At 43.6% G+C, this 119,209-nt stretch overlaps 1 protein-coding gene across 5 annotated transcripts; it reads right to left on the reverse strand.

Moving 5' to 3' along the window:
- Positions 1-4,770: 4,770 nt before the first annotated feature.
- On the reverse strand, positions 4,771-115,851 carry STON2 (stonin 2). Of its 5 annotated transcripts, none has more exons than XR_007774431.1 (8): positions 115,683-115,851; positions 93,051-93,262; positions 89,229-89,492; positions 76,886-77,083; positions 20,512-22,350; positions 12,270-12,472; positions 9,750-9,904; positions 4,771-5,507 (listed from the first exon to the last, which is right to left on the reverse strand). XR_007774431.1 is itself a non-coding variant. In XM_050953231.1 (7 exons), exons 2-7 carry the CDS (start codon positions 93,136-93,138, stop codon positions 9,821-9,823), a joined length of 2,676 nt encoding a protein of 891 aa, XP_050809188.1. In that variant the 5' UTR covers positions 93,139-93,262; positions 115,683-115,851; the 3' UTR covers positions 4,771-9,820. The 5 variants fall into 5 exon arrangements, 3 of the variants coding, with proteins under 3 accessions (XP_050809188.1, XP_050809189.1, XP_050809190.1); XR_007774430.1 differs by having other exon boundaries at positions 4,771-9,653; XM_050953231.1 differs by having other exon boundaries at positions 4,771-9,904.
- Between the last annotated feature and the right edge of the window lie 3,358 nt (positions 115,852-119,209).

Below are 119,209 nucleotides of genomic sequence, written 5' to 3' on the forward strand. Positions count from 1 at the left end.
AGGAACAGGCCAAGGAAGGGGAAAGAGAGAACATGTGGCGTGAACATGCTGCATGCACACCACAATATCACTATTCTGTGCTTCCCAAGGCACACAGGAGACCTGGGATGCAGATCATAAATCAGAGCAGCCTAATTATATTAAGATTTGGGCAGGTACAGGCTGTTGCGAAATACTGGTAGCACAAAAGCAGTTTAAAGTCACTCCTCCCCCACAGGCTGCATGCTGGGTCTCCTGAACTTCTGTGAGCGGAAGAGAAGAAAATCTTATCATAGTTTCCTTTCTTTTCAATAAATGCCTCAGCATTTGTCTGACTGCAGGAAACCTTGTCACCTATATTGCCTTGGTGTTCTGTTCAGTGAAAAATAACTCGGAGGCATTAGTAGTGACTTTACCTGAACAGCATTCATTTTCATTACTGAAACTAATGTCCCAGGCAGCATCTAAATGGCTGTGCGTACACTGGACCTGGCTTGGCTGCCTTCAGTGTTTTAACTGGCTGGCTGCCAAAGGAGCTGAAGGTTAACATCTTATATGTGAAGCAGCAGAAGTTGCCTTTAAAACTGAAGTGATAATGTCTCCGCCTGCATCATTCAACCAGTTGAATGAAACCAGGGGTGGCCAAAGCATGGTTCATTTGCCAAATGCTAAGGCCACTTGACTATGGAAATGAGGCTGGAAGACACAGTCATGTGACAATTGTGAAGAATCAGAATGAGTCACTTTCTTCCAATCCTGAATAAGAACGTTATTAGAATAAGCACAAGAGCATTATTTTTCAAGGTACTGTACTCACTTTTTCCACTTCACTGTAAAGCTTCTGCCTCAAACTTTCCCCAGCACCCTCCTGCCTAGCTTTCTGCTACCAATTTAAAGAAACAATACATGTGTCCTTATAGACACAACATGTCCCAACATGCAATATTTCATCTTGATGTCAACAGAGACAGCTAAGGAGTAGAGACCGCCAAGGTCAATGAGTAGAGACATTCAGAGTAAAGAATGCAAAGGCCACTGCAAATTTTATAAAGTCTGCTGGGGACCTTGCAGGGAAAACATGATCTTGTGGCTAAAGGACACAACTGAGAATCAGCAGATGTGGCTTCAAGTCAGGACATACACTTGTCAAAGAACAATTAGGAAAATGCAAGCAGATGTGATTTACCACTGATGTATCAAACTGACATATTTTGGGATTGTTTTGTTCAATTACCCCAAACTTCAAATAAAATCAAAACTCTTGTCTAGGCAGAAAATCATACACAAAAGATTTCCCTGCTAATAACAGGAAGCTAGTTACAACCTTCACTGTGGCTTCATAACAATACCATTTCTTTTCCACTTTGAGGGAATGTCAGTTTTAGAATCTGGCCACAAGGTGGTGGGAGGAGATCTCACATGGATAGTTCAGAAACAAACCATCCCCAGTGCAGGAATGAATTTGTTTCTAATATATATTGTAGCATCCCTACCACACACTACGACCAAATGATTGCAACCATTTTATCTAGTAAGGATAACCTTCTCATTGTGGCTGTTAGTGTAACCCAAATTAATGCCCACTTTTGAAAATTTAGGCCCAGTTGACATTCAAGGTCTTACAGAGGACCAAATTCTGCACTAATTTACACGTTCTGAAATCCCATCAAGGGGTGCAAAGTCATCTTAGAATTTGGCTCACTGAGTAAGTGGTAGGTTGAAAATTAGAATCCCAACTCCCAGTCTCCTGCTCAGGAGCAATTCCTTGGTCCCCCCAGGGTAAAACACAAAATAAAAACACATTTAAATGTTTTTGTTACTCTAATTTGCTTTTCCCTTTGCTAATTAGTACTCAATCTCCAAATCCATTCTGTACAATACAGTGATAAGACCCCAGAATCTGGACACTCTCAAAGTTGTATCTGGGTCTGTTTAAGATATCTTTTAGGGCACCTATCTTTGTAGCATCCAATAATCAGTCTTGACTATGTGGTGCAGGTCCAACTCCAATCATATTGGTATACAAATCCTCAATTTTATTGTAGTTTTTGCCTTGAATTTTCACTTGTCCTTCATTCCCAGTGTCAATTCTCGAGTGACAGGTAGATTCTGCAGCTCCTTCAGTCACATTTTCCAGGGCACTTAGTCTCTGGCCTGGTCACAGGACTTTGTGAAACAGTATCAAATTTCTCTGATGAGATTATAACTTCAAAGTATGCGTCCATGTTTTCCTCTCCTTTATTCCCCTGCCACCACAAACCCCCTACATCATTCTCTCAGAACAGCTTTCCCAACTACCATGAAAACTTGGAGTTCCAACATTTATTTTCTCCTTCTGTAAAAAGGATAGATAGCTGCCTGAAAAAAAAAATTATTCCTGCTTTCATCAGTCTGATTCAAACAAAACTTTTTCAAGGGTAGGGAGACAGAAAGTTAGGAAACCATATTTGTCCTGTTAAGATCAATTCACATTAAGGTTGAAAGTCAAAATTAGTTTTCTTGTCTGCAGTTTTGATTTCTCCTGCAGTGGATCTACTACTCTGGGCAGAAGTCAGAACTCAGGGGTATTTCTGTCAAGTCTGGAGAAAGAATTCCTCTGTGTTATTTTATTTATTTTTTTAACCTGAGCACTCCCCCTGTTGGTATAGTTGACGAACTGACCATGCCCTAACAAGTCTCTCTACCTCCACAGAGGCAAGTGAGAGAGGAATCTTTTGCAAGGGATTTCTTCTCCTCAAAAATTACTTTCCCTTCTCTTATGTCTTTGGCAATTTTCAATCTCTCCCTCCAGTTTGACCTACAGCTGTAAAAGAGTCATCACAAAAGCTCTTTAAGGATGGCTGTTGGCTCCGTTAGCCTAGCAGTAGATCCCCAGCCCTTATGTCATTGGCTGCAGCAATTGCCAGGCTCCTAAAGTACTAAAGGGCTCTGAACCCTCCTCCACGTTCAGAAAAGGAATTTTGCATTTGTGCATCCCAGTATTCCTGCAGCGCTTATCACTCCATTTTAACATACCAGGGCATCTGCAGCCAATGGCATAGCTGCCTCCTGCTTTGCTGCACCACAGACTGGGATTGCATAAAGCTATTTTTGCACCTAATGATTGAAACCTTGCCAGCAATTACCACATTTAAACATGGCAATGGCTATTAGAGACTTCTAGCAGTTTCCCTGACCAGTGTGGGACAGTGATATTTTTCTGAGAATGATGCTAGTCAAATCATGCTACAACAAACCTGCTAGACACAGGACTGCAGCCTGGACTTAACAGGGGTCCAAGACAAGATGCTGGAGCTTATAGGATCACAGAATATCAGGGTTGGAAGGGACCTCAGGAGGTCATCTAGTCCAACCCTCGGCTCAAAGCAGGACCAATTCCCAACTAAATCTTAGCTTTTGATCCTTTGCTGTTTTTTATTTTATTCAGAATCTTAAATAGCCGAGGCAGGCAAATTAGGCCAGGATCCAGGGAAGCAGGATTACTGATAATAGTATAGCTTTTTTTGTCCTCCCTCACCAGCCATGGACGTCATTGCTCCTCTCCAGTTGCATATAGGCTCCTGCCTGGACACATGATGTGATGATGCTCCTGTATGAATATGTCCTGTAGGTGATGTTTCAGCATATCTCGAGTGGCTTATTGAAAGCTCTGTTACAGGAGCCTATTACACCCTACGCTTCCCACTGCCTCATCTAAAACTGTCCACACATTTGTAATTGTGAGTCTCTCTCTCTCTCTCTTTTAATATTGTTTGCGTGTGTTACTAGGATGCCATGCTCACCTTTCCATGTCTAACACCAACCATCTGACCCAAAACTACCACTTCCAAATGTCTTTGTAGCTCTAAATAAATAAACTGCCATTCCAGCTGCCATGGAACTTTTTGATTCCAACATTCCATCTTGTTGCCTGCTAAAGGGACTTCACCTAATGGCTTGTTTGCTGCTTGAACAGCAGCTGTGTGGAATCGTTCCACATGTAATTCTATTGCACTACCCTAGAAAACCATTGACTTAATTCCCTTCAGTTTTACCACATATTTGGGGGAACTGGGAAGGAAGATAGCAAATCAGCCTTGTGACTGAACAGCCCTCATGAGGGAAGACTAGTTTTCTTTGGCTTATAAAACAGACAAGGTCTTCAGTCTGATGTGGTAAGTTCCTGGAGTGAGAAACAGCCAGGGGCACCAGCCCGTGACCTGCTAGAAGCTGCAGTGCACTCAACTGATATGGCTTCTCCAAGTTTTGAAACATCCCAAGAATTATGGCAGAGGCCTTTGTAAACAGGACTTTAACCTCAATTACAGCCTCAAATGCTCTCATTAAGGCACTGCTCTCCTCCGTGCCTTCCCTCGGCTTTCTCATGTCATTTAAAAATGTGCTGCGGACTGGGTAGGCAGATGCTCCCCTCATGTTTATTCATGCTCTTTTGCAGCTTCTAAATTAGAGATGGTAAAGACCTACTTGGAGCAGGTCACCTGGTCCTGACTGCACCCACAAATGCAGGATTCTCCCCTCTGTTATATCATTGCAGCTTTGTGCAACCATTAAAAGGCTCTAGTGATACATCTCCTAGCATTTCCCTTGGATACAATCCCCCAGTCTAACCAATCTCACTGGTTATTCAGCTGAAATATTCCCTTTCTTTGTATTACGCCATTATTTCCAAGTTATGTCCTCTTGTACCTCTCAAAACAGTTCTCCTAGAGGGAGCCCTTGGTTGACAGCACAGTGGGCTCAGAGCAGCAGGATACAGGACACAACTTCAATTTCATGATCAAAATGTGAGGATTTTGTTTTGTGTTTACATTTATTTAACAGTTTTCCCACATTTCAAACAAAAATTATATCCCACTCCACAGCTACTAAAAAAAGCAACAATATCACAACATAATTAAACCACCTCTACAGAGTTAGCCAGTGTGTAGACTTTCTTATTTTACAAAACAAAAAGAGAGGAACATGTTACAAAATAATTAGATCAGTCCATCACAATAGTGCAAGAGGTTATGAATTCTGTGGATGGATGAGGCATAAGGAAGGTTAGGAACAACTTAAATTTTGTTGTCCCAGAAGGCTTCAAGGCTCACAGCAGGTTGCTTTAGGCTACATGGCAGCAGATGGTATGTATTTCTTCAACAACTGATCAGCGGCTTCTGTTAATTCCTAGACTGATGAAAACCATGTTGACTAAATCTGTAAAAGCTGACCTACGCAGTATTATCTTTTAAAATTTGCCAACCTCTAGAATAAAGGTAACACATCAGGGCCAAGTGCCACTGTATGCTAAGTGCCACTGAAATCAATGAGTTTCCTGAAAGCAACTGGCAGAGTTACTGGGCTCCAGAGATGGACTTTACTGGTTTTGGTGCCCCTTCTTTCACTTTCAGGACCTTTTGCAATGAAATCGATCCTTTCATCAGTAGTGAGGTAATCAGGAGGGACTCTAGGCAGTTCATGAGTCAAGAGGACGTGTGGCTTCTGTAAGTCTTGGATTGTCTTGTCAGATAGGTATTCCAACCAGCTCCCTGCCAGAAGATAATGTATGTCACGATGATACGGTATCTCAGCACTGCTCAGACGACAACGCATGCAGTGAAGAGCCCTAAAATTTCCCCAGTCTTTAGCGGGGATTATCATTTTAATTTTGAATAATTTTCAAATGCAGCAGGTATTGTCAATCTGTTGGAGTATTTTTCAGATGAATTTGCCTTTTTTCCTTTTGTTCTCATCAGCACAATATCTAGAGTTATTAAATACAATATGTATCAGTAAGAGGAGTTTAACTTTAAGGGGAGGACTTTAGTCTCCAATCACTCTGATCAAATGTTGTTTGTTTCTCTAAAACCTGGTGTGGATTTTCCCCAAAAAAACATTAGCAACCACACTGTACCCCAAGTACCATTACTCTCCAAAAATTAAACTGAAAAAGAAAACGGGAAGGTCAGAGTGGAAATAGCTTCAGGAAATAAACGTACAGGTGCACTGAAGGCACTTTTTTTGCATGTTGCACTCCAGAACTATAAGCACTTCAAAGTGAGATCAAAGGGCAGAGACTGTGTCACTCACAAAGGGTGTACCTAATGGAAGGCATTTAAAGGGATCTTTTCCCAGAGGTGGAATAATTATTCCTATCATACAAACCTCTTGCATCTAAATCCTTTCTGCTGTTCTAAGGTCTGATGAAATTTTTGAATTTTCCCCCTACCCAACCTGTGTGCCCTGTGAATGGAGAACATGGTCCATGCATAACTGCACACTAGCAGAAAGAATGAGATAGAAAGACAGACTGCCATTGAGGAAAGCTGGCATTGGCCACATCACACAAGGACAGTGTAGCCCTCTGAAGGCACTAAGGGCCAGATGTTCAAGTGCTCAGCCCTCAGGCTAGATTTTAAAGAGTTCCCACCATCTAGTAGCCTCCCAATTTGCAACACTTATAGCCAGATTTTCAAAAGAGTCCAGCACCCAATGCTGTTTTGAAAATCTGGCCATTTATTCTGGTGCCTAATAGGGAGGCAAGTTGCTTTGAAAATCTGGCTTTCATAGTTGGTGCTGAATTCTGGAAAATCTGACTGCATAAATATAAAAGTATCAAGGATGCTCCGCAGAAATCAAAAGGGGATTAAAATAGTTTTTTAAGAATAGATGACCCGATTTCATCCACTGAACTCCAATTGGCTTCTGAGGAGCTATTCCTGAATTACACCGATATGAGTGAGATCAGAATCAGTCTTATAGTCTTAGTTTCATTAACTTATTTTGAATTAAAGAGAGAGAGAGAGACAGAAAGAGAGAAATGAAGCAAGAACAGAAACCTCTGAGTCTCCATCATCCCATTTGTTGGAAAGTATCTGTCCTGTGGCTGGACTTCCATACATACTAAACTTCTTAAAATAAAACAGAGAAGGGAAATTGTGTTTAAGTTCCCTCTCTGTTCAAGGCCTGCCAAATCTTGCTTAATTATTTCTTATATTTAACTGTCACTAGGATGCATTTCCAAATGTTCAGAGGTTGGGGAGAGCACGCAAAAGTTCATATACTGATCTAAGCTAGCCAAACCTTTTGGGTCTGCAAATCTGGGCTAGAAATTTAATAATAAAAGCCTCTTTCACATGAGCTTTCCGATAGTTCCTCAAAAACATTCTGAGAACACATTCACTTCTTATAATTTGTTACTTCTCTTTCTGGGCCTTACCAGAAACTAGGATGACAAATAGCAAATGTGGGGTAATAGTCACTTATATAAGACAAAGCCCTGAATAGCTGGACTATCCCTATAAAATCAGGACATCTGGTCATCCTACCAGAAACTGGAGTTCTAGAGACAACAGTGAAAATGGAAAATAAGGGGAACAAAAGTTATCTAAACTTTTTTGAACAACAGTTTGTTTTGAGTTTTAGGAACAGTGGGAGGAAATTCTTATTTTATACAGAGATGGACCTGAGCTACAAAGTTCCTAGCCAGCCCAGTGTAAGCGTCAATCAAGATATTTGGATCTGGGTTCAGATTTTGAATCTTCCTTCACCCCAGAGTTAGGGACTGTTTGGCTGTTTCAGGTACATCTCTCTAACTTTATGCAACCCTATGTCATAAATACTTAGCACTTCAAAAGTGCTTTTTATCCACAGCTCCCAAAATGCTTTACAAAGGTGGGTATGAGTGTTCCCATTTACAGATAGATCCTGCAAATACTTACTATGAAATGAAGTGCTTGGAGCTGTCCCTTGGGCTTCACTAAGACTACCTGCAGTTGAAAGCTCCATGCCCAGTAACAAGTCTTTGAAGGATCGAGCCCTGAATTATTTTTTAGAAATGTTCTTTTGCCATAGATGCTGTAGTCTTATTGCTACCTGAAGAAAAAGATAAGCCTTCCTTTTTTTTCCTAATTTTGATTTTAAAAGGACATCATCAGATTACTCTAGGCTTAACATTTAGATGCATATAAAAAGAGGACCTTAGAAGGGGTCTCGTAATTTTTTTGAAGTTTTAAGCAAAACAATTTTTAGTCCAAATGTAAATAATCCCGTGTGGCATTTGGAACCTGAACACAGCAACACTGTTCATGGAAATCACAGTGAAAGTAGCCAGGGACCAAAATGAAAGTCTATTTTCCATGACCCACACTGAGTGAAATGCAAAATGTAAAAAGCACACAAATAATGAAAAATAAATTTAGAATTTTAAAAGTCTCTCTATTTTAATGAATTAGCATGTTATTAATAATACCATAAGGATTTTTTAAAATGTATGATATTTAAGTCAACAGCATCCCTTTAAAAAGATAAATGGTTCAACAAGTTACTATTCTTTTATCAAAAACTATTACTTTTGGGCAGGGAAGCAAATAGGTCAGATACACAACTGTAAAAATTAGGTATTGTAAACATTTTACAACTCAGCTGCAATGTGTATTGAGTGAGTGATTTTGCCTTCTACAGTCTGGTCTAGGGAAAAGATAAGGGAGGGACTTGCTGCTACTTTCAGCCGAGGGGAGGTTTCCTTAGTTCACTGTGATAGAGCTGTTTTTAGAGGTTTTTAGTCCCAGTTAGAGTGTGACTGAAAAGATAATGGTGTCTACAATACACACATTTGTTACACTGTATGCTTTCTTGGAATAAGAAGTACTGTTAGGATGAAACCTGAAAGCAACATTGTATTACAAGGACAGGAATACACAACATTTACTTCTTATAATGCCTTCGAAAGTATCGGGAACCCAAGATCCTACTGACCAAACAACATGAACCAGTAACCAGCCTACTTAATCATTCAGGAAAATGTTAAAATAAAATCTATTGCCCTCAGATATCTTTCTAGGCAGGAATGATTAATCCCTGCTATATATTGCACACTCTTTATTAAAAGCAGCTATCACATGTTCAGTCAAGCTAATAGGTAATAATTGGAGATATACCAATCTCCTAGAACTGGAAGGGACCTTGAAAGGTTATTGAGTCCAGCCCCCTGCCTTCACTAGCAGGACCAATTTTTGCCCCCAGATCCATAAGTGGCCCCCTCAAGGATTGAACTCACAATCCTGGGTTTAGCAGGCCAATGCTCAAACCACTGAGCTATCCCTCCCCCCATAAACCTGACCAGCAAGTGAAAACCTTAAGAACAAATGAATTTTTCTCATGACTAGTCAAGATCCTATTAAAATGTGCATTACTTTAGTGTTCAGATTTAGAGGATGAGATAAGAAAAGGTGACTGGGAAGAGTCAGATAATCAGCTATATTATTTTGTGTTTATTTCCCTGGTGTTCACTATGTTCTGGATGTAGGGAAATTTTTATTCTGTTGACTATTTCATAAAAGGAAGACCTTTTCATGCACCACTTTTCCCCTTGATGCTCCTTAGTTCCCGCAATGCTTAGCTCTCAAAAGGTTTTATTCTGCAGATCACAAGGAAGGCTCTGCTGATGACCAAACAACCAGTTTACAAGAAAACATTCAAATGATAGGAGAAGACTGTAAGCGAGGTCAGGTTTGCTTTTTGTTTTGGCTGCAGTTGTCGACATAACATAATTCAGTGCAGGAAGGTAAATCGTGAAGAAGCAGAAAGGAAGGCAGGCTTGAATGTAGTGTAAGTCTTTCAGTCAATACACTGGATGAATATAAAATGTTCCAGCAAATCCCTAAGCTCTTCTAAACAAACTGTCAACGAACCTCCTGCCAAAATACAGATAATAGTGAGCGAGGTAACTCAAGCCACAGTCACACTGAAGAGCATTTTTTTTTTTTAAAGTACTGCTTTGTACTTCTTACAGCAGAAGCTAGGTGTTGCAGTTCTTTTCAGCTGGGTCCGTTGACATTACTGCTCCTCCATGGGTCTTCCTTCACTGCATGGCACAATCCTTGGGATTTTCAATTTCTGCTCCCTTCAGATCAAGATTCAAGTTCTTTTTCTGTTCTATTTCCACCTGACAAGAAAAAAAGAGGGGAAACATCTGTACTGAAAAAGGAAAGAAAAGAACAAGAAGTTCTAACCAGCTTCTGATTTTATGTTCTGAGGCCACAAACTTTTGGATTATTGCAGAGGCTGGGAAATTACTTGCTCTCAACCACAGGTTATAATTAGATATGTGCTGAGGAAGGGGCTCTGAATCTGGATTAAGTTTAGTACAGGGTTTTCAATTTCAGATTTGAGGTCACATGAGGGTTAGAGTTTAGAGACTGAACAATGCTTCAATCATTTGAGCAGATCTCAGTGGTTTCATCCAAACTGACAGCAATTTTGTACAATTTCTCACAACTTGGGATCAAAATGTCAGGAAAAGAACTGTCACTGAATGACTTTGGATACAGTCAAACTGCTACTGGTATCATCCCCCTTCTGGTTTTAGATCCAAACCCACAATTTAAAATTGCAGAAGCTGACTTTGATCATAAGATCTGAATCCAAGCCTCCCTGAAATTCAAAAGGGGTTTTTATTAGAAATTCTTGTTTTGATCATATCTGATATTGTTAATTAATAATAGTAACTATATTTCTAAATAGCGCCAATCTACAACAGTATCCCAGAAATTTTACAGTGAAACATACACAGTTTAACACACTGAAAACATTCAAGAGTAAAATAAAAACAGTTCAGATCCATCTGTGTACAAACAATCTCTGCATAGTCATAAATAAAGTCAACATGCTGGGCTGAAGCTTGGGAGAAGAAAGCCCTTTAAAACATGTTTCAAAACATAATTCTATGGCACACCACAGCCTGCTCTCTAACTATTTCTGATTTACCAAACACTAGCACCAGCAAAATGATGTAAAACAACAGTAAAGTCCTGGATGCCAAAGACTCTAGTTGTCCATTGCCTTAGGTTCCCGCAAGGAATGATGATAGAGACCAAGATCTTTCTACTCCATCTTGACTTATTACAGGCAGAGCTGGTAACACCACCTTTGTTAAGGTTGTCCAATATTTTTCATTACAGAACCCTGTTTTCAGATGCTTGCAACTTTGCCTAAATTTAACCATTTTGAAATTTTACATGCCAAGTAAAATTTACATGCCAGGCTGAATTTGTTGTAGAAAATTTCAGCAAAGATGGTTCCATCATTTCTGAAAACAAGGTTATAGAAAAAATATGTTGTTTTGTTTTGCCCATATCAAAAAGTCTTACAGCCATTTAATCAGGAAGCTCTAGTCCCTCCCTACTTTGAAACTGAGACAAACACATTCTGACTCTATAGGTCAGTGGTTATGGCAATTGCCTGGGGTGTGGAAAACCAGGTTTTAAGTGCCTCTGAATCAGACTATTGGTTATTTTGGAATCTCTCCTGGTTTTGACCAGAAATTCCATCCTGGACCCATGAAAACTTCCCGACAAAAGATGTGTCAAAACTGGTCCATTTCCACAAAAAATTGTGGTTTTGACAAATCTGCCCCCTTCTTACTTCCCACCCCTCAAAAGAAAAGAAAGAAAAAAGTGTTGAGAAATTCCTGACCAACTATACTTAGGTGCCAAAATACCTTTAAAAATCTGGCCTTTAGGAGCCTAAGGCCTGGTCTACACTGGGCAGGGGGGGAAGTCGATACAAGATATGCAACTTCAGCTACGAGAATAGCGTAGCTGAAGTCGACGTATCTTATTTCAACTTACCTCCCATCCTCACAGCACGGGATCAATGGCTGTGGCTCCCCCGTCAACTCTGCTACTTCTGCTTGCCCTGGTGGAGTTCTGGAGTCGACAGGAGTGCATTTGGGGATTGATATATCGCATCTAGACGAGACGCGATATATTGATTCCCGATAGATTGATCACTACCCGCCGATCCGGCGGGTAGTCTGGACATACCCTAAGTCTCATTGAAAGTCGTTTCTAAAATGGGACTTAGGCATTTTTGAAGATTTTATCCTACATCTGTAGCTGGTGCACATTGGTGTAGTTCCACTGAAACAAATAGTGCTATGCTGATTTATGACAGCTCAGGAATTAGCCCATCACCATTTAAAAGTACTGAAATATTTACTTTTGACTAGAATAACTTCAGCAAAATTGCTGAAGCTAGAAAGAAAGGAGTATACTACTCCTACAGAAAAGCATGGGGAAACCTTGTGTCACTCAACAGTTACTTATTTGGCAGTGATGGACACAGGAATTCAAAGCACGATGAGTTAGGGTTGTCTAAGCACAAGGCTGGGAGTCAAGAGTTCTGCTCCCACCTCTGACTCTGTGTCACCTTGATAAATCATCTCTTTCACCAGCATTAAATACATCTAAAGAAAAATGACTCATGCAACAGCTATGCTAGCTGCAGTGACAGCCGGCTGCTCACTTTACCTTGTAACTATAGTGTGCTGAATAGTTGACCCATTTCCTGACATCACTCTTGTCCTCTACAGAAATGGACCGAACAGTGGCTTTAGACGCCGAAGCGGTGGGCATGTCAAACTCCACGTCCACATAGCGGACGAAACTGGAAGGCACTTCCCGGTCAGAGCCAAGCTCCAGGTGGCAAAAGAAGCAGTGAGGATGGCCGGAAGCTGGGAAGAGAGAGAAAATGAAACTTAAAACCGTTGTGAAGATTAACAAAGGCAACACCTAGGAAGAAGCATCTTAAAACAGGGGTAAACAGAGAATCTGCCTGAGTAAGTTATGAAATCATAATAGCTACAGTGCAGCTGGAGCTTCCAGAGATGACTAAAGTAAACAAGCTGCAGGAAAGATAGTTGATCATTCTAGAGCGGCTTCAGTGAATGAGAATTCTGGGTATAAACCAGTCACCACAGGGATCAGGAAGGAATTCTCCAACCTATTTCCATGTACACCACTGGTGTACTGTGGGCAGTTTTTTCCTTCCTCCGATGCATCAGGTATTGGGCACAGCCAAAGGCAGGATCTTGCAGTACACAGTACAATGTTGTCTTTCATCTGAGAATGACATTGGCCTTTCAGCTAGATATTATAACCATTTTATAAATAGGAAAATAAAATTAAAAAAAATGATTTCTTTAAGGTCACACAGCAAGTCAATGGCCAAGCTAGGAACAGAACCCAGGAATTCCAACTTCTAGTTCATTACTCCATCCCCGTACAAAATAGTCACTCCTTAAAAAGGTCAATGTAAGTGATAGTTTAAAATTGTAGTGATCTGTGAGGATTACATTTTGTTTTTTGTCTCCTTTGCCCTGTTGGAAAGCAGTGTGGTCTAGTCATTAGAGCACAGGCTGACCATCAGGACATATGGGTTCTATTCCTGCCTGTCATCAACTCACTGTGACCTTGGGCAAGTCACTTAATCTCTTTGTGCCTCAATTTTTCTATCTGCAAAATGAGGATAGTATCTTTCAAAAGGACTTTGAGAACCTTGGCTGAAGGCTGTTCGATTGATTCTAAGCATGATTATTATCCTTACATTTGTCTAAGTAAAACAAATCCACGCATGACACAACAAGGCTCTGGCCACCTGGTTGTGCATGGTGATGTTTAATTTCTAACCATCCATTTTGCAATCACTATGGGAGCATTTGCCTTTTATATAGGTGATCAAGATGCACACTGAGAAGCTAAAAAGGAATGCGGAAGGTTGAGTTTGGGAAGAAAGAGCGGAAAGAAGCCTGAAAGCCCTCCACATGGAGCAGAATGAGAGTACCATACGTGATGGGCTTACAGGATTGTGCCTTGGAAGACCAGCAGCTGAGACAACTACCCAAACAATGAGCACACCCAGAGTTTATTCCAAAACATGCAACCCCCTGAGCCTGCAAAGCAAGGCAGGGTATCTTCAATGATAGTACCAACTCTTAGCACTGACAGGGTGAAATTCACCCCTGTGCAGAGAGCCAGCACTAGACAACGCCTAAGCACCTCTGAGTCCCACTTCAGCCCTCAAAATAGAGCTCAAAATGGGATTTATAGGCCCTGTGCAAGTCCCTCTTCGGAGGGGTGAATTTCATCCACACAGCATTTGGTATTTTCAAAACACTGCACAAACACTACTCAACCATGCACAAAGGTTTCCTAATGAAGTTTAAGGTAAATGCTGCTTCTGGTCAGGCCAGAAGTAACAATTATTATTATTATTAATAAGTAATAATATTTTATATTGCTTCAGCCAGGTTGGGGTCCCACTGCGCTAAGAACTGTATAAACGTACAGTAAATACTGCACAAACAGGTTCTTCAGAATGCATTGGTGTTCCCATCTTCAGCTGGACGAGGGTGTGCAGAGACAAAAAACAATGAAGAACAAGGGCGTTAATTGAACTTTTACAGACTTCAAATATGCCTTGATGGAAGTTTTGGGTCAAGGTTCAAGGATCCTAATGGGGTTCAAGGATCCAGAATGGCTTTGCTCTTCCATAATGGGAAAGCAACTGGAAGCAGGTTTCCAAGAAAATTCCAGTTGTCTACGTCCTGAGCAAGTTTTAAGGGCTGTGTCTTCTCCATATATATTAAATCAAGAGCCTATCAAAGGACATGCTTCAGGAGGAGGAGGAAAAGGTTTAATTTAAAAGAGCACAAAGAACCTCCCCCCAACGTTAAAATAATATGGTACTCATTTGTTCCTTGTGTTGCAAAGAAAAGGAGACTATGACTTTATTTTTTCCAATAAATGGACCTTAAATAAACAAATAATTTAAACACTGCTGAACTTTAATTCTGGCTTTTCATCTTCAAAACACTTTGCAGACAATTTTTAAAAAGCATCTAAATGACTTAGGAGGCTCTGGCTACATCTACACTGCAGTTGAGAGGTATAATTCCCAGATCGGTGTGCTGTGCTTATGTTAGTGTGCTAAAAATAGCAGTGTAGTTGTGGCAGCTTGGGCTAACTGCCTAAGTACCACCCTGTCCAAGATTCCAGGTATGTACTTGGATGGTGAGCCTGAGCTGCTGCTTGTGCCACCATGGCCACATTGATACTTTTAGTGCACTAGTTTGAGCAGAGTAGTGCATATACATCTATCTGAGAGGGGAACTACACCTCCCAGCTGCAGTGTAGATGTAGCCTATGGGCATGTCTACATTGCAATCCACAGGTGTGACTGTAGCTAGTGTAGACATAACCAAACTAGCTCTGATCCAGATAGATCACAGCTAGCTCGAGTAACAGTAGCAGTGAAGCTGTGGCAGCATGACCGGCTGCAAGATATAGCCCTGCCTGCCTCGGATCCTGAGTACATTCTCAAGTGCTGGTGCTGCCGCAGCTTCACTGCTATTGTTACTCGAGCTAGCTTTGACAAACCAGCTCAGGTATGTCTACACTGGCTGCAAATACACCTCCCTACTGCAGTGTAGACACATACCCTAAGTACCATTTTCAAAAATAATATGTAAATACATTTAAAAATCTGGGCCTTTTGCACTTACGAGGCTAAGTCCCACTGACTTTTGAAAACAGGACTTAGACGCTTTGAAAACTGTACCCATTATCTACATTTAATCCACAGACCATCTCTGTGAGGTAAGGAAGTATTCCTGTTTGGGGTGGGGAGAACTGAGGCACAGAGAGGTTAAGGACCAAACTGTGTCTGACTACAGCATGGATGCACAAGGTAAGGGGGGACAAGGAATCTTTCCCAACATTGTATATGTTGGGGCTGGGTACAATTATCGTCTCCCTTAAGCACAGAGACCGTATTGTCCTAGAATCTCTGTCAGCAGAAACACCCCAGAAAGGGAGACTAACGTGGATAGGAGGCAGCATCATATCCACACCTCCAGTGGCCAGTGGAGCTGTCTGGCCAGAGAGAGCAGAGCATGCTGAACCATCTGGAGGGATGGTGGATTTTCATGTGAATGGTAAATGGCACATCCCTGATACAAACACCACCCCCTGCCAACTTTGAAATCCCTGCTTCAAAGCATGGGGTCACTAGAGCATTTCAGAGGAAAGATCTTAATAATTTTTTAACATGGGCTAAACAATGGATGAGTCTCTAGCCTCTCTCTCTGATTCCTCTCTGGCTGAAGTTTAAAAAAAAAAGGCAAAAAAAAAAGCCAGAGGAAGACCCCGGGCATGCAAAAATTTAAGCCCAAACAGTTAAAGTTTGTCAAAACAGGGTCTTGTAATAGGAAATGTCAAACAACCTAAATGATAGGTGGTGCAACTAGCCCCACTTACAACACAAAAACACCTTGGACACTGCGTAACATCATGAGAATGAAACTAAACACTGAACCTACTTTTCTGGCAACACAGGACAAATAAGCAACGTCTTTAACAATCACAACAAACATAATGTTTATTTGAACTGACTGTTTCTGATTGTTTATAGAGTGCCACTGATGCACTTGAGACAAAACAAACATGGTCCCTGCTGTGAAAAACTTACAATCTAAGGGCCTCAGCCAACTCCCACCAACAAAAGTCAATGGTAAAATTCCCACTGACTTCAAAGAGAGCAGGATCAGTCCCTAAATTAGCCTAAATTATGTTAGTTTACACATAACATGACCCCATGAACTGCAGTCAGTTGAACTCTGCACAACTGAACTGAGCTATAAATCATGGGGGGAAGATGTCATTTATTTTTAAACTATTTGATCAATTCTAGTAGTAATAACGAGTAACAGTACATGCAAATTTCACTGTGCACATCATTCAAACATTTACTATTGGTGCCCATCAAATGTCTGGCACTTATGTTATATAAGTGAAATGTCTGTGAATGCAAAAATACACAAAGTTATTATGACATATATGGAACCCATGCAGTCATTAATTGATCAGGGGTCACAAAATATAACTTCATTATACTTCCATTTCCCCCGCCACGCCCAATCAGACTCCTCAGTGTGAAAGACAGATAAAGATTGTAGTAAAACCGAGGAGAAGACATCAGACAGATTTATCCTCTTCTGGGCTTCCTGCATCCCTGAGGCACGAACATCTCAGTCTCACTTTCAGTGACTCACTTCTCACAATAAAGTCCATGTTGAAAATTATCTGTGTTTCAGAAATGGGCTTGAGCTGCCATGTTTGGAAGGGACCTGGTTCTAATCTGTCCCCGAAGTTCAGAGGTGGTGAGATCTAGGGTTTTAATTTGGCCCACTTTATACGTAGGGCCAGCCAGCATGCTTGGGACTGGATCCATAGTCAAAATGCTCCACAGTTCAGGATATCTAGATCCAAGATTCTGGTTTGGGTCACACCTCTGCTTTGTTTGTACAACTTTTTCCCATGATCATGAAGCCTCTGTATGGATATTTTCTTAACACTCTGTTGTTCCACTGTCTAGTGAGTAAAAACACATTAGTTCTCTTGTACTGGATCACATCCAGTTGTGACTGAGGCTCTGCGGGGCCTATAAACAGGCTTCCTTGATCAGCCAGCGTCAACAAGTTAATTGTGAATCAGAGAAGAGCAACAGAGTTTACCAAGCTGTTCTGGGAAGAAGCTCAGCAACATACTCCATAGAATCCTGCCATTAGTTACCTTCAAGAGAAAAAAACAGGCTAAATACATGGATTGTTTGATTCAGTCACATGCTTTTGAATCTGTAGCCACAAGCAAAAGGCCCAGATGCTTTCGCAGATGACCATGGTGGCAGGTTTATAAAGCTGGAGAGCATAGGGCCTGTTCATATCAGGAACCACAAAGACAAGAAGTCGGGATAAGGCAATGAAGCTACAGGAATAATTCCTAGGCTTTTATGATCTGCAAGTGAACACTGGGTTAAATGGTTTAGGACTTGGTTACCTGAGCGACTCACCACTCTCCCCCTCCAATACCACCTTCAGTGGCAGTCAGTAAGGACAGGCAGCTAAATCCCCCTTGATTTAAACTGGAGGGGGCTGCTGCATAGTATTTTCCATGGGGGTCCTTGAAAGTGGAATTTGCCCTCCCTTTTTGGCCTACCAGAGCCTGGATTTGTCAACATTTAGGGCATGCAGCAAAGCCCACCTTTTGATGGCTAGATGGGTGGGTCTCTATTATTATATTTTGAGTGACTGTTGTGGGTGGCTTCATTCAGGCAGCTGTGTATTTTTTAAAAAATTATTGTATATTCTGAGCATCTAGAGTATGGATCGGCAACCTTTCAGAAATGGTGTGCTGAGTCTTCATTTATTCACTCTACTTTAAGGTTTTGCGTGTCAGTAATACATTTTAATGTTTTTAGAAGGTCTCCTTTTATAAGTCTATAATATATAACTAAACTATTGTTGTATGTAAAGTAAGTAAGGTTTTTAAAATGTTTAAGAAGCTTCATTTAAAATTAAATTAAAATGCAGAGCCCCCTGGACCAGTGGCCAGGACCCAGGCAGTGTGAATGCCACTGAAAATCAGCTTTTGCGCCGCCTTTGGCATGCGTGCTATAGGTTGCCTACCCCTGATCTAGAGCCATGGGATAAGTGCTGTCAAGAAATACACCTCCACCAATACTTTAGGATTCCCACTCATACCACCTCACCTAGATTCAGTGGCCACGTCATAATGCTTGCTCCCCTTTCCCTTCCCTCAAATCATAATGTGATCTGACAGGAGGGGCTGTTTGCAGGCAGGGCACCCTGCCTCCTCCCAAGTGTATCAGACAGACAGTTAGCACACGTGTGGCTACTGCTCAGTACTGTGTGGGAAGACTCCTCAACAGCAGGGACTGCATTTCAGCTTCATCCTCCCCTGCTGGGAGGCAGATATAAGGTTACAGACAGAGACAAAGACAAATAATTGGAGACTTGGGTTAACATTTCACATAAGGTGAAAGTGGGTAAGGGAGCATCACTAATGGCTTGAGCATGCAAAAGAGTCAAGAATTCTGGAATCTGTGAGCATTCTGCTAATGACACACTGTATGAATTTAGACAAGTCACTTAAGGTTATGTTTATACTTTGAGCTGGAGGTGTAAATTCCAGCTCAGAGACACATACCTGGACTAATGACTGAGCTAGTACACTAAAAATAGAGCATAGTTGTGGTGGTGTGAGGGATAGCAGCCCTGAGTACTTGCCTAACAACTTGGATGTGTATGTACTTAGGGCAGCTAGCCCCTCCCGCTGCCAGGGCTACACTCTATTTTTAGCATGCTAGCTTGATCAGAGCTAGTAGGGGTATGTCACGTTGAGCTGGAAATTGCACCTTCCATCTTGAAGTGCACATATATGCTTAATCTCTGTGGGCTTCAGTTTTCCCCGCTGTAATGTCTGTAAAGCACACTGAGATCCTCAGATGGATGATACCAGAGAAGAATAATTGTCACTGAACTTCATCCCCTGACCTGAAGGGTCATGCAGGCAGCACAGTGGGATTTTCCTAGCAAGCACATGATTATTTGTGTTTAGGGTCAGGCTGATTGTATGGCATTTTCCAGGCATGCTGCTATTGACATGAGATTAGTCTTTCATCCTGATGTTTCTTTTTATTCCTCCTACTCTTAGCTTCTAGTCTCTCCTCCAAAGTAAACTCTCCAAGCCTCATTTGTTGTCAGAGTGATGTCTCTCCAGGTTTGTACTCTGTGGTGAGTTCCTTACTGAGCTAAAAAGTAATCCAAAAAGTGAGAAGCACCTGGTTCAATGCTTTCCTTCCCTCCTGACAAACGAGAACAGATGTTCTCAGAAAGGATCAAGTCTGGAGGATCATGGAACTTCTCTTGTAGGGAAAAAGTACAGGCAGGAATCTGCCCAGTGAGGCAGTTACTGGAACAAGTCAGTGTTTTAAACGGTGTTTATGCAAAGAATTGAATTAGCCAAGAGCATGGGAACCAGAAAGAGTAATTCACTATAAACAGAAAGTAAACTAGATGGTCAAATTTCACTGCCCAAGCTGGGTGAAGGGCAGAAAGTGAACAAATGTGATGGTGGTAAAAAGTAAATTAGATTTTGCAGATGACTTGAATGTTAATAATTAAAGGTATAACTATAAAAATACAGGGCAGGACAGGTTTTTAAGTTATATGATTTACCTTGATATAGTGTCCCTTTAAATGTTAAATCAGGTCTTTGTCCCTGTCCACACTAGTTGAAAGATGTAGCCACAAGTTGTTGCATAGAATACTTTTAGCTTGTAGTGTCTACACAGTGCCCTATGTCCACACACAACCGCCATACCTGGTACATGTATGAGCTCTGGTTGCAACACATGCAGTGAGATCTTTGTCTCAGGTCTTGCTGAACCAGTGCAATTTACAACATTGTGGATAGGAAGTCACAAGGGCTGGAGCTACAGTGATTTAGCTGGTCCCCCTGATATTACACTATACAGTGCCTTACATTTGGAAGTTACCCAAAAAGTACCTGTTCTCAGAAACAGTATAGTGCATTATGGGAAAGCTTAGGCAAGAGTCCCAGAATGCACTGACAAAACCATGGTTGGAAGGCATATTTGCATGTGGCTACACCAAAATGGTTGTGTCAAAAACAGTGTTTCTTTGTGAGACACATTAAGCCACTGTTAGGATGAGTAAGACAACCAGCCATTTCATGCAATTGATGCTCCTTTGAACCTTCCAAAAGGACAATGGTTTATCCACTGTACCATGTAACTCCAATGTCCCCAGCCCCAAATATACCCCCAGTCCCCCAACCCCAAATATACCTTTCCTTTAAGTTTATCCACTCAGACAGAATACTCTCTACTCACCTGAGTTTTTGTCAGGCAGTCGGTTTATCCTCCATACAATGGAATTAAAGGCATGCTCATATTTGGCAGTTCCCAAAGTTACTCTCATTACTGGCTCAGAACCAGACACGCTGGTTGACCCAAAACTGGCACCCTTGTTCACCTTGGCTTTCAAAGACTTTTCTCCCAGGACACTTTCTCTGCGGAAGTTTTTCACCCACTCATTTGGCACTGGGTAGCGGACCATCACGTTTTCACAGGGGACCTGAGTTAGAGGGTCACGGTTGGAGGAGAACCCAGTGGACATCATCAGCCAGCTCTGGACCTCCACTTCAGCACCTTTGACAGTGGCTGCTGTTCTCAGAGTGAAAGGCAAAGTCTTCTCAGTAAACACAGTCCTGAACCGCATCAGCTCAAATCGGCAGGCATCCAAGGGATTAAACTGGATAACATGGGAGCTGTTAAACATTTCCTCGTCCACACATGAATGAAACTGGCAGTTATACAACTTAATCCACTTAGTGGTAGTGGTGGGCATAATATCCTGCCGTGCAACGATTTCATTCCCTTTTATAAGGATGTCATTAAGGCCCAGCCTGCATTCTGCGAGGCCAGAAAGGAAGCTGAGAACATGTATATGTGTCAGCACGCTATGCTGGAGAATCCTATTGTCTCCTTTGGCCAAGATGCCATGAAACTCATCCTTGACATCAACAGTGATTTCTTCCTCTTGATAGTTTAATCCCACCATGCTCAGATCTGTTGATGAGGCTGGCAAGTGCATTAGTATATCCTGAACTGCGCTGATGAAACTAAGGAAGTCTTCATAATCAGTAGTGCCTAGCTTTATCACTTGTTCCCTTTCTGCTGCGTGGCTGATTGCTGGTTTAGGCTGATACTTCCTTTTCTCCTTGTAGATGGTGCGGTCTATACGTACGCTGTGTATCCTTCCATTCTCATCATAGTTTTGGAGCTTGGGCTCTGAAATCTCATGACTGATCTCAAGTTTGAATTCCTTGAAGGGCTTCTCCAGTCCTTTCTCATAAAAAAGCTGTAGATACCCGCTCGCAGTCAGCTTGACGTAGATTGGACCCCAATGCCTAGATGACATGATGTTTTTTTTCTCTGGTATCCTGAGCATCATTGGCCAGCCATCCTTGGGCTGAGATGGGGCCAAGTTCAACAATGTGCCATCCACCTCAAATGGCATCAGGGGGTCATCATCAGGTAGAGTTGGGCTGCTCAGGTGATCTGGATCCCCAATCCGGAGCTGCTTGAGCTGCTCAACAGCATCTGTGTGGGTTACGTTTTTGCTTGACTCATCAAAGCTGATGGTGTCAGGTTCTTGGTAGAGGATAATAAGGGAGTCTCTTTGCCTTTGGCATGGAGCACTGGAGAGAGAGGAGCTGTGGGAATGCCTCTCTCGTTCCTCTAAGAATGAGCTGAACGGGTTGATGGGTGAGGGTTGGACATCCCTCAGAGACTCATCCAGGAAGGGATTAGTAGCACTCCAGGGGGGTGTTCCAACAGAAGGCAGCCTATTTAAGGAGGAAAGATCTAGCTTTTGAACTTTCGTGAGGTCCAACAATGTGCTCCTGGGGCGCTCCCTCTTCTTCAAGGATGTAGCAAGATTACAGTTCACATCTGCAGTCTGCGCTGCTATTGGTAGGGTGTCTGGTTTCAAGGGAGAAAGGTTCTGGAGGGAAGCAGAGCTGACTTCATTGTCATCGAATGTCACCCAGCTGGGGAAACGAGCTGTGGTTGGGGTTGGAGAGTGCCCATTCATGGGGGTGCTGTTCAGCTGCCAGTTGACAGCCTCCATATCTACCTCTTCATCTTCCTGGAAAGACGAGGAATTGTCTTTAAAGAGAGAGAAAGAGAGAGAAAAGGGAAATTTTAGTCCGTTAGTCTGAAGCCAACTAGTTCCTTTCTCTAAAGGAGAAACTTTGTGGGCGCCGTAGTTTCCATGCTCAAAATGCATGCTGTGCAAGGGAACTGGTCAAACAACTTGGCTGAAAAGCCAAAGAGTCTGATAAGAGTTACTGAGGGCCCGGTGCCAGTCACCTCCAAAGGGACAGAGAAACAAAGGTAGAAAGAAGCAGCAGGAGACAAATGAAGAAAATAGGAATAGCAGCAGGGATTGTACCTTCCTCCTCTCTCCCAAACAAAACAAAACCTAAAAGGAGAAAACAAACACCTACCATATTGCAGTCATTTTTTCTGTAATTTTTTTCTTTGTAGCTTTCTTCTTTATTCCCTCTCAACTTTCATTCCTTCTCTCTTTTTCCTCTTTTGTTCCTTCTCTTCCTCATTTCTCTCTTGTTCCTTCTCTTTCTGTTCTTTCCCTACTGCTCCCTCTCCCCCATGTGCTTTTGGGTTGTTGAATCCAATGGGAAGAGGGAGTGAAAGTGGTGGAAGGTCTTTTTTCTGCCACTCCCATTCCATCTCCATGTGCTTCGGCTGCTCTATTGCTGTTAGCATTAAAGCACATGGGGAAAGAGCATAAGCACTGGAAAAGGTGCCTGAATGACATTCATTGCACAGGAGACATTCAACAAGGGCTGTTTACGTGGCCTGCCCTGTGGAGTATTATCAGTCAGTCCTAAGAGATCTGCGAAATGCTTCTCAGGGAAGCTATGAACTAATGATGTAGGAATGGTTAAAGAAAGGCATATTTCAGGCCTGTATTGTGCAATCTTTCCCCACATTCTCTTAGTCTGACACACCGTTCTTGACCTGTAACAGCTTCTATTTTTCTAGACCTGGGTTCCCCATACACAGCTCTGCCAATGCATTTCAGTCCTGACCTGCACTACCCCCTGCTATCCCAGTCCCGGATGTTTCCCAAATAGATGCTCCCAGTGGTGGTGCATTGTGTGGTGGTGTTTATATAAAGAACACACAAGACTGGGAATGTTCTGAGGCTGAAGCGTTTAATCTCCATTGGCTTGGAGAGCAGGATCACAGAAACTGCTCCCAAAGATGGACATCCTGTCTGGAATTATAATCTGCTGCTACACCATACTTAACATGCAGAAATGTCAACATTCTTACCTCTTAAATTTGCATCAAAATGCAGATTATGTACTTTGCAAAACTCATCACTTTGAAGTGCAAGAAAATAGACTGTAAAAACCACACTTAGGTGCTGCCTATGTTTGTTTGCACTTTGGGCAACTTGTGTGTCACATCTGCTTACTGCACAGACAAAAGCAAGCATTTAAAGTGCTGTCATCCCCTTGAAGGAGAGAGCTTGATTCCCATCTGCCTCACTCATATCAGCAAAATCTGAGAGCTAAATTTAGATTCCAACTGTTGTCTACTAAACTGAACACAGAAGTCAGGAGACCTTGGTTTTAGTTCTGGCTGTGCGACTATGTGACCCTGGGTCACTTTACATTTCTGGGCCTCCGTTATGCCATCGGTACAAAGGGATAATGACACTTACCCAACCTTGTAAAATACTTTGAGATCTACATATGGAACACGTTATAGCATTATTATCATGATCACTGGTGATTGTGTATGAAGAAGAAAGAATCCAACTAGCTTTTCAGATTCCAGTTTAATAATAAAATTATAATAATAAAAATGATACAATATTTTTCTTCCATATATCTTTAAATGCTTTATAAAAGAAAGAGTCACTATCTCAAGTTTATCAGGAGATTTCCTCCTCACCCTGCACATTCAACCAGGTCTTAGTCTTAGCTTTGAACATAAGATGTAACTCTTGTACAAATCCTAACCTATCTGGAACCGGAAGGGACCCTGAAAGGTCATCAAGTCCAGCCCCCTGCCTTTACTAGCAGGACCAAGTACTGATTTTGCCCCAGATTCCTAAGTGGCCACCTCAAGGATGGAACTCACAATCCTGGGTTTAGCAGGCCAATACTCAAACCACTGAACTATCCCTCTCCTCTAACCACAGTTCCTGCTCCTGGGAGGGGTGATAGATCCTGCATGCTCCCTCAATAAGCTTCTGCCTCAGGTCTATACATGGATTTGGGGTGAAAGAGTGACTTTCACTTCCACACCCTTCCCTCAAAACCAGCTCCAAAGCGTTTTTTTTAAAATTACCAAGTACAAAACTGACCTCAGTGGGAACGGGCCTTCTGCTTTCTAGTCCCCATTCCCACACTGCTAAACCTCTCTATAAGTAGCTTCTCTCCTGAGTGTCCAGCCAGCAAGCATATAGCTCAGGGGTTCTCAGACTGTCGTAATGGTGACCTCTTTCACATAGCAAGCCTCTGAATGAGCCCCCCCGCAAACATTAAAAACACTTTAATATATTTAACGCCAATATAAATGCTGGAGGCAAAGCAGGGTTTGTGGTGGAGGCTGACAGCTCGCGACCCCTCCATGTAATAACCTCACGACCCCCTGAGGGGTCATGACCCCTAGTTTGAGAACCCCTGATACAGCTGCTTGGAGAAAGACCAAGGGGAGTATAAAGATGTAGTGAAGAGGCTTACAATTTTCCAGTAATCTTGGACATAGAATTTCTTGCTTCTTTTATGACTAGTGACATTTACACACAAACAGGGTCTTTGTTTCTTATGAGCTCACCTGGTCCTGAGACTTATTTCCCATCTAAGGTCATAATCCATGTTTTGTGGTATCACAGCCTTGCGGAAACCAACTGTGATGCTACAGAGGATTAAGACTTCGGGTGAGTGGGAGTGGCAGACAAACAGAGATCCTGATTTAATATGAAAGAAATACAGGTAGCCCTCCCACTAAAAAGAACATCTGTCAGAGTTTCCCCACGGGGTATAAGCAGGACTTTTTAAAAACAAAGCTGCTTTTGTGATACAGGAGCCTAAAAATGCAGCCAAAATTATTTTTAAAAAATGGTACTTTTATAACTTTAAGTGACTTGATTGTTTACTTTATTTATTTTAGGGTCAAACCAGAGCAAATTAGTATTTGATTCCAGTCCTCTGTAAAGAGATCACATCATGGAGCTGGGCGGCAATAGGCTGTCTTTATCCTACTCTGAAATCAAATTAAATACAGTGTTCAGTTGCTAAACTGCAGTTTGTAGAAGAATAATAAATATTGTTTAAGGGCTGGAAGGATTACACTGATGAGGAGAACTAAACAGGCGTAGGTTGGCTAATAAGGACTAAACGGTGGGGGGAATATCACTGTTTACAAATATTTGAAGAATGTAAACATGGGTCAGGGAGCGAAATTATTTAGCTTGGTCTCTATGGTTATAAGTAAGTGGAGGGGGATAATATTAAGAAAAAGATAAGGTAGGATAAGTAATCAGGAAAGCTTCCTGAGAACTGGATGTGCTAGCCTGTAGAATAGACTCCCAAGGGAAGTGGTGTGGAAGCTCCAATACATGGGCCATTTAAAATTAGACTAGAGCAGCAGTCTCAAAGTGCTGGCTCATGGGTCATCTGCGGCCCGAGAACCTCCCCACGGCAGCCAGTGGAGGAGAGACGCATGCAGCCACGCTGCAAGCAATGTCTGCTGCAGGTGCCGGTCCCCCAGCTCCCGTTAGCTGGGGGAGAGGGATAGAGATACCATCACCAGTCGCAGGGCAGAGTCAGCCATGGAGGCAGCATCATTAGTTGCCAGACAGAGTCAGCCATGGAGGCAGCGTCATTTTTTTCCACAATGAATATAAACAAGACAAAACATCGAACATAACTATCTGATGCACACCTTGCTGCAATCCTGAAGGTTTCAACTGCTCAGTCACTGAGGTCAAACATCAACAAACTGACAGAACTGAAGCTTTGCCACGTGTCTGGCAAACACTAAAAACTCTCTAGCAAGTGAAGAATTGTATAAAGTTGCATGACAGTTTTATTATTTCTAAGAAATAAAAAATACAATAAACATTTTCTTTTCTGAACACCATCTTCAGTGACATTACTGGCCCGCTGGGAGGATTTGAGGACTGGTACTTGCCTAAGGTAAACTGAGTTTGAGACCCCTGGAATAGAGTCACTAGACCAGGAGTTGGCAACCTTTCAGAAGTGGTGTGCCAAGTCTTCATTTATTCATTCTAATTTAAGGTTTTGTGTGCCAATAATACATTCTAACATTTTTAGAAAGTTTATTTCTATAAAAGTCTATAATATATAATTAAATTATTGTTATATGTAAAATAAATAAGGTTTTTAAAATGTTTAAGAAGCTTCCTTTAAAATTAAATTAAGATGCAGAGATCCCCGGACCGGTGGCCAGGACCCGGGCAGTGTGAGTGCCACTGAAAATCAGCTTGCCTACCCCTGCACTAGACCAATATATTGTGAGGAACAATCTTGAACAGGCCAAAGGATGGGGTAGTTGGGACTGAATGGAATTGTCTCCATTTCTAATTTAGATGAATTTATGAATCAGCGTGACCATTTTTTTTTAAAACACAAAGGGAATTTTTTCATTCCATGTTACAAAACATCAGCATTTCTAAACTGAAAGTGAGAGAGACCCTTCAATACAGTGACACTTTGAGAGGTGTGGCTAAAAGAATACAAGTCTGTCGTATCTTACGCGCATTTAACATGCATGATTTCAGCTTTATGCGGTCGGCAAAAACAAAACAACCAAAAAAGAAAAATAATTTTAATACTGTACCTGTAGTGCGGGCGATTCCGCCTGCCATTATACTCAATGTAATTTTGACTATACGCAATTTTCGCTTTATGCGTTGACTGTGGAACGTAACCCCAGCATAAGATGCGACAGACATGTATCCTATTTGCTGAACAGATAAGAGCAGCACTTTACCATCCTGCAGGAATAGCTGGATTTGATTTAAGCACGTTAATATTTCCACTGCACAAAATATATCAAGACTTGCTGACAGAGAGCAGAAGATATGACAGAGAACAAATCCAAAACGAGAAGGGTTAGTTCTGCACAAAAGAAAATAAAAAGCAGTCAAAATAAAGCAGTCAAGCCCCTTTGTCTCTCTTGCTTAATGTGCTTTGTTTCTGGAAAGCAAATTACTTCTATAGGTATATTGTTAGCCAAAATTAAAATGTCTTTTAACTGCTTGAATTCCCTTGCCAGAAGGCATCCTGCCATAGCTCCTGCCCAGTTGCCAAATATTGCCAGATACATCCAGTTAGAACATCCTTGCCATACCACTAAAAATCTGGGCAGTCTAGGGGAAAGGCTCTACTGTGCTATTAAATGTCCAGGTAGAGGGCCCTTGCTGTACCTTCCATGAGTTTCTTACTGTTGCACTGACTCTAAAAGGTTGGCAAATAGCAACAGCAAAAGGCTTCACATTTCAGCATAAGCTAAAAACAGTATTAAACAATAAAACAGGTGGCAAATGGAACATCTTGTTGTGTCCCCCAAGCCTCTTATAATTCACTACATGGGAATGGAGTCATTGATTTGCTATATTGCTTCATTTAATTTTTCTCCATTTAATTTTTTTTGGCCTGAAATTTCTTTTAGAATACCATGTTACCTCGACCTGTGAAAAACAGCTGCCAGGCAGCTGCTTGAGGAATTGATACCTTGTGAACTCTTCACAGATTTGGTAGTACTAGTGTCACACAGGTAGGAAAAAGCTCTTGAAGGCATTAAATCCTTTGAAATGAAGAGAGTTCTGAACAGAATTATTGCTCTGGAAAATGGATTCAATGTACAAGCATGGATTTTCATTGCATACCACAACTTAAGTGCCAGTACTATTACAAGGGAACTACACACTGCTTTGGAAAACCTGGATGGCAATATATGCTTCTCATGGATGCCTTGAACACTGATGCTGGGTTTGGAAATCTCTTAGGCTTAGTCGACAGTAGAAAAGGTTTCCTGGGATTATGCCAGTTCCTCAAGCAAAATAAGCTACACTGGGAAAAACACTTTTTTGGGGAGGGGGCTGCTATAACTATGCCTACTTTAAAGCTTTTGCCAGTATAGAAATGTTGTAAAACAAATAAAAAAAATCACACGCTTAACTGACATTATTACATGGAGAAAAATCCAGCGTAAATCTGGCCTTAGTGAATCAACCCAGTACTGAGGAAGCCATTTACAAAGGTGACAGCTTTTATTTACCTATACGCAATGACAGGAAAGGAAAAAAGCACAGATAAAGAGGAGCTTGGTGAAATCTAGCATTAGATTGTTGAGCATTTGTTTGAGTTTGGCCTAATAACATACAAATTTCCATATCTGTGCCAGATTGACAGTGGCCAGTATCAGAGCTTCAGTGAGAGTGTACAGAACAGGGCAGTTGGAATGAGCCACGCCTGTCTTCCCCTTCCTGCTTCTGGCAGTCAAGAGATTTTGGGTCGCTCTGAGCATGGGGATGACATCCCTGACCATCTTGGTTAATAGCTGTTGATGGACTCCATGAACGTATCTAGCTCCAATAGCTCCATGAACTTATATAGTTCTTTTTTTAATCCTCTTATACTTTTGGCAATCACATCTCATGGTAATGAGTTCCACAGGTTAATTGGGTATTGTGTGGAAAAAGTGCATCCTCTTGTTTGTATTAAACCTGCTGCCTATTCATTTCATTGGCTGATCCCCGGTTTTTGTATTGTGGAAAAGGGTACATATGTCTCAATTCATTTGTTTCCCCACACCATTCATGATTTTATAGACCTCTGTCATTCATATCCCTCCCTTAATAGTCTCTTTTCTAAGCAGAGGAGTCCTAATCTTCTTTAATCTCTCCTTGTATAGAAGCTGTTCCAAATTCATAATCCTCTTGGTTGCTCTTCTCTGAAGCTTTTCCAGTTCCACTATATCATTTTTGAGATGGGGCAACCAGAAGTGGACACAGTATTAAAGGCGTGGATGCACCATGGATTTATATAGAGGCATTAGGACGTTTTCTGGCAGTGATTATCTTTTCATGTGCTGCATGCAGAGTCTATAGATGGTTATTTCCCTGGGTATCCTTTTTCAGATCAAAGTCCTAAGTACTAAGATGATCAGTGAGCATGCCCGGCTGTTCATTCCAGTAGGTGATCTGGAAGTTCTGTAAACTTCCAAATGGAGGCAGCAGAGATTAGTGATAGAAGTGCCCAACTTGTGTACTGCAAGCAATTTTGTAGAGGACTCAACCCCCTGAGGAGTAGAGCTCCCTCTATGCTCATTGACATCACTGGTCAAGGTGCCAACAAAGTCAGCAAAAGCCATAACCCACCCTTCAGAGTCCTGTGGGTTTTTTATATAAGTTCATGGAAAGCTAATGTCTAGTTGACAGTCCTGTTTCAGTAGTCTTTTAACTCAATGTTATTTAAAAACAAGGCAACCTTGAAAAATCTCAGTATATGTTATGCGTTTACAGTTTTGAAACATATTTCTTAAACAGTCTAGGAACATATCAACACAAATCTAGTTCCCAAAACAAAATTCGAACCTGGTTTCCTGCATGGATTGGTTAAGTGGTTTTAAACCATTCCCCAAAACTCCTGTGTGATAATCAATAGGCCTTAAATCTCTTACTGTTTCTCTCCTAGTAGGTGAGGTCAGCATTGTCACAACAGGAGAGCCATGGAGCAGCAGCAGCTCTGTTCTGTGACAGCTATTGTAGCTTTGGAGTTGGAGCAGACCTAGTACTTCTACTCTGGGTAAATGATTGTTGGGGTGTCTCAGCAGCATCTGAAATTCTGTCCCTCCCCGCATGCCCTATCCTGTATCATGGAACGACATCAGTTCTGGTGCCTCAGGGAACTTCTAAGCCATGTAAGGGTTGGGGCAAAATTGACCCTTATAAAATAGTCATGTGGATACAGGATTTGCTATTCTTGGAGGCTTAGGGCTGCTGCAATCTAGTAATGGGATGTTGAACCAAAGCTTAATTGTATTTGGTCTCCAGTTCAAAGTCTACTGTGCTGGGTGATGTCTTACATTTAAAATTAAATGAAGATATCCTCAAGAAAGTAAGTGCTCAATTCACTGAATGCAAATGAAATTCAGCTGTTATGAAATTCACCGGTATTTGAAACAGGGCCGATGTTAATCTGGAAAAGCCATTTAGGCAATTTTACTTCTATCAAGAATTGTCATGATAATTCATATTAATCCACATATTGGAACCATACTTAAATAGTCATTAGCCCACTGCAGGGAATGGACTCTTCAGTATTTCAGATTAAAATTGCTGCAGGTTTGGTATGAAATTCCACTGTGCTTAACCAGGTCACTAATGTAGGTACCTAAATTTGGGCACCCAGGTTAGTACAATTTAGCTTCAGGTCTAGGAAAAGTATTCCGAGTATCACAGCTACAGACCTGAAGAAGAGCTCTGTGGGGCTCAAAAGCTTGTCTCTCTCACCAACAGAAGTTGGTCCAATGAAAGATATTACCTCACCTACCTTCTCTCTCTTACCTATGAGATAGGCAGCCAGAACATTTATAGAAATAATAATGTATAGTACATGCCTAAAATAATCTTCCTGATGCGGAGTGTTCTTCAAATTGCAGAGGGACTCAGGTTCAGATGGAAGTTACTTTGACTCAGTCATGCAAGGCATAGAGCTACTTCTTTGTTCTTTTTCTCTGTCCGCTCAAATGTTCAGGTCTAACAGGTGTCAAAGCCTACAGAATGCAGGCCACGGTGTGTGTTTGATTTTCCCAACAGACTCTAGCCAGTCCTAAATTTGGTCTTGATCTTCTTACCTGACATAGTGTCTGCTGGTTTCTGCTACCAGAAAAGAGAAGGGAAGTGCTTGCCAACAACTAGACCTCATCTCTGATTCAGAATTACAGCTTGACCTTATCTTCAACAGACCAACATCAGACTGCCCTAGGGACTGTCACAGCTGCAGGCCTGAAACAACATTACAACCAACCAACCATCCACATCTGACAGTAAAAGAGATTCTTTCCTTTTCCTCTTCCTCTTCCCTTCTGGTGCTTGTGTTTTGTATGTGTTCTGCTGGGGATACTGATTTAACAAACTCAAAGGTTTGTCAGTGAGTAGAACACAGTTTGGATATGTCTACACTACCTGCTGGATCAGCGGGTAGTGATCGATCCCCGAACGCGCTCCCCGTTGACTCTGGAACTCCACCAGGGTGAGAGGCGGAAGCGGAGTTGACGGGGGACCGGCAGCCATCGATCCCGTGCCACAAGGACACGAAGTCCATCAATCTAGGTTGATCTAAGATATGTCGACTTCAGCTATGCTATTCTCCACCCCCAGTGTAGACCGGGCCTAAGATTACAACCCGGTGAATGTTTCCATGGTTAAAGAAAAGGTTTCAGAACGCAAAGCTGGTTTTGTAATTTACAGTTTTCCTGCACATCTAAGTTTAATAATGCTGAATATTTTCATTACGTTGTGCTTATTGACAAGGTAAGCTGTCAGCCATGATAAAGAATTCCAAATTCAGCAATAACCATGGAGTGCACAAAGTAACATCTCAGTAACCCATAAACCATGATATTCATCTTGCCCCCATGTTGATCCTTGTCTCAAGTTGCTTCTAGGAGCGTGCTCTGCGCACAAGGGTAATGGGCTGGATGCAGGAATTAACAGACAAAGCTCTATGGCCTGTGCTATGCAAGAGGTCAGATGAGGTCCTTACTGGCCTTAAAAAAATGTCATTTATAAGATACAAAATCCAGCAAACTAGAACCCCAAAAGAGATTTTTATATTTAGCAAATTTACTTTCCAAATTCATTTCATAACGCATTTTGTGCAAATGTATGGAAATTGCACTAATGTTTTCAACATGGATTATAGTGAAACAGAAACATCCAACAAAGCCAAAAAAAACCCAAACCCACCAAATTAAAATAATTTATTTCTTAGTCAATGACTAATCAACCAATGCAAATGATGCAGCAAAGACAAACTACTTTGAAATATAATTCTGAAGAACAGTCTGTCCGAGACTGCAGCAAAAGATCAAGATACATGACAAGGAGAGTTTCAAATAAACCCTTTAATCAAATTTACTATTTTAGTTACATATTTCAAATAAGACTGGGGGCTTGTCTACTAGTGCATTAGTCCACACCACAGAGGTGTAAATTCTAGTATACACTAGCGTGTCACCCACTAACTGGCCCATATGGACGCTGGTGGCATGCCCTGAAAGCTTCCTAGTGTGTGTTAATGTAGTTCCATTTCAAAAAGTACTACATTAAAACACACACTGGAGAGCTTTTAGTGTGCACCAGCAGGGTCCACATTGGGCAGTTAGTGCACAGTAGAATGTATATTCCTCTGGTGCACACTAATGCACTACGTACACCCAGTTCAGGGACAAGGTGGTTAATGCTTTTAAAAGATTCCTAGATTTTAAGGCCATAAGGAAACATTATGAACATCTAGTGTGACCTCCTGCATAACACACATCATAGATTTTCCACCCAGTGATTTTTGTAGCTAGCACATTAACTTGTGGTTGAAATACTGGTGGAATTTCTCTCTCAAGCATAAGTATCCAAGTCAAGTGCCACAACAGGGACAAGATTGTGTAATAATAATAGTGTGATTTCATTTGGCCCTGTAAGTGACACCAACTATTTCAAAGCAATTTTCCCTCTTTTCTCCATCTAGACTCCTGCATGCACTAGAACTCCATCTCAGGTAGACAGCTTTGCAGAACTGTCTGTCTGTTAATCTGGCTAGTTACTAGTGTCTCTATTAACTTTGCAGTTCGAGTGATCAGTTCACAGGCTGCCATATTTACCTAGAGTACAAAGAATCCAGTTTGTTCTGTAGATCAACTCAGCGCATTTCTATAAAGTGACCAGAAGGTGGTACATTAAGACCAATGTACCAGTGAAATTTTCAAGATTATTGCAAAAACATTAATATTGTACTGTAAATGTACACTGCAATTTACAGAACATAGGTAAGGCCCAATCCCTGGCTAAAGAATTTACAAAGTTACCTAACACACTTTCCACTCGGGTTATGCCATACAACTGGGGCTCACTTAACCCAGTTACAAACACTGTCAAGTTACTTTCACTCAATTCTCAAACAGACTTCATCCTTCAAATCAAATGTATGCTGCCTTGTGGTGACTAATTTGGTCCAAAATATTTCCAGCAGTCCAATCCATTAAACCAGACACCCACAACAGTTTGCAATCACAAAGACAGCTGCTGACAACTGACCCGTCCCAGATATGACAGACTGGTCCCAGGTGAGTGATGGCAAGAGAACTCAAGCTCCCAATGGGCTATTATGCTAAGACCTTGTCTACACTAGCACTTTTCTCATTGTTGACCTAGCCTCAGTGCAGCCCCACCAGGCAGGGTGACCAGACGTCCCAATAAAATCGGGACCATCCTGATATTTAGGTTTGTCCTGCGTCCTGACCGATGTCTGGTCGGGCTGCAATTTGTCCCAATATTTCACTCCACCGGCAGCACTTGGCTTTTTTTTGTTTTTTTTTTTTGCTCCACTGCGCGTCCCCCTCCCCCATGTGTCCTGATATTTTCTTCCTCTCATCTGGTCACCCTACCACCAGGGAAAGTGACAGTGTGAGTACTGGGTGTTTTTATCTTTGTGTTGTGGGGGCAGCAGGTTTTGTTAGGGCAAGGGATGGATGCTGGCTCAGAAGAAACTGACTAGAGGCAGGAGAGCGTTCCTGGCAGGGAGGGTAGAAGGGCAGAGAAAGTGCCCAGAGGGAAGAAGGGTGGGAGCGGAAGTAGGGTGGGCAGGGGCTGTGCCCTTTGGGAAGAGAGAAGCCCTGCATATGCCCCTCCCCCAGCCATAACTGGGAATCATCTCTCTCTCTTTGCACAGGTTGAGGGATGGCAGAATAGTAGAGATCATCTGCCCTACCTCCCTCTAGCCAGAAGTCTTAGTCTGGGGGTTCTCATCCTATTCTCCCTGGGGATTCAGACAGCAGCAGAGGCAGCAGGCAGCACTCTATGCTGGCACAATCCTCTCTTTCCTCTGAGCGAAGAAAGAAAAATATATAAATGGGTCTTGATGGAAGAACAGTCAACTATCCACTGCTGCTCTCCGCAGACATATAAATTACAACTTAAAAGACCTGATCAGGCTGGATATCTGGATGGCGGAGCCCAGATCTGAATGGCATTCCCATCTGTCCTTGCTTTGCAGTGATCCTGCAGGCAGTTTGAAGGAAGAAAAGGATACTCTCCATTGACCTGGGAGTGTCTCTCCCAACCAGGGCCTCCTTAAGAGTGCAGGATTTGCAGCCTGTCACTGAGTAAAAGCCTTCCTGGGGCTTTCACACTGTATGGGCAGAAAGTTGCTCTAAGGGAACATGACTGATAGGGACTGACAGAAGAAGAGAAAAAGCAAATGCCCTCCTAATCTCTCATGGCTATGGTGCTGACTTAGCATGGCATTAGCTGTACCTCAGGGTGGACATTAATTAGTGATAGATATCTTTCACTCTGCTGCATCTACACTGGCAAGAGTGGGACCTGTAATTCAACACAGGTGGAAGCTGTCAAGGTTACAGGGCTAGCTGCAGCTCTGTCCCCTTCCTGGCTTCTCTGAGAACACCCCCTCAGGTGTCAAGCCTCATGCCTTTACCTCTCCTGGGACAGAATTCCACAATTCTCCCACTCAGACTAGCCCTGGCTTATGGCATCCTGTGAATCCACTGTGCTTGGGAACAAAGCATTTAGAGGCACAGGTCTAGCTGACCTAAAGGCCCTGAGGGTAACCTAGGCAGGCCTAGGGTTGCCAGGTGTCCATTTTTCAACCAGAAAGTCCAGTAGAAAAGATACCAGACAGTGTCCAGTCACAGTATCAGAGTAACTGCAAACTGCAATTAGGCTCCCAGCTGAGGGCAGGAAAAACAGCAGCTGCTGCTGGAGCCTGGAAGAGCTGCTCTCTGCTCAGGGAGAGAAGTGACTGGCTCCCGGACCCAGCGCCAGCATCTCCCGCAGAGAGATCGGTACCAGTGCTGCCACCACCTGGGAGGGGGGAATCCTTTCCCACCCTCCCCCACACTGTGCCTCTGCCCTAGCCCCAGCCCCTCGCTCTAGGGACAACCCCACTCCCCCCACCATGCTCCAGCCCCTCACTACAGAGTGACTGACCTGCATCTCCCACTCCGCTGTGCCCCAGCCCCTTGCTCCAAGGTGACTGACCCCCATCCCCTACTGTGCCCTGGCCCCTCGCTCTGGGGACCAACTCCCCTCACCCCTCATCCTGCTGGGCCCCCACCCCGGCTCAGGTGTTTTTACCACTATGTCATCCAACTCTGCTCTAAGCAAGTTTGCACAAACAGAGGTTTTTAACTCTGCACTACAGCTTCAGCTGTTACTATTATCAGTAGAGCAAAAGTGCTGAAGTATGCATCTTAGGGTATGGCTACACTTACAGTTGTACAGCGCTGGGAGTTACAGCTGTCTTCGTACAACTGTGTAGGGAAAGCGCTGCAGTGTGGCCATACTGACAGCTACCAGCGCTGCAGTGTGGCCACATTTGCAGCACTGTTGGGAGTGGTGCATTGTGGGCAGCTATCCCAGCGTTCAAGTGGCTGCAACGTGCTTTTCAAAACAGGGGGTGGGGTGGAGTGTGACAGGGAGCGTGGGGGAGACAGAGAGAGTGGATTTTTGGAGCTCACACTGTTCTCAGCTCCCTGCCTTGCAAGTTCTAAGGACTGGAAGATACACAGCACCTGCCTTCGATCATTTTAAAAGTTTTGACCCCTTCCCCCACCTCTCTCTTATTCACTAAATGCAAATCATGCACTCCTAAATAGCCTTCAGACCACATAAGCAGCTGCTCAACACGGACTCCCCTCTCTCCTCAAGCAAACAGCTGTGAACATTCCAAAGCAATTCCCCTGCCTCCACTCGTCGCTCACTGGAACAAAGAGCAGCTGTGTTTGGTTTTTAGATAAGTTGCTCCGGGGAGCTCGGAGTTCAGCCATTCTTCCGGTTTGTTGTGGACAGGAATTCTGGGATACCTTCTAATACCCTGGAGGCCAATAACAGCGCTTTTGGTGGCCACGCTTGATGACCAGCGCTGCATCACCAGCGCTGCAATCGTTACACCCCAAGCAGACCAGGTGTACAGCCAGTGCTGCAGCACTGGATGTGCCTTGCAGGTGTGGACAGTTACTAAGTTGCAGCGCTGTAAACCCACCACCAGTGCTGCAACTCTCCAGTGTAGCCAAGCCCTTAATATTGCTACAGTAGACAAGACCCTTGTAGGGCACAGGGACAAGGAAGTGCTTAATGAGTGCAAAAGCCGCTCCTGTTCCTAACAGAGGAGGAAGCAAAAGAAAATGTCAAGTAATTCAGGGGAGAAGGAGGTCTCTGTGACTGCAGCCACTCCAAGAAGGGGAAAAGGAGATAAACAGGGATGACAGCTGTTACAATTCTTGCATTAAAACAGCTGATCCAAACAGGTTATATTTTATCAAGACAAATGAAGAATGCAGGATGCCTTTTTGCAGGGACTTTGGACTTAGCTCATATCCACAAAGAGCTTAATATCCATTTCCTCTCTGATTCTAATCAGCAATAGATATGAGGTTCACCACTCCCTTCTGGCTGCAGCATTAGCAGATACTTTAATAGCAGACATCAGGAGAAAGTTCAGGCCAGGCAGGAATATTCTCCAGTTTGGTAGAATGTTACAGTAATCATTAATGCTAGTTCAAGAGGTTTCCAGGAGCTCATGCTTCCAGCTAATGAGAATATAACAACAGTTGCTAATTCTTAAAAAAAGACTAAAAACAGTACATGGATATCCAGCTCCCATTAAAGGATCTGTTACCAACACACTTGGGGCAGCTTCTTTTTGCAGACTGTAGTTCTATAAGGTTCCTCTTCCACAGACATGAATGTAGCTCATCTCTGTCAGAATCTTGGAAGGAACGCACAGGGGACTGATTATAAGTTAGAGATTTCCATTGCCAGGCTTTCCATTCAAATCCAAACTGGCCGTTTGGTGGCCAGTGCAAAATGAGAGGATGGTCTCAATTCTTTTCCTACTGGGGAGGTTTCTGCACCACAAAAAGCCACCATCACCACAATTGTCCCCCTTCCTCTAGCTGGCAATGCCAGCAGAGAGGCCAGAGATTGAGTGGGCCATCTGCCTCTTACTCCCTAGAGAACAAGGCACCCTAGCAGTGGGACGGGGGCAGGGGAAGTTGTGTTGCTGCGGTCAACTGTCCATGCTGTATCTGTTCTGTGGATAAAGAGAAATTCCATCCCCAGGGTTGTCAAATAGGCTGGCACAAGAGCTGAATTCACTAATAATAATAATAACAACAAATTCTCTCTGACTGCTGAGGCTCAGTCAGTCATTTAGCATTCAAAAGAATTATACAGCTGCACTTCAGTTTGGAGGGAGGAGGCAGAGCAGTGGAAAAGGGAGCATTTCATGTTTGATGACTGACACTGACAATTGAGATTTATATGTATATATGAACACAGTCCTTGGTAAACATTTAAATCCTGGAGTCCGGAGCTTCAGATGAAGGAAAAGGGAGGGGAAAAGATCAACCATTTCTATTTTCAAACCTGTAGCAAACCTGCATGCAGCACATGCCTGACACTTACTGGCTCCCTACAGCACTTTAAAATAGTAACACTGACATCCTGCTTCCTGAACCCAGGGCATTTCCAAGGATTAAGTTTTATCTTATATATAGTCATTGGCTCAAATTCTATCTGCTAAATCTGACTTGTGTTTGTGCACACAAGAGAGGTCTGAGGGATGGGATATGTGTTAGAAATCCTTTTCTTTGGACAATGAAAACTCTTAAAGGATGGTCTCTCCTTTCACAGCTGTGAAATAATCATCCCATATTTATAAAGTACCTTTCAACCCAAGGATCCCAAAGTAATTTACAAGCTAGATCACTGCTCAGTGGCTCTTACTGTTAAAACAACTACAGAACCTGTTTCCTAATGTCTAGCTTAAGTCTCTGCGTACACTAGAACTTTCGCTAAGTTTATAACTAAGTTAGTGACACTCTTGGCTCTAAATATGGTTTGGGTCTGTCAAGGTTTTTTCCTCACTTTGAACTTTAGCGTCCAAAAAGTGGGGACCTGCATGATCACTTTTAAGCTTAATTACTAGCTTAAATTTGATACGCTGCCACCAGCCAAAATATAGTGTTTGGCACACTTCCTGTTCCCCCAAAAACCTTCCCTGGGGAACCCAAGACCCAAACCCCTTGGGTCTTAAAACAAGGAGAAATAAACCATCTCCCCTCCTTTCCCCCACCCCCAGACTTTCCCCTCCCTGGGTTGCCTTGGGAAGCCGTACAGATCCAAACTCCTTGGACCTTAAAACAAAGAGGAATTAACCATTCCCTTCCTTCCCCCCACCACCAATCCCTTGGATTCCAAAACAAGGAAAAATCAATCAGGTTCTTAAAAAGAAAGCTTTTAATTAAAGAAAGAAAAAGTAAAAATCATCTCTGTAAAATCAGGATGGTAAATGCTTACAGTGTATTCAGATTCATATAGACTAGAGGGACTTCCCCTCCCCCAGCCTGAGATTCAAAGTTACAGCAAACAGAGGTAAAAATCCTTCCAGCAAAATACACATTTACAAGTTAAGAAAACAAACATAAGACTAATCTGCCTTTCCTGGCTAGTACTTACTATTTTGAAACATGAGAGACTGATTCAGAAAGATTGGAGAAAACCTGGGTGTACGTCTGGTCCCTCTTAGCCCCAAGGGCGAACAACGAACAAAACAAACAGCACAAACAAAGACTTCCCTCCCCCAAGATTTGAAAGTATCTTGTCTCGCCATTGGTCCTCTGGTCAGGTGTCAGCCAGGTTCACTGAGCTTCTTAACCCTTTACAGGTAAAAGAGACACTAACCCTTAACTAACTGTTTATGACAGGGTCCATATTCAACATAGTTAATACTTGTTTAGTAATCAAAGCAGCTAACAGCATTTCACTTTTGCTAGTAGCCCAGGCTGGCGTACCTTTGTTTTCCTGTAACTGGCCCCACAAACATTTTTTCCCAAGTGTAGAACAACTCCTTAACTATACCTCTGCAAATAGCTTTGGCCATTCCTTTCTCCCAGCTCTCTATGCCAGTGAGTCTCAAACTTTTTTACTGGTGACCCCTTTCATATCACAAGCCTCTGAGTGTGACCCCCCTAATAAATTAAACACCCTTTTAAATACATTTAACACCATTATAAATGAGGGAGGCAAGCAGAGTTTGAGGTGGAAGTTGACAGCTCGTGACCCCCCATGTATTGACCTCGTGACCCCCAACCGTCAGTTTGAGAACCCTGCTCTATGCAGTAGGACATCTCCAAGGACCAGGGACCTCTAGGGTATTGGGGGAATAAGTTAATGTTTGTGAGGCATTCAGTATTGTAATTGGGGCCCTACCAGAGCCTTGCTTCCACAATGACCTAGAGGGAGCTAACATTTGCCTCAAATTCTTTCAGGAGCTTTGTAGTACATGTGTCATAAACAGATAGCTAAGGGTTAATGTCTCTTACACCTGGAAAGAAGAAACCTGAAACACCTGACCAGAGGACCAATCAGAAAACAAGACTTTTTCAAATCTGGGTGGAGGGAAGTTTGTGTGTGAGTCCTTTGTTCTTTGGTCTTCTGCCTGTCTCTCTCTCGGCTATGGGAGGATTTCTGTTTCCTGCTTTCTAATCTTCTGTTTCCAAGTTGTGAGTACAGAGATCATAATACAATAGGGGTTATTGTTTTTTTCTTTTGTATTTACATGCTATAGTTGCTGAAATGTTTTGAATTGTATTCTTTTTAAATAAGGCTGTTTATTCATATTTCTTTTAAGCAATTGAACCTGTATTTGTCACCTTAATACAGAGAGACCATTTTTATGTATTTTTCTTTCTTTTTATATAAAGCTTTCTTTTTAAGACCTGTTGGAGTTTTTCTTTAGTGGGGAACTCCAGGAAATTGAGTCTGTGCTCACCAGGGAATTGGTGGGAGGAAAAAGTCAGGGGGAAATCTGTGTGTGTTAGATTTACTAGCCTGACTTTGCATTCCCTCTGGGTGAGGGGGGAAGAGAGATTAGCTCTTGGTACTTCTGTTTTCCAAGGCTGGAAATCGGGGAGGGTGGAATCCCTCTGTTTAGATTCACGGAGCTTGCTTCTGTGCATCTCTCCAGGAACACCTGGAGGGGGGAAGGGAAAAGGTTTATTTCCCTTTGTTGTGAGACTCAAGGGATTTGGGTCTTGGGGTCCCCAGGAAAGGTTTGGTGGAACCAGAGTGCCCCAAAACACTCTAATTTTTTGGGTGGTGGCAGCCTTACCAGGTCCAAGCTGGTAACTAAGCTTGGAGGTTTTCATGCTAACCCCCATATTTTGGACGCTAAGGTCCAAATCTGGGACTAGGTTATGATAACATGGCACAAGGGTTAAGTGATTGGCTGGAGACAGGGGTGAGAAGGGAAAGAGGAAAGCACGGAGGGAATGATCTATATGCAACCAGTGGATCTACACAGAATTTGTTTCAGTTGTGTGTGTAGCTTGATTGGCACCTGCCCACGCTATCCCACATTGCAGACTGCTAGTAGACCTTCACTTGCACAAGCACCAAATATAGCCCCCCAACAAATGCAATAACAATAAGGATACTAAGACATCAGTATCAGAGAGGCAGAATGATCTAGTGGCTAGTGGATTAGGATTTAAAACATGAGTTCTAATCCCAGCTCCACCACTGTCAGTGGAACCTTGACCAAATCACTGACCTCTGTTCTGCAGTTTCCCTCTCTGTAATACAGAGACAATACTGTTACACTGCAAAGTGCCAGCGGCTGCTGTCGAATAAGTCTTTGATCTATAGGCAATTACAGACCCCATTCAAATTGATGGGTGTGTGACACTACGCCCCATATTCTTCATTGAGATATTGTTATGATATGAATATGGCATAATTAAGATGTGTTTTATGCAAGATTGGTCATGTGAGGTATCATTGGAAACGTTATAATTTACTGATTATCCTACTTGTATGCCTGTATCATTTCTGTATCTGAAGTTAGGAATATTAGGAATATTGACTACGTAACAATTACAAGTGGGTTTACAACTGGGGAACGTCCACCAGATAGAATGCAATCAGCCTGGATGGGCCATTAAGAAGAATAGGACTTTGAAGATGCTAATCTCCAACCTTTCTGAGAAGTTTCCTGGGATGCTGCAAACAACCTTGTCTCATGGCTGCTTTGACAATGCAGGGTCGTATGATCATATTACCTGGTACTGGATCCCATTCTGGACTACTAGTATTTTTCCACTAATAGGGGGTAGGAATCAAACTGGGAAACAAAGGATCCTGCCATATGTAAATCCTATTTAAGGCAGGGAAGTGAGTTAATCTTGGTTCTTTCTTCACTGAATCCCCACCCAAAACATCTAAGAAACAAAGACAAAGGGGAGGAAAGGACTCAACTCAGGCTGGAAAAGGTGTCTGGCCTGCAACAGAAATACCTGGAGTTTTAAGCTGCAAGCAAGAGCAGTTTGCTTTCAGGAACCTCTGCAATCTGCCTAAAACAAGATTTACGGTGAGAAATTACTATTGTAACCAGTTTCTTTATTAAGCTTAGTTTGCGTGTTTGTTTTATTGGCTCAGTAATCTGCTTTGATCTGTTTGCTATCCCTTATAATGACTTAAAATCTACCTTGCGTAGTTAATAAACTTGTTTTTGTTTTCTCTAAACCTAGTTTGTGGAATCCATAACTAGGGGCAGGGGCAAAAAGCTGTGCCTATCTTCCTCCACATTAAGGGAGGGAGCGAATTTCATGAGTTTACACTGTACAGTTTTCTGTGTAGTGAACGATAATATAATTTTGGGTTTACGCTCCAGAGCAGGGGTCGGCAACCTTTCAGAAGTGGTGTGCCAAATCTTCATTTATTCACTCTAATTTAAGGTTTCACGGGCCAGTAATACATTTTAACATTTTTAAAAGGTTTCTCTCTATAAGTCTATAATATCTAACTAAACTATTGTTGTATGTAAAATAAATAAGTTTTTAAAAATGTTTAAAGAAGCTTCATTTAAAATTAAATTAAAATGCAGAGCCCCCCAGACCGGTGGCCAGGACCCAGGCAGTGTGAGTGCCACTGAAAATCAGCTCGTGTGCCGCCTTCGGTACCCATGCCATAGGTTGCCTACCCCTGCTCCAGAGGGTGTGCACACTTGAGTGCTGGGCAATTCCTTAGCTGAAAGCATTCCATGCAGTACTAATTTCAGTGTCTGTATTTTTCTGCAGCTGGGTGTTGTCCCTATGTATGTGCATGCTAGAAAAGGCTTGAGGGCCTGGCTCAGAGAGGCAGTGTAAGAGAGCCTAGGCTGGTGGAACGGGCAAAGTCAGTGGTACCTCAGTACATCAGGTAGCACCCTGGAGGTGGACTGCAGGGGGGTAAGCCATCGCAGGGCGTATTAGCCATCCTTCATTCAGGCAAAACTGGACAAACATGGCCTAGTGGATACAGCACTGGACTGGGACTTTGGAGACCTCGTTTCTATTCCTGGGTGACCTACTGCCAGTTATGTCACTGCTCTGTGCCTAAGTTTTCCCATCTGTAAAATGGAGATAATACTGACTTTCCTTAAGTGCTTTGAGTTCTACTGATATATTAGGTATTTTATTATCTTTAAGAAGCAATTAAGATCTTTTATGGAGTAGCATAGCTGAGACAACAGAAACCACCACTCGACTACCAGACTGAGAAGAAGCTAAACTATGCAAGCTGGGGGTTGTAAACGCAGGAGGACTGGTTGTAAACGCAGGGGATGGTGCACTGATTGGTTAAAGCTGTGTGTTTGCAACCAGAAAGCCAGAAATACAGTCTTGAGCATGGCCCTGAGAGGGAGAAGAGACAGAGCTCCTTGGGGCCCAGGACTGGCTTGCAAATTGCAAGCAAGAAATTTGTCCTGCTGTTGTTTGTTCCTGCTGTGTTCATGGAAATGGAACTTTGTACATTATTTGTAAACAAACAGGATTGCGTCAAAGAAATCCCTGACTTGTATCATCCATTTCTCCACCTAATGGAAGAACCCCATCACGGCCCAGAATATTGGCTAATGTACTTGAGCCAAAAGGTGCAAAATACTCTCCTTAATAAATTACTTTGAGGCCTGTGGATGAAAGGTTCTAAGGATCACTTAGCAATAGCAGAACTGCCTCTGAACTGACATCACAGCAATAACAAAGACTGCCTAGACTGGCAAGATTCTAAAACAATAACCTGCTGGATGCAAGATTCACTATAGGTAATTGGAGGGCATGTCTTTCACCATTTCTCACCAGGGACAGAATCACCAGGTAGCAGTCTGGCCAAGCTACACACAGACAACATGATTACAAGTGGCAGCCTGCAAGACACACAGTGCAACCAGTATTGTTTATTCCACAGCACGACCTAATCAAGCAACATTACCAACAGGCTTATTATCATGGAAATTGTGAGCTGAAGTATTGATTCCAGACTTGGTCTTATCTGAATCTGTTTGCTTTGTCCATAATTAACTGATGAACCAAAATGAAAAGTTGGCAATATTGTAACAAACCAGAGCTGAACAAAGGGTTATCATAAATAATACAGAATAATTAAGGTGGGAACAATGGTGTTTACCAGCTTATTTACCCCTGATCTTGCTGGAAGGAGACGGCACAGGACTGGGACAAAGAAAGGGTTTGTATGTGAGCTAGAGGACAAAGCAAAGTGGAGTAATAGGGGAGGGAAGATAATTGGTTTGGTAGTCTAGGAAGAGATTTGGGAGTTTTTCCAAGATTTTTACCTCAGAGAGCAGGCTTTCCCTCTGTCTAGTATGGATTATATAAGGATGGGGGTGGCTGTTTGCACCCTTTCTTACAGAACCTGCACCTGGGAGATGCAGGTATTCACCCAGATAGAAATGGGACTACAAAAATAAGTCATAGGAGGTTGCTCATAGAACCCAGTTAAGGAGAGCTCTGCACAGAGTGAGAGTTACCAGAGAAAACCCAACTAAGAAACTATTAGACTTCTCAGGAATACACCAAGATTTTCAGAAATAAGTGCTTAGATCTAATAGATCCTGGAATATATTCTCATTATATCGGTATAAATACAAGACTCTATTTTATCTGCTTATACCTGTTTTTCTTGACTCTCTTTCTAAGCCTGTTTAAGAGTTGTTCCCAGTTTTTGTATTGTTGTCTTTTCCCAGGACGCAGATATTAAAGCTCCAGTTACGTTTCAGCACTGTGTTGAGCAAGATTTACTGGGGGTCCATGGACTAAGAAGAATAAAATTCCCACCGGTAGCACCAGTTCAGCCTTAATCATTATTTGTATTATGCTACTGCTAAGAGCCTCCTACCAACAGTTGGGTTGTACTGTCCTAAGCAGAGTACAAACAGAGTAAGAGAGCGTCACTGATCTGAAGAGCTTGCAGTGTAAATAAGCCGCACTAGTAGGAGTTGTAGTGTAGACACAACTCTGATGGAGTCTGGTATTTTTTCCACTGTGCCTATTAAAACAAGAGTGTTAATGACACGCTGGTAAACTTCTAGCATTTTTAAAAGTTCTTTGCTGCAGCCAGTGTTCTGCATCTCCTTCCACACCAGGAAAGTATAGCCCTGGTCTGAAATCATTTTCAGGTACACTGAAAAAGTGTTCCTCACAGCATGGCTGTGCCAGCAACCACGGAAAGGACACTATTTTTTTTAAACATCTTGAGAATGTTGTTTCCCCCATCACTATTTTATAAAGGTTTACCCTGCCCATCCTGGTCAGCACAGCAGTACTGAAGATGGTTTCAGAACACAGCCCCTTTCCAAGACAGATGGAGCCGTACTTGCTTTCCAAATGCAGATGATGAAAATGTTTCTGAGGGTAACTGAGGTCTAGGTGAATTTGTGGGTGTCACACTCAAAATGAGCATGAGTTGACTGCCTGGCTTTAAAGATCAGTTCTGGGTATTTCTACACTGCAATTAGAAACCCTGTAAGGTGAGAGGGTCCCCAGAGCTCAGGCTGCAGCCCAAGCCCAAATGTCTACACCAGGGGTCAGCAACCTTTCAGAAGTGGTGTGCCGAGTCTTCATTTATTCACTCTAATTTAAGGTTCTGCGGGCCAGTAATATATTTTAACCTTTTTAGAAGGTCTCTTTCTATAAGTCTATAATATATAACTAAACTATTGTTGTATGCAAAGTAAAGTTTTTAAAATGTTTAAGAAGCTTCATTTTAAATTAAATTAAAATGCAGAGGCCCCCCCCCCCAGAGCAGTGGCCAGGACCCAGGTAGTGTGAGTGCCACTAAAAATCAGCTTGCGTGCTGCCTTTGGCACGCATGCCATACGTTGCCTACCCCTGGTCTGCATTGTAATTAAACAGCACCTTAGCGTGAGCCCCACAAGCCCAAGTCAGCTGGCATGGGCCAACTGTGGATGTTTAATTGCAGTTTAGACAACTTATTATCCGATAACATCTCATTTCTCATCCCTAGTCACTGGGATGTTTGCAAAAAAGACACAGAAGGTCAGGATGACAGACGACTGATTAGGCCAGTCATCTTTTTGCTCCTGGCCTGGAACTCCTGTAGCACAGCCATTTCCTTCAAACACAAGAACAGAGCAGGCCCCGTCATAAAAGCCCAGCTGCTATGCAACTGCTCACAATTGCAGGAAATCAACAGAACCAAATACTGGGCTGTTATCTTTTTTCTATCATTTGGAGTTTTGTTTTTTCCTATATGTATGTGTGTGTGGAGTCACCATAGCACACGGGGTTATTAGAGGACACTCCACAGAAGGCTCGACAGCAGCTATTCAGGAATGATCCAGCAAACCACTGCTTCCTCTCTCTCACTCATCTTTCAGACAGGCTGAGTGGGAGAGCATTTACAAAGGACAGATAGGCACAAACCTCAATATAAAATGAGAGGCTGATCCATGAAAGCTCCACGTGGTCAAGGGTGGAAATAGGTGATCCGTGATACAATAAAAATATTTTTAATTACCCTGTGGCAAGAAATGGAGAGGAAATCCAGGCTTCCTTCCTCTCCTCTCAGCACAAACATTGTCACATTTCCATCAGGCATGGGGACCTTGACACACCTTACAGTTTTGGTTTCTGCCTGTAGTCTAAACACATGATGTATGATGCCAAAATACCCAGGTTCCCTTTTGCTAGACCTTTGTTCTGTATATCAGTTCTGATTTCTGCTCTTTTTTATCCTCACATTCCTCCTACCTTGGTTCCCTACAGTCTTTTGGGTCTTCCCCTTCCCCTGCAAAGGGTGCTCTGCACTCTGGGAAAGAGCCAGGAATTCACCTAGCAGCTTCATTCAACAGTTCTATGTCCCTTAGCGGAATGGTAACGGGAGCAGAGAACACTAAAATAGCCTTGTGGGGGAATTAATCAGAGGGCCTGAACATCAGCAAGGTCAGGCTGATATAAGCATTAAGTGAGCTTGTTGCCATGTATAAGAGCTGAGGAGTGAAATCTGAAACCTGAAGGGAGTTGATAAAAGAAGGATGAAAATGTCTGTCATTGAATATCCTTTATAGGTCACTACTAGGGAGGCAGAATACTGGGAGAGGATGGAATATTGCTCTGTTGCATTATAGCAATGCCTACATTGAGTATGATAGACACTGAAATGGAAATGAATGTTTGTGTTATTGAGGGAAGAAAAAGAGATAAAAAAGATGGAATATTTAGCACATACATAGGATAATAGTGCACAGAGATGGAAAAGACCTATCACCTCTTCAGGGTGCAGATGACAAGAGAGGGAAGTAATTACATCAAGGAAGAGGTTGTGCTAATAAACCTTTCCCTCTTACCTAATATGGAAAGTGGTTTCATTAATGTTCTGTAGCCCTCCCCCACTCTGACGGACATCTAAGAGCAGCTTGGTGGCTGGCTGGCTGAAAGAAGAGACAGTAGAGGACAGAATGTGAATGGCATGAAAAACAACAAACAGGGGCCAGCAGCTTCCTCTGTTGTGTAAACAAAGCACAAGTTTTCTAAAGGGCCATGTGGGATTTAGCAGCAGAGCCTTGAAAGAACTGAAGTCTCCGAAAGGAAACATCAGTTTCAGGAAACATTAGTCTGCAGAACTGAAGAGTGAGGGGGGGATTAAGCCTTCAACTACCTGAAGGGGGGTTCCAAGAGGATGGAGCTCGGCTGTTCTCAGTGGTGGCAGATGACAGAACAAGAAGCAATGGTCTCAAGTTGCAGTGGGGGAGGTTTAGGTTGGATATTAGGAAAAACTATTTCACTAGGAGGGTGGTGAAGCACTGAAATGGGTTACCTAGGGAGGTGATGGAATCTCCATCCTTAGAGGTTTTTAAGGCCCAGCTTGACAAAACCCTGGCTGGGATGATTTAGTTGGTCCTGCGTTGAGTAGGGGGTTGAATTAGATGACCTCCTGAGGTCTCTTCCAACCCTAATCCTCTATGATTGTAGGATCAATGATTAGAGAAGTGAGGGGATTCCAGATGAAAAGATATTTAAAGGACTGGGACTATTCAGTTTGGAAAGAAGAGTAAAAGCAGAACAATATTAATGAAAAAGTCAGTTGTGCATTTCTCTTTAGCCATACAAAAATATCAAAAGAACATTCAGGAATAAAATAGGCAACAACCATTGAACAGGTAAAAGGAAATGCTTGTTAAAACAATGCATAATGAAGCTGTGGAACTCACTGTTGCAGGATACTATGGACGGAAATCAGAAGGTTCTGAAGAGGATAAAGCTTCTATGAACAAGAATAGCATCTGCAGTTACATTGACTAGGGTAGCAATACAGTCTCACGTTTTGGTGTATAAACTGATCACTGGTTGGGGACAAGAAGAAGTTTCTCCCATGAAGTAATATTGCCTAGTTGTCTCAGTAGTTACGGAGGTGATATTTTTCCCTCTCTTGACTCTGAGACATTCAGGTATAGACAAGTAGCCAGAAACAGAGACCACATTAAACTGAACCATTAGGAAGGTCTGAACTGGGTATTCCTAGAATGCTGTTCCCATAAGGGACTTCTTATAGGATATGAACATGCAGTTTAATCTTTGACCTCCAGAGCTATGACTCCAGGAGTTCATAGGTTCACACTGGACACCTCTGTGACAAGAAGGTCAAAAGAAGGAACATGGAAGGCCCAGCCAAGTGGACAAGGCACATATACTTCATGTAAAGCTTTGCATTAAACATTTACTTTAGAAGCAACATTTCACATATCATTTGCTGATGGACGTGCTTATTCCCCACCTGAATTCATCAAGCCAGATTCTGCCCTCACTTACTCTGGTTCAACTCCACCTAGGTCACTGGGGCAATGGTAGGTGTAATTAAGATGTATATCTGTTTATGTCAAGGAAGTAGACTGCACTGGAGACAAGTGCATAAGAATTTTAGTGCTCCTGAAAGGCTGACAGCCCTGGAGATTAAGTTCTTATTTACCCACTGACAGACACAGCATGTTTTCCCCCAACTGCCCCATCACTGTGCTTTATCCCTGACCTGAAAGAACAACTTTGAGCAATACAAGCTACCTTCTTACCACATACCTCATTCTGTGCTTGGCCTCTCTGTTGGGACTGAATAAAGCTGTCCCTTAGAACCATCTTGAGTGATGTTTTTTTGTGATTTACACACTGGTCCAACATGAATTGGACCGAGACCCACCAAATTCATTTAACATAAGCCTCTGGACTGCCATCAGATGGTAACGACTTGACTTGAATGGTTACCTAAAGACTATGCCACCCATTAACGAATCCTCTAAATCTACCAGTCCTCTCATGTACAATCTCATTCCCATGAGGCATCAGTAGGTAATTAGCAAGCCCCTGCAAAATCAACCACCCTCCCTTCCCTCCTTGTGAGGAGTCTGAACTCTTTTGCCCATCTCTCCCCTACAATTAAAACACAAATTAAGGGAGATCCGCCTTTAAACCTCCCCATTACATTTAGCCCCTGCTTTGTGTTGGGCTCTTTATGTTGGGGAAGCTGCTTCATGGAAAGTTCATGGGAAGATAATTGCCCTGCAGACAATAAAGCTGTCTACAAACCAGGCATTTCTGAACAGAGGCAACAACAGCTCAGACAGAAGATTTTCAACCTGTTGCTATAGCAGCAGAGTGAATGTGATTCACTGGCAACATTATTGCAGCCACTGCTATGGGGTGGTGGTGAGTGAACATGTCCATTCCAAATCCTTGCTACACTGCCTAGCCCACAGGCTGTGCTCTTAAGGAGCAGGCAGAAGTGTTAACCCTTTACTGCACATTGCCAGCAAAGGGCAGCAGAAGCTGGTAGGGCTGTTACAGAACTGGTTTGGAACTGCCTTCCTTTTGGGTCCATCAGAAGTAATAAAATAAACAAAGGGGAGAAAATTCAAAGTGTTCTCAGAATTGTCAGGTTTTCAGGTGGATTAAAAATGCCCAGTAGTTGCTGTACACTTTTAACATAAAGTCATAATTAAAATAGCATGTTCTGTCTCTTTCCTCCGTGCAGTATTCTTCAGTGTGAATGGCAAGTCAATTCAATTACCCAAGTTAAAACAGACATACAGCCCACATTCCAGGCAAATTCAGGCCATTCAGCAGGAGGCAGAGCTCCACTGGAATTTAAATGAACCTGGCCCTGGGTGCAGGATCTCAAGAAGTGCATGCAGGCATGGCGCAAATAGCGTGACAAATTCTGAAGGCCAGAAGGGACCATTGCGGTCATCCAGTCTGATGTGCATAAATATACACTGTAGACTTTCAGCAAGAAGTTCCTGCATCAAGGCCATAACTTCTGGTTGAGCCACAGCACAATCTTTTTAAAAGATATCCAACCTTACTACAGATGCTTTAAGAGGAAGAAAAGAACTTAGATCAGTGGTCTCCAACCTTTTTATGCACAAAATCACTTTAATTTAAGTGCAACCCAGGATCTACCTCACTCCTTTCCCTGAGACCCTGCTCCACTCACTCCATCCCCCCTTCCCTTTGTCACTCACTCTCCCCCACCCTCACTCATTTTCAGCAGGATGGGGCTCAGGAAGGCGGTGAGGGCTCTGGGCTGGGGCCAAGGGGTTCGGAGTGTGGGAGGGGACCCCGGGCTGACTCTGGAGCAAATTGTGGGGTACAGGAGCGGGTGAGGGTGCAAGCTCTGGGAAGGAGTTTGGGTGCAGGAGGGAGCTCTGGGCTGCGGCAGAGTGTTGGTATGCCGAAGGGGATATGGGGTGCTGGCTCTAGGAGGGGGCTCGGGGCCAGGGGTTGGAGTGCAGGAAGGGGTTCGAGTGCAGGAGGGGATATGGGGTGCTGACTTTGGGAGGGGGCTGAGGGCTGGGGCAGGAGTTTGAGGTGGAGGAGAGAGTTTCGGATACAGGGGGCATGAGTACTGGCTCTGGGAGGGGACTCAGGGCTGGGGTGCGGAAGGAGTGTGGGCTCCCGCTGGGTGGCACTACCTCAAGTGGCTCCTAGTTCGCAGCTTAGTGGAGCTAAGACAGGATCCCTGCCTGCCCCAGCTCCACGCCACTCCTGGAAGCAGCCAGCATGCCCCTGTGGCCTCGGGGTGAGGGCGGGGAAGAGGCACATGGCTCTGCATGCTGCTTCTCCCTGCAAGCACTGCCCCCACAACCTCCACCGGCCGCAGTCCCCTGTTCCCAGCCAATGGAAGCAGTGGGGGCAGTGCTTGCAGGAGCATTGTGCACGGAGACCCCTGTCCCCCCAGGGGCTGCAGGGGCATGCTGTCCGCTTCCAGGAGTGGAGTGGGGCCAGGGCAGACAGGGAGCCTGCCTTAGTCCTGCTATGCCACCAGACTTTTAGTGACCGGAGATCGCGATCGACAGGCAGAGGCTCCAAGATCAACCAATCAATTGTGATATACGGGTTGGTAACCACTGACTTAGTAAGGAGGGCTTTAAACTAGGTTCGACGGGGACAGGTGAGCAAACCCCACAGGTAAGTGGGGAATAAGACCTGGGAGATGGGTTGGAAACAGGAGGGAGCACGGGCTATAATGGCAAAGAGGAAGGAGGGTCAGGGCAAAGCTGGGAGGCAAGATCAAACCAGTATCTTAGATGCCTATATACAAATGCAAGAAGTATGGGTAATAAGCAGGAAGGACTGGAAGTGCTAATAAATAAATACAACTATGACATTGTTGGCATTACTGAAACTTCGTGGGATAATACACACGACTGGAATGTTGGTGTGGATGGGTATAGTTTGCTCAGGAAGGACAGACAGGGGAAAAAAGGAGGAGGTGTTGCCTTATATATTAAAAATGTACACACTTGGACTGAGGTGGAGATGGACATAGGAGATGGAAGTGTTGAGAGTCTCTGGGTTAGGCTAAAAGGGGTAAGAAACACTAGTGATGTCGTGCTGGGAGTCTACTACAGGCCACCTAATCAGGTGGAAGGAGGTGGATGAGGCTTTTTTCAAACAACTAACAAAATCATCCAAAGCCCAAGATTTGGTGGTGATGGGGGACTTCAACTATCCAGATATATGTTGGGAAAATAACACCGCGGGGCACAGACTATCCAATAAGTTCCTGGACTGCATTGCAGACAACTTTTTATTTCAGAAAGTTGAAAAAGCTACTAGGGGGGAAGCTGTTCTAGACTTGATTTTAACAAATAGGGAGGAACTCGTGGAGAATTTGAAAGTAGAAGGAAGCTTGGGTGAAAGTGATCATGAAATCATAGAGTTTGCAATTCTAAGGAAGGGTAGAAGGGAGTACAGCAAAATAGAGACCATGGATTTCAGGAAGGCGGATTTTGGTAAGCTCAGAGAGCTGATAGGTAAGGTCCCATGGGAATCAAGACTGAGGGGAAAAACAACTGAGGAGAGTTGGCAGTTTTTCAAAGGGGCGCTATTAAGGGCCCAAAAGCAAGCTATTCCGATGGTTAGGAAAGATAGAAAATGTGGCAAAAGACCACCTTGGCTTAACCATGAGATCTTGCGTGACCTACAAAATAAAAAGGCGTCATATAAAAAATGGAAACTAGGTCAGATTACAAAGGACGAATATAGGCAAATAACACAGGAATGCAGAGGTAAGATTAGAAAGGCAAAGGCACAAAATGAGCTCAAACTAGCTATGGGAATAAAGGGAAACAAGAAGACTTTTTATCAATACATTAGAAGCAAGAGGAAGACCAAGGATAGGGTAGGCCCACTGCTCAGTGAGGAGGGGGAAACGGTAACGGGAGACTTGGAAATGGCAGAGATGCTTAATGACTTCTTTGTTTCGGTCTTCACTGAGAAGTCTGAAGGAATGTCTAATATAGTGAATGCTTACGAGAAGAGGGTAGGTTTAGAAGATAAAATAAAAAAAGAGCAAGTAAAAAATCACTTAGAAAAGTTAGATGCCTGCAAGTCACCAGGACCTGTTGAAATGCATCCTAGGAGTTAATAGAGGAGGTATCTGAGCCTCTAGCTATTATCTTTGGGAAATCATGGGAGACGGGGGAGATTCCAGAAGACTGGAAGGGGGCAAATATAGTGCCCATCTGTAAAAAGGGAAATAAAAACAACCCAGGAAACTACAGACCAGTTAGTTTAACTTCTGTGCCAGGGAAGATAATGGAGCAGGTAATTAAGGAAATCATCTGTAAACACTTGGAAGGTGGTAAGGTGATAGGGAATAGCCAGCATGGATTTGTAAAGAACAAATTGTGTCAAACTAATCTGATAGCGTTCTTTGATAGGATAACGAGCCTTGTGGATAAGGGAGAAGCGGTGGATGTGATATACCTAGACTTTAGTAAGGCATTTGATACGGTCTCGCATGATACTCTTATAGATAAACTAAGAAAGTACAATTTAGATGGGGCTACTATAAGGTGAGTGCATAACTGGCTGGATAACCATACTCAGAGAGTAGTTATTAATGGCTCCCAATCCTGCTGGAAAGGTATAACAAGTGGGGTTCCGCAGGGGTCTGTTTTGGGACCGGCTCTGTTCAATATCTTCATCAACGATTTAGATGTTGGCATAGAAAGTACGCTTATTAAGTTTGCGGACGATACCAAACTGGGAGGGATTGCAACTGCTTTGGAGGACAGGGTCAAAATTCAAAATGATCTGGACAAATTGGAGAAATGGTCTGAGGTAAACAGGGTGAAGTTCAATAAAGATAAATGCAAAGTGCTCCACTTAGGAAGGAACAATCAGTTTCACACATACAGAATGGGAAGAGACTGTCTAGGAAGGAGTATGGCAGAAAGAGATCTAGGGGTCATAGTGGACCACAAGGTTAATATGAGTCAACAGTGTGATACTGTTGCAAAAAAAGCAAACGTGATTCTGGGATGTAAACAAGACACGAGAAGTCATTCTTCCGCTTTACTCTGTGCTGGTTAGGCCTCAACTGGAATATTGTGTCCAGTTCTGAGCACTGCATTTCAAGAAAGATGTGGAGAAATTGGAGAGGTTCCAGAGAAGAGCAACAAGAATGATTAAAGGTCTTGAAAACATGACCTATGAAGGAAGGCTGAAGGAAATGGGTTTGTTTAGTTTGGAAAAGAGAAGACTGAGAGGGGACATGATAGGAGTTTTCAGGTATCTAAAAGGGTGTCATCAGGAGGAGGGAGAAAACTTGTTCACCTTAGCCTCCAGTGATAGAACAAGCAATGGGCTTAAACTGCAGCAAGGGAGATTTAGGTTGGACATTAGGAAAAAGTTCCTAACTGTCAGGGTAGTTAAACACTGGAATAAATTGCCTAGGGAAGTTGTGGAATCTCCATCTCTGGAGATATTTAAGAGTAGGTTAGATAAATGTCTATTAGGGATGGTCTAGACAGTATTTGGTCCTGCCATGAGGGCAGGGGACTGGACTCGATGACCTCTTGAGGTCCCTTCCAGTCCCAGAGTCTATGAGTCTATGAGACTTAGATCAACAGTACTTGTTTTACTTCCTACCATTGGTCAGTCTGATCCTCGTCTACTCTAAATCTATGGTTCATAAAAGGTGGAAGGAGCAACTTCCAGCAGAAGCAAACACAGCTCCCATCTCGGACAGGGGAAGGGCTCTTTTTGGTTCACCTGGACGAACTAGAGTTCTGGTTCAAGCCTCGCTTTCTATACCAGCTTGTACTGGTGACTCCTTTCACATAGCAAGCCTCTGAGTGAGACCCCGCCCCGCCTTATAAATTAAAAATACTTTTTTATATATTTAAAACCATTATAAATGCTGGAGGCAAAGCAGTGTTTGGGGTGGAGGCTGACAGCTCACAAGCCCCCATGTAATAACCTCGCAACCCCGAGAGGTCCCGACCCCCAGTCTGAGAATCCCTACTATACACAAATGGTTTGCAAACTTGGCTCAGAAAAAACACAACAAAGTTTGAAAGTTTCTCTAAACTTTTTAGGTCTAGAAATCACTGTGGAAACCTCACAAGAATAGACTCGTTCATGAGAGTCCTGCACTTCAGGTCAGGGCAGAAATACAGCTGGATCAGCATTCCTGACATTTCAGTGTTTCTCTCTGGTCCCAGCTGGAACCCGTACACGCTGCAGCAGCTGCAAACTAGGCAATAAAGCAAAGAAAAACTGAACAGTTTCCAGCTTCTTAAAAGCTCTGGGGTTCAGTTTAAATTTGGGGAGAAGAAAGTTCAGTTGATTCTTTTTGCTATATTGGTTTCCCCATTTCCTATCAAGGCATCACCTGGAAAAAGGATTGCTGTATTTGCCAACAAGTGGCCAGATGCCAGTGCAGAGTTAATCACTTAGTAGAGATCACAGGCTCTTACTTTTGTCTTTAACGGCAGGTGCTCCTCTCCACCCTCTCCCCCTTGTGTGAGCAGTGGGCAGGGCCTTGGGGAGAAGAGGCTGGGAGGGGACGGGGCTTCGAGGCAGAATGTGGGCAGGGCCTTTGGGTGAGGAAGAGGTTGAACAAGGGTGGGACCTCGGGGGAAAGAGGCCGAGCAGGGGTGAGGCCTCGGGGCTGAGCACAGGCAGAGAAGCAGGTGGGGCCACTGTTTGCGTGCTGGGATCCACAAAAGATTAACCAAGCCCTGCAGGTGCTGAGTGCCTCCTTTTCCTTAAGTGGGCACTTGAGCCGCGGATCACACACGGAATTGGAGCCTATGGTAGAGACATTCCTTAGGTGGTTTGGTTCTGTGCATCCTTCATGCTACTGCAGATGGGATATAAAGCAAGGACCTCACATTCTATATGCAGCAACTTTTCTGTGTGAGACAAAAGGAAGCCTCTCCCCTTGGAACAAATCAGTAGGAGCTGTATTCAGCTGGAAGTAACTTTGCAGATCTCATGGTCGTTAAATGTACTTTATTGTGAACAATATAGATATAAATAGTAGCATGAATACAGTGATATGGTACATGCTTCTTTCCATAAGGAGAATCACATTAAACCTACGCTTGAATATGAACACAAAGGTTTCATTTCTCATTGGCATATTTATAGTTCACAACAGGTTTGTAAAACAATTATTTCAGAATGTGAATAACCAACAGTGACCACTAATATAAGGGCATCAGAACTGCCAGAGCTACTACAGTACAATGTCAACATGTGTATAACACCTGAACATGGCTCAAGCAGGGACAGATGGACCATACAGCTTGTGGGGAAGTTAAGAGTTGTACTATTAAAATATTAGGCCACCTAGAAGTCAAGAATATGGTCTTGAATACAGCAACGTTGTCAGGAGATCTATGTCCACAGATTCTGGGCAGTGGGCAAAGCAAGAGGATGCAAAACAGATAGCACCTCATGCTGTGAATACTCAAACTGCTTTTCCTTTGCATGATCCACTTAGGACAATGAATTCAGGAGCTCCAGAGTCAGAACCACGACTCTCTACAGTTTAAGCTTATATACACCTCTACCTCGATATAACGTGACCCGATATAAGGCAGGTTCGCATACAAGGTGGTAAAGTTCTGACACTCTGCTCTGAGCAGCACATTAAGGGTGCTGGGCCAGGCTGGGGGGTTCGATAAGGGGCAGAGGTTCTCGGGGGCAGTCAGGGGCTCCCCCCACCAGGGTCTGGGGGGCAGGAGCTGTGGGAGGGCACTTTTGGGGACTCTGCAGTCCCAGAGTGGCCCGGGGGATTAGCGGGGGGCCGGGAGCAGCCAGCTCTTCTTCCCTCACCCTGGCCCCAGCCGTATTGCTCAGGGGGAGAGGGCTTGGCGGAAGGGATCCTCCCTGCACTCACCAGCAGCAGCGGAAGCAGAGCGAGGCGGCCCCAGCCTGCTCTACTCCACCAGCTCCCAGCCACAGCGCTCCGCTTCCCGCCGCAGGTGAGTACGGGAGGGGGGGGGGCGTCCTTTCCCCAACCTACCTGCACTCACCGGCGGCAGGAAGCGGAGTGCCGCAGCTGAGAGCTGGCAGAGTGGAGCGGGCTGAGGCCGCCTCGCTCCGCTTCCTGCTATAGGTGAGAGCGGAGGGCGTCCTTTCCCCAGCCTCCCCGCACTCACCAGTGGCGGGAAGTGGAGCAGCTCAGTCCCCGCCAGCTCCCCTCCACCAGCTCCCAGCCATGGTGCTCTACTTCCCGCCGGGCAGGTGAGTGCAGGACCTTTCCCCAGCTGACCCCCAGCGACACGGCCGGGGCAAGGAAAGCAGAGCAGGTTGAGGCCGCATCTCTCCGCTTCCTGCCACAGGTGAGTGTGGGGGGCATCCTTTCCCTAACCTCCCCACATTCACCGGCAGCAGGAAGCGGAGCGCCACAGCTAGGAGGTGGCGGAGTGGAGTGGGCTGGGGCCAGGCTGCTCTGCTTCCCACCGCTGCGGGTGAGTGCCTGTCAGGGGGTGGGAGGAGGGGAGGTGGATAGGGGTCGGAGCAGTCAGGGGGCAGAGGGGTTGGGGTCCCTGGAGGGGGCGGTCAGGGAACAAGGAACAGGGGGGCCAGAGCAAGTTTGGTATAATGTGGTCTGACCTATAACGCGGTGAGATTTTTTGTCTCCCAAGGATGTCGTTATATCAGGGTAGAGGTGTATATTTAAGCTTATAATTGTGTATGTGTATTATATATTAATAGATATTCACATTCTATTTAAAAATTTAATCCAGAATTTTCAAAAATTTCACCACCACCTAAATTTTCACGCCAATATTTATATTCAGACACTTATGTGTCCACCTACATATGGATATAAGTGGCTACATTTAACCACATACATTTGAAAATTTTGGTTTTAGCCAGGAAACTCGTTCACATTGAGGACCACTTTCACATGATACAAAACATAATTGTAAACAGGGAATCATCCAGTGGGTGCATTACTAGTGCAGTCCCACCAGAATCAGTTCTTGGCCCTATGCCACTTAACATTTTTAGCAATGACCTGGAAGAAAACAAAATCGTTACCAATAAAGTTTACAGATGACACAAAGATGGGGGGGAATGGTAAATAATGAGGACAGGTCACTGATACAGAGCAATCGGGATTGCATGGTAAGCTGGGCACAAGAAAACAGTATGTATTTCTATACAACCTTATATAAAGAGTTACATCTAGGAACAAAATAAATGTAGGTCAGAAAGACAGGATGAGAGATTCTAAGTGGAAAACAGTGACTGTGAAAAATACTTTGGGGCGCAGGTATTGGTGGACAATCAGCAAAATATGAGGCCCAGTGCAACACTGGTCAAAAGAGCTAATGTGATCTAGGATATATAAACAGGGAATATCAGGCAGGAAGGTTATATTACCTCTGTATTTGGCACTGGTGTGATCCTTACTGAAATACCGTGTCCAGTTCTAGGGTACACGATTCAAAAGTGGATAGGGTTCAGAGAAGAGCCACCAGAAAGATTAAAGGATTAGAAAATATCCCTTAAAGTGAAAGTCACAAGTAGCTCAATCTATTTAGCTTATCAAAGAGAAGGCTAAGAGGTGACTCGATCACAGTCTATATGTATCTACATGGGGAACAGGAATTTGATAACAGAGGGCTCTTCCCTGTTGCAGACAAAGATATTACAAAATCCAATGTCTGGAAGTTAGGCTAGTCAAATTTGGAGTGGAAATAAGGCACAACTTTTTAATAGTGAGGGTAAGTAATCACTGGAAAAATTCACCAATGATTATGGTGGATTTTCCATTACTGGCAATTTTAAAATCAACATTGCATATTTTCCTAAAAGATACGCTCTCATTCAAAACAGGAATTAATTAAGGGAATTTCTATGGTTCCAGGTCAGACTGAATGATGACAATCATAGAATTGTAGATTAGGGTGGGAAGAGACCTCAGGAGGTCATCTAGTCCAAACCCTTGCTCAAAGCAGGACCAACCCCAACTAAATCATTGTTAGGCCGGGCCTTAAAAACCTCTAAGGATGGAGATTCCACCACCTCCCTAGATAACCCATTCCAGTGCTTCATCACCCTCCTAGTGAAATCGTTTTTTCCTAATATCCAAACTGCACCTCCCCTACTGCAACTTGAGACCATTGCTCCTTGTTCTGTCATCTGCCACCACTGAGAACAGCCTAGCTCCATCCTCTTTGGAATCCCCCCTTCAGGTAGTTGAAGGCTGCTATCAAATCCGACCCTCACTCTTCTCTTCTGCAGACTGTATAAGCCCAGCTCCCTCAGCCAATGGTCCCTTCTGGTCTTAAAATCAATGACTCTATGGTAAATTTTAAAATGTTTCAAGTCCAGCCATTTGCAATTCCTGTGCACAGAAAGAACAGCTTTAATTATTGTATAAAAAGAGACACAATTTTCCACCCCCAAGCTTGGTTAACTCAAAAATAGCTGGACGGATTTTGCTGGAACTTCCCTGAAAAAATTCACCGTGACAAGACCACACATGGAAAGTTGCTGCTGAATTAAGAATTTTTGAGTTATAAGGAAATGAAAGCCTGGATGGTGTTCATTAGGCACAGAATCATCAATATTTGTGTGAATTTCTTCACCCATCTTCATGTCTAGAAATTCACTGCATGGATATTTTATGCTTTTAAATATAATCAGGTCACAATCCAACCCATTGTTTAAAAATAACATGCATGTAAAAAAAATAGCCAGTATCAAATTATCCTCCCCATGGGACTTGCCTTTAACAGACCTTTGCTTTCTGCATGTCAGGACCCCATCCCAAAAGTTCTGGTTGTTTGTAAATTCAGTTATTTACTCCTGCACACAAGTGCAATGAATTTCTTGTGTTTACAACAAATGTTGAAACACAGAAATTGCCAAACAATGCAGCACTTGATTAATCTGAATTGCTCACTCACCCACTGAATTTCTACAAAGAACTCCTCTGAGCTGTTAATCTCATGGCAAAACTTGTTTAGTTTCCTCATCTCACCATGCAGAGAAGCAGCTAAAAGCTTTTATCAGGCAAGGTACAATCCCATCTACTTTGTTTTATGATGGGATCCCCCATTAGAAAATAAATCACCTCCCCAAACAGTTAAGCATCAACTTTCCCTCCCCTCATCATCATCCTCTTAATTTTTAAAATGAGACATCGGGTAACAGTGCAAGAGAGACATTATAAAAATAGCAACAGGCAAAGTAACATTTCAGCCTGGGAAAACACTGCAAACTGATGTCATTATACAGGCTGCACCTTCTACAAACACGGTATAAAAGCTTTCCAACTGGCTTCTGTAGGGCCAAAGGGCAATCCTGCCTCATCCCACCAGTTTTAAGCATCAGCCCCTCTCCCCAAGTCAATGCTATCCGGTTACAAGTTCACACAGACTTCAGCAGCTAAGACATTTCTTCGAACTGCTCCCTCTCTCTGCAAACCAGCTGGCTTTTTAAAATCTCCCCATTCATCTCCCCACGTTAGTGACCCCATCATTGCAGTCCTTTCTCCCACGGCAGCTTCTGGATCCCCCGGAATTGAAACCAAACAGAAACAGATCACTCAGGTGAATTTATTCCTCTCACTCGTCGCACTTACCCGGGGGGAGGGCAGAGCACTTCAGCAAGTTCCTCTACGCCAACCCATGGCTTTCAGGCTCGCCGGGCGTGTGTGTGTGTGTGTGTGAAAGAGGGAGAGACAGAGGCTGCGTCCGTGTGGGAGTCCTGTAGGGAGGTATGCACTTTGCATGCTTGAGCAGGACCCGTGGCTGTTTTCATGCCTGCCAATCGGCCCGTCTTGTTCGCGTGGGAAGGGCAGATAGGAAAAAATGTGCAGGTTACTTTGCGATCAGGCACACCCAGAAGGCAAGGGGCGGGAGATGGGCAGAGAGGGGGCAGGGAACAGGCTGAGAGTTTGGCAGGAGCTGACGGGCGCGGGGCGGGATGGTTGGAGACAACAAATATCTAACTAACTTGAAAAGTTAAGCTTTTATTTATGTAAATGGGAAAAATAAATACAGCTCCTTGTTCTGGCAAGAAACATTTCAACAGATCACCTTGCGGTAGCGCCCAGCAGCCTCCTCCCAATGCCAGCAGCTGAATCTCTTTCTGAAGTTAACTCTTCATATACCAACGCTGCCGCCCGATACATTCTTCTTCCCCTTCCGCTCCCAAGTGAACTAGTTTGGATGTATTTTCAGACCAGGCCAAACAGGAATCAACATTTTAAATTCACAGTATTCATCACACTTTCAAAAATCCATTCCTCTCTATTGTTTCGCTCCCTGATGGAAATGTATAAACATTCTCTAGTCTCTTTCAAGCTAAATAAAGGCCATGTGCACTGGGGAAAGGTAGCCTGATGCCATTTAATTGTCCCTAGAATGAAACAGAACATAATGCCTTTGATGCAAAATGTGCCCCATATCATTCCAAATCTCCTATCAGGTGATGTCCCCTGAAACAGTTTAGATATAAAATCCAATTTGATATAAAATCTCAAGAGCACAGGGACAAAACTCTGTCAGTGTCCCTGGAGAAAAACCAGCATCATTTCACTCACATAACATTTCAAAGGTTACTGAGGGTTTCCTCGCTTCCCCACTCATTATTATAGGGAGACAGAATGTACTGAGCTTGAAGCAGCAGGAAAGATAACAGAGATTTCAAGACAAGAGCTATTTGGAAGACTTTAAAGTGCCCGGCTTGCAAAGATCTCACTGATTTTCCACTGACACTGTCAAGTTGTCAAAAAAGCAAAAGAATTTTAAATGAATTCGTTGCACCCATGGTAAGTGGAATTAGGGGCTGGATGGTGCAGGCTGACCAAATGTGGAAACCACAAGGAAAGACTGAGCCATGGTCCCATGGTTTGGGTCCAACAATGAGATGGACCAGATGAAGCAACAATGAGTAGGACAAGGGTGATGAGGAGGGTCCAAAAAATTTCAAATGAGAACAGCAGGCAGTAGACCTGACTGCAATCACCTGCTGGAGTAAAGCAGGCTGCCCCACTAGAGGGCTACATTAATGACTCAGGTAGAGTGAGCAAATAACAGATTTTGGGTTTGGGGACCAAACTGAAAAAAAAAATCCAAGTGGCTAATAACTGAAACCATTTTTTAATTTTTTTGTCAAACTGAAAACTTTAAAAAGGGATTTAAAATCAACCAAAATGTTTTGGGTTGATTCAAAATAATTTTTTCAGTTTGTCCCTATGTGGGTGTTTTTCTGCTTACAAAAAAATTGGCCAAATTTGAATTTAAAACACTATTTTCAAACAAAAAGTCAAAATGAAACATGAACTTTTTCATAAGAACAGCCATACGAGGTCAGACCAAAGGTCCATCTCACCCAGTATCCTGTCTTCTGACAGTGGCCAATGCCAGATGCCCCAGAGGGAATGAACAGAACAGGTAATCATCAAGTGAACCATCCCGTTGCCCATTCCCAGCTTCTGGCAAACAGAGGCTATGGACACCATCCCTACCCATTCTGGCTAATAGCCATTGGACCTATCCGCCATGAACTTATCTAGTTCTTTTTTGAACTGTTAGAAATTATTTTAGATTTTTCTCAGCCAAACTAGTCATTGAATTTGTCCTGAATTTATGAACAGTTTTAGAGCACCAAAAATGCATTTTTGATGAAAAATCTGTTAATTGAAAAAAATTTGCTCAACTCTACATAGAAGAGGTTAGCAGTAATCCATTTTGGGAGTGGATGGGCCGGATGAAAGAATCAATCAATGAGACTTCCTTGCCCAGGACCACCCCAAGACCTGGGAGATGCAGCGAATGCGTGCACACACACACACCGCAACAGACCCATTCTCCTCCCACATAAGACTGGCTATTCCCTCCACTGATTGATAACAAAAAGTTGGATAAAGATATCTATGAGGTAGTTAATAGAAGTCCACAAAAAATAAAGATAATATCCGCAGAAAGATGAAAATTGGACTTTGGGGCATTTCACGGTATGTGCTGCCTCCTCTCTGCAGAGAGGGGTCTTGTGATATCATGCTAGGAACTAGCATCATGAGCTATAGTTCCCAGCACAAAGGGAATTCCCCAGGGAAGATGCATTTTGCAGGAAACAATCTGTGGTGTTTGGAGTAAGTTATGAAGACTCTGAGGGGAGAGTTAGAAAAACAAGAAGCAACTTTATAAAGAAGTTTAATCCAAATAACACAAACAGGAGAATTCTGAATTACTCTCCAAAACCCTCTGACTTCTGGAAAATTGCCAGTGAGTGCATGAGTGTTGAAGAGGTGGAGCCCCTTATTTCAAGGCGGGAATTGGAAAATCATGTATTGTCTTTTATACTGTAATCTATGTGGGGCAAGGATTGTCATTTCCTTGTATATGTCTCTATAGTCAATGTGGCCCTGACCTGGTTGGCCTGTAAGTGTTACTGCAATATAAATATTAAAAATAGGTGGTTTCCCCTCCTGGGGGATCCCAGAGGATCCCTACAGTTTCTCTTACCTTTGTCCATCATAACCACTCTCCTCATAGCAAGGATAGGTCATGATGTCTTCATGTCCCTATGAACATTACTAAGATCTGCCAGAGGGATGATGGCTGTTGTTCCTATCCTTTCAAGGGCAAAGGACACAGTCTCCACTGTATTCCCTGCTCCAGCAAGGGAGACTGGGACCAAAATCCAAACCCAAGCCTCCTGCATGGCAGAGTACAGCAGAAATCACTAAGTCTTCTGGGAAAACAGGGGTTGTGTTAGAAAATTTGGCCTTGAAGGTTCTAGCATGACCTGTGTCATTTAAACTAAATTAGTTTGTTTTATTTTGGGGAAGTTCTATGGCCTGTGTTACATAGGAGGTCAGACTAGATGATCACAACTAGATGATCTGGTCATGCAATTCATGAATTTATTAATCTAGATTTCTTTCCCCAGTCCACTAGCTTGAATGTATATTATTATGAGATGTGTGGATTCAAGCTCAAATTTCAATATAATATTCTTAGCAACAATAGCAATAAGAACACTAATACTTTGCAGTTCTTCACACCTTCCATTCAGGGAACTCAACATTCTTTACAAATATTAATTAAGTCTCTGAGGTAGGGAAGTGTAACTATCGCTTTTTACATATGGGGAAATTAAAGCAGAGAAAGGTTAAAACCAACATTTTCAAAAGTGTTTATGAATTTTGCAAGTCCAACTTGAGATACCTTACAGCCCAATTTGCATAGGTGCTTAGCGCCTTCAGCTCCCACCAATTTCAGTTCTGCACCTCTGAAAATCAAGCTCTGGGTTTCTCAAGTTGGGCAATCAAATACTGAGGCACCTAGAATTAGTTTTTTGAAAATTTTAGCCTAAGTGACTTGGCCACGATTACACGGTGAGTGAGTAGCAGATCTGGGATTTACACTTCCTAACTCTCAAGTCTGCCTCTTAATCACAAGACCCCTGATGCACACCTCTTCTCAGTCCCTTCTCCCCTGCATTTCCCTCAGCAATCACTTTCATGTAGCAGACTGGATTTTCTCTACCTGTAAGTGCTAGAAGAAAAACAGCCTCCTATATAACAGAGACTGTAACCTGCTTGTGGCAGGTTGAGGTCAGGGCAGAACAAGGTAGAGGATCAGAGGGTAAATTGCTTAAACAAAACTTTTACAACCAAGTGCGTGGCTTAAACCAACCTTGTAGCTAGGAAGAATGAAAATTCCAGCCTGAAGCCCTGACTTCCTAAACAAACGTAATCGATCTATTTCTCACTCTTTCCACTCAGCCCCTTCACACCCCCCCCTCCATCCCCTGCCCAATCCTTCATGCACCCACAGAAAGCCTTTTGACAGAATTTTCTGCCTGCTGTTCCTGGTTCCCATCTTTATGGCTGAGACAGTAAAGCAAGGAGGCCAGAGAGATGAGATCAGCTTCCCCAAGCCTCTTTCCTTTGTTTCTTGTCACCAATTAGAGCTCATAATTAATTCGGCCATTGAGACTAAGCTCCCACCCCCATTAGGTGTGCAGGGATGTCACTAACAGGCCCTGGGAAACTCACTTCACAGGAAGCAGAGATTTTCACCCAGATAGTATTAACCCTTTCATCCCTTGAAGAGGAGAAGTTTGTTACACATTTTAGAAATACACAATTGGAGATGAAGGAGAGCTGTTGGGTAGATATCTAGTCCACCCCCTATGGGCTAGAACAGGATTGGTCCATATGCTCCCCAACGTTTTGTCAGATCTAGTTTTAAATATCCTTGGTGATGTAGCTTTCATCACTTCTCTTGGGAGACTACTCCACAGCTTAGTAGATTCTCAGTAGCAGGAAAGGTTTGCTGAGGGTTTCCTTGGGCTCTCCAAATTTTCATAAATTCATTCCCAACCTAGTATCCTCCATGATCCATCAGAACGCCCTCATTCTCATTCACACCCGATTTAGGGCCAACTAACAATTCTTCATGTTACAACCACCATCCTTGCAGAAGAGGAGACCTGGACTGGACCAAACTCCAATCAGAGGCTATGAACACTGCTTCGTGATCAGCTTACCTAGAAGTTTGCTCTTAAGCAAAATCAGGCACTCCCCATGGTCACTGCTGAACTAAGGGCTTGTCTACATCGTGAGTCAGTGCACTACACAGGAAGCCAGGTGTAAACCTACAAGAAATAAGCTTGGAATCTTATTCGCCAGTTTGAAGAGAATAATGCATCACCTAGGTGCTAGACTGAAATTTCATGTTTTGTTTTGATACTAGGTAAAATAATTGGTGTGTTCCTTTAACTTCAATTTGGAGATGACTTTTTATCAAAGGCCAATATATAGTGTAACATGGTATAGTGGGAACACATGCCCCTTGTAAATGTGTCACCCCATCAAAAGAGAGATGAACTATATTTGGACAAAAGTTTCTGGAAGAATGCTAATGCTAGTGGCTGAGAGAAACTAAGTTTCTTCTCTGGACCACAGCTGGTTCCCTTACACCAATGAGAAATGAGATTTTGGCCCACTACTTTTCCCTGCTCTCTTGTAGTATGTAAATAAAAGCAATGTGAGTGACAGTCATGACATAGAGGCTGTGGTATCAGTTCATAAAGAGGTGCCACAGAGAGACCACAGGTTACTAAGCGGACATAATGAACACGATGGCCCAAGTACCATCCTAAACTTCCATTCATTTTCATGGGACTGGGGATTTACTGGAGAAATCACATGCTGCTGAATTACTTGATTGACACTCAAAGTGAGTGACATTTAGTTACACACCAGGAAACCCCAAGGCCTTCTCCTGCCCCAGGAAACAAGCTGCTGAGCTGCTAATTGCAGTTACGACTATAGAGATCTTTTCAGATCTTGGGCATTACAGTTGATTCATCCAGGTCACGGTCTGAATGGGGACAAATAAATCCCCCAACCCAGCAACATGAACAGTTTAATAAAGACTTGTTTAGTCAAGCTTATTAACAAAGTGCTCCCCAGCTCTTGAGAAGGAGGGGCAGTTCTGCGTTTTCAGGAAGGACATAGTGGATGATAATTTCAAACCCAGACTACGTTTGATGTGCTTTAAAATTCATAAGCAGGTTAACAAGTTTGTCTAGAGAGGAGAGAGTCATCATAAACCTGATTGATAAAGCAATCCCTTGTGTTCCAAAGCTTTCACAAAGCTGCAGCCCCTCCTGTGCTACTACTTCAATACAGAAACTTCTGCAGCAGAAGCTACAAGGTAACGTGTTATTTATTTTACACACTTTTCTATGGCGTGTATCAGCATGGCATCAGAGCAGCTCACAAAGATGAATGACTCTATCCTCACAATAGTCTTGAAGGCTAGGGAATTATTATCATCCCCATTTTACAGACGGTGAACTGAGAAACATGGAGATTAAGTGATCTGCCCATCATCACAAAGAAAGTCTGTGGCAGAGCAGGAAACAGAATCTGAATCTCCAGAATCTCAGTCCAATGCCTAAACCCTCTTGAAAGTTAATTCTCCCCCTTCATCAGAATCAGCATGTTAAGCAAACACTGACCTCCATTCCCATCACATTATAAGGATGTCAACTTGAAAGTCAATTCAAAATTTAAAAGAGCAGTCATATATGACACCTATGCATTAGAACCCCTCCATCCCCCCAGCAATTTTTGTGCACTCATAACCACATTTTCCTGTCTTTTAATGTGCTTGTCTTTGCTCTTGTGCTACAGACTGACACAAACAGGCGAAACTGACTGACTACACACAAAGTACTCTCAAACGCACCAAGTAAACATACTCAATTATAGTATGTAAAGTTTTCCAGACAGATATGTGATTTTCAAGTTGATAGTTTCCATCTCAAAACAAAGTCCACAGGCACCTAGGTGATGTTTGGCATTCTCAGCTCTTTGAGGAGGTGGTAGTGAAAGAGTGAGGATTATCTACTTTCCCAAAACTTCAGTGGATTAAGATTAGAAATGGTACAATAGCCCACTCTAGGCTTTAACTTCAGCATTGCTAAATTTTTGGTGCAATTTCAGCAATCTTAGTAATATTCTCTGGGCCCTGCTGAAGGAGCTCTGTGAAGCACTTTAATCACAACATTTAGGGCCTGATTCTGAGCTCAATTACATCTAATATAATTCCATCTACTTCAATAGAGTTACTCCAAATTCACACCAGTTTCAGTGGGATTAGAATCATGCCATTAGGGTTTGTAGAACAGAAGGTTTGGTAACAGAAATGATTTCATGGTTTAAAAAATAAGAAAAGACAAAATAAGAAAAGACAATGATTATTCTTATTACTTATATGTCCTCCTGCAATGCTGGAAACCCAAACACAATAATCAAATTGTTTTAGGCTAGAGCACAAAAACTAGAGAGTGAGACTGACTAAAAAATTGCCAGCCTAATTGCATCCTTCAGTGAAGTGCAAAAATATATCATGAGCGGTGAAAATTAAATTACATTTTTGTACACTTTCCATTTCTGTAGCAAAAGTTGTTTCATTAATATAAACAGCATATAGCTTTTTTATTTTGATAGTATCCCTTTAATTAATTACTGACTAATATTTAAACACCATAAATAGAATAGCTCTCAAGTTCCTAAGCAAAAAGAAATATATATATTTGCACTACTTTGGGGCAGTGTTTAGCATCACCATCTAGGGAATAGTCAGTTCCATCACCCTGTGTCGCTAGAGGTCAGAAGGGCTAAAGAGGCAACATGGTCATCCTTTAGGGAGTGGATGATGGCTCCTTGCATCACCCAGCTGCAGTCTCTCAAGCCATTCTGAACTGGAGAGATGGTCCCTGTTATTTTGTGGGATGGGGAGCGGGAATGTGACACCCCAGAAAGGAAATAAAAATGAGAGGACAGAGACAAACTTGAGGTGGGGAAGGAAGGAACTTCTCAGGCAAAATTAAATATTTTTAAAATGCAGCTAGTTAGTGGATATTAAGTGAATAAATATTTCTTTAACCAGGACATCTTTGCATTATATGTAAACAGTGGAGCTTCGATCAAGCACTACAGCACAACAAGCCATCCTGTAGGATTCTAGAAATCCAGGTGAAACACACACACGCTTTTATACAGTACCTCGCAAAATGGTGCTTCAGGGCAGCTTGTGCAATAGATAGGCTTTGGGACTGTCCTGATAATTTAACAGCATAACATCAGAGTATGTAGCAAATGTTTGCAGCCAATGGTTTGGGAGGAACACAAATGATCTTATCAACATATATTATGGCTTTTTGCACCCTAAAGGATCCCAAAGCACTTTACAGATGTTTCTAATTGAATCACAAACAGATAACTACACCCACTACCGACATGCAGCCATCTCTGGGACAGGATGCAGGAGCTGTTTAACAGCACATGCAATAGCAGAGGACAGCGAGTGAAAAAAACACATTTCCCCTCAATCCCAATGAAACTACCAGGGCTTTTAGGAAAAGAGTATCCTATGCAACTATCTGAAATGGAATTTCACTGGGAAGCCATTGCTTAGTACCCTTATTCTGCAAAAAGCACCATGTGATCTTTAAAAGCCACCATGCTCACAACCTCAATTTTATGACTTCTCAATAAGACAGATGAACAAGCATGACCTCATCTGTCACAACGCCATTTGCTGCATCCACTTCAGCACGCTGTGAAAAAAGAATGTATCCTACCTGTCCACTCTCTTATTGTCTTTTCTCTCATTTCCTCCCTGTGCTGAAGCAGAAATCAAAAGGCATCTGTGCTGAGGTTTCCAGGTGCATGCCAGAAAGATTGCAGGCAATCTGGTCACATGGCATCTGACTTGGAATCCACTTTTAAACTAGGGTTTAATCTTGAACACCTTCCCTCACTGAAGAAGGCCTCCAGCAGCTTCTCTCCCTCCCACTTTGTAAGGAATGTGTCAGTTCAAACTGACCTGATTTTCTTTTTACCAGCATAGACAGCGAGCTATTGCCTGAGTGTGGCACCCCCTTCCTTCCCCTCCTCACACCTGTTTGTTCCATTAGTTCAGCCTTTGGTTGTTTAGATATGCAAGACAAACTGGTTTTGTTCTGTGGATGCAGCTGGACTGTCAATCATGGCACTGCACAGAACAAACCCACCCCCATCCCTAGCACTCCCTCTCTCCTCCCCTTCCCTCATCAGCAGAAAATAGCCAGGAGGAAGGAAGGAGGACAGGGCTGGGGACAATAGGCGTTCATAATGGCAACCTGTCTGATACATGATACAGTGGCTTGTTGTAAGTACATCTTGCAGGAGGTGCAATGATCAACAGGCCAGCAAGTCTGCATTAGAGACAGTCTCAAAAAGATAGCTGAGTTCAGCATCACCTCTGCTTCGCTGAGCGGTTGTAATGTAATCTACACAGAGCCCTAAGTTAGTACAAGCAAGGAAAGAGTGCACTGTGGAGTCGACAGAGGATGGCATTTCAGCTTCTAGCTCTCTTGGTGCATGGAGTGCCTGCTGTAAGGGAGTCATACTAAACAAAGAGGCTGTGTATATATTTCCCCCCATAAAATTACAGCTCCTGGAACAGTAATGGTAATGTACAGGGGCTGTTGGGGTGTTTTAACCACTATACCATCTGACCCTGCTCAGTGGTTATTAAAATACTCGTTTGCACTTCCACCATTGCTGCAACACCGCTGTCTGCCAATGTGTCTCACCTTTGACCTGCCAAAAACCACCTGCAGGGGAGTTCAGTCCTCATGGTCCATTCTGTTCCTGGACACTCAAGCAACTATTGCTAGACAGGAAATCAGGGTATTTCCAGGATGTTTAATCCATGCTGGGTATAGACAAGATGAGGACACAAAATGTAAAGAGGAGCTAAAAAAAGGACTCTGAAACCTGCAATTTCAAACTGAGCTGAGGCAATCTGAAGGAGAGTCCAATCAGCAGGGAGTAAACCTGAGTGAGCCATGCACAGAGGAGGCAAGCTCACTGCATTGCCGGCATCCTCTTAGCTAAGTGTGGCATGCTTCTTGGTCTCAGTTAGGGCATTTAATGTTGTTTAACTAGATAGTGTCAATGGCTGGGGTCAATGGCTGGTGTCTTGCTGACAGAGGCTGAGAGAGGAAATGGTGGAGGTTGGGGGTTCCGTTACATTGGCTGCTGGGGAGATGTACCAACTTGGCTTTAAGATATTCACATAAAGGGGTAAGAAAATCCAGAGCAACTGTATCTGTAGACTGAAATGCCTGCTCATTTCACCCTCCACGGAGACTAAGAATTCAAAAGGTTTGCAGAGAAATCTTCAGGTCTCCAAGGATACATGAAAGTTCACACTAATAATGTGTTGCTGGAGGCAACCAAGCCTGTATAAACAAATCAATCCAAGGGGAGGAGGCAAGATGGGTTAATGAGAGCAAAGCCTCCCACAGAGCCCCTTACCTCTTTTGTGTAAACTTTCCCAACCAGATCCTAATTCTGCAAGGCTAGAGAATGCCTTGATACAGAGAAAGTGCTGCAAAGCATCCTGGGGGAACCTAATGTCCCACTTTCAGAGCCAACACTCTGTACAATACAGGGAGAACTCTGACTTGCCGTGCAGTGAAGCTAATATGTAGGCTGGCATGTCAAACAAATACCCTTCAGTTGTCTGCTCTGTTTTGCTGGCCCATAAACCTGGAACACCCTTTGTACTACTGTGCACGGCATTCATCTCTCTTCATTCACATTTTTCCTGAATAGTCACTCCTAACATGAAGCACACAAATGCGTGACAATTCACTGCCCCATAGGTATCCTTGTGACTTTTGCACTGACTGAGCATTCAGCCAGTAGGCTTTTCAGCGCACAGAACTGTGGTTCCCTATAGGTTTTAGTGAACAAAGCCAAGCACACTGCTGGTACCTAAATAATAACACTAATTTTATTTCAGTTTTCTTCAGAATCACCACTCTCTCTTCATGCTACATCTTCCTTGTGAGAGCAGTGCACTCACCACTGCAGATAACTCTGTGCTGATGTCATAACAAATTTCCATAAAATAGGATTTATATTAAATTGCGACACTGCTCCTTTAAAAAGTGATTGTGGAAAATGGACTATATAAAAATGGCTCTGACTATTCTGCATATGTACTCCCTGTGTGTCTGAGTTGCATTTACAGACAACATTCAGTTTTTACTACTGCCAGCCCCACAGAGCCAAAACAGCTATGGGAGAACTAACTAAGGGTCACACATGAACAGTACCTTACATAATAATCATGACACCTAACCTTAAGCCACCAACTTTGTATGTTCTGTCCTATATTACCAGGTCTGCTTTGATAGTGCCACTGTCCTTCTAGCATTCTAGTTTCCAGCTTTTTGCACTTCGTATGGAACACAGAAGATACACAAACGTTAATTTTCTGTATTTAGGCCACTCACACTTGTATTAAACTATATCACTGCTTCAAAATCAGCTTCAGGACATTTCTGGAAATTATAGCAGTGAACTTTGTAATTTCCATTCCATTACTGAGCCTCGACTTGTGATAACTATCAGCAATCCTCAGGGCTCGAGCCAATAGGTGTCTGTACGTGCACAAACCTACTTAAACATTCTCCAAAGATCAGATTTCAATCAACAAGGAGATTCCAACATGAGATTACAGCCAGGGAGGTTAGAATTTTACTGTCTGAATACAGTGATTTATTCTTATTTTGAGTGCCACTGAGCCTGTGAGCATGAGTGAGCACACACGTGAATAGAATTAAAAGGGAAACCAAGTCTAAAATCATTCCTGACCACCATAGAAATAAATAGTAATGAAGATAATAAAAAATGTGAGTGACTCCGATAAATTCCTTTCCCCAGTCAGGAATTGAACTCCAAACCTCATCACATTAATTAAGTTCCTCTTATTCTCTTGAATCCTCCTGAGAATGCTCGATAAAACATTCATGGAAGTACTCTGCTATCCTCTCCCAAAGATTTCTAGGGATGGCAGTCTTATTTTTTCCTCAATAGTAGGACACTTTCCCATGCCAGTCCATGATAACTCTGGTCTCTGCACCTTTGTTACCCTCAGGAGTGAGATAAAAATCCCATCATCTATGAAAAATGGTGCCAGTATTCAGTGACATTGCCCTATACTCATAGTTTGATTCTACTGAGCAATTCCCTTCTCATTTCCCTCACCTTTGGCGGGCCATACTATTCATGGCTAGCATTCTGAGTGATGCTGTGCACAAGAACTCCCAAGCAGAAGTTCAATAGGCATGTCTGGTTTAAAACTTTAGGGTAGCAAGGGAAGGGAGTTCTGAATCTTAACTTTCACTTTCTGTTGTGACTATACGGACAATGGTATAGCTGTGTGTTTTAGCTGCAGCTGCTGCCATTGCGGCCCCTCCACACCCACGGAATCCCTGAGCCAGAGAAGAAGGAGAAAGAAGAGGACTCGGAATGACATGTTCAATGAGATCCTGCAAGCCAGTGCTGCACTGGACCCTGAGCACAGTGCCCGGAGGATGAACATTGTGAAAAAGCCTGGAGAAGGAAAGCGCGGAAAGGAGAAAGGCCCAGGAGTCCAGGCAGGAAAAGGAAACAGAGATGCACTGGGTCATAATGAGGTTTCTCTGGCAGCAAACCCAGATGCTGTAGACCAGTGGTTCTCAAACTAGGGCAGCCGCTTGTTCAAGAAAAGCCCCTGGGGGGCCGGGCTGGTTTGTTTACCTGCCGTGTCCACAGGTTCGGCCAATCACAGCTCCCAGTGGCCACGGTTCGCCGCTCCAGGCCAGTGGGGGCTGCAGGAAGCGGTGCAGGCCGAGGGACATGATGGCCGCCCTCATTGCAATGCCAAAACTTCAAAAAGGACAGTGTACTGAATGGTAGCGGATTGCACACTGGGATAATAGGGTTGCCAATTTTGGTTGTACATAAGCCTGCAGGTTTCATCACGTGACATAATCTTTAATTAAAGATTAACCCTTAATTCCTGGAGACTCCAGGACAATCCTGGAGGCTTGGTAACCTTATGGGAAACCTACCCATGGTGCACTGCCCTGTGCAATTGTACAAGCACTCCTGATGAGTATGTGCACTGCTGGCACAAGGAGCAAAATATGCACACACACAAGCAATGTGCTAACTGTGGTGGGTTTATGCCCATGTAACTTGCATCGACCAAAGTTTGTAGTGTGGTCATGGCCTTGTTTAGGAACAAAAGTCAGATGCAGGTTCACCTAGCCCTTCTGGGCAGGTTCTTTCTCTCAGCGGGCATCAAGAGACAGGATGACGCTGAATAGGCTGTTCTCTCCACCAATCAGAGAACTGGTAAAATTTACTCAACTCTGGGGAATACATGGATACAGACTCTCTTGCTCATTTTTCCTGTGCTATTGATATTTTATTTTCAAAGCAGATTTAACCATAGCATTTCTCACACATACACATAAATTTCTGGGCCAAATTAATCTTTGGTTTCATGGCATTGAAGACCTGAAGCTAGAACAAATTTTAAATCCATATATTCATGTGAGAAGGGTTTTCTTTTTCTTCTCTGCCGCCACCACTGAGCTCTGCCCTGAGAACAGAACAATCACATTCATCTGAAGTGAAAAGACTCACCAAACCTAATAATGAGCTGTCCTGAGATGGGAAAGGCAAACATGGGAGGGGAAGGCTGAGCCCTTGCATCTCAGAAATAGCCCCTGCTGGAGGATAATGGCAAGTTAAACCAATGTAAGCCAAGTTTAAACCCAAGCATGAATATCTACACCAGGGGTAGGCAACCTATGGCATGATGGTGGCACGCAAGCTGATTTACAGTGGCACTCACACTGCCTGGGTCCTGGCCACCGGTCCGGAGGGCTCTGCATTTTAATTTAATTTTAAAGGAAGCTTCTTAAACATTTTAAAAACCTTATTTACTTTACTTATAACAATAGTTTAGTTCAATATTATAGACTTATAGAAAGAAACCTTCTAAAAACATTAAAATGTATTACTGGCACACGAAACCTTAAATTAGAGAGAATAAATGAAGACTCGGCACACCACTTCCGAAAGGTTGCCGACCTCTGGTCTACACACAAAACCAACCACTTTCACAAACCTGCTTTAACATCACAACTTTAGTTAAAATTGCACACACTTCAGAGCCTCTCTTCATTAGGGGCCAGACGTCTAAGAGTTCAGCTGCCAGTTAGGCACCAAAATCAGTAGCCAGACGTTCAGAAGAGCTCAGCATGGAGCTCTTCTGACAATCTGGCCATCAGTGTCACAATGCGAGCTGCTGGGTACTGAGCACTGCTGAAAAAATTGTAAGTGGCCAAATTGGAGCTGACTTCTGGCCTTGATTGTGCATACTGAGCACTTGAAAATCTGGCCCAAAGCTCACTGAAAATTTTTAGTCTAGCTGACTACTTCAAATCCAGGTTGGTTTACACAGCACCATTAGGTGGCTTACATGAGTTGGGAATCACAGTTCAGCAGACAGGTGTCCATGTCACAAAATCCAGTATCTCAATTGTCAATCTGAGAGGCCAAGGGCAGAACGAACAAAGCAAACTGAACTTCCCCTCCCCCTTAGTAGCAGTTCCTGCAGGGCTGAGTCATATTTAGGGAGGGCAGTATTGGAGAAGCTCACTCTGTTGCTGGCCATCCTATATCTGCTATGGGGCTAAGTAGAGGACTTTGTACTCAGGGCTGTCAACCCAGCCATCACTAATTTCACATAATTAGGGGGAAAAACAGATCTTGTGGAATGAGCAGGCATGGTCTTGAAGTTTGGGCTATAATAGATGGAAAGTACTTAACAAGCCTGCCCCACAACCCACAACATTTGGGCCCAATTAAGGAACAAAGGAGGCAGGAATCCAGAAAAAAAAATGACAAAGTCAGAAAATCAGGAGAAGCCTCTAAACTCCAAGTGGCATAAAAGAATGAATTGTCAGTGTGGGAGAAGCCAGAGATTTTGCCTAGATAATCCCCTCATTTTTCCTTATTTTATATTAAATCTGCTTCCTGTTTTCCCCCTGTAGCTCAATGAAAAGTTGGGGCTAAAACTGATCATCTAAACCCCTCATCATTGGTGCACAGCATACCTCAATTTACCCAAATCATCTCTTCAGTTTTTCCCAGGCTTTAGGTGCCATACCACATTAAGGTAGAAACAAGGCAATTCTCACATTTTGGAGTGAGAACTTTCCCCGAGTCTGCTGTGTGACCCTGCCTGTCTTTGGGGTGAACTGTAATCACCCCTGACCATTCCTGCAGGAAACTCCACACACCATGCCCACACACATTTAGGATAATATACCTCTAACTGCCAGAGCATATGAAATGAGTTACAGCTAACAGCAGCTTGTGCTACTGCTGAAACCTCATCGATTTCCCTGCCACTCCGGATCCACCTCTCCCATATCATTTATCCATCCTGGGAGACCAGCTATTTGCCAGAATTGCAGGGTCAGGTTGTATGTGGCACAGATATCTATCTCCAAAGGGAACTCACTGTGTTATATAGTAAGATGAACATTCCTGAAGTAGCACTTGAGGAGAATTTACTTTTGCATTGTCCTTGCCTCCTGTCCATCCTGCAGCTATGTGCTGCCAAGAGCTAAATCTCAGAGACCAAACCACCCTGCTGAGATGGCTCCTTTAGTTTTTCACACCCTGGTATTTAACCAAAGGGCGTGATCCTGGGAGGTGCTTGATGTTCTTTACTCCCAGAGACTTCACTGGGGCTAGGAGGGAACTCAGCACCTTACAGGATGGGACCTAAACACAGATGTTCTCCTTTCAATACAGCAGTTAGATCCAGCCTCTGCAGGTAAAATATCAAGAATTTCTATCCTCAGTTACGCTGGAGACTGAAACCCTTCTGTTGGGCTGAAAATCTCCAACTGAACTCTTACTTCTCACAGAAGCTTGTGGCTTTCTGCAGTGCATTACAGAGCATATAGCCAAGGTAAACATGCCAGAGCCTGAGAGCTGTAATAATTACAAACACAAATAGTGGGCTTTGCCTAGCCTAGCTCACCTCAGTGGCATGAGATGAATTACAGAGCATCTCCCCACAGCTGTTTTCTTGAGGTACTGCCCACATAAAGGAGAGGTCAGCAGCTCAGTCCCAGGACTGGGGATGGAATGCTGTTCACTATCCCCTCAGTTGCTGTGACTTTATTGAAAAGTCAGTGAACAGGCATGGAGAGAGAAGCTAGAAGGGGGTGGGAAGAAGTGGTCCTTTATCTTTTGAATCCATCAACAACTAGCTTTACTGGGAAAAGAAAAAAAGAGCAAACAAGTGAGCCCAAAATTCCCAAAATAAATGGCTTCCCTCTGCCAGAGGGCAAACAAACAAATGGAATATGGTGTCCAGCAGCTAGAGTCTTCAAGATTAAGCACACCTTCTGCACCCAGAACCGTTCAGTGCTCTCTTATCCAGAGCCAGGCTGCTTCCTTTCTGTTCAACTCCTGTAGCACCATCCCCAGCGCAATTTACGGAAGTAAAAGAAAAGAAAAGAAAAAGATAGATAGATCCAGGAAATCAGCTTGGGCAAGCTTGGTACCTTGTGAAAAAGCTCTTGAATCCCATCCAGTTAACTAGAGATAGGCCTGAGCCAAGCACACCTGAACTTCGAGGATATTTTGATATGCATCTGAACTTAATGGCTCATTCCCATCTCTATAGTGGGCCAAACCAAAATTGTAGATCCAAATGGTGGTGAAGTTTGTTCTGGCTCTGGAGCCAAATTGAATACTTCAGTTCTGAACAGATCCAAACCAGGTGAGTTTGGTTGAGACTGTGAAGAGACAGAAACACGTAAGAAGCGCTGTTTGTCTTACCAGCTGAGTCTGCTGCAGAAGCCCCACCACTGGTCAGGTCCTCAGTATTTATCGACTGCAAATCTGTGTAGGAGGGGGCAATGCTTTGGCTGCTGGTGTCCTCTGAGTTGGTTGTCCAGCTGCTCTCTGAGGCAAGGGGTTGTCTCTCAGAATAATCTGAGGAGGGAGAAGTCCAGCAGGGTGCTCCTGATGGAAGGGCTGGATGTGTGAAACAAACAGAAATTTAGTGAGCTGGATCACACAGAGTTGCAGGAGGGCAGATTTGAGGGGGGAGGGGAACATGAGTGGCACTAAAGATCTTTGGGATAGAGAAGCATGACAGCCCAGTGATTCATTAGCATGGAAGGGGAAGGCTTTGTAACAGCAGGTTATAATTCATTAACCCTTTTAACCTCTGGAGAGCCATGTTCAATTCCTGGTTTAGGTCACAATTGTCAGCCTGGACCCCATTTGCTTGGTATAATTCAGCCTGACAGACTGGCTCTGCCTGGGAGACAAGCAGGAGTAGAATAACAAGTCATCAAGAGTGAGATGCACTGGCAGAACAAGGTGCCCAGGACTGGAACAGCAGGGAATGCTGCAAATCAGGATTGTATTACCCTGGCATAGCTCTTGTGGGGAAGCTTGTAGTAGGCCTGGCTCTATAAGTCCCTGGCTTAGTAGTAGGCCTTATTCTTAACTGCATCACACTGTTGATTCATATTCAGTTTGTGATCTGCTATAACCCTAAGATCCTTTTCAGCAGTATTACTACCTAGCCAGTTATTCCCAATTTTGCAATTGTGCATTTGACTTCTCCTTCCTAAGTGAAGTACTTTGCACTTCATTGAATTTCATTTTGTTGAATTCAGACCAATTCTCCAATTTGTCATGGTTATTTTGAATTCTAATTTGTCCTCCAAAGTGCTTGCAACCCCTTCCAGCTCAGTGTCATCTGTAAATTTTATAAGTATACTCTCCACTCCATTATCCAAGTCAATAATGAAAATATTGAATAGTATCAGAACCAGGCCTGACCCCTCCAAACCCCACTAAATATGCCCTCTCAGTTTGACAAAGAACCATGACATCTGCTACACTAAGAACAGCACCTGGATAACACTATGACTGGAACTTTATTAACATGTAGATATAGTTACATGAGAAGCAGGAAAATCTGCCACCTTTCTCTGGCAAGAAAGACCGTAACTATTGCAAAGTTATGCTCAATCGGAATACTGACCCTTCATAAACATAGCTCCCATTTCCTCAGATATCAGAGTTACATAGTTATTTTTATAATACCTATTGCGATTCAATTTGCTAATGTGTGTCATTTGTGCCTTCTGCTGGATGGAATCAAAACTGCTCAACTATGTGTCATAGACCTTATACTGCCAGGGGCTAGAGTAGATTCTCCTGTAGTTCAAGCAATTGGGCATTGTGATTCTGGTGGAGGAGGATCCATACCAAGTTCTATTCCTGCTGTTGCTGGTAAGTTCTGAGTGTCCATGTCATATAACAGTGAAGGTCCTACCTGGCCAATTTTATGTAATTAACCATTCTCCTTCAGTGCTGTCCACTCAAAAGCACCAGCCAGATTAGGCTACTGCACCATGAAAATTACACAGATTATAAAAATAAAATTAAACTGACCTGATGATACAACCCAGAAATGGCCCATATTCCTGATCTGGTTCAGCCCCAGATAGTAGAGGTATCACAATCTCAGCTGATTGCATTAGATTTTTGCTCATTTGGGGTCAAGTTGTATCAGCTTGGCAAATTTCAGTGCCAAATACTAGCCCCAGCCTAAACCTGATCTAGAGATGACTGCATCCTCATTAACTCATCTTTAGTGAAAATGCATTGTACTTGTTTTGTTTTGTCCACAGTAGTGTTAGAGCAGTTACAGCAGCAGAACACAGATAGTTTTAATCTAAATCTGATTTGTGGAGTATGGAGAACCTCCAAATTCATACAAGCCTAGAGCTGCATCTGATAGAGATAGTGAGAATGCTGGGAGAAACTTGACTCAAGGTATAGAGATTCATTAGCAATGTACATAACTATGAATGCTAATGCTTATTTTTGTATTGCGTGGGTATCCACACAGAACTAACTTCTCTAAATCCTGACCTGCATACTTTGGGCTTGGCATAAAATGTGCTCCAAATTCCCTGGGGTATGATTCTCTTATTTGGTTGTTCCAAAGACATCATCAAGAATATGGAGGGGATGCCCTCAGAATATTGCACACTCCTCCAGGGAGAGAGATTGACACAGAAAATTAATCGTTACTTACAACAGAACTGAATACTTTGGCCTAGGCCAGCCTATCTTTCATCAACTCAGAAAGTTTTCTTTACTGCATTATATTCTCATTTCTTAATTAGGATCACCTATTGCTTCTGACTTTAATCTTCATCTTGGCCCACCTTCTGCTTTTCAAGTTATTACATCTATATTTATTACATAGAGAAGATAAAAGGCTGACTGCATGTTGGCTATAACCCCAACTGCTAATCAATATGAAATTTAGGGTACCCTAATTCCTACCCTTAGGAATTCGTTGTCTAATCTCTGAACCATAGGTTATGCCCTCATCCCATAGTGTACATTCAGCTCTCATTAGATTCCATTCATTTGCTGGCATGTTGGAAGATATAGCAAAAGAGGATCTGTCTGTATATTTCTAGTCTCCAGAAGATTAGTTATAATTGGGACACAGGTACTGAATCTCATGAAGAGAATACATCTTGAGGCATATATAGATAAACTATCCAAACTGTGCCACAACCTCATCATTTTAAGAGTGCGTATATATATCTTATCTATATCTATATCTACACCATTGCCCTCTAGTGGACAGATTCCAATCTACCTGTGTGTATGCAAGTCTGGACTACTACACTGGTACCCGACTGGATCAAAATCAGTGGTCGTGGAGCAGAATGTCAGGCGGTCTATTCCCCATTGTGCATGACTGACCGACAAGCATAGTGTTTAAGTTACATCACAACAAAATCATTGCAGATGTGTGACTGCTAAATCTGCTTGGCTAATGGGTAGAGATGAAGCCTTTTAAAATGGGAAGATGCTCAGAAATGAACGGTGAGGAATGTATGGTTATAAGCTCTGAGTTCCCCTAGCAATTGAGTTACATGTGGCATGAAGTGTCTAGGAAGCCAGACTTGAAACTTCATCTAAAATTGTTTTGACACACACAACAATATCCATCAGTCATAGCAGACAGGCTTTTAGGAGTGGTTTCCATAGGTGACCTGGACAACTGACATGAAAGGAGCTTTGCAAAGTGTAGTTTGTACATTGATCTTAGAAGATGACTAATCATTTTATTAAAATACCTTAGAGATAAATTAACAGTAAAAAAAAAAGGACTCAGAGAAATGAAATAAATTAATTTTGATTAATGCAGAAAGATGCAACTTTAAATAATTCAAGTGTGGCTCACTTGTTACATTCATTATTTTACAGAATCAGGACTTGTCTAAACAGGGAAATTGACCAGAATAGTTGTTGAGGAATAAGCTATTCCACAACAGCTATTTCAGAATCCTTCCTATGTGAACAAGGTGATTTTATTGCAAAATAATTACTTCTCTTAGGAAGCACACTAATTTTTCCAGAATAAAGCAACTTTTATTCCAGAATAGTGTTCACATGGGGAGTTATTTCAGAATAGCCATTGCAAAATAGTTTATTCCTCTATAGTTATTCTTGTCAATTTCCGCATGCAGACGAGCCCTTCGTCTGGTCCCTCACCATTAAAACTCAGAACCCCACAAGGCATACGTTATTTTAATTAATGATTGACACTAGACTACATGGGTTAAACATCAGTTCAAACAACTATTATGTATTGATCTGAAAATACAAAACGTTTAGCTTTTCACTTCAGAGGCTTCAACTTGTTTCAACTTCTCTACAGACAGTCTCACTGCTCTCACGCTTCTCATAATCACTGACATAGGGCTCCAAAGTGAGCCAGTCTTTCCTTGAAATCAGACTCTGAATGTCATGAGGTGTAATGCTGAGATCTGTCAGCTGTGCAAATTCTCAGGAATTTGCTTGTGTTGCAAGGCAATTGACAGAATTGCCCCAATAATGCACTTCATCCTGTATCACACCTAGGGTACTGACAGTCCATTATTTTTGCACTCAGAGACTTAGTTTTTTTTCCCCGGTATGTATATTCTATCTTGGTTTCTCAAGGCACCTTTCTTAGTAAATTGAGTTGTTTTTTACAAGCAGCTGAAGAGGCTTAAGGATTCCTTCATCTCTAATTTCTATGCTACACTGAATTCAAGAGTGAAACTCATGGCAATGATATATCTAACTGGGAACCTGTTAGCTAAGGCCTGTTAAACGACAAATGTAATTGTTCTGATTATTTACACATCACAAGAGGGTTTGGATGGTTCTATTGTTGTGCCTTGCCACTTCCTCAGTACCAATATAATGGGCTATGCTAATGATGAGGAAAAAAATCAAATTCTCTCTGTTTCCACCAAAAGGAGGAAATAAGAAAAGAAAAAAAAACCAGAATGTGCCACTTGTTAAAGATTTCAGTATCATTGCGTAAAATGCATTGTCTTTCCAGGGACAAATCCACCTGACCTGGTTGCTCTTGGTCATCTATGGATGGATTACAAAAAGCAAAAAAAAAAAGTATTTTAGCAGCATAAAGATCACAAGCGTTTGCCTGGTGTTGTGGCATGGGCAGATTCGTTCAGTACGATTATTTTTTTTTGACAGTTCATCAGATAAAGACAACCTTTATTATGAGGCTCACATTATGTGCATCTTTCTTTTCCGGTTTCCATTTCCTCACCTCACACTTAAACTTCTCATTCCTGCTTTCAACACCCTTAATGACTCTGCTCTGTCTGTACCATGGAGCCTCCGCTCTTTGACTCCCCTGAACGTCTTCTGCACCAACAATAATGTCCATCTCTATGGCCATTTCTTTCTCCCACTCCAGTGCATTTTCCCATCCTCAGACCTGTGCACTGGATGCCTTCCCACCATGTTAAGCCTCCATCATAATTTATTTTGAATCCTTTTTACAAATCTTCTTCCAGGACAGCCATAAAATGTGAATTTAATACTATTCTTCAAGTGCCAGTGTTTTAGACTGCAAGCACCTCGGGACAGGGTGACTAGATGAGAGATGTGAAATATCGGGACGTGGGGGCAGGGGAGGGAGGGCACGTGTGCCGGTGGAGCAACAAAAACAAAAAAAACCCCAAACACCCAAGAGCCGGTGGTGGAGGAAAAAACAAAAGCAACCTCCCCCCCACACACCACAAAATAACCCAAGAGTCGCTGGAGCATAGGAAAAATTGGTGGTGGCTGAGCACCCACCGGCAGCTCCATACCCCACCCACCCGCACCAGCTCACCTTCGCTCTGGCTCCACCTCCCCTGCTTCTCTCCCCAGCACTTGCGCCACCATACAGCTGATTAGCGAAAGCCTGGGAGAGAGTGGTGAGAAGGAGGAATGCAGTGTGCTTGGGGAAGAGGCAGGGCCAGGGCGGGGATTTGGGGAGGGATCCAATAGGGCAGTGAGGGGACGGGGCTGGGGGCGGGGCCAGGGCAGGGATTTGGGGAGGGATCCATTGGAGGGAGGGAGGGGTGGAGTCGGGGCAAGGCCAGGGTGGAGTTGGGGCAGGCGGGCACGAGTCCCCTCCACCTGCGCACCGGAGGACAAAACATCGGGATAATTCGCATCCTGACCGAACATCAGTCGAGACGCTGGACAAAACAAGTAAATATCAGGACAGTCCCGATAAAATTGGGACGTCTGGTCACCCTAACAGGGACTCTCTCTCTGGGTGGACTGAACAGGGCCAAGCACATTGTCAGAGCTAAACAAATAAAAAATAATATTGTACCACTGCAAAAATCTGTGACTGATATAGCATTTCCCTTTCCTGTGGCCTGTGCTGCCCTCGCTCCAAAGGTTCTTAAAATGCATTTTGCAAGCAGTTCTCAAAACACATTCTCAGCCAATCAGCCATGCAGCTGCTCAAGTGCAGAAAAAAAGAAGATGGAATATTTTGTAACAGTGTCACAGCGCCGAAAAAAAACATGGTCAGGGTGCTGAGCCTGCATAACACTGCTCCACGCAGCTGGTTACACAGGAAAGAGATTTCGAACAGTCTTCTCACGCCGCCTGCTACTTATATTTTAGTTAAGTCAGGGAAGTTTCTGATACTCTCCCAAGCTGTAACCAGCCACTCACTATTGTTCTTATCTGGGCCACTAATTACAGGAAACTAATAAGGCCATCACCATAGAATCTACTGAAGGCACCGTATACACAGCTAAGAGTTACAGCAAACTCTACCTGCATTAGGATCTTGCCTTTCCATTCTGCCTGTAATTGCCATTCCAACTAAGGCATCACTGGATGGTAGTCACCCTGGAAAGTCACCGGCCAGCCTACCACTCTTTTATTGGGGCTGAATCTATATAAAAAGATGTGACTTGCACATGAGCCCCCAGTGGCATGACTGGAGTTAAAAGATAGCCCACCAGGTTATCTCCCAAGAAATGTCCTACTGTCTCCCCCATCCCCATCCCAAAAGCTACACTTCAGAGACTGCCTCCTGCAGTGTCCCTGCTGCCTATGGTAAGATACGGGGGCGGGGGAGACTGGGTGTAGCCCATGTTTAAAGGTTCTAAATAGCGGAACCACTGCCTTGAAGTGGATGATGAATAGAAGCAGAAGGGCAATGGTGCTCCCTTTGGTTAGCTCCCCTTTGGAGGTGGGCTGTGGACTGATGGACCAACTGCAGTTTCTGAATGGCCATCATAGTCAAAGCAAGTTAGGGTACATTGCAACAATTAAGCATGGAGGTGACAAAAGCACAGCTCACTTAGGCTAGGTTCATACACTGGAGGAAAAGGTGCAGTCTCCTGATCAACCAAGATTAAAGGCTGACTCCAGGAGCAGCAATTAGTTGAGCAGGGGTCCGAGGCTGTGCACAGGTGCCCTGCTGAAGGACAGGTGCCCTGAAGAGGAGAAAGGTTGAGATCTTGCCAATTGCTCAAAATGTTTTTAATTTACTTAGTTGCCCATCTGCATTCTCTGCCATTTTGTCAATGCAGCACTGGACTGCATGGAGAAGATGGGAAACACCAGGGCCCAGCAACATTTCAAAGCCCCTTTCTCTTTACCAGAGCACTCATTGCAGCCCAACAAATGGAAACATGCGAAGAGATAGAGAGAACTATGAGTAGCAGATTCTCTTTTCCCTTCTAACTACCTTTTCCTGTAAAAAGCCAAATAGCTCGTGCACCTCTAACAGGTTGTGCTGGCCCTGTAAAGGCCCAACCCAGCCAGTTACCAGCTTCAGCTCAAAACAGTAGAGCTTCACCTCTCAGAATTCCCAGCCTTGATGGGTGCTGTAGGCTTGGCTGCAGTGTACACTAGGAAGAGGGACAGTGCTGTAAAAGACCTTCAGGGACAGACCAGGAGCTTCACTGCTTCTCCTAGCTCAGGGCACCCGGAGTAGAGAGTCCAGAAAGAAAGTCTAGGGGTGAGCACAAAGATGGACAGAGCTGGGGGAACGTGGAAAGCAAAGCAGGGACAGTGTCAGGTTGGAGTAGTAAAAAGCCTCAGGGCTGAACCTTTCGTTAGAGAGAGGGCATGAGCTCCCTTCATGATTCAGAAATGCAACCTAGAAGTGAGGTGATTATACACTGTACATCAAGGAGGATTTTGTGAACCCTGTAACCAAGGGGAGGATAAGGGTTTGTCCTCACGGCACGGCAAAGCACTCTAGAGGGGTGTGATGTGTAGAACACTCTTAAGCTACTGCATTTTGACTGCCCATGGAGACCCTGCTAGCGCGTACTAAAAGGTACCTAGTTTGTGTTAGAATCATAGAATATTAGGGTTGAAAGAGACCTCAGGAGGTCATCTAGTCCAATCCCCTGCTTAAAGCAGGACCAACACCAACTGAATCATCCCAGACAAGGCTTTGTCAAACTGGGCCTTAAAAACCTCTAAGGATGGAGATTCCACCACCTCCCTAGGTAACTCATTCCAGTGCTTCACCACCCTTCTAGTGAAACAGTGTTTCCCAACCTTGACCTTCCCCACTGCAACTTGAGACTATTGCTTCCTATTCTGTCATCTGTCACCTCTGAGAACAGCCTAGCTCTATCATCTTTGGATCCCTGTTCAGGTAGTTGAAGGCTGCTATCAAATCCCTCCTCACTCTTCTCTTCTGCAGACCAAATAACCCCAGTTCCCTCAGCTTCTCCTCATAAGTCACATGCCCTAGCCCCCTAATCATTTTCACTACCCTCCACTGAACTCTCTCCAATTTGTACACATCCCTTCTGCAGTGGGGTGACCAAAACCGGATGCAATACTCCAGGTGTGGTCTCTCCAGTGCGGAATAGAAGAGAATAATCACTTCCCTCGATCTGCTGGCAATGCTCCTACTAATACAGCCCAATATGCCATTGGCCTTCTTGGCAACGAGGGCACACTGCTGACTCATATCCAGCTTCTTATCCACTGTAATCTCCAGGTCCTTTTCTGCAGAACCACTGCTTAGCCAGTCAGTCCTCAGTCTGTAGCAGTGCATGGGATTCTTCCATCCTAAGTGCAGAACTCTGCACTTGTCCTTGTTGAACCTCATCAGCTTTCTTTTGTCCCAATCCTCCAATTTGTCTAGGTCACTCAGGACCCTATCCCTACCCTCCAGCATATCTATCTCTCCCCCCAGCTTAGTGTCATCTGTGAACTTGCTGAGGGTGCAATTCATTCCATCCTCCAGATCATTGATAAAGATGTTGAACAAAACTGGCTCCAAGACCGACCCCTGGGGCACTCCGCTTGATACTGGCTGCCAACTAGACATCGAGACGTTGATCACTACTCGTTGAGCCCGACAATCTAGTTTGAAACAGGACTATGTTAACATGAACTAGGTATCTTCTAGTTTGCACCAGCAGGGTCTACATAGGCAGTTACAGTGAATCACATTAGACTGCTCTACATTTCATACTCCTCAAATGGACTGTACCATGCCGTGTAGCCAAGCCCTACTTGACTGAATAAGTCTCTTCCTTCCTCTTCTGATTATTTAAAGAGAAGCAGACAGGAGGCGCCGCTACCAAAAATACATACTTGGAAAGTATCAGAGGGGTAGCCGTGTGAGTCTGGATCTGTAAAAAGTGACAAAGAGTGCTCTGGCATCTTAGAGACTAACAGAAGTATTGGAGCATAAGCTTTTGTGGGTGAATACCCACTTTGTCAGATGCATGCTCCAATACTTCTGTTAGTCTATACTTGGAAAGTGGGGCAGGGAGCAATAGGCCACATGGGCTAGAACAGCCACACAACTTTATACCTTGTATAGGTCCTCCCCCCTTCAGAGGACTGTGTCATTTGATGTGAAGATTTTATATATTCAGAAGGCTAGAAGTCAGTGTAGCTATGATGAATTAAGCTAGATTCTTAGCCGGTGTAGAGTCTTTAGATGCAGACTTTAAAAGAAATCAATGAGAACCTATGACAAAAATGAAACACCTATTATCTCAGAGTCGTGCTTTATTTCGTCTACTTTGGTGCTTCCTCAGACATTAAGTGCAGCACTAGGAAGATAGCAGTGAGCACTGATGGAAACTAACTTGTCTTAGAGTTCTGCCAAGAACTGGCATATCATTTACTTCTACTTTCCATGTTGCTGGACTGCAAACACAACTGAAATCTGCTCCATGCCCAGAGCTCCTGGATTAGAATTGACACAGGATCATATCTCCATTGCTGAGGAGGCCAAGCCCTCTTTAAAACCAGTTCTAAAACCGTGCCATAACAGTCATGCCCAGCAGTTCCCTCTCCCTCAGGAAAGCCTATGCCAACACAACCAAGCCTTTCTATGCCTTTCATACTACACTGATTCAACACTTGGCACATGAGTACTTGATGTGGAGAGAATGGTGGAGTTGTACAGAAACACCGCGTGCCATGGTATGAACTACTGAACCATGGACACAGTCCCATGCTGTGTGGCAGAGATATCCTTTGCAGATCTCGCTTTATGCACACGGCAACAGGAGTAGCCAGATTCCCACATGGACCCCAGCTCCACTCAGGGAGATCTGGGCAGGGATCTAGAAGAAGGTGCAACAGGGAAGTCACCTCTACAAGGGACTAAAAATCACATTAAAGCTCAGTTGCCCAAAAGTAGGCACCTTTGCCAATCAGTCCTGCCTGCAAACTGGGGAGAGGGGGAGGGGGAAAAGAGCAGAATGTGCTCACATCCAGGGAACGGCAGAAAGCAGATGATGTGTCTCTCCCCACCTTGGGAAGGGGGAAGACAGAATATGGTGTTTGCGGGAATGGCATCTTAGTGCCGGACAAAGCTGTTTGTTACTCCTCTGCCAAGTGTGATGCTGGCTTCCAGAGTAACTCTGGCGATTTCCCCTTGCAGAAGAGGTAGGGATAATGCACCTTATAGAGGGGAAGCAGTAGAGTCAGGTGGGGATATGGTGAGGTGGAGGGCACATGGGTGACACAGTGCTGCCAAGCTTGAATCACATGGGGTCACTGAGTGATGGGACAGTCTGAAATGATAGCGTGTTTGCTGCTCATGCCCCAGTGTCATGTGGTGTGAAGTACAAGCTGAATTATGCTGACAGATCTCTATGGTGGAAACTTGTCCTAATTCTCCAGAGGGCTCATCTCCCCCACTCTCACAGCCCTGATTTGGGGCATGCCACAGGGTTATCCGTCCCTTCTTGAAAGATAGGAAAGCTCCATCCACTATTCACCGAACTCTCTGTGACACATATGCTTCATTTGTGGACCTGTTCTCTGCTGCCTCCCCACACTCCATGGGACTGAACTCTCCAGTCTAATTGGCTCAGTAGAACAGTTTGAGGCAAGTGATGAGAGAAAATGTCACACCCAAGTCTTGGATCTTGGAGCAGTACCGGGATGGACAAGCCTTTGATTTTTCTGAACCAGCATTAGAACAAGTGGCCATTTATGGCCCCTTCTCATCAGATTCCAGACAGCTAACTGGTCCATAACAGAGTGTAGTGACCTACATGAGCTGCCCTCTCCCCCAACACTGACTAGGAAAGGAACAATTGGCAGAAACAATTCAGTGATTGGGATGATGCATCAGGGAAAACAACAAAAGCAGCAGCGCCATCATGAAGAAAAGGGTGGACATCTAGGTCACCAGTATGAATGTAGCCCAGAATTTAAAACCTGATTGCTGGCCTACTGTACATGAGTTGGTACAGTCTGATTCCATTTTCCAGTGGACAGGCATCTTTATTACTAAAACCACCACTGTCATTGTCCTCCATCTTCCCTTCCCTGACCCCACCCCTACCCCAACCACCTTGTTAGATGTCTCAACAGAGAAGCCAAAGATTACGTGGCTCAAGGAAACTCAATTTACCCTTTCACCCTTCACTCATTTCCCCCTTCATCTTCTATGCTGCTGTTGATAAACCCATTGGCTACCTTAGCTCAGACTTGACCTATCATGTCTTGAATGACCTGTTTCTCTCTCAGAGGTGTTATCACACAGAGAATGTAGTTGATACAGAGGGGAGCGGCACAGATGAGTGTCCCTGTTTTAAACTGGGCTAGTATCCACTGTGTTTAATCCAGGGGTGGGCAAACTGTATGGAGGGCCGGGTAGGGAAGGTTGTGCCTGGCCCCCATCCAACCCCTCTCACTTCTCACCCCCTGACTGCCCCCCTCAGAACCTCCGACCCATCCAATCCCCCTGCTCCTTGTCTCCTAACCACCCCCTCCTGGGACCTGCCACCCCAACTGCCCCTTGGGACCCTACCCCCTATCCAAACCCCCCCGCTCCCTGTCCCCTGACTGCCCTGACCCCTATCCACACCCCTGCCCCTGACAGCCCCCTCGGGACTCCGCCTATCCAACCAACCTCCCCCCATCCCCCTCCCCTGACTGCCCCCCCTGAATCTCTGCTCCATCGAACTGCCCCCTGCTCCCCATCCCATAGGACTCCCTGCCCCTTGTCCAACCCCCTGGCCTCCTTACCATGCCGATCAGAGCAGCATGTCTGGCCGACATGCTGCCCAGAGAAGGGGCAGCAGGGGAGGGGCTGAGGGCTAGCCTCCCCAGCCGGGAGCTCAAAGGCTGGGCAGGATGGATGTGGTCCACGAGCCATACATAGTTTGCCCACCTCTGGTTTAATCTCAGCTATGACTTGCACAGTTTCAGCTAAAGAGAGCTGAGAGAAGGGTAAAAAGAAAATCTGTTATTTGTGCAGATCCTTGCTGCCGCCTGCTGTATTATTGTAACAGACCTTTGCATGAAGCTCCCCTACCTGTTTGTATGTGAGCTGGTAAAGTGCTGGTCCATGGCACATCTTCAAATTGAACCCAGTTACTGATGGATGAAGATAGATCAGGTTTGGGACACACATGGTTCCCAAGCAGAGACACTGATGCAGAGTTCACCACGGGCTTGTCCACGTCATCACTCAGCTCAGTGTGTGAGAGGTCCTGAAACTCTCCATCCACATTACGGTTGTCTTCTGAGGAAGTATCGGAGGAGGAAAAACACTTTTCCAGAGGCTCTTCAGTGCCACCTAAAGTTGAGACAAAACATACAGAAATGTCAGTGCCAATTCTGCACTGGAGTATGGAATCTTACAGGGGGTGGGACGGGATGGGTGGCTGGGAAGGGAGAAGATGTTGGCTGGTTGTGGTTGCCTTTAGATTCCCTGTTCGGGTCAACCATGATTTAACAACAAATTAGCTAAATACATTTTTTAAACACTTCTGTGATGAGGTGGAGTGGCCTCCCACTGAACCCGAGGGGGAGGAGCCAAATGCTAAACCTGGGTGAGCAGAGCCAGGGTGGGCTTTCCCCACCTACCAGAAGTCAAAGGATGGGAGAGGAAATATAAAGCCTGAACCCTGTAGCTCAGTTGGGAGAAAGCAGCTGGAGGAGACAGACGCCTCCTGCCTGCTCCCAGAGTTAGACCCTGAGGAGAACCCTTACTGTGCTGAAGACTGGCCAGAGCTGCTGCTGCTGACGACTAACCTGGACCCTGAGGAGTGGTGGGGGCTGCCGCTGGATACCTACCCAGAGGAGATGGAGGACACCTCTGGATGTAGGTACACCCTAAGGGGAAGGTAGGAAGTGGCCCAGAGATAGCAGACTCCAGTCCGGCTGTATGGCTACGTAAACGTGGTCAGCATGCTGCAGCTGAATTCTCCACTGACCCAGTGGTGGGATGCCTCGCCATTGTTAGGGCCCTGGGCTGGGATGTGGTGAAGTCAGGTGGGCCCGTGTCCTCCTACCCCCTGCACCTCACCCCTGGGGTGGCAGCCTCCTCACTTAGAACAAGTGGCCTGCGTTTGTCTGTCTGACCCAAGAGGTCAGGCAATGGATGCCTATTTCTGTGCCCCACCTCCAAGGCCAGAAAAGCACCCCTGCCTGAGCCCTAGACTGTATGGTGCTCACCCCTGCCTGAGCCCTAAACTGTTTGGTGCTCTGCCCTGCCTGAGGCCCTAGACTGCTAGTGCCCCTTCCTAAGAGCCAGACCTTCCAGACAGCTCGTTTGCTATGTTCCACCTAAGGGCTAGAGCCTTAGAATAAGCAGCAAAGAATCCTGTGGCACCTTATAGACTAACAGACGATTTGGAGTATGAGCTTTCGTGGGTGAATACCCACTTCTTCAGATGCATGTGGTGGAAATTTCCAGGGGCAGTATATATATGCTAGCAAGCAAGCTAGAGATAACGAGGTCAGTTCAATCAGGGAGGATGAGGCCCTGTTCTAGCAGTTGAGGTGTGAAAACCAAGAGAGGAGAAACTGGTTCTGTAGTTGGCAAGCCATTCACAGTCTTTGTTCAATCCTGAGCTGATGGTGTCAAATTTGCAGATGAACTGAAGCTCAGCAGTTTCTCTTTGAAGTCTGGTCCTGAAGTTTTTTTGCTGCAGGATGGCCACCTTAAGGTCTGCAATAGTGTGGCCAGGGAGGTTGAAGTGCTCCCCTACAGGTTTTTGTATATTGCCATTCCTAATGTCTGATTTGTGTCCATTTATCCTTTTCCGTAGCGACTGTCCAGTTTGGCCAATGTACACAGCTGAAGGGCTTGGGTGACAGGCCAGTCGTCGCCCACAGGCAACCTGCCAACCTGAAACATATTCTCACCAGTAACTGCACACCGCACCATAGTAACTCTAGCTCAGGAACCAATCCATGCAACAAACCTCGATGCCAACTCTGCCCACATATCTACACCAGCGACACCATCACAGGACCTAACCAGATCAGCCACACCATCACTGGTTCATTCACCTGCACATCCACCAATGTAATATATGCCATCATATGCCAGCAATGCCCCTCTGCTATGTACATTGGCCAAACTGGACAGTCTCTACGGAAAAGGATAAATGGACACAAATCAGACGTTAGGAATGGCAATATATAAAAACTTGTAGGGGAGCACTTCGACCTCCCTGGCCACACTATTGCAGACCTTAAGGTGGCCATCCTGCAGCAAAAAAACTTCAGGACCAGACTTCAAAGAGAAACTGCTGAGCTTCAGTTCATCTGCAAATTTGACACCATCAGCTCAGGATTGAACAAAGACTGTGAACGGCTTGCCAACTACAGAACCAGTTTCTCCTCTCTTGGTTTTCACACCTCAACTGCTAGAACAGGGCCTCATCCTCCCTGATTGAACTGACCTCGTTATCTCTAGCTTGCTTGCTAGCATATATATACTGCCCCTGGAAATTTCCACCACATGCATCTGAAGAAGTGGGTATTCACCCACGAAAGCTCATGCTCCAAAACGTCTGTTAGTCTATAAGGTGCCACAGGATTCTTTGCTGCTTTTACAGATCCAGACTAACACGGCTACCCCTCTGAGTCTTAGAATACTTACTCTGCTGTTAATTCCCTGACTGGGGCGGAGCCCCATGATGCAGTGAGGCGGAGTGGCCTCCCACTGAGCCAGAGTGGAAGGAGCCACCACTACAACTACTTTATTTTCCTGCGCTAGACAGGGTTGGTGTGTGCATGAATGAGGGGACACAGCATATACAGGTTTCACAGCATAGTGACCTTTTGTTGGTCACCCACTAACAGAGGCCTTGAAAGAAACAAAGCTCCTGCCATCAGAGCAGCTTTTCTATCTCACTCCAGCTGACATCCAGACTCACCTGAAAAGCTGATTGTCTCCTCTGAAATAACCCTTTATAAATAACAGCATAAGCATAGAAAAATCAAAAATGTTCGCTGTATTAGCTATAGCAGGGATCGGCAACCTTTCAGAAGTGGTGTGTCGAGTCTTCATTTATTCACTCTGATTTAAGGTTTTGCGTGCCAGTAATACATTAACATTTTTAGGTAGTCTCTTTCTATAAGTCTATAATATATAATTAAACTATTGTTGTGTGTAAAGTAAATAAGGTTTTTAAAATGTTTAAGAAGCTTCATTTAAAATTAAATTAAAATGAAGAGCTCCCAGGACTGGTGGCCAGGACCCGGGCAGTGCCACTGAAAATCAGTTCATGTGCTGCCTTTGGCACGCGTGCCAATAGGTTGCCTACCCCTGAGCTATAGGAACTCAAGCACTTGGGGACCCATTTTTGCAGAAAAGGAATTATATGCAGCTTGTACTGACGGGTTTCTAATGATGAAAGGCAACTTTAGTTTTTGCTCTTGGACCTAAGGGTTCATGCTAAGAGGAGAATCACCAGGAGTGGGATAGAGAGATTTAGTGCAGCTGCCATTAGTTTATTATTTCTTAGAAAGCCCTGTAGCAGTCTCTGCTGAGCTTGTCACTAACTATAGGTGAACAACCTTCACCCGCTTTTAATCTCACACCAGGCCTAGCTTTGCCCTTAGTTATAATAGGGGAAACATCCCATGTGGTCAGTGGGAACTGCGTAACTGAGGCAGAACTAGGCCCAATGAAATGGCATTTATAAAACATCTCTCTTGATACATAACATTTGATATTTTTACCCAGAACTCTCCATCATGCAGGAGAAGTAGGAAGTAACTCAGCCTCCTCTGTTCCCACTTGGAAGGCAGATCTCATGAGACCAAATCTGTGTCAGTAGATGGGCCAGTTTATTTTAAAAAGTCTTAAAGGGCTCTAAAGGAATCTGAGGGAACTTACCCTGTGAAGTAACTGGCACGAGCAGCTCATCATTGAAGGAGACCCACTCCGACTGGTGGGAAGCAATGACATTTGCCAATGACGTCATGCTTGGGACAGGATGCTCATCTTCACCCAGTGCTTGTGGGAAAGGACCAGAATGGTCAATGCCAATCAATGGAGAGCAGCACCTCCTTGGCGCTTCTTGGCTTTTTCCTTTGACATTAGAAATTCTATTAAGAGTCAAGAGAGAGTGTAATTAGGTCTCTCAAAGTTAAACAAAAAAACCTAAAGAAATTAACTGAAAAAATTATCCCCAGCATTTTAATAATAAAGGTTACTAACACATTTCACAAACTACATACACAGTTCCACCAAAATACAGTCACCTCTGAGGGTCAGAACACTACCTTTTCTGTATGTGGAGGAGGAATAAGTTTGGCCAAAGGCATTGAGACAAATCCTTACACTTAAAAAAATAAATAATAATAAAAAAAAAGTAGCATGGGGTCTCTAAAGAGCACTGTGTGTGATTTTATTTTTTAAAAGGTTTTAGTCTTAAAACAGCCTCATGCAGCAAGTGGAATGGAACCCTCAACGTGGATAGCATTTTCTTCCATAGGGCTTAAAGTGTCACATCACTCCTGTGCATTATCTCTGTTTTCCAGAGGTGTGTGAATTCACTCCTTGCCTGTCTTTGGTTTTTATGAAGCTCCTGTTCCTGTGGCATCTAAGCCCTGTGGAAGTATGAATAAGCATGAATTTAGCTGGGCTTCTGAACTGATTGAATATGGATAACTCTTGCTTAAAGTCAAATAAGATAGACTATATTTTTTTGCCTGCTCAAGATAATATAATTTACCCTCACTGTGCCATGCAAAATAGTGCCACTGATGGGGGTGGGGGGAAAATGGAAGGAATATTATGAAGAATTTCTACGACAAAATACTATGGGCCCAAGGCACAGATCTAAACATTCCCCATCTCCACCATATTGCACTGAAACAAAGGCAGCCATTATTCATTGTACCTCCTGTATATGTTTTTCAATTCTGCTATAATATTTGCAATGTATCCATATCTTAAATATCCTACACCTCTAGTATCACAGAAAGAGGTCACATAGCATTCCTCGTGTTTGAGAAGAGGCAGAACTCAGTAACAATGAATTTTAAATGGGTTTTTAAAATTCTGTCTATCTTGGGTATTTATATGACCTCCATCACCAAAGTATCTGAGCACCTCACAATTCCCCTGTTAGGTAGGGTACTATGCTCATTTTACAGATGAGGAACTTAGGCACAGAGAGGCGAGGTGACTTGCCCAAGGTCACATACAAAGTCTGTGGAAGAGGAGGGTCCCCATGTACCAGGCTTGTAAGGCCACTCACTCAAATTTGGCCTAGCTTGTCCACCCATCATCATGACAGAGGAGTGGCAGGGCCAGATCTGACTGGTGCTGAAACCCCATGCCTGGAAGAGGGAGCTGAGCCCAGCAAGCCCTGGAGGACAGGAGCTGCCAAGATGGTCTGCAGGGTGCACTTATTTAGTGCTTATTACATTAATGTGTCTATATTATGGGTAAGAAATATCTAGTAAGACAGATGTTTTTTGCCCTATAGCTACTTACTGGGTCATGACAGGTTATCAAGGTTTACAAATGGGTCCTGAGCCCAACAAGGTTGAGAACCAGCGCGCTAGATCTAACTTTTGTTCTGGGTTTGTATAGTGTGTAGCACAGTAGGTTTCTACATGCTACAATAATACAAATAAATAACAATAATAATAATACACTAATTCCATTTTTATCCAGTTCAGTTCTACAAGGGCAGCAAATAAGGCCTGTATGGAAGAGCTGAAAACTCCGAAGCTCAACCTCTCAGTTACAGAATGGTCAACCCAGTCCCTGGTCATGGTGGGAATTGACAGGCCCAAGCTTATTGCCTACCTGCTGTAGACTGAAAATAGGCCTCTACAACAAAAGTCTAACACAAAATACAAGGCTTCCCATAAAAGGAGTGAGGCTTCCTACACCAAGTCTTCATTTGTAACTATAGCTTCTACATCCAGAGCCTTTCAGTATGCTCTTATGTAAGCAAAGCTGCTCCCCTTTCAGCTGAACACCCACACCCTCTTTTTCCTTATTCAGCTCCTTCTCTCCTGACATGGAAACAGCTGCAACTGAGCTCAGATCTATTCTCCCCTTCCCACCCCACCAGTGGCAGGGTCTCTGCATTCCCGTAGTGAGGGCAGACACCTCTTGCCCCCTCTTCCCACCAACCCACAATGGGCTCTCTTATGAGAAAACCACGGACAGCACTAAACAAAGAGGGTAAACTGGTGATGTGTGTGGTGGGGGGAAATCAGATGTTTAGGGTCACAGGGGCTCTGGTTTCCCTCGGAGAGAGAGAGGGAGAGGATGACTGATATTTTGCTTTCCCCATCTGACCTGTTAAGCTGTTTGCTTTTGGCTCGTTTAAATATCTGTAATTGGAGTCTTTCTAAATAACAGAACACTGACCTCTCCCTATTCTCACTGAGAAAGTCCTCAAGGAACCCTGAAATGACAGGAAATGAGCAAACAAAACAATTTATCTGGCTCTTAACATACTCGGAAACCACAAGAACACATTTTTCAAGAGTCCATGGAAGACCTCTGGAAGGAGGCAGGAAGATCAGTTTACCATGGATTTTCTCAGCAGTCCCTCCCTGCTGTCCACCCCGACCCCACCCCACCCCACCCCCCAAAGGAGAACTGAAGAAAGTTGCAGTTTTAAAATGCTATGTTGGAGGCTTGACTTTTTCTTCCTAAGTTTTTTCTGAAGTTCCCCATTACTGCACTGCCACAGAGCCCCTCAAATGATTCTCAAATCTGGAACCAGAAGATGATCTGTACTCAAGGTCTGCGGTGGTGGTGGTCACAAGAAATTCCTAAGAAAGAGAGACAAAGCAGAGTGGTCCCCTGAATTGTTGAGTCAGGGGCTCTGCATTTGGAAAGCTATAGAGCACCTATTGCATCTTAAAACAGATGGCAAGAAACTAGAAATTTCTGGGAAGGAATCTTTACAGCGTACTGAGAGGCCTTGAAATGCATCACTGGCACATGTTCCAGTTATAAGGCTCTGCTGCTATTGGGACTTTCTGCACAGTTCCTAGTTTGTTTGGTAAATGATGCAGAGACTGCTGCTTTGTTATTCTAACTAATGCCATTGACTTCTCTGGGAAAAATAAGATTCAACTATTTGAAAATCAACCCCCAGATGTTACAGTCAATTCAATCTCTGGTTTGGAGGTGATCTGGGGGATGTGAGAGTGTCTTGTCTGTGGTGGGGAGAAAAAGATGCAAAGACTGAATTTTAGACTCTTCCAGAAATTTAAAGGCTGCTTCAGACAATATAGCCTGCTGAACAAAACACTTGCTTCCTTTGATCAACACCCATAGCTTTGAACTGTGGATTATGGGAGGATGATTATATTTGTGCTGATTACTTTGAAAAGACAACACAGCATTACCTTTACCACCATCCTTCCACATGGAGAAGCCTCCTGTAAAAAGAACAGCCATGTGTAGATGAGACCCTAAGTAGTTTGGTTCCAATGGAGCCATGCATTGAGCTAGCAGGGAGGTGCTGTGGGTCCCAGGACAGAGCCTGTGCATGTATGTTGGGAATCCATTTGGTTTGGGGGAAGAATCATCACCCATTTCTCAAGAGGGCAAACACTTCTACCCCTGAAATGATGGAGACATTGTTCAAGGAAGTCTTCACACTTTCCTCCCCCACTCCAGAGCTCTTCTACAGATATTTCTCTGGAAAGGAACTATGTCTATCTAGGAGTGGTAGAGGAGCAAATGGATCCTAGCTGTCCCACAGTGGACTCTGATTAAAGCAAGGCAGCTATTTCATACAGCCCTAGTAAAAGGAGATGGAGACACAACTTTTAGCAAAACTAGTTCCCTAGGCAATTCCCTACATATAGTTAGGGAATTAGTGGAAATGCTTCAGGGGGTTCTGTTATTGAATGAGCCTCTTGTGGCATTCTTGAAAAAAAAACCTTCTAAATTTAACGTAATACTTGGTCATCAGAATGTGTTCAGGTTTTACAGGGGTGGGAGCATGACAAAAACAGAGGTTACACAGTGAAACAGACAGTCCTCAGTATTGGCTCCCAGTGCACTGCTTTGACTAAGAGTCAACACTGCTCTAGGAGTTTCTTAGTTTCTTCTTTAAGTGCCTCTCTGTTATCATTTATGTAACACACAAAGCAGTTGGAATATCAAACAGAGACATTTAAGTGAATGCATAAAGTTTAGTGGTTATTCCCAGCTCTGCCAAAGATTTCATGTGCAACCTCGGGGAAGTCAATTAACATATCCCATACCTCAGTTTCCCCAATATGTATATTTACCGTGCCTAGCACAATGAAGGTCTGATCTTGTTTGGGACTTCTAGACACCATTGTGACACAAATAAAAAAACCCAATAATAATATGCCCTAGCACTTATGAGACACTTTACATTTTTAGATCATTAACCATTTAATTAGTGATGAGAGGAAAAAGCCATTCCAGGCATGAATCCTCATGATATCTAACCTGTACTCAATAGAAACAGCTGAGCTCTGCTGATAGTTACCATTTAGAAGTCTTTGCTTGGGCTTTCCCACTTAGACCCACGTCAATGGACTCGGGTTGTGGAGACAGAACCTATTGTATCACATGCAGCATCAAGTCAGATAAGTCTTTGATTTCATCTGAACCTGTGTACTTAAAAGAGACAGCTGCAGTCAGGTAGTTTAGGATTCAAACTTAGGCTTTGTTTTTCAAACTTAATATTAATAGAAAGGTTTTTGTTACATTTTAAAACAAAATAACTGTAAATGTATTGTCTTATAAGGGGATCTGTGCTGCAGAATACCTACAATCTGTAGAATGGTATTAAAATACACAAAAAATCATAATTACCCTGCATTACTAGAGACTCTAAAGCAGGGGTAGGCAACGTATGGCACAGGTGCCGAAGGCGGCACGTGAGCTGATTTTCAGTGGCACTCACACTGCCCAGGTCCTGGCCACCGGTCTGGGGGGGGCTCTGCATTTTAATTTAATTTTAAATGAAGCTTCTTAAACATTTTAAAAGCCTTATTTATTTTACATACAACAATAGTTTAGTTATATATTATAGACTTATAGAAAGAGACCTTCTTAAAATGTTAAAATGTATTACTGGCACACAAAACCTTAAATTAGAGTGAATAAATGAAGATTCAGCACACCACTTCTGAAAGGTTGCCGATCCCTGCCGTAAAGTAAGGGCTTTGAGCTAGCGTAGGAGAACTAGAAAGTGAAACTAACTAGTATCTGAGAGGTAAATTGACTAGGTAAGTTTTGCTGTCCCAAGTTGCATGAAGTGCAAAAAAGTAAACAAACTGCAGTAATAGTAAAAAGGGAATTGGATTCTGACCTTCTTTTTGCAGTAATAATCCAAAATGTTAGTAACACCAGTGATGAATCCAGGAAAAACATATTTTTTTATCTTGACTGTGTCCCCCTAATAAACCTTTGCAGATGAAACAGTTCTAGTGTAATTTTGTGAACCGTAAAGCAGTAGTTCCCTCAGACAATTCTCCAAGTGAGCCTGAGCTACTCCCTCCTTGGCCTGAAGCAGAAGCCAACAACTAGCTGAGCACATCACCTCCTCCTGATTATTAAACAATCTCCACACTGGAAATTTACACTAAAATTAAATACAATCCCCCTGCCCCCACCCCGCCAGCTGCATCAACTGGGCAAGACAAAAGTGATGCAATGGGGAGTGAAACAGAAATTGGAAGAAATAAAGTATGAGAGAAAACAAGAAAAAATGAAGCTAGAGGTTCTGATTATTATTAATCCTGTGGTAGCACTCACAGGCTGTATTCAGGATTGGGTCTCATTGTGCTAGGCACGAACACATGCCTAGAAAGGCACAGCTCCTGTTCTGAAAAGCTTAAAATCTAAGTCTACAAGTGATATATGTAGGGAAGGGGAGAAGAATATAATATGTACAATTGTTCTAAATGTTGTATTCATGACTTATTGTTTCAATAAATACATAACTTAATTACCACCAACTGCCCCTCACCCAATTGCTGGTCAGACCAATTCTTCAGGGCATTCTCTAGCTTTACCCATTCTCCGATTCACATGTGCACTGCATTGTTACATGAATTTTCCTACTTTGAGCCCCGGCCTTAGAGGTACAGTCTCCATTCAGTGCAACTCCCATTAGTGTGAAAGCAAGTGATGTGCAGCAAAGACATAAGGCACAATGTAAACAGAACTGAAGTCATTTGCAAAACTCCCACTGACTTCATTGGGAGCGGGAGCAGGCTGTACCCCCTTCAGTTTGCCACCTAGCTAACAACAGTACTAAGAATGTTGTGGCATCTTTAAATTGCTGCACAAATGTGAGCTCATCCTCTCAACACCTGGCTGAGATAGGCCAATTTGGTTATACCCAGACAGGAGAAGTGATTTGTCCAGTGTCACACAACAAGGCAGTTGCAGAGACAGGATTAGAGCCATTGAGTTTGATTCTCAGGACTGTACTTATTCCTGTAGACCTCAGGAGAATCTTTTCAATTAAACCTCACGTGGGAGCTCAAGTTCAGAATCTTTTCATCTTACTGAGTGACAGTAAGAAGAGAGACTTCAGGTGCCATGTGGATAAGAGAGTGATAAATAAGGGTTTCCCTCAGGGATACCTGTGTCAAAGCTGAGATAAAAAAGGTTAGCAGCTGCTGTTCCCCAACCCATAATATCACATCTATCTGCCACTGAAACACTTCTATTTCTGACAAGAGATGCAGCCAAAGGGTCTCTCCTGAAAACGGTATCCGTAATATTTAGAAAATTCAGGAGGCAGGAGCCTGTCGCTATATGCCTCTAGCTGCGACTGCCTCTGAAAAAAACTGTGTGCGGTTGTGGGTGCCTAATTACTAAAGAGAAGCATATTAGATAGCGTTCCGAGGGCTGGAGAGATTAACAAAAGAAGAAAGATTGTATCCCCCATCCTGTATATTTTATGCTCCCAAAACTCAATGAGCAAGGACTTCAGCCTGGGCCTTAAAAGAGCAACACTACATGGAAGGAGTAGGGGAGAATAAACAGTCCACAAACATCTGAAGCTCCACAGATGGAGACAAATTATTTTGAGTGATTCAAAGGGGTATAACTAGGTGTACTGGGAAAAAACTAAGGGAAAATATAGGATGAATATCAGGACAAATCATTCCTGATAGTGAGATGTGTTCTGCTCCCAGGCTCCCCAGGGAAGTGGCAGAAACATGCCTGAGACATTAAAGTTTGATTCTGCTCTGAAACCTTTTCTGTAAGAATGACTCATGGGGGGATGTCCCTGTTTATTGCGTCTCAGTGGTCATTCCAAGTGTAATGTAGACTCCTGTTACATAACTGCTTTACAAGTGAAAAAAAGATAATTTTCCAAACTGCTAGCCCTGTAGACTCAGCCTGGAATGGGATAATTGAGTTAGGTTCTATCTTCCTCATAATAATCACACTCTGTAGGGCAAATGCTGCCCTGACTTTTCAGAGTCAAACCGGGCTTTAGAACTAGACTGGAGCACTAGAAGAAATACAGTTGGGAACAATTCTGTATTGATGGGGTGAGGGGAGAATGGACTAAGTTGTTCACAGAAATAGGCTGTTAAATAATCACTTTACCATGCCAGACACAGAAAAAAAAAAAAATAACAGCATATGGTATATACTAAGGTTAGGCTGCAGACCACACCTACATAAGCTCCTGAATTCTACAGGCCTAGATTAATTTTGAATCCTTTGTAAAGAGAAACTAAGGAAACTGCTGTTCTGCCTGAAAATTCTGTTTCACAAGAAGTTAATAGTAGGCAACCAGCAGTCTGAATACACTGAGACCATGACATGTGGTTAGTAATCTCCACTTATCAGAGGACAGGAGGCATATTCATCTCTGCCACTTCCTTGTTCTCTCAAGGCCACCATGAGCCACAATTCTACATCCGTTTCGAGACTCAAAGCTTCCAGATATCATTGTTACAAGCTGCACATATGTTCCCTGCCCTGCACCCACTTTGAATTGAGAGAGTCTAACTTGTCCTGCTAGGATGGTGAATTAATTGCAGAGCTGGGAGTCAGTTGCTGCATGTCTGGACACAACTGCACTGGTAAACTGTAAACAGCTCTATTATCTGGGAATGCAGCTGGCTTTACAAAGGGATTGCTTGGAGCCTTTCCTATAAAACACTAGGAAAACAAAGTTATGAGACATCTAGGGTCAAATTGTTCAAAAGCAGCTTCTAATTGAATACTTGAATTTGGGCATCTGTTTTTTGGAAATCTCCAAAATAGTTTATTATGTCTCTGCAAACTCTGAAAATTTTATATCTTGTTTCTTAGAGTATGGAAGCACAGCAACCCCCTCGCCTCCCCATCCCATGGCAGCAAGTCTCAGAGTTCAGCTGACTTGGGTTCATGCTACAAGGCTAAAAATAGCAGTTCAGGTGATTGTTCCCTCTCAGGCTGGAGCTCTGGCTCTGAAAACCAGAAGAGGGAGGGTCTTAGGTAGGGTGACCAGATGTTCTGATTTTTCAGTCCTGATATTTGGGGCTTTGTCTTACACAGGCTCCTATTACCCCCTGCCCTCTGTCCCAATTTTTCACACTTGATATCTGGTCACTCAGTCTTAGGGTATGTCTACACTGCAATTAGACACCCACAGCTGGTCTGTGCCATCTGACACAGGCTCACAGGGCATGGGCTGAGGGGCTCTTTAATTGTGGAGTAGACATTCGGGCTCAGGCTGCAGCCCAAACTCTGGGACCCCCCCACGTCACAGGGCCTGTGCTCCAGCCCAAGCCTGGATGTCCACACCGGAATTAAACAGCCTCTTAGCCTGAGCCCCACAAACCAAAGTCAGAGTTTTTAATTGAAGTGTAGACATACTCTGAGAGCCCAAGCTGCATGGGAAAGTCTACATTGCTATTTTTAGTCCTGTAGCATGACCCTGAGTCAATTAACCTGGGCTTTAAGTCTTACTGTTGCGTGGGGGAGGAGGGGGCATTTTTCAGTGTAGATGTACCCTAAGTATAGAAAGTCTGTGTGAAATGAAGGTGAGCTTTAGAGACCCAAGGTTATCCTCAGACAAACTTAACCAGATGTGTTCCATTTGGTAAACCCTACAAAGCTCCTCCTGTATTTCGCTCGCTCTCATGGTGATTACCACGGTCTCTCTTCTGTTTAACATGCTAACTTCTCTCCCCTGATCTATTCAGTGAGGTAAGATGACAATGCATGATTTACTGTAGTTACTCACCATGGAATTGTCTGCATGTCAGACACTAGATGGTGATATCATTAAATAAAGCTGGCAGGAGGAGAATGGAGATCAGAAAGCAAGAAGCACCTTTATGCTTCCAAGTTTCTTAGTAACCAGCAGTAATAAGACAGGAAATGGGAAAATGAATATGATGGGCTCATAAATGTTTGCCAGAATGTGGCTGTGGTTGTTGAAGAGATGAATCTTTCTGGTCTAAAATTTCCCTGCTTTTATAACTAGAATGCAGTGTTTCTCTGTCAGCCGCTAATGTTCTGGCACTGCATTTACATCTAAAAAGAAACTACTGACTTTTGGTTTTTTAAAGCTAGGAATAAGCATTGCATTTGCAACTGAAATTTCAGCTCCATCAGCAAACAGGGAAGACAGCACAATTCCTCCTACGCTCCAAGACTGGATTCAATTACACAAGCCAAATCAGGAGCTGTATCTTTTGAATCTTAGGAAAGTTCATACTATTGTTACGGTTGAGGTCAGGCACCACTTTAGCTATAGGCAAACAAGGCAGTTGTCTAGGGTGGCAGATTTGACCCAACTGGCTCTCCATCCTTAGAGAGGCACTGCCAGGCCAAATTTGAGTAAATGGCATTGTGACTTGCCCATAGGTTACACCACCACTCACATTTGGCCCAGCTGGCCCTCTGCCATGATGAAGGGACAGGCAAGCCAAGTCTCCCACCCTAGGCCTATAAGGAGGGGAAGGCACACTGAAGTTTTGCCTGTGGCACAGATTGTCCGGAGCAGTTCCTTTGCTGGGGGTTGGATTAAACTTCGTTGAAGCTAGTGGGTGTAACAGTTGTCCTTCATTCAGGCTAAATGTAAGAAGCAGTTAAGCTCCTGTTGGAGTAACATAGCTAAAACAATAGGAGCCACCATCTAAACCACAGCCATATGTCAAGATCTGTCAAGGGAGCAGAGATATGTGGATTGAACGATTTCACTAGGACAGGGATCGGCAACCTTTGGCACGTGCCCCGTCAGGGAAATCTGCTGGTGTGCCGGGACAGTTCATTTACTTGCAGCGTCTGCAGGTTTAGCTGATTGCAGCTCCCACTGGTCGTGGTTCGCCGTTCCAGGCCAATGGGGGCAGTGAAGAGCAGTGAACAGCACGTCCCATGGCCCACGCCACTTCCTGCAGCCCCCATTGGCCTGGAACGTCAAACCGTGGCCAACGGGAGCTGTGATCGGCCGAACCTGTGGATGCTGCAGGTAAACAAATGATCCCGGCCCGCCAGCGGATTTCCCTGATGGGCCACGTGCCAAAGGATGCCAATCCCCGCACTAGGAGATGAATGAAAATGTAGAGGTCTGGGTATTGATTTGGTGAAGCTGTGCATGAGCAGATAAAGGGACAAGAAAAACCACAGAAGCGGACTGTAAGGGGCTGGGACCTAGGTAGTCTTGCCTAGCAGTCACAGCTGAGCTGGCATCTACATATCAAGGACAGCTACAAGATGGCAGTCCATGAGCACGGGTTGGAGGAATGGCCAGAACCAAACGCAACAGACCCAAGATTAGATGTTGTACTAGGCTGGAACCAAAAGGCTAGTGTCAAGGTGATGGCAGAACCTGGAGATCAGAAGACAAGGTGTGGTTGGGAGTAACAGCAGGTCAGAAATCTATGTGTAGGGCCCTACCAAATTCACGGTCCATTTTGGTAAATTTCACTGTCATAGGATTTCAAAAGTCTTAAATTTCACAGTTTCAGATATTTAAATCTGAAATTTCACAGTGTTATAACTATAGGGGTCCTGACTCAAACAGGAGTTGAGTGGGGGTTGCAAGTCTATTGTAGTGGGGTCACAGTATTGCCATTCTTACTTCTGAACTGCTGCTGGCAGTGGCGCTGCCTTCAGAGATGAGCAGCTGCAGAGTGGCGGCTGCTGGCTGGGTGTCCAGCTCTGAAGGCAGAGCCACCACCAGCAGCAGTGCGGGTGGCATGGTATGGTATTGCCACCCTTACTTCTGCACTGCCACTGGAGGTGGCTCTGATCCAGCCCCAGGAGTGGCCTGTGCAGGGGAAGATGAAGTTCTGCCCCTCTGCAGCCCTGCGGGGACTAGCAGCTGGAGACCAGCGCACAGTAGGAGCCCCCAGCCCTACTCCTCCCCAGCGTTCAGGAGTTAAGGGACCTTGGACTAGCTGGGTGTGTTTGCTCAGGGCTGACCACAGCACGCACACACCCTGACCATGTTGCCCTGTGCAGTCACCCATGTCACCCACCCATAAGGCCAGCTTGCCCTCCCCAAAAGTGACACCCCCCCATACCATGCAACCCTCACTTCTGCACTGCTGCTGGTGGAAGTGCTGCCTTCAGAACTGGGTGCCAGGCCAGCAGCCACTGCTCGCTGGCCGCCCAGTTCTGAAGGCAGCACAGAAATAAGGGTGGCAATACCCCAACCCCTCTACAATAGCCAGATTTCATGGTCTGTGACGCATTTTTCACAGCCATGAATGTGGTAGAGCCCTATCTATGTGCCTGCCCAGACAACTTGCTGGGCCACCCTCCAGGATTAAATAGTACACTTGGGGCCACAGCATATTGTCACTCTGGACCTTTTGGATGGTATTTCCTGCTGCGCTCAAACTCCACAGTATTCCCTGGGTGGACTTCTGTCTGGTGGCAATGTGGGCCTGTCAGCCCTTCTAGGCTCTACAACTCTGGGTTCTAGTCCCATTGATCCTTATACAGCCAGAGAAGGCAGCAGAAAACCTTAAACATCTAGAAAAGCACTTATAGCATGATCTTGTGTTAAAGGTAAGAGAGCTTTTTGGGCAGAATTCTGGTTGTAAAAGGAGGCTTGGAATATTGAGCAAGGAAACCATATCCTGTTTGAATCCAACAGTTAGATTATATCTACACACAGCTTTTAACCCATGTTAACGTTTTCCTAGAGAAACTGCATTTAAACAGGAGTCTTGCTAGAAGGAAGCTAAAATCATTTGAAAACTTTGTGCAAATGGGACTGTAGAAGGTGGAATGGTCTCCCACGGGAATTAGTGGATGCCCCATTGCTTGAACTGTTTAAAGCTAGATAGGATAAAAACATCAGAAATTGTACTGCAGAGAACAAGCCTGCTCTGGCAGAGGGAATGACTGGAAGATCTGATTAGTCTTCTCCTACCCTCTAGTGTCTCGGAGAGCCAAGTACGATTATGCAAATTTGTATGATGCTCGGACATTGTCACCCTCCTGGGGCAATCTACAAATAACCCTTTTTGTTTTCACTCTCTATTTTAAATACCCTAAATACAGGAAGATCAGGCGGAATGGTGGTGTGGGTTTAGCCTGACCACCACCATTTCAAGGGAATAAAGAGCAACTGTATGAAAAAGATGGGGCAAAGCTTGCTTTTAAAGGACAGCCTCATGGGAAATGTTTTATTTGCAGTTAAAAAAAATCAAAATCAAATTCACACACAGTAGAAAACAAAAAACCACACACATTTTATCACTATTGTATGATCCTTTGCATGATTGTTGCTGTAACCTGACAACGTGAATATAGTGGACACGAGGCTGCCTGAGTGTTAGTAACAAAGGGAAATGTTTCCAAAAGAGCCTGTTGTGGACACATGGTTGCCAGATCCTCATTTTGGAAGAAGGCAAAAAATTTCCTAGTAAACTGGAGGCAGAAGGCAGAATTTTTTGCTATTGATTCTCTCTGGTCTCCTAGGCTAAGTGATGAGTAGACCAGGACCCAAAGACTTTCATTGCTTTGATGAATGGGGACAGACACCTTTGATGGAAGGGGAGAAGAGTGCCCTAGCTACTTCTAAACATTTCCCCTTTCTGACCATTTTGGTCTTGCCCTTGTTCAGTCTGAGCCAGCTGCTCTTTACCATGTGCTGATCTCATTTAAGGCACTGTGAGATCTTTGTAATGGTGTTGGTTGTGGCTGTGGTAAGGGGGTATATGTACTGTGTGTTATTGGTGCACCATTGGCAGAGGAACCCATGGTGTCTTACCACCTACCAACATGCTCTCATGTAGATATTGGAGAGAGGAGGGGAATGGTGGCAGCACAGATCGCTATGAGATTATACAACTGAGGGTTCTGGGGGAAAGTGGATCAGTTGCCTATTACCATGCTCTGGCTCTGGTCATTACTCTCCCAACAGGAGCCCAGGTAGTGCTGCACCACCTACACTGCATGAGAAGGTCAGCAGCACTAAGTGCTCAGCTGTGTCAAACGCTTCAGGGAGGTTACGTAGCATAAGCACTGATGTAGCTTCCACCCACTGCCAGGAGGAGCGTGTCTTTTAGTCTCGTGAGGGATATCTCCATGCTGGAGCCCAATTGTGAAGCATGTAGGATACTGGCAAATGCCACTTGGTGCTAGAGCTCAGTGGTCAGTACCCTTATACATTCAGGTTCATCTGTACATTCAGCTGTCAGTCCTGATCTTTGGTTGTTCAGTGGGTGGAACAAGGAGAACATGCTGGAAAGCATTGTGCCAATCTGTTCTTTTAAAATTATACTATTAAGTGTTGTCCATGGTCTGAAAGATCAGCATGTGTCATAAAATGAAATGAATAAAAATAACACAGTAGGAGATATTGGTCATTTGCTCCCATTACAGGGCATTATTGCTGAAGTAGACAGTCACTGTTCAGGAGGGGACCAGAAGTGGAGCAGGAATGGGTGCTCTGCTGGTAAGGTGCCCTCAAAGAAGGGAGTAGGCCCTTGGTTAAGAGGGCTGTTGAAAGTCACAGAAAGACATGGATAGGAGAAGCCTTTGATGACCACCTGACTTATGCTTGGCTCAAGTGAAGTGCTATGAAAGTTCTCCGTGTACGTGCATACTCACACAGAACCCACAAAATCTTCTAAAACTCAACCTCCCCCTGCCCCCCAACTTCTTGCAGGGGTAGGGGAAAATTCCAGTTTTCAAACAAGATCCAAGAATGCAACTTCAGCTTTTAAAATTCCACATTTAGAAAAAGCCAACTGACCAACCCCTCCACATCAGTCTCCGTACTTGGAGGATTTGAAGTTACCAGAGGAAAAGGAAAGTGGTTGTGGTGAAGGCACTTTGCAGCTCCCTGCTTCACAGAGAATTTATTCAACCTTCACTTGCTTTGAGAAAGAAAATCTGCTGCCTTTTATTATTACTAAAGCTGCAGTCTCATCGATTTCCAATGGCAGACACACAATTAGCAGTAATTTGGGCATTCTGAATGCCTAATAATAAAATGTTTTGTATTTATACTGCACTTTTTATCTGATGCTATCAAAGCACTTTACGAAGGGGGGTGTCGTCATACTCATTTACAGATCAGGAAACTGAGGCATTGAGTGGGGAAGGTCACATGGCAAGTCAGTGGCAGAGTCCTGGACAGAACCCAGCTCTCCCGGTTCCCAGTTTCTTAGATAACAGAACATTAGTGCCTTCCAAATGGCTGGACATGAACGCCATTCTAGACTACAGTTTTAGGAGCTGATAGGCCATATTTAATGGGAAAGTTATTTCCCTTTAATTCAAATCTAAGACTTCGCAGCTGACTTATGGCATGAGTGCTGTATTCTCTCTTCACTGTAGAGGAGATGTAACATCATAAAATCAGTTAAAATCAAGGAAAGGGTTAGAGATTGAAGTTTCCTTGAACTCTTATTGCAGCAAAGGAGCAGACCCATTCTCCCATAACGCCTATTTCATTTTAGTAATCAGTGTTATGTATACACAGCTAATTGTGTGGTAGGCAATTAGACATGTGTGAAGGCAAAGGGCCTTCTCTGAAAAGCTTAGTATTTGAAGAGCTTCTATAGATCATTCACAGGGAAAAGTTTTTGAAAGCACCTAAATCCAACTGACTTTCAATGAGATTTAGGCTCCGAAGTGCCTAAGTCCCATTTGAAAATTTTATCGTGGACTCCTCAACGTCTCAGAGCCTGACAGAGAGGCAGAGAAGCAAAGAGCAGAAATATTTAAGTGACAAATTTATTTTCCTACTACTTGATCCACCTTGTTGACCTGGATGTTTATTCCTGGACATGCTACCCTCAAGGTAGCAACAAAGATAGGGAGAAAATGTGTAACAGTAGTTAGAGCAGTGGGCTGGGATTCCAGAATCTGGGGTTTTATTCCCATCCCTGCCCCTGTCTCACTGTTTCACCAGCAATCATACATACATTTGACTCCAGCATATTTCATGCAGACACAAACAAAAATATTTAAGACAACATCCAAAATCAGCAGATTACAACACTGAGCAGTCTCAGTTTCAATTCCTTTAACTCTGACAAGGTTTCTGAAGACAAAGAATTAAAAGTTCAGGGTTGGCGCCTGTTTCAATGTGGTGTGGAAGAGCTCATTCCAGCTGCTTGGAGCAGCAATCCAAAAAGCCTGTGTCTTTCTCAATCAGTTTTAGCTCCAGGCACTTTCAAACCAATGGACTGGATTGAATGAAGGGTGTCTTTGCAATCTGCTTTGGAAAAAAAAGTGAATATAAATAGGCTGGTGCCAAACTCTGAACACACATATATACAGTGTGGTAGACCAAGGCAGCTGCCTCACTCAGAGACTTGGATAATTAAGTCAAATTGGAGAGGTCACAATGATGGGTCTGTGGTTAAGAAGAAAAAAAGTACAAACCTGCTGAGTGTATCTTGCAATAGTTCCACACTCTGCTGTGACAGTGAATAGACAACAACTCGAACCAACAGGGTCTCTTCCCAGCCCCCAATTCATGCAGCTTACTGTACAGTGCTTTCAAAAGGAGGTCTGGGAGCGTTTGTCTGAAACGGTTCGAATGCACCCAAGACATGAGGAGGAGGCATTTTCAGGGAGGTATTTCAGTTGCAATATATTGCAAATGACAGGGCAGAGGAAAAGTATAAGTAAAATCTCTTGACAGTATCTTTTAGGGTCAGCAATCCATGAGAGCAGATAGTCAAACTGCTAAGAAGTAAACACCATGGCCCAGTTCTTTTGTAACACAACTCCACTGAAGCCAATATGCTGGTAGTGAACTGTGCTTTAGAGTTTGACCAGCTCAAGTTCTGATTCTGTAGTTGGTAACATTTCTTTTCCTCCATAATGTTCAGCAGTACAGTTTCCACATGCCCCCCTCCACATACCACAAAACCACCATGTAGTTCTGCAAAAGCAGTATCTTCTGCTCACGAGAGGGCCATGGTTTAGACAGATGGAGAACAAAATTATTACATAATCCTCCCACCTCAAAAATAAACTGAAGATAGCATTAGCTCTGAGCTGAAAGAACTGACAGATGGTAAAACCAGTCCGGAGCCCACAGGTGGATGGACTCCGTTGCCAGAAATGCGAGTTAGAACTTTGCATGAAATGAGCAGAGTGACTTCCAGCTGAGACACTCTGAGCACAGCTCCTACCCGCTCAGTAAAAGGGAGGTTTCTTTCCAGCTCACCGGACAGGTCTGCTGTTCCCAGACCCCAAGAGACCATTTTGAAATTCAGCTGCAGATTCCACTGCTTGCTCTGGGGAGAAAATGAGGATGGCTGCATACTCCTACAGCCCCTTTCCAGGATCTTAAAGCACAGGTGCCAATTTTATCCTAGGTGACAAGCAAAGGAGTTACACTGGGGGTACACTGAGTTACATTTTGCCCAATGACTTTACCGAGTCATTATCTTGCCACTCTTTGGTCAGGTGCAGCCACTGAGTTTCCCTCCTCATTGGGATGTTGGTTTAGTTTAGTCCCTGGCCTAAACCAACAAAAACTTTCCCCTTCTGGTGTAAACAAAGGGGAGTGAAACAAAAGTTCAACAAAAGCAAAAAGTAACAAAACAAAAACAAAACACCACTATCTTTTCACCCTTTGGTGCAGGGCCCACCCCTCTTAATCCAAGACTTCCAAGCAATCTTTTACCAAAGTGACCCCAGTCATCCCCAGGGTTCTTTTCTCCAATCTGCTTCTTGGCCTCTTCCCTGGTCACTTCAGACTGCTTTCCACAGTCCATTTCAGGTCCTGTCTCCAGATCCTACTGCCAGCCTTATCTACTCCTGGTCTGCCAGTTGCTCACTGAAGCAACACATGAGAACACCCACAACCAAAACGAGTCGGACAGAGTGGCATGCCACTTTGAAGCTTAACAGTAGGTCTTCAGTTTGCACTTTACATCTTCAAAGTCAATACCAGATGATAGAACCCCTCTTATTCTGCACAAATTGAACAACATTGCTATTCAGCATTGATTTTGCCTCAAAGCTAAGACATTTGGACTAAGTCACTAAGTGCTGTACTGAAGTAATAGGACAACAAATCAAACTATCTACCCTACTTGCTCCCTTAGGGATCAATACAAATGTAAGCTTGAAAAAAAAAAAGAAAAGAAATCAAACCTATTGTTTATAACATCTTATACTAATTGTTAAAAATGTCACTGCAGCAGAATGGTGAAGCCCCAATACACCACCATTAGGAAAACAGATTGCAAATTTTCAGGAACTGTTCACTGTGGAAGAAAATGGCTAACTCAAAGATGAGACTCTTGTAGTGGTGATCTAAACATGTAGCTATCTTTCATTAATTACACCCCCAAGAAACCAATGCTTATGAGGCCTACATAGCTCAACACCCTTGCTTTCCTACTGATAATTTTTGGTATATTAACAAAGCACCATTATGGTCCATAACTAATCAATAAGGGATGCATGTGATAATGTCTTCTCTTACCCAATCTCTTTTTAACCTTCCATCCTAGTCTTCCTCTACTCTTTCTGCTTTTTTCTGTAAAAATATATGAAGAGCAACAATAAATTTATCATTAAAAAAATACAAATAAATGCCTTGCTCAAGAGGTCACACAGTCTCAGGGTGAGGAACTCAGGAATCCTGATGCCCAGACCCCAGATCTAACTACTAGACTGAACTCTTTCAATTTGATGTAATATGAGAGTTCCCTCCCAGGGCTGTTAAACGGAGCGTGTCACTCAATTCACTTTGTTTATATATTTTAAAAAGACCATTAGTGCATGATCTTCAACTACTGAAATCATGGGAACTGTACGGCTTCTAGCTAGAGGCATATGTCTTCAGAGCGGACACTAGGGGTGAAATCCTGACCCTACTGAGTTCAATACTGCATACTGAGTTCAATAGTAAAACTCCCATTGTCTTCAATGGGGCTATGACTTCACCCCTAATGTTCCACTTTTCCAGGAGGATTCCATGCTACATCCCAAAATGCAAACACAAAAGCTTCCGTCTCTGTTTCCCAGAATGCTGATCTATTTGGTCACACATACATACCCACTGGGTACACTGCCTCTGTATAGTTAACAGATTCACTTAAATGGGCCTGTCAAAAGGTTGTCCCCCTCCTGTGGAACTTGCAGTCCTCTGCTGAACCTTTTGTCAGCTTGTCCATGAGAAGATGGGGTAATTAGCAAAGCACAGTCATGAGACAGGCTGTCAGATGATGTGCAGTGTAAAGAAATTAAAGGATCAAAATCTGTTTTTGCCACAAATACTTTAATAAATCATAAAAGCAACTTTCAGAGACTCTTAATCAATACATGAATAATTAATAGTAACTTGGCATTTATATAGCACCTTCTATCTCAAAGCAATTTAAAGATTAAGATGACAAGTCCCACCACTAGAGCTGATTGGGAATTTTTTGTAAAAAATGGGTGGTCTGAAAATGCCAGTTTGTCAAAACTGACACATCAATTTTGACAAATCAAATTGATAATCAAAACTGCTAGAGGCTGATCTCTGTTAAACTTAGGATGACCAGACAGCAAATGTGAAAAATCGAAACAGGGGTAGGGGTAATAGGAACATATATAAGAAAAAGACCCAAAAATCGGGACTGTACCTATAAAATTGGGACATCTGGTCACCCTAGTTAAACCTAATAACCCAGTTTCTGCATACCATTTCCTAGCCAAACCTAGAAAGTGAAAGCATTTTAAGATACCCAGCATTAACATTGCATGCATATTATTTCTCATGCTTTGCAGAAGCCAGATTTCACATAGCCTCAGAGCTGAAAAGCAAGGAATATAAACAGAATGTATTTAACCCACCCACTGTCTGTATTTAACTCACCCACAATCTGTATTTCCCACACATGGGAACATTATAAGCCATTAGCTTTTAACAACAAGTTAGTCAACCAAGTAGCACAGACATGGGTTTTGGTCACAAATGAGATGAGTTTATTCTCCTTTATTAAGTGCCCATGGGGCATTTATCCAAATCACCACCCCACTGTGTATTAACACCATCCTGTATTTTAGAGACGCATAGCACTGGAATAACAGGAGGTTCTGGAGATAAGGACCGAGGTACATTGGCAAAAGCTCTGGAGAGACCAAAGACTCAAACAACTGAAGTGCTGCAGATCAGGATCGACGTGTACAGGCACACTTGCAAGAGAAAACTTGACCAACGTTTGTTGTCATTAAGCTTAAATACCAAGGTTTTCTTTTGTGCATCCTAACATAAATCAACTGAAAAATAAAGTTAAAAGCTAGCTGTGATCACTGTAGTTGTGCATTTGCATTCCTGTATCTAGGTAGTTCTTCGTGTTGAGGGCTGCCACAACGCCACCTTTAATTAGGGTGACCAGATGTTCCAATTTTATAGGGACAGTCCTGATATTTGGAGCTGTGTCTTATATAGGTGCCTATTACCCCCCACCCCTGTCCCAATTTTCCATACTTCTGTTTGGTCCCGCTACCTTGAATGAGACTGACCTGTCAGTGGGGATTGCAGTGCTGTTCCACCTATTTACTATTGCTGTTTGCTTTTTATTTGTGATCTCCATAGGAATATCATTAAAACTTTTTAATGTTATTTAGAAATGGATATAAATGAAATCACTGTAACCAGCACAGGCCAGAAGTGTCGCTATGACAGGTTATTAAATATAGCCCAGGGAAACCACCACCTATAAAGGTCACACTTGTGCAAACTTGCTAGTGTAGAAATAACCCAGCCACTTGGAAAACTAATCTAATTTGGGGCATTTTATATGCCCTGTATATGGTATAACCCAGCATCGTTTATCTCAATTTAGAGTAAATATTAGCACAGGTGGAATAATCTCAAACATATTTGCAAATTATACAAATTTGATTTGCTACTGTTCTTGGGGACATAATACTGATTACTTGAGAATATTGGAACAAGCTCTAGAACTCACAAAAGTGTTTGTGAAGTTCAAAAGTTCTGTGTGTATGTATTGGAAGACAAGTATTTTAGGGAGCAGAAGAAAGAAATACCATGCAATCAACCAAATGCCATAATCAGTGAATTAACATTTTGAAAACAACCCTATAATTTGAAAATTATTTGTCCACTCCATTATGTATTCAAAGCCTACATTTACACTAAATTTACTTGGTCCTGCCTCAGCGCAGGGGGCTAGACTTGATGACTCCTCAAGGCTCCTTCCAGCTCTACATTTGTATAATTCTATGATTAGCAGAAGTTAGGAATGATTCATAGATGAATTACAAGCCAAAAAAAAATGCCTGCATTTGTTAAATTTTTGCCTCAACAAATATAATTTACCATCATTAATAAAAATGCCCTCAAACTAGTTTCATGAAAGTTATTTCATGGGATAATTTCCATTCAAAAGTCTGACTGGTGCTAGGAAAAGGGGAAGTGCAAAGTATTACTTGATCCAGTCATATGGTCACATTCTAGTTTTTGGAAAAAAACAAAACAAAAAAAACACAGCAGGCTTAGTACAAGTAAGACTCTGCTAACAAGATTAAACAAGGGGAAGCAACCAGAAAGGGAAGGTCCTTGGACAAAATTAAAAGCAAAATAATCAGAAAGAGTCAACATGTGAAAATGCAACTTTAGTGTGAAACTGACATTAACATGAGGACATGGGGGCAGTGGAATGGACAATGTAAAGATTTTCCCCTGTGGATGGACAGACGGACAGACAGACACACACATATATGAGAAATTGCAAATACTTCAGACATCAAGCAACTTAAAGTTGAAAGAATTAGGAATGCAGAATTTCCATGTGTGTCTATGTGTGTGTATACATGTATGTGTGTAATGTATACACATACGTGTATACACACACAGACACATATGGAAATTCTGCTTTTCTAATTTTTTCAAGTTTAAGTTGCTTGATGCCTGAAGTATTTAAAATATCCTGTAGTAACATCAGTAGCAATCATACCTACAGGAAATCATTAAAATACATTTCTCTGGAATCATGAAGGAAACTCCCCACCCCCCCAAAATACAACACATGAGTAATTGCATAGAGCAGCTGAGAAAGAGGTGGATGGGAGCAACTTCCACATATCCTTTATAAGTGACTCATTAACCCTTCCCTCCACACTGTACAATAAACCCCTGATGTTTATACAAAAGAGATAACATACTCTATATTACTGTAAGATAAGAGCTCATTTGGTAGCTCAAGGGTTGCTAGTCTGCACGTAAACGACAATCATCCTATACAGGTATCAAAAGGGTATAAGAGGTTGAGGAATGGTCAAAGAGAATATAGCTGGGAGTAATGGCATGAAATTGAGGCAGGGAAATTTAGGCTGGGTATTGGGAAAAACGTAGGTCTGTGAGGAGTCTCCAAGGGAAGCTGTGGAAGCCCTGTCATTTGAGTGGCACACAACGTATAAAACGCTGAAGGGAGCAGTCTTGCCCTGGCCTCTGGAGGATGACAGGGTGATTTTAAAAGAGCTCTCTCATCTCTAATTTCTAGGATTCCTTTACATGTCTCCACTCCAACAGGACTGTAAATCTGATCCCTGCTCTCTCCCCGGTCTCTTGCCCATCAAGTGACTTTAAAAGAATGAGGTGTGATATCTGCTCTTGGTTTAGGGAAGAGAAATCTCCACCCTTTTTACATTTTTTCCCCATAGAGCCGAGCGTATTCCCTGGAGAATTTCTAGGCTAGGACAACATGCAGTGCGTTCTATAAAAGATATTAACAAACGCACCTTGCTAGGCTATAACAATGATCCTCGGCGTGTGTCTGTATTGTAAAGAGCTATGCTGCTGCGTGTGTGTGTGTGTGTATTGTAAAGCGCTGCTCTCTATGTATATGTGTGTGTGTTATAAAGGCTGCGGTGCGTGTGTATTGTAAAGAGCTGCTTTCTGCGTGTGTGGTAAATGATACACTTCCGAGAATGCTAGGTGGTCAGTAGTGAACAGTGGTTTCGGAGGAGGGCTCCGAGGAGTAACGATTGTCCCCGGGAGACGCCTTCCCAGTCTCCACCTGCCCTGCCTGCTCTAGGGCACTTTCTGTGAATAAAGCCAGAGACACCCTGCGGGGGGAGGAGAGGTCACATTACCTTGGAAACCGCTTAGAGAGTTCTCAGCCACCGCAAGCAGAGCAGGGGAATGGGCGAATCAAAGCGCCAGCAGCAGCGGGAGGAAAGTTGAGCAGCAGGCTCTCAGGTCAGCAGCAGCAGAAACCCAGGGAGGGAGGCACAGAGCCGCTGCCCCTGAACGATCCCTTAGTGAGGACTCCAGCTCTTTCCTCCTCCCCTCCCCTTTAGAGGAAGGGAGCTTTGCAAGAGCACAGCCTGATTGGGCAGCATCCTGAGCCTGAGGAGGAGAGGCAGGGAAAATGGGGATTGGCTGGAGGGGGGGTGTCCCCTCCCCTCTCTCACCCAACACTGTGGTGCTGCTGGGCAGGCTCTGGTGCCCAGGTTCTCACCTCTGGGGTTCGCTGCTCCTCCCCTTACAGTCGGTGAGCTCCTAGATTTGCACAGGCAGGTCTCAGATCTCACCCTGTTTATCAAGTTTCTTCTAATGCAGGGATGGAATGTACAGGCCCTTACCTGGAGAAGTCTTTTGAGGAGGGGTGGGGGGAAGAAGAGGGGCAGGTAGTAAATTCACAGGTAAATGGCAAAGCCTTTCTATAGATCATAAAATAACATAGTAGCATTTAAACCAACTCCAGATTCCTTGTTCACATCCCTCCCATGTCACTGTTTTGAGTTTTCAATATGAAAAGAAGCTACATGTGTTAGTAAAATATTGTAGCTAAAAATATCACTTAACATTATGGTTGGGACACAAACAGGTGGTTAAAAGCGAGTGAGTCAGTGTTTAAATGACACTGTCAAGGGATCTGGAATCAGATTTTTATTCCCTTGCTCATAATATTATTAACCCCCCCACCTTTTTTAAACCCTACACTTTGGATCCAAAAGCTGTTTTCCTACAACCCTCACCATATGGCTCAGATTCAGTCACAAACACACTGATTACTGCAAGATTGCTCCTGAATGTTTAACTGTCTGGCACAATGGTGGACAACCTGTGGCCCATCAGGGTAATCTGATTGCGGGCCATGAGACATTTTGCTGACATTAACTGTCCGCAGGCATGGCCCCCACAGCTCCCAGTGGTCATGGTTTGCTGTTCCTGGCTAAAGGGAGCTGCGAGAAGCGGTGGACTGCAGGTTGCCCACCACTGATCTGGCCTATTGCACTTAAAGGTCCAATTCTACACCATGGAAATCAATGGGACTTTTAATGTTAACTTCAATGAGAGCAGGATCAGACCCATAAAGCCATCTTCCAACAGATGGTCCCAGAGGACTTTATAACTACACAGCCTTCTCAATGTAAGCTTTTGGGGGAAAGGGCTGTGCCTCTTTTTGCATTTCTACAGTGCCTTGTACTATCATAAACATATTCACCCATGAAAGTTCATGCTCCAATACGTTTGTTAGTCTATAAGGTGCCACAGGACTCTGCTGCTTTTATCATAAACAAATAATCAGAACAACCAAATGCCTGGGATGGAGGGAGTATTCTCATATTTTATAGCTGGGAAACTGAGGTACAAAGGTTACATGATTTACCCAAGACCATGTCAAGCAGAGGCAGAGCTAGGAAGAAAACCCAGAAGTGCTGTGCTGTATCCATGAATCCATCCCTCTCTCAGAAGAGATATAATGCATGAGAGCAAAAGGAGACAGTGATGGAACCGTGCGATTGTGTATGTTTGGATAATTTGCTAATGCCACAGCTGATCTCTGATCACTTTTCTGAATCTCACTGATTCTTTGTCCCTTTCCAAATGTGGTCCCTGACCAACATCAGCTATATTTCATGTTGGCCTGTCCCCTCACACCCACCCATGCTGTTTCTTCCTAATGCTGACCTTTCACTCTTCTTATCCGATTTTCTCACCTAATCTCAACTCTTCTAACATTTCCATCACTATCACACAAATGAAAAGCACAACATAACTGCACCATTATTATTACTAAAACCAGGTGAGACAACTTCAGTACTTCTGGCTTCTCCTGCCTGGCCTCTCTGTCCTTCACAGAGACTGTCGAAGCTGTTTGGGGCTTCCTGTCTACACTATTGACAGATACTCCCATCCCCCACTAATTACATATATATATAAAATATAAAATCAAGAAAAATTTCCTTTGCATGAAAAAATTGACACATGGATGCCAACTAGTGGCAATGAGGTGTTGTTACACTGCTCAATTGCATAACTCAGTTCAAGGGTATGAGAGGGCTCCAGCAATGTACATCTGTGCTTTCTAGGAAAAGAGGAGGAATACTAGTTGACAAAACTAATGCCAGGTTTACACATTGCCCAAAGGTCACGAAAAATTTAGGGTACTAGTTTAACACTATAGATGGATATAAGATCTTCTTTGCAGACATTCCTACAGCATTTACTGATCATTCAATTTGACAACAGGGATCGCAGTTTCAGAGGAGCCTTCTAAATTTGTGCCTGCAAAATCTGTGCAAGCACTTATGTATAATTACTTATTCGGCACGTGTAAATGCTTATTTTCAAATGCAGAATTAGGGCCCAAACCCACAAGGTGCAGTGAACCTCCTACAAGGTGCTGAATTCCCTCAGTACCCATTGGCTTCCCTGGGAGATGTGTGCTTAGCACGGTGCATGATCAGGCATTTAGGAGACCTACTGTGAAGATTCCTTTCATTTATACATGATATACAAGAGTCATATTTTCCATCTAAGTTTATTTTCCCTGCAAGTGCCCCTTTCAGCATCCTTGCCATAAGACATAGCCCTCTTGCTCTTGTTGGGAAATCCAGCTCAGGTCCCAGAACAGCAAATAACTGATGAATCTTAAATGTTTATCCACACGTGTCACATGAACAACAGTTCCCATGTGTGGTGCCAGCCAGCACAAGATGTGCAAGCACAGAATAAAACAAGGGACTCCAGTTGTAGAGTAACATTTAAAAAATTGAAAGGACAAGGACTGAATCAATGATGGGACTTAGGTATTGCAACACTGAGCATTGCAATACTTGACTTTTAGGCCCCTTGAAAAATCATTGGAAACCACAAGTCTGGGTTAGGCATGTAGGTTCCCTGTACAATCCATGGGGAGAAAAACAGACTCAGGAATGGGATTGACAAAAGCCAACAAGTAGCCTCCTAAATTAGCCAACAGGAGATACCAATGGGGGGGGGGGTGTCCTAAATCCCGCTCCCTCAGAGAATTACGTACCTCAGCCTGAGTTGAAGGAAACCTCTGCTTCCAAACCACAGCGGGGAACCCCTTTCCTGGAGTCAGGTGCCCATGGAGTGTAAGCTGTCTCTTGCAAGAATGGTTTAGGCACCTGCCTAACTCCACACGATGGGGTAGGGAGAAGAACAATTACTCCGTTACAATCTTTAGCCCAATAGTTAGGGTACTCATCCAGGATGTGGGGACCCCGGTACTCATCCAGGATGTGGGGACCCCGGTTCAATTCCTGCCTCTGCCCAATGTGGAGACAGGATTTGAACAGGAGTCTCCCTGCTGTCAGTTCCCTAACTACTGCACTAGAGTATCACTCTCTCTCTCTGGCTCAATTAA

Source organism: Gopherus flavomarginatus, chromosome 5 (genome assembly GCF_025201925.1).
Source record: "Gopherus flavomarginatus isolate rGopFla2 chromosome 5, rGopFla2.mat.asm, whole genome shotgun sequence".
Taxonomy (NCBI): Eukaryota; Metazoa; Chordata; order Testudines; family Testudinidae; genus Gopherus; species Gopherus flavomarginatus.

Excerpts from the sequence above, each read along its gene's own strand:
- STON2 (XM_050953231.1), bottom strand. The coding sequence starts at position 93,138 with ATGACGTCATTGGCAAATGTCATTGCTTCCCACCAGTCGGAGTGGGTC. Across the intron at positions 12,473-20,511 it reads ACTGCCTGACAAAAACTCAG|CTTCCGGCCATCCTCACTGC; the intron begins GTGAGTAGAGAG and ends CTCTCTTCCCAG. Across the intron at positions 9,905-12,269 it reads CAGCACACTATAGTTACAAG|GTGGAAATAGAACAGAAAAA; the intron begins GTAAAGTGAGCA and ends TTTTCTTGTCAG.